General features: G+C 38.6%; 1 protein-coding gene and 1 pseudogene across 2 annotated transcripts; both read left to right on the top strand.

The window, feature by feature from the left end:
• Window positions 1-19470: 19470 nt before the first annotated feature.
• LOC106537906 (protein FAM171A1) lies at window positions 19471-118202 on the top strand. Of its 2 annotated transcripts, XM_087712647.1 has the most exons (8): window positions 19471-19900; window positions 68130-68357; window positions 76086-76178; window positions 89458-89616; window positions 91303-91479; window positions 113388-113504; window positions 114828-114942; window positions 116175-118202. In XM_087712647.1, the coding sequence occupies exons 1-8, from the start codon at window positions 19801-19803 to the stop codon at window positions 117886-117888; spliced, it is 2703 nt and encodes a 900-aa protein (XP_087568773.1). In that variant the 5' UTR covers window positions 19471-19800; the 3' UTR covers window positions 117889-118202. The 2 variants fall into 2 exon arrangements, with proteins under 2 accessions (XP_087568773.1, XP_087568774.1); XM_087712648.1 differs by lacking the exon at window positions 89458-89616.
• A 17316-nt stretch (window positions 118203-135518) lies between these two features.
• LOC148045788 (protein FAM171A1-like) overlaps window positions 135519-140208 on the top strand; it is a 22034-nt pseudogene continuing 17344 nt past the window's right edge.

Raw genomic sequence — 140208 nt, 5'->3', positions numbered from 1 at the left:
AATCCTAAGAAAGGATTTGCGCATTCAGCCCCTTACCCTAGGAGGCAGACCTTTCGCAACCAAGAATATGGGGGAGTCTGGCAGGCAGCAAGAATATTCTCCATCAGAATATTGCCCGCAAGTTTTTTTTTTTCAGAGGTCCAGACAACAACAGTATAGGCAGCAGAGAGGTAACCAGTCCCTTTTGTGGGGGCAGTAACTGATACTACCACAGACCTTGATTCCCCCCAGGGACAGCATCCCATTGGAGGCAAGTTACATTTTTTCTCTGACCAATGGGAAGTCATGACCACTGATGCCTGGGTTAGGGTCACGGTCACGGTCTGGCCTTGGAGTTTGTTTCTACACCAAGTTTTTTATTCATTGTCTAGTTTCTAATAATCCCTAGAGGAGGTCCCTTATGCAGTCTGCCATACAGCCTTTGCTTGATATCAAGGCTATTCAGGAGGTACCTACCACTCAAACCAGCTGGGGTTTCTACTCTGTTCTATTTGTCATACCTAAAGCCTCTGGAAGGTGGAGGGCCATTTTGGATTTGAAACGATTAAACAAGTTTATTAAATACAGGCGTTTCAAGATACATTCCTTGATGACTATCCTGGAAGGTATTCGCGAAGGTGATTTTCTATCCTCCATTGATCTCACAGAGGCTTCCCTGCATGTACCTATTCAGAGGTATTCAGAGGGACCACAGGCCTTTCCTCCGCACCCCGGGTATTCACTAAGGAGCCGAGGTGGCGCAGTGGTTAAATGCAGCACTGCAGGCTACTGCTAGATCAGCAGTTCAGCGGTTCAAATCTCACTGGCTCAGGGTTGACTCAGCCTTCCATCCTTCCGAGGTGGGTAAAATGAGGACCCAGATTGTTGGGGGCAATATGCTGACTCTCTGTAAACCGCTTAGAGAGGGCTGAAAGCCCTATGAAGCGGTATATAAGTCTACTGCTATTGCTATTGTTATTGGCAGTGCTAGCAGCACACCTGTGCTCAGTCCCAGTCAGGGTCCAACTGTACCTGGATGATATATCGATTCAATCTAGTTCCATGGACAGAGCGGTGTCTGATTTACACCTCACTTTGAGAGTCCTGAGAGAACATGGGTTTTCCATCAATGAGGCCAAAAGCCACTTTACCCCCACTACTCGAATCTTACACCTGGGTGCATGGATAGACATGGTGATAGGTCAGATCTTCCTTTCGGAGGAGCACATAAACAGCCTTAGGAAACTGGTGGCAGAGGTGCTATGCAGTCGCAGGACATCCTTGGCCACTCTTTCCAAGCTGTTGGGCAAAATGGTCTCTACCTTCTCCATAGTGCCCTGGGCTAGGTTACACTCGAGGGAGCTGCAATGGTTCCTCCTGCCCTACCAGAAGGCCAACCACAGTGCTTCCTTGGCCAGGGTTCAGTTGCCCAAGGAGATTCATCAGTCGCTCGACTGGTGGAGATCCCCGGCTATGGAGATGGGATGCCATTTTAGGGCAGTTGATAGAGTGACAAGGACTACTGACGCCAGCCTTCATGGTTGGGAGGCCCATATGGGCACCCAATTGGCCCAGGGTCTTTGGTCAAGGGAGAAGGCTGAGAGGAGTATTAACTGGTTGGAGCTGCGGGCCATTAGACTAGCCCTACTATGTTTCTGGGATTCTGTCTCGGACTGTCATGTCCTCATCCTTACGGATAATATGATGGCCAAAGCCCACATCAATAGGCAGGGGGGTACTAGGTCTGGGGACCTAATGGTAGAGATGAACCTCTTATTTTCCTGGGCTGAGGGAAACCTTAGGTTCATCTCCGCTGAACACATATCGGGCGTTGCTAACATCACGGTGGATTGGCTTAGTAGATCTATAGTTGACCAAGCCAAATGGCATCTATACCCTTGTCTTTTCAGGAGGTCACATGGCTGTTCGGGCTCCCCATCATCGACCTGTTTGCCACCGCAGACAACACCCAGCTGCTGAGGTTTTTCTCCCAATTCAACGTACCGGGGGCAGAAGGAGTGGATGCCCTTCATTGCCCCTGGCCCAGGGGATTGCTTTATGCATTTCCCCCAATTCCCTTCTTTCCAGGGTCATCGGCAGAATCATCAATCTGAAAGCGGAGGTCATCCTTCTGGTTCCTCACTGGCCTCGGCGCCCCTGGTTCGCCGACCTGTGGTCGCTCTCAATGAAGAAACCTTGGAGAATCCCACCGGACCAGGTTGTTCTCACCCAGGGGTCACTCCGTCATCCAGAACCCCAGTGGTTCAACTAATTGTCTGGAGGTTGAGCGGCTCGTGCTGAGGGAAGGAAACCTATCTGATAGGGTCATTTCCACCATACAGGCCTCCAGGGCCTGCCCACAGTCCGCATTTATAATGCCACCTGGAGAACATTTTCATGTTGTGGAATGCGTGGGCAGGCAGATCTCACCAGTTCAGTCTACCATCCCCCAGGTTTTTGCAATCCATTAAATTTTCCAAAATTGTGGCATTGGTAATTGATACCACAAATAACAATTTTCTCCCGGGAGGGGATTGAGAAAGGCACCTCCTGTTGATCCCAGGGATACCGCAAAGACAGAAACGCAGCTAATGAAGGTGCTGAAGTTGGGACAGCTCCAGAACGGGAAGAAAGTGGAAAGGGAAAGTGTGTCGAATTGATGAGTAAATTTTATTATTAGAGGAAGAAACTACCCAAGAAAATTTTTTAAAGTTAAGATTGAAGACAAAGACTGTAGGTGGCGAGATTGATCTGCATTGGTGTGTTATCCAGTTTCTAATTTTTTTTCACGGATGGAACTTTTGCAGGGGTCCTCTATTTTTTAAACTGAATGGATTAATTCTTTCTTCTTCTTTTTTCACTTTTGCTTATACCTATGGATTAAAATTCTACTTTTTTTATAATGCTTGATTTGATTGATTGGATTGTTTTTTATTTCCATTTAAGATTTCTTTTTCTTTTTAAGCTTGGAATATAAAGAAGATAAGAAGAAGGATTATAAAGAGGGTTGTAACAACAAGAGGAAAAGCAGTTACACTGCCACTTAGAGGCTGGGGGCTGGATATATTGTTTTTTGTTCTTTCTCTTTGATCACTTGAGATTCAAGGTTCTTTCAGTTTGTTTACTGACAGTGATAGTAAGAGCACAAGTTGTTTATACAGGTGCTTTTTGGAAGTTCTATCACTAGCTATTGGAGGGAAGACAATATTTTGACTTGAAAGATAATAAATGAACCTGTTTGAAGTTATTAAAATAGTCTTGAATCCTATAGTGACAGTGTCTGCAAAATTGAAAGAATGGCTCAGCAGGAAAAAGAAACTGTAACATTGCAAATAATTATGTTTGAAATTCAAAATCTATTAGTTGTGACAGAGAGAATTGAAAAGAGATTGGAGAATATGGAATACAAAACAGAAAAAAATCTGATGGAGAAACTGAGGATGTTTACCAAATGAAGAAAGTGGTGGACAGAGTTCAAAAGATGGAAGAAAAAAATGAGCAAAGAGATATGAAAACTGTGGCCACTGACAACAAAGTGAGCATGATTGGTAATGGCAAGAGCAGAATATGGAAAGGGGAGATAGATGAATTGGAACCCTACCCCAGATTTCAAAGCAAAAAGAAAGAAAGAAGAAAAATTGATGGAGATAAGGAGAGAAATCTTGACAGAAGCACTAACGATAACCAAAGATAAGCTGATGGAAAGAACTGATGTTGAGTTTCAAGCTTTTATGAAATATGAAAGGAATAACATGTTGCCAAGAGAAGTTTATACAAGATTTATTAAGAAAGTAACTAGAACATTAATGCTACAAATGGCAAGAGATATAAGACCATACTATTACTGGAAAGATACAGGTTGATGCAATGAAAATGTATAATAAAAATTAAGCTAAATTTAGTTTACTAGTAGTATATATAAAATGAAGCAACAATAGCTATAGTTAAATAATGATTAATAATGATAACAATACATATATATATATATATATTTGATTATATGAAACTTTATGTAAACAACACATGGAGATTATGAGATAAAGTTTAAAAGTTTTATTTAGAATGTTATAAAGAGGTATTGTGATTGGATGATCTTAGGTTGATTTAATGGAATGTTATCATATAATCCTATTCTAGATTTTGATACTATATATAAAAGGATGTAAAAATAATTATAGTCAAATTAAGGTTGAGATATAATAATTGTGATATACATGAATATAGGTGAATTTAAAATATGTGATTTGAAAAGCAGGTGGTGACTATGGAAGAGATGCATGGAAATACTGTAACCAACTGACACACTTTCTACAATTTGTAATGGAAGATGAGTTTTTTTACGTTTGTTTGTCCCTGTTTAAAAACAAATAAAAATTGTTTTTTTTTTAAAAAAAAACAATTTTCTCCCAAATAAGCAGGATATGTTAAAGGGTATTTTAACGGCACAACTGTTTATTACTTGTGCCATGAAAATGCCATGTTTCTTGTAGGCCTAAATAGTTTAGAAAGTGAAATTCTGCAGCAAAAAGACAGTATCCCCTTTTTCTATCATGCCTATCTTAAATATTAGATGAGAGTTTTATAACTATGTGCTATAGAATATTGTTATTTTTGTTGTAAACTAGAAATAGCAAGACTGGAGCTTCTGAGTTTTCTGGATTCAAAGAACAACAAATCTTCTCTCACTTAATGATATGACTTGCTCTGAGACTTAATACTGATGACATTGGTCATCCTTAAAAAAATAATTTCAGCAATAAAAATGTTGATGCAATTTTTTATATGTGCTAAAGATTCTGCAATCTCTATTCTGTAAACCACCATCAAATTGAAAGTTCTTTAGGTGGATAATGAAGGTCCTATAAAATTTTAAAGAATATCTATACCTGTAGCCGTTCTCCTCCTCCAAATAACATAAATGAAGACCTGACTGCTGGTTGTGTGCAATTAGGCAGTTCGGATCTCACCAGGTTTAAGGTTAACTCAGCCTTCCATCCTTCCGAGGTGGGTAAAATGAGGATACAGATTGTTGGGGGGCAATATGCTGACTCTGTAAACCACTTAGAGCACTGTAAAAGCACTATGAAGCAATATATAAGTCTAAGTGCTATTGCTATTCTGGCTGAAAAGTTACTTGACTTCAGAAAGGGACACTTGACCATGCTTTTCTTTTGTAATATCCAGATGAAAAAGTTAAGTGATGATTTCTGCTACACGTGGGTTTTATTGACTTCAGATTCACTTTTGAATTTAGTTCTAGAAATAAAATAGAATATAAATCTAAGAATTGACCATAGGCAACTGCTTCTCCTTATATAAAAACTTTAGAAGAATTCTAGCTTAAAGGGGCAAGGAAATTATTATTGGCAGAGGAATCTTGGCACAACTAATGATTAATTAGTATATCAATTCTCTGGTACTAATATGAATAAATAAGCTCTTCATCTTCCAAACTTAAATAATAACCATATTCAAATGCTATCACTTGTTAATGATGCCGTAATTCCACCTCAAATACCAGTTGGCTTAAATATATATACAATATACACTGTATATTTCACTGTAGAAGATTTTTTTTACTAAAAGCTAAATTATTCAAGTATTTAAAGGGTTGAGTTTCATGCTACCAATAAATACTGCCTGGATATGGAATATGTTGTTCAAAAACATACAGAAATTAGCAACAGTCCTGCCCTCTTTCTATTGTTCCATAGATGCATTGCTTATACCTACTACACTAAAAATACAACATATATATGTACAACTTGTATTCAGAATAACTTTAATCCTTTTAAGACATGATAAACTGAACATATTTTACAAGTTCCACAGTTTTCCTAACAGTGTGGACAAAATAGAGACTCATATTTGGTCATGTGTCAGATTGGCTAAAATCTCTTCTTTCTCCCATGGGCCTGGCCTCCTGATTTTCATTAATGATTCTGTTTCTTCCTGGAATCAGACATTGCTTGAGAAATTAAAATGCTATGGTTTCTAGCACCTCATGCAATTCTGATGATGACACATGATCCTAAAGCAAGGCCTTAAAAAGCATGCCATTTATCTAGAAAGTCAATTACATTTGGCTATCTTGTCTAAGATGCATTTCTGAATGTTGCTGCTCATTAGTCATTACTAATTACCATTGGTAATTACCATTACTAATTACCATATAAGAAAGTTTCAACCTTAAATGAATAAGGGACTTTCTTACTGACAAAATAGGGGAAATTTTCAGAGTTATGACCAGAGTTATACATTAAGATGCAGATTTTATTGTTGGTTTGTGTCAGAATTGCTTGGATAACATATTCTTCGCAACAAACTTACACAAATTTGAATAATGTATGGAAAAGTAGGTCCAGTGCATACAGTAGTGTTCAAAGCAAGATCAGTTTCCATTGGAAAAAACTATTGAACTAAATCTTAATAATACTGCATCAGCAATGCCAACTTCAGTTTCTACACTTGGCTCAACACTAAGAGAAAGAATCTGTTTAATCAACCTCGAACAACTACACCAATCTTGTCCATATGTATTTCTAGGCATAAAAAAGAATGCAAAATCTTGGGTATTTCAACTATATTTAGGAGATTTTTTTGTGATTCAGACCACACATGATATGATTTGAAGACCTTAATAAGTTGAACATGTAGACAATATGGGCAAGAACACATTTTTACATATGGCTAGCCATAGCTAGGATTTTTCTGCATATGAACTTTATTATTTTTAATTATATTAAATCTCCTTTAAGGACTTAGTTTACTTTTTCCTGATATTCCTCAGAAAATAACAGAAATTTATACTACTACTTTAAGTAACATAGAGACTGAGAGAGTTCTGGAGGTTGCAAAAATGTCTGGGGCGTATACAGTTAACTCTTGCCGAGACAACTGTGATTCAAAAGCAGTTAATAGTATTGGAAAGATGGATCTTAATTTGAACCTTAAGCAGAGAGAGGGGAATAAGCTAAGAGATCTAAGCCTACATTCAGAAAAAACATGCAAAGCAAATTTTACCCTCCCAGAAAGCAATGGATGAAAGGCAAACAAATGTATTGTTTACAATCAAATCAGATTACTTTACAAATCCAAAATCACCTCTAGACAAGATGGGTGGCATACAGATCTAGTAAATAAATAAATAAATAAATAATTATAGAAGAAATAGAAGAAAATTGGAATCCAGAAATGCACCATTTTTCCCTTTGTCAACTCTTACACTGTGAAAGGCAATTGGTTGATTTGCAAAAGGTTAAATACGTCCCATCTAGGACACATTTTAAAAGAATCCTTCATTCCTTCAAAAATCCAATAACATGTTGTTTAAAACAAAGCCTTTATTGAGAAAATTTGAGATGTAATAGAGCTTGTTACCCCACAATGTGTCAAAAATATACTTTAAGATATTTAAAATCTACTGATTTACTCATATTTCAACATGGTATTTGGACATGGGAGAAAACAACAAAGATTCCTTTGGGTCTGGCAGAATTCCTCTCTAATTTTGATTTCACAGAACTCTAAGAGACCTGGTTGAGTAGAGATAAGAAAAAGATATATTTATTAGCCTTCAGGTTCTGGATTATTCCTGCAAAGAAATACAAGACCTAGAGACCAGCATCAGAAGGACTGAGTACAGTTGCCAAAGTAAACCTCCTAGGCTGATTGGGATAGGAATTAATCCTTGGAAATGACTCTCCCATTTAGCTGTAAAATTTGCATATAAATCCTTTGAAATAGTCTACTATCCTACCTACTATCATACATCTTCCTACTTTTCTCCTAATGTTTGAATCTAGAAAAGTCAGTGCTAAAGAGAAATTCAAATCACCCTAAAGCCACTGAAATACTGGAAGGACACTTTAATGCCAGGGTGGGGACCTCCTTAGATGATTTTGTACACCTGGATGTTATCCTTGAACATTATCTTATAAATGATCCACCCTGGCTTCTAGAAACCCTAAAAGAAATACCACAGGCTCACATCTTGTTTCGTTGATTTATCAATGTAACTTCCATATTCTAAGTAGTATAGAATCTGGTTTTATATATCCTTTACATACCATTCAGGAAACTCTAGTGGTATTTTAGATTACATATGTGTTACATGGAACAACACTGAATTGTTTCAGAATCTTACTCTTAAGGTCCTCTACTCAAATACTCATTTCAAAGTCTATATAGCTATAATGGTTCTCTAACAAAAAGTATATCTACCCATAGTGATGTCAGACAGGGCTGTATCATAGCCTAAATATTTTTAATCTCGGTGTCAATGATATAGCAGGGTTCCTGTATACTGCAGACATTCATATGTGAAAGATCCATGACAAATTTATTGTTATCTTTTTTTTATGCTGATGACATAGTTCTGATGGCGCATTCCCAAAGAGGCCCACCAAGAAGACTGTTGCTGAAGCTAAATACATCAACACAGGATCATGGGTAAATCATTTAAAAGAAGTTTGGGAAGGGCCAAGACAAGTACTGAAAGATTACATACATTATTTAATTATAATTACCCTGATAACTTGTCCCCTCTACTGAAAGCATTCAGAGCAAAAAGAGTGTCAGTGCTGACTTATGGTATGAATTGTTGGGCCTTATAAAAACTACGTCACTTGAAAAAGTTCACACACTTTTAAAGAAGCATGCTGGGAATTCATAAGAACACTTCAGTCCCTGCAATTAGAGCCAAAACAGATATCTAGTTGGTACATCGCCAATTAATAATTAAAGTTTTCACATACTGGCAAAAGAACCATTCAATGGACCTTTTAGTCTTCCCAAAATAAATTTAGTAGAAAAGTAAGTATGGGTCAGCCCAATTCCTGAATAAGTTGACTTATTGAAGTTATTTTACAGCATATCACTCTCAATTGCCTCTCAGGCAACGGAAATTTTTAAATAGAGTCATAGACATCAGTGCTCAAACTGATTTTTAAATTGGTTGACTAAGAACAAAACTATTTTTCAATTTGAGAAATATCTATCAAAGATATGGACACAATTATCGAGAAGGGGCTCTTCAAGAGGCACTGACAATGTTAGATTCATGGCCAAATACAGGTATTTCCACCACCTGTCAAATCATGAGAGGATGTCAGAGGTGGGTTCCTACCAGTTTGGACTGGTTCAGCAGGGCCTGGGTCGCAGAACCACTAGTGACCCAGGCTGGACACACCTCCAAACTGGTTCCCCAGTTGCTGCCATCGCTATGTTTTTTATTCAAAGCATGTGCATGTTCAAAGCTGTGCACGAGCAAACTGGCAATAACGCCGGCCAGAACCCATACCTGGAGGATATTATATATGTTGCCCTCACCACTGAAGACATTGTTAATGTTTTTATTGTTAAAGAAAACCTCACTGGGATATGAATTGCTGATTGTTCCATTTTCTCCTGGGTTCTAATCTATACACCATGACCAGAATTGATGTTAGTTAAGGTAGTTGAGCAAAGAACCGATTATATCAAACAGATTGAGGTATCTTGTAATGGTTATCTGAATGTTGATTCCTTGTATTTATCTCATATGTATTTTATTACTGTATTTTATATATTTTTCCCTGAAATTAAATCCTGCATTTTATTTTTGTTTTATATTTTGATAATACAAATCAATTAATATACTACTACTAGTACAGACAGAGGTTGTAAGTTGTCCATCCAGATTTACAGCTTCAGTAATGCTATAAATCAGTTTGCATGTTACTTTTAGATTCTTTCTATCATTGGTTTTCCAGAGGCCTTCACACTGCAATATATCAAGGTAATTTGGATTTTATTTCTTGCTTATTCTTTACTTCATATGTTGCCTAATGGCATAGCCGTAAGTTTTCCTTGTTAATTTATTGGTGGCTTGACTATGCATATTGAGCAATGGTAAATCGGGAAAAAGCAGCAATGTCAATACAAACAAATATAGTAGCAGTTTAATGTTTTAATCATCTTATATAAATGTTTCTTTGAAATTATACAGCTAAATTCTCATACCAAAGAATCTCTTTATTTAAAGAAGTGTTTCATTTTTGAGTCCCATTTGGACTTAGAAGTTTTGATTGCACATACTGGCTAACATCCTTTTGTTAGGCAAGTTGATTTATATTTAACATATGGGAGATACATTGTGAGATTTGTTTTTCCCTTTAAAATGTAGAGAACGGTTTTATAAAACATAAACCGATTTTTAATACTTTAATTTTTTTTGCTTTGAATGTACTTATATGTATTTTTTATAGAAAGCTGACATGAATTTTTGGGGAGAAAATATGCCAGTTTATGTTAAAATATAGTTTACAGGCTTGATTATTCATTTAATAATCGTTTACTTACTTATTTACTCAGTTTCTATAGCCACCCAACTTAACTAAGTGATTCTGGTGGCTTACAATTTTAAAATGATAAAACAATTAAAAAACATTAAAACAATTAAAAACATCCATAAAATAAATAAGTAGAAACAATAGCTGTGATAATTAATTAATTAATTAATAGTGAAATCAAATTACCAGCCTTGTACTAGGCCTCGATACATAGCCAACAGGCTTGGAACCATTCTAATATCTGAAGGAGAATATTCCATAAGGCAGGAATACAAAGGGGAAAAAAACCATCTTCTACTTCTAGACAGTCAACATTCTTTGGCTGGCAAGATCTGCAATATGTCCTATCTGTTGGATCAAACTGGATAGGTAGAAAAGGGAAAAGATGATCCCTCAGGTAAAGGGTCCCAAGTCATATACAGATTTAAAAGTGGCAAATTGAAGTTATGATGGTGCTGAAAAAATTGTCTTATGACCAGTCCTCACACTTATAGCTCTTGTAGCATCTCCACAGTCTTATGATCAAATTTTGGTTACTTGGCATTAGGCATATATATTTACAATGGTTGCAGTGTCTCATGATTACCATTTGTGACCTTCCCAAAAGACTTTTGAAAAGCAAAGTCAATATCAGATTAGGAAAAAACAAAATTCTCGAAACATAACTAAATTGTTCTATAGAGGGAAAGAAGTGTTCCAACAGGGTGAGATTCAAAGGGCCTTCCGGGAATTTTTTACAGAGCTGTATAAGGGTGACAAAATTAACGGCCTCGATATAGAGAGATACCTGGACAAAGAAAAAATACCCATAGTTAAAGAAGAGCAGAGGCAAAAATTGAATCAACCAATAACTTCGGGGGAGATTCTGCAGGTAATTAAGCAGTTAAAGGCAGGGAAGGCACCTGGTACAGATCGCTTGACAGCGGCTTACTATAAAAATCTACAATTAGAAATGGTAGAACCTCTTAAGGAATTATTTAATAAGATTCAAACGGAAGGTAAGGTACCCCCAATGTGGAAGACAGCCTTTATATCCCTGATACCTAAAGAAGAGCAAGATATTACTCAACCAAAAAACTATAGACCTATCTCATTACTTAATGCAGATTATAAAATCTTTACTAAAATACTAGCAAATAGGTTAATGTTGGTTATTCAACAATTGATTCATAGTGATCAAACAGGTTTTATTCAAGGGAGACAAATGAGAAGTAATGTAAGATTAATTATTAATGCACTAGAATACTTGGAAAAGAACAATCAAATTTCTGCCGCATTCATTTTTCTGGATGCTAAGAAAGCCTTTGATCAAGTTAATTGGCAATTCCTGTGGAAAACACTGCAAAAAATGCAAATAGGAGAAAATTTCTTACAATCAATCAAAGCAATATATCAACAGCAAACGGCTCAAATTATAGTCAATGGAAGTTTAACAGATTCTTTTCAAATTGGAAAAGGTGCAAGACAGGGTTGTCCCTTGTTTCCATTACTGTTTATCATAACTTTGGAAATACTGCTGAACAAAATACGGGGCTCGGAGGGTCCCCAAGAATATAGAGTGCGTGCTTTTGCGAATGACTTGGTTATAATATTAGACCAACCGCAGGAATCAAGTATGATCTTAATGAATACGATTAACCAATATGGTCAAGTGTCTGGCTTTAAAATAAATCTAGGAAAAACAAAAATACTAGCTATGAATATGAATACTAAACAAAAGGAAGAACTAGGAGGAATGATAGGATGTGAAACAGTTAAGAAGGTCAAATACTTGGGAGTTAATATCTCAACCTCAAATGGGAAATTATATAAGTATAATTATGAACCACCTTGGCATAGTATACAAACAGAAATGAAAAAATGGGACAAGTTGCAGTTATCTTTGTTGGGAAGAATAGCAGCAGTGAAAATGAACATTTTACCTAAATTTCTATTTCTTTTACAAATGCTACCTATACTTAAAAAGGATGCAAACCTGCTAGAATGGCAGAAGGGTATTAATAAATTTGTATGGGCAGGAAAGAAGCTAAAAATAATGCAAGATGTGCGTGAGAGGGGAGGTCTGAAATTACCCAACTTAAAATTATATTATGATGCAGTAGCATTATCTGTAATTAGTGATTGGATTGACTTAACTAATGATAGGATACTTAATATCGAGGGGTTTGACTTGGTGTATGGCTGGCATGCTTACCTGTTATAGAACAAAAAAGTGGACAAAAACTTTAAAAGTCATATTTTAAGGAATGCCTTACTGCGGGTTTGGAAAAAATATCAATACAAATTAAATGACAAGATAACCATGTGGACAATTCCTAGACACGCAATATAAAATATGAAAGCACAAAAACAGGATATAATCACTTACAGACAGTTTCTTACCCTAGAAAGGGGTGTATTACAACTAAAATCCTTAGATGTATTAAAAGAGGAAAAGGTAATTCAAACATGGTTCCAGTATGGACAGCTTCAGGCCAGGTGGAAAACAGATCAACAAATTGGTTTCATGCAAGTGGAGGATAATTTATTTAAACAAATAAGAGATCAAAGTTTAATGCATATAAAGAGGATATACAATGTATCAGTACAGATGGATTCCAAAACAGAACTAGTTAAAGATTGTATGATAAAGTAGGCTCAAAATATTGAAGAACCAATAATGTTGGATACATGGGAAAGAATCTGGGTAAGAAATGTAAAATTTACACAAGCCCAAAACTTGAGAGAAAATTTTTACAAGATGTTCTGTAGATGGCATTTAGATCCTAAAAAGTTGGCTTCTATGTACCCGAATTTACAAGCCAAATGCTGGAGATGTGGTTCTCTCGATGCTACATATTTCCATATATAGTGGACTTGCCAAAAGGTTAAGGCATTTTGGATAAAAATATGGTGGATTATGCAAAATGTTCTTTAAAAAAGGATAAAGTTTACTCCTCAGTTATTTTTGTTAGGTATAATTACCGACTGTACAGCGGTAGAGATTAACTTGATTTTGCACTTGATAACTGCAGCAAGACTGTTAGTGGTGCAACACTGGAAGAAGGAAGACTTGCCTACAGTTCAAGAATGGACATTGAAAGTCACAAATCTAGCCGAGATGGCTAAAATATCTGCATATCTTAAGGACCACGCAAATGAGAGATATAAACGAGACTGGAAAAAATGGATTGATTATATACAAAATAAATACGGGACTAAGAAATTCCAGTTAGCTTATGCTTAAGATCAGGAATGATTTATATTGTTTAAAGTTAGTTTAGCAGGGAGGAGCTAAGTTCAATGTAAAGATGTTATCAATTTCTTATTCTTTTTTCCAATATATTTTAGACTGTGTTTGTTAAAAATCTATACCGTGTACGGGTTCTGGAAAGTCGGGTGGGGGAAGGTTGGGGGGGGTTGGGGGGAGGGGGGGGGAAGGGATATATATCAGGTTTGAGATTTTAATGTAATTTGACCCCACATGTATACTGTTTTTTCTTATATTTTCATTACTATTATTATTACTATTTTTTCTTTAAATCTAGGATATGTTAAGCATATTGACATGTAGCGGAAATACACCAATGAGAGGAGGAGTGGGAAACAGAAGGGAAAAGAAAGATGGGAAGAGAAGGATAGGAGAGAGAGTAAGGGGGGGAGATGAGAAGGATAAGGAGGAGTGGATTGTAGAGAGAGGAGCAGTAGAAAGGAAGGGGAAATAGAGTAGGAAAGGATGATAGAGGGAAGATAGGAAGTTGGAGGGTACTAGAAGAAAGAGGTGTATGGAGAGCAGAAGAGCTATAATGGGTTTCTATTTTTCAGGGCATTGTTGACAAGAGGTACTGATGTAATTATTATTTAATACTATATGATACGGGCTATGTTTAGTATACATGTGAGTGTGTGTTATGAAAATGAAAATGGAAATAAAAATATTTATACCATGAAAAGCAAAGTCAATAGAGGAACCAAATTCACTTAACAATCCCAATGAATCACTTAACTGTGGCAAATAATATAGTAAAATAGTGTATGACTCACTTAACAACTGCAACATTTAGTGATGGAAGTTCCAATCCCAATTGAGGTTATAAGTCAAGAACTACTGTATCCGAGATTGTTGTAGGTTTTAAGGCTTTATTAGGCTAAAATGAAGCATACTGTATAAAGCAGGTCATTCCATTGTAGCACTCACCTCTGAAGGAGCCATTTATGATTGGGTCTTTCTCTCCCTCTTCTCAGATGATCAGACTACCTGGTTCAAACACAATGACACACCTTGTGCATTTTGTGAAGCTTTAATTAAGGTAATAGTTCTTTCTAGCCAGAGGGGTGAATCCAGAAACTGCAGCTGGATCAAGAACATAGTCGTTTCTGAGCTCTGCCCTCAACTAGGATTGTCACCTCTCTTATAGCAGCAGGAATGCAGACTACGGTCCAGAATCCCAAAGCAGCTCTTCCCCTCAGAACAACTTGCGATTCCCTTCAGTCATTCTTTGTCTATTTCCTGTCCTGTTGCCTCTTTCTTTTTCCCCTCTGTGCTGGTGGAACATATAGTTCTTTCCCTTGTCCTTTCATTTCAATTTCCTCCCTCAAGACTACCTCTCTATCCAGGTCTGCTCAGTCCTGCCCTCACTGGAGTTAGAGACAGGTTCTAGTCATTACCCAAACAGGAAGCTATCAAAGAACAGTTGTTTGCAGTCAATCACAGAAATTCTTATCCAGATGGAAGGGCCTGAGTACCTCAGAGAGAAGAGAAACACCAGCAGTAATTTTAAGTCTTTGCATTATTTGCAAAATGAAAATCTGCTGATAAAGTAGGGCTATACCTACTTTACATATGTATCCCTTGCAGTATCACAAGCTTCTTGCTTAAGTCAATCATTTACCTCTTTTTCTTCATGACACTTTATTCTGTCTGGCAGTTTAACAACATGGCTGCCTGTTGCAGAGTAAAGCCAAACAGAAATTTAGCTGATTATAATACATGTGTGCAGTATAAACTCAGTACTAGACAGAAAGGACTGATGCGGAGAAAAGAGATTGTGGTTGCAACAACCAACAGAACTGATGGGCTTTCAGGGCAGCATGGCACAATCGCTCTTTGCAAAGGCAACAAAAATAGCAGAAATATAAAAAGACAAGGATCACTCATTTTTAGTGATACATTACCTCTGCAAAGGGATTGCAAAATAAGTGGGTTTGAGAGATCTGGAAGCTGGTAGAATATTAATCTTGGCCTAAGCCATTTCTGGTGCCTTTCAAAGACATGCCAAGTTCACCTACTTTTTCTCTTAATTCAAATAAAATTTCATTATTACAGTCCTTGACCAGCCAATGTGATATAAATGAAAGAAAAATAACCTAACACCACAGCTTGTTACTTTGAAAGTGAAAAACATAGGTCAATAAAATAATATATCTACTTTAAAAGTTTTACACAATTATATAACTTTGTGAAAATGACTTAAAAATAATAAAAATATAATTTATCTTGTGCAGCTATCATATTTGGAAAGTCCAGAGCAATTACAGCACATATTTGCACATAATAGAAAGAAAATCATATGAGGACATGAGCAAGAGTTTCTACTTCCCTGGATCCAAAAGGGCAAAGTCTCTGCAAATATGGTGCCCCATGGAGTCTTCCAATCAGCAGAGCTGACGGGAGAGCATCAAAATGCACATCTTTGTTTGCTTAGAATTAGATTGCAGTGATAGCCTGGAGTACAGTACAAGTAGTCCTCAACTTACAATCCTTTGTTTAATGACTGTTCAAAGTTACAATGGCACTACAACAACAAATGTTGCAGCATCCCAATTGTTATGTGATCAAAATTCAGACAATCGGCAACTGACTCATACTTATGATGGGTGCAGTGTCCCAGGGTCATTGGATCAGCTTTTGCAATCTTCTGACAAGCAAAGTCAATGAGGAAAGTCAGGTTCATTTAAAAACCATCTTACTAATTTAGCAACTTAAGTGATTCACTTAACAACTGTGACAAGAATGGTTGTAAAATGGGGCAAAACTCATTGAACAAATGTCTCACTTAGCAACAGAAATTTGGGGCTCAATTGGGTTTTAGGCCATCTGTACAAGCTTGCAAATTTCTAACATTTGGCAATAGAATTCAGGGGCATTGATGGTATCATTTTGATTATCATTGTCCCTGATTTTGATAGAAGAGAATATTTATAACTCTGGGTTGAACTGTGGGATCCTTGATACTGAGTACTATAATAGTATATAAAAATAAGACAAAACCCTATATCTTTTAGCACTGATGATGTTATCTAGTTTAATAATGAAATTCTGCAAGAAAACCACCAGGCTGAGAGAGTACCAAAAACCCCACAGTTCCTGATATTGTGGACTTGAACATAGACCATAAGAATGATATGGAAAATGATGCCAGAATGAATTTACAAATGAAATGAGTTGATGTCTTACTAACCAAACTTATAAATGAACTTATTTTAGGTCACTCTTCTCCAAACCGTATTCTGAAATTTCTGGGGGTTGCAGCTCCAATATCAATTTAAGCAAATCTGCCTGCTTTAGTTGCTAGCATGGTATTGTATGTTCTTGATGCTACCTTTCTAATCAGTGCTGTTCCTACAATTTAATTGCAATTCTAACATTCTTAGGCAGTTCTTCCAGGTACCTACTTTTCTATTAAAGTTTTTAAAAAGAACATGCAGTGAAATATTTTAGTGAAGATTCTTAGTCATCCATGTAGAATTGTCTGAAAGTTGAGGCATGGTAACTGGACATTTTCTTGTTGGTTTGAGACGTTTCACCATTCATCCAAGCAGCTTCTTCTATCTGAGCAAGTTGTTTAGGGGAATCTGAGTAGGTAGTCGTTGGAATGTACCAACTTCTAAAAACTGAAGGGTAGGTGATTCTGTAGTCTACCACTTTTCTTGCTGTTTTCATATTCTCACACCAATTTCAGGGTTTCTTCCACAAAATGCATGACAATGTATCAATAAAAGATTCTGAAGAAGCTGCTTGGATGAGCAGTGAAACATCTCAAACCCAACAGAAAATAAGTCCAGTTGCCATGACTTAGTTTTCAGACAATTCTACCTAGATGAATGAGAATATTCATCGGTATATTGCTATACACTTTAGGGAAGAAACCCTGAGGTTAGGTTGGAATATGAAAAGACAGTAATAAAAATAGCAGATTACAGGAATCACCTAAGCTCCAATTTTTAAAAGTTGGTACATTCTAACGGCTCTCTGCCTACTCAGTTTCCCCTAATCAACTTGCCCAGGCTGAAGAAGCTACTTGAATGAGTGGTGAAACGTCTCAAACCAACAAGAAAATAATTCCAGTTGCCATGACTCAACTTCCAGGCACTGAAATATTATTTATGTGACCATTTCCTAAAGAAATAAATCTGAGGGGGGGGGGCGGTATGGAAACAAAAATAGAACTGTTTAGTAGTAAGTAATTCTATTAGTATGGTTGTTACAGCATAGGAGCAGTTGCAGGATATATATCCATGCAAAGATTGTGAGTTTCTTTCCAAAAATAATCTTAACAATTAAAAAAATGCTAAAGGAGAGATACTTAACAGTAGCTGCAAGAAACTCTTGCCCAAAGAACTGGCTTGTCAAGAATAGGAATTCAGAATGAGATTAGTGCTTGACAGGAACTTGCAATGCCTGCCCTATGGAATGATTTTGTCCCAGAAATCCACGGCGTCCCCACATATTGATACTTATTTCATGGGGACACCGCTCAACTTCCAAACTGATTATAGGCAATTCACAAATTGTAACACATAGTGCTAGCCTGGAAGTCTCTAAAACCTAGGCCTTGTTCTCTCAGATCTTGTTAGGGATAAAGTGCTGATGGGGCCCTTAGTTGATATGCAGCTTGGGAGTCTTTTGTATTTCTATTGTAAACTGTTCTTTGAACAACTGTTCAAAGTGGTTCTGGAGTCAAGTGCAGGGAGGGAGAAAAAGAGAAGGAGAAAAAGAGAAACGGTTAAAATATAATCTATACTGGGAATAGTTTTAGGTAGAACCTAATAATTTTTTCAAGTTATTCTGCCCAGCTTTTCATTTTTTCAAATTTATTTCTTTCCATTTACATGTCAATTTAGAATGTTTACATCCAAATGATTGTGTGAGAAGGGAACTGTTGCTATTGTCGCCAAGAATTTCACACTCACCCAGTACACGTCCTTGTCAGTGGTGGGTTGCCAATATTTTTACTACCAGTTTGGGGATGCTCCCAGGTGCAATCACAACACTTCTGCATATGTGCAGAAGTGTCCAGGCGGTTGAGCAGAGCCTCCTGCCACTGCTACTGCCGGTTCGACCAAACTGGGAGCAATCCATCTCAGTTCCTCGTTTATGTTTAATCATTATTTTTATTCAGGAAAATGTATCACAAAAATAGAGATTTCTAGATTATGTATTTTGGGGCAGGAAATATTGACTTTAATAACTTTATTAAATACGAATCAAATCTCTTATTCTTGGATAATGCAAAAATGCCGTATAATGGCAGAGATTTATGAAATATACATTTATTTTTTCTGAAAATATTTACACTTTGCTTTCTACTCATATTGTAACTTGCTATTTGTGATAATTGATTGAAAGATTGGTGAGATTAACAATAAGTTACAAATAGACACATGTAACATTAAAAAACATTGCTTGCATATCTTCAGAATGTAAATGCTGGCAACTCTCTGAAAAAAAGTTGGCATTTTACATGATAGAAATATAAATGGCGACAAATATACCTATGCCAGGATAATATTGCAACATTGACTGTTGATAAAGACAGACTATCCAATGAATTTTCTCCAGAAATTTGTTTTCTGATAATCTGACACCCTGCCCCCCCCACCTGAAATAGTCCCACTTTCGGCGAAGACATACCAAAATAAAGTGTGCCTGTTTGCATAGTGTTACAGGTAAGTTGTATAGACCAATTCTTAAGCAGACCAGCGTTTTAACTCCTGCAGTACCAACCCAATGTCACTCCAAGCTCTCGGCTTCTGGGAAGCGATAGTGAAAACGACCCCCGAGCTAGTCAGCAGGGGGAGCTCCGAGGTTCTGGCTGCCCTGTCTTCTCTGAGCTGCGGAGAGAGCCGTGGTAGGGAGAGAGAAAGGAAGGGGTTAAGCAAACTGAGGATGGTGGAGGAGCCTCGCTGCCTCTTTAGGGAGAGCCACCCGCTGTTCGTTTCCCCTCGCAGCCCCCTCAGCCGTCGCGCTGCAACCGAGGCCCGCGCAGCGGTGCCGACGCTCAGCGCGAAGGTGACAATGCGGCCTCTCCAGCGGAAGCGGCAGCGGCAGCCTCCGGCGTGGGAAAGGGGCATCACGGTGGGCCACGCGGAGGAAGCCAGCTTCTGATGCGTTCTCTTCACACCTCCTCCTCCTACCTCCTCTTGGGCAGCGGCTCCGACGGTCCCCTCCCTCCTCGCCTCCTCTTCCTTTCCTGGCGGCAGCGGCCGCGGTTGCCACGGCAGGGGAAAAATGAGTAGGGCGGCGGCGGCGGCACTTCTCCTCTGCCTACTGGGCTGCAACGTGTGGAAGGCGGTGACCAAAACCTTGGCGGCGCCCGATGCGGCTCAAGGTCGGTGAGGACGGGAGGCAAGTGGGGCAGGGGCCGCGGACACGCTTTTGTGTGGGGCGGCGGTGAAGCGCAGCCTCCCCCTTTGGGCAGGGTCTCCGAGAATGGAGAGTATTGTGCGGGGATACAGGAGGGGCTGTAGCGGCTGGCTGCAAGGAACAAAACCGATCCGAGCCACCTTCGGTTCTTGCCCGGAAAGGGGGCGGCGCCCGCTATTGCCATCAGCGCCGCCGAGAGAAACTGTCGAAGCGGCGCCGGCGGAGCGCCTGGCTAAGGAGCAGCCTGGGGGCTTTTGTTACCGGAGTTGGGCTTTGTGCTTGCGAAACCTTTTTCCGCTTTGTTGCTCTGGGGCTCTTTCCCCGCCCCCTGCCCGCACAGGGGCTTCATTTTCACCCTTGGTTGGCTTTCTGTGCCAAAGTGTTGGATTCTTTCCCTCTAGCAGCAGACGAGCCGCGATGCTACGGCGATTGGCATTGCCTTCATCCTCCCTCCCTCCTCAATTGTTTCCTCTTGAAAAATTCACCTTTCCCTGATGTGTGCAGTGCGGGAGTGATTTCAGCACGCTAATGCATTACAATTAAGAGAAAGGCAGGCATATTGGTGGTGAGTTCTAGATAGGAAAATAAACTAAGTATTTGTTAGATTTTGTGTTCAGTACTATATTTGGGGTAAGAGGCCATTTCTGGAAAAAATGCTTTTCCATAACCTGGTTGTATCCAGATGTGTTGAACTACAAATCTCGTGAGCCACACATGGAGCCGTGACTGGGTATTGTAGTATAACCCATCATCGGGATACAGATTTAGACAAGGTTGCTCTGTCAAATGTTCTTGTGTCTCAATCTTTATGGATCTGAGTTGGCAATGGGATGTACTAAAATAGCCCCTGGAAAGTTTCTTTGCTTTCTCCGAAATCTGTTGGGAAACAGGGTTTGTAGCTCCTCAACCTGCAATCTTCAATGATGCCTTTTTGTAGGTATACAAAGAAAAATACAAAACCAGTGTGTGACATGCTAAAAATGCCTGCTAAAACTGCTTATTTTTCAAATTGGCAAAGATTACTGTGAGGACTCTCATATCTTTATGTGTTAGTCTAAAACAAAAATCCAGTCCTTGTATAATCTTACGTAATAAAAAAACTTGGTGAACCAAAAGCTACAGAGGATGTGGATTTTGCTACAATAAAATAGGAAATTAGCATTTTGCTTAATTCATTTGATAAAAGTCATTATTTTCTAAATACAAACTGTTCCACTATTAACAATAAAGTGCTCCTAATAATTGTTCTGTAACAATGTTGGAAATGGCCAAGATACTTAAATCACCTGGTTCACTTCAGTCCTTGTATTCAAATCTGAATGAAGGCCCTTCCCATGGTTCTACTTTACATTGTGGTGGCTCTACCAAGGCTTTCTCAATGGCTGGTTCCATCACCTTTCTTTAGAAGATGCATTTTCATCACTCAGTCATCTATAGGATAATAATTACCAGTTATTTTAGATTGCCTTTCAGTTGATTTTTTCCCCCAAATTAACTTTTTAAAACATAGATACAATCTGTAAAGACAGTTGGTTTTATTTATGGTTCTTTATTTACTGAATGCTGCTGTGGATATAATAGGAAGAAGATAAGTGTAGAAATTAAATAATTTTTCTCAATTGCAATTCTTATCTTAAATTTTGAGTAAAGTTAACTGTCCTCTTTGCCTGCCTCCTATTTCTTGCTGTATATTTTAGAAAGAAATATCTCCCAAACTATTTTATCTATTGAGGATTATATTGTTAAAGCAAACATTTTTTTCTCAGTGACAACTTATTATCTGTTAAATGATGAAATATCAACAAATTAATTGAAATCAAATTTTTATTGGTTTTTTTATTTTTGTAGAAAAATGCTTTTACTCTCATGCCCATACCTGTGGCCCATATATGATTATGGGCACCACATTTTCAGAAGATACAGTGGCCCGACAAGCTATTTTGTCAGAATAAAGTGAAGGAGCCTGAATTTTCAGTCTGGAGAAAAGAAAACTAAGGGGAGATACACTATCAGTGTTCAGATACATAAAAAGGTGCTATAGGGAAGGCATTCGGGAGCTAGACTTCATTGCCATGGAAACTAGGACCAGAAATAATGGGTATATATTGCAACTACCAATATTTCCGTTAAATAAAACTAAAAATTTCTTGATGGTTATACCAGTAGAAACGTCTTCCCTACAGGTTATGATATGTCAATTTCCTGAGGGTTTTTATTAGGAAGATGCTTGACAAGCATTGTAACTGTTTTTTCTGCACATTGCAGAGGTTGGAATAGATGCCTTTCATACTTACCTTCTGTGATTCCACCAGTGCAAGATAATAAAGTTCTTCAGATTATATGGATTGACAATGAATCACAGAAGAGTCCTGCCCCTGCTAGGTTTTAGAGAGAAAATATGCAAGCAAAGGTCATTAACCTTTAACTGACCTCATTGTGCCTCAAAAAAAGAAGAATGACAATAGTTGCTATTACCATTTCTAAACCATTGTTCTAAATCTCTTTGGTTATATAATTAGTTTGAGTATCTGAGGGACTATGCTTTTGGGATAGTAGTAGATGTTGTGGGATGTGACTGGAAGATATTATTAGCATAACACTCCCCTATGATTTGTAAGTTTCCTAAAGCATTGGATTAGCCACTGCCGAAAAAGAATATTAGATGAGACCTAACACACTGACCTAGTAACACAATTCTTATTGTTTATAATAAACTACTTTTTTCCCTTGTCATATCTTAAACAATATTTATTCTCTTAGTTTGAACTTTCCAGTTTTCAGTTCTTGAACTTTCAGTTGTCTTTAATGTAGCTATTTCCATACAAAGCAGCAATAAATGTGAAGAGAATTCTTTCTCTATTAGATAAATTCTTCTAGATAAATTCCTAACACATTAGTTAAATCATTTCTATATTTTTCATTGCCTATGTCTTCTTAGGTTTTTATTCTCAATAAAGTTTCTTGGAAAAGGGCAGATTGCAGCTACTATAAAATAGTTTGATTTATAAATCAAGGAGAGTTTTAAAGGAGGATAGAGCTTTGTCCATATACCTGTATTATTCATCTATTGTATTGAGGTCTGTCTCTCTCTCTCTCTTTGAAAAGTTGACCTCTTTTCTGCTTTCAGCTATGTCACTCTTGAATGAGCAGCAGACATTGATTTATGCTAACTAAAGCAGTAAAAATTTTCTCAGTAGTTGAAAATACAGACATACTCCACAAATACCCAATCTAATGGATATTTTTTTGTTTATTTTTCCTCCACATAAGTGAATGGAAACATCAAAATAATTTAATAGCCTTGATGGGTGATTGGGGATGATGGAAACATTGAGGACACTACATTTTAGAAAGGTTATTCTATAGGAAAAATCATTTAAGATGACAAAAGGGTGAGTATTGATCAAAGTCAAGCTTCTGTTAGTTGTTAAAATTCGTTCCTTTGTTAAAAATAAATCGTTCATTTCTTACATTAGTATTATAACTTATTTAAATTTCAGGAGGAGAGACAGCAAACACTGAAATACTAGGAAGATCAGAACTTCTGTCCAAAAAATGCTTTTAGCTACTGATATGCAGAAGTTCCTGCCTTTTTTTGTTTGCCCTTAGAGTTGGGATGTCTAGATTTCTCATAGTGTTGTGGCAGTTTGATTGATTATGTGCCATCAAGTCATTTTCAACTCCTAGCAACCATGTAGATAGACCACATAATGTTTGGGCTGAAACTCCCAAAATTCTCAGCCTTGTCCATGTCTTTGATATAATTGTGTCTATTTTTAATATGTCCTTCCAAAACTATTAAGCATTACCTCCAGCTACCATAATATACCTAATTCTGAAATAGACCAATGGCTTGACAACATGGTAAATTATGTAAGAGATGCAGTAAGGGTCATTTGTAGAGGGAGTAAAAAATAATCCAATATGGGGCCTTCAGTTGTGTGATTGAATGTAAAGGTCCACTTAAAAAAAAGTGTGTGTGTGTGTGTGTGTGTTTCATCTGCATGATATGCCATGCAAATAAAAGAGAGAAAGAGGTTTTGATTGCATGTCTTGAGAAACATCTTGGTTTTTTTAACTTCTCTACTGCAGTAACCCTTGGGAGAGATATTTTTATTCTATTTTATTGATAGCTGATTGGTCCATAATGAGCTTACAAAGAAAATAAAGCAAAATGCATTTCCTCCTGCATTAAGGCAGAGAGAGGGAGCTATTTCAGGATTCAGGTATTATAGAATGAAAAGTGGTGGGAACTATTGAAAGGTTATGTGCCATTTAACTTTGCTTGTTCTAATTCCTGTTCTTTCAAGTATAATAGAGGATGTTTCCTATTATCTGCATGGAAGTATAGTTCAAATGCCAATTTCTGTCCATCATCTCAGTCAGAAGCTTATTCTAGGCTAATATTACAAAGAAATGTTATAGTGCTTTTAAATAAAAAATGAAATTGACTTTATACACACACACACACACACACACACACACACACACACACACACACACACACACACACACACACACACACACACACACACACACACACACACACACACACACACACACATATATATATATATATATATATATATATATATATATATATATATATTTATTTATTTAAAGTCACAACCCCTGGTATGCCCCAATTATGGGAGGAAGCTAACTGCTTCCATTCTCTGTCAATCGGCTCGTCACAAGAGTCCATCACGACAGAAACCCAATATTTTTACTGTTGCCTTTGTTATATTTGTGTTTTTTGTTTTTATTTGTGCTGATAAATAAATAAAGGGAGACTAGTATAGATCTATTTCAAGCTATTTAGCTCTCATCAGCTAGCCATACCCTTTCAGTTCGAATCCCAGTAAGGGTATGGCTAGCTGATGAGAGCTAAATAGCTTGAAATAGATCTATACTAGTCTCCCTTTATTTATTTATCAGCACAAATAAAAACAAAAAACAAACACACACACACACACACACACACACACACACACACACAAACACTTCTTTTGTCTGTGCTTTAGCTATACTAATTTAAACTAAATGGCAAATTGTTCCACATAGAAGAACAGATTACTGGATAAGTAGTCCCAACTGAATGCACTCTCTAGGAGTTAGTTCAATTTCCAGAATTCTCATCAATGACTAGGTGGTTGGAGAACCCTGGAAATTGGTTCGTACATTGGGAGGACATACAGATTGGATGAAGCTATGCAGAACTATGTAAAAAAAATCTGATATAGAGAACAATCATTGAATTTTCAACTGCTGTCTAAAATTCTTTTTCAGACATAAGCATACTATTTTCATGAGAATGACTCCTGGTTTCTTAATGGTGTCAATACTTCTTAAAACAGGATTCTTCTAAATAACTCATCCTGAACAGATCTTGAAATAAAGAATATTTTTCGGATGTTTAAATGATATGGCAAAGAAGTATAACTTGTTAAAAAGGGGGAAAGTGATTGGGTTTTTGTAAGCCCCCAGGTGTAAAACTAAGCAATTTTGGCTTTGTAAATAATAAATACAATATTTTTGTATTTATATGAAAGAATGTGCCTTTTGGAAAATGCCACTTATTATACAGTGTTTGATTTTTTAAAAATAAAATTATTAAAATGTGTGCTTAGATTGTAATACAAGGTCATAAATTAAAAGCAAAGAAAATTATTTTTCAGCTATACCTAGCTAAATATATTTCTGTATATGCACTATTTTAAGACAAAATATGCATTGGCTGGGCAAATGCATAATAGCTGCAAACTAAAAGTATGCATAATTTAAAATTTGGTTTACCGTATCAAGTTTTCCTTTTTTTAATCTAATCCTTAATTCTTAAGTTTCCCGAATCTTTCTGGAGTAATGTTAATTGTTCATTGGAAGGGGGAATATATATGCTACATATCAAATGCAGATAAACTGTTGCTATAAGCATATAGTATAAGGCAGTGATGGTGAACCTTTTTTGGCTCTCATGCCAAAAGGGGAGTGCAGGGGGGATCACACGTGGATGTGCCACACCCATAATGCAATGTGCAACCCCCAGCAAGCATGCGCGCATGACCAGCAACCCCCTCATTTTTTGCATGCTTTTTTCATCCTCCCCTGGCTCCAGAGGCTTTATAGAAGCAAAAACAGCCTCTCCCCCGCCCTACAAGCATACTGGAAGTCACGGGTGGTGATGGTAACCTCAGTAAAATCCTAAAAGAACAAGTCTACAGATCATGCTGGAATTCTTTGAAGTTTTCTGGAAACTATCCACTATAACAGGGGTGTCAAACTCAATTTCATTGAGGGCTGCATCAAGGTTGTATTTGACCATGGGGGGATGGGATGGGCATGGACAACTTGACATCATTCATGTTGGGGGCGCCTATGGAAGCCCGAGCACTCTGCTGGTGAAAACAGGCTCGCTATCTCTGTTTTCAGCTGCAGCCTCCTGCAACTCTCTGCCAGCAAAAAGGGAACTTAGGAGGGCAGTTTTCACTGGCAGAGGCACTGAGGGCTGGTTCTTTGCTGTTTTCAGGGCGGCCCCATGTGCCAGTTCTAAGCAGCTAATGGGCCTTGAGTCTGACACTCCTGCGCTATAACACTACAGAGAAATCTCCAACCACACAAACTAATACACTAGTTCTTTGTAATTCAACATGTCTCTAGTTCATAATTCAACATTGGCAAATAAAGTTTTTTTTAATGAAGAAGTTTAATAATCTTGCTAACTGGATATCACTTAGATTTATTTGATTATTACAATTAGTGTGGATATTGTTTGTTCGGCTACTACTTCGGCTACACACTGGCAATGTCTCCTCGAATGATGATGAAATGTTTGCAACCAAACTGCCAAGCTCAGAGCTCAGATGAACAACCCAACTACCAACCAGAGCTACTTACTATATATTCAAATATATTTCAGATCTCAACACTATTAGTTTTAACTTTGTGAATAGAATGTCACTATAGATATTAAACCAAAGTATGGCCTATATGTCATTTGAGTATATTTCACATCATTTCTAACTATGGTCCATGTTAGATTGGGCTGTTAGAGATCAATATGTAGGACAGGTATTATTCCTTTTCTATGATCTAAGGAAGAAATTAAATCAATAATTATATTTTGAGATGTGTTCACAGATATAATATTTGGGCTAGTTAATTTAATAAGATTTCAAACTGGAAAGATTTAGACTACAAGCCACATTCCAGGTTTGAAACACATAAGAACTTCCATTCAATCATTATTATTACAGTATATTACAGGATGGAATAATAACATTGACAAACAAGTAATAATAGAGAGATGCCTTTTGAAAGGTTTGGCCTATTTAAATTACCTTAAAGAAAAGAAGCTTAAACCACTTAATAAAAATAATACAATGTTCTAATCACAAAGCAAGTTTTTTCCCCCAAAATAGTCATTTCAAATATTACTAAACAAGGCATTTACGACTCTGTACATTTTAGATCCCCAATCTTTCTGACTTGGTGGCCCAGCAGAGGTGAGAAGAGGGAATGACAGGCAGGTATACACAAATTTGTACAGCTCTTTTATGTGAGCACTTTGTGAGCACAAGCAGTCACCGCTTATGCGAGGGAACTTAGTGCGTAATCACAAGTGGATGCCACTCATGCAAGGGGGGCTTCACACATGTGTATGTGCTCACCAGCTCTTGCAAGACCCCGTTCCAAACAGGCCATGGCTCAGTAGTGGACCACAGTCCAGGGATTGGGAACCCATGTTTTAGATTATCTACATTGGAGACTAACACTAGTAGGGATATTATTGGGCTGAATAAAAGCTATTTTATGTAAATGAAAATTGCTTTGATAAATAATGCAAAAGGTGCAGTCTCTAAATAACATTCCTTGCTTTAGTGATATCCAGATGAGGTAACTGAAATCCTTATTGGAAGCTTCTGGCTTCAGTTTATGGAGGTTGTACTCAAGTGCATCTGGAGGGCATCTTGTTGGAGACAACTGTTTTGAAAGGATCATAAAATTGTTTTGATGATCAAATGGTAGATTGAGGATAATGTTTAGGTATGTGTTGCAGTGACCGATGATGACACAAGACTTTACCTATGCATATTAATTGCATCTATCTATCAATCTATCTATCTATCTATCTATCTATCTATCTATCTATCTATCTATCTATCTATCTACACATACACATATACATACAGGGCGGGGCATAACCTTTTCCTAGGGGGTCACAGCAAGATCGACAGCAGTTTACAACTTCCGCGACACCTCATTTTAAAGCCCATAAAAAACTGAATTGAATGAGCTATTAAATGTTAAATTTGCTTTAAGAATGGCTGGAAAATTCGATTCGGAAGAACAAAGGATCATTGACAGAATAAAATGCATTGCCTTTCGAGAGGCTCGCGATGCTGCATTGGGTTTTGAAGGATAAAGGGGAATCCTGGGATGGCAGTTATTTCCGTGAGAAAATTTTATTGGAGAATGTCATTCCATTTCTCAGTGATCCAGACAATGTCTTGGTGGTTGGTGAGGCTGTCTTTCTTCATGACAAAGCTCCTTGCATGCGTGCAAATGCGACTCAGCAATTGTTAAAGGAAAACAATGTCGAATTTTGGGGCAATGACGTCTGGCCGGGAAATTCGCCAGATCTCAATCTGGCAGAGAACATTGGGGCCATAATTAAGGATGAATTGGAAGCTCTGATGATTCAGGAGCAAGGTCAAAATCGATATTCGGTTGAAACTTTGAGAATGAATTTGGAAACTGTGTTGAAAAATCTGGAAAATCGAACGGAACTGTTTGAAGATTTGTTGTGTTCTTATCCACCTCGTTTGAATGCTGTTCGAAGGGCTAATGGTGGTCATACTGACTATTAAATCGTGTCAATAAACTCAGTTTTTGATGGGCTTTCGAATGGTGTATGAATTATTTGTGTTGTTATTACAAGTGTTGCTGTGACCCCCTAGGAAAAGGTTATGCCCCGCCCTGTATACATATACATATATACTTACCATAACCATTCTGAAATAAATCTCTTTTTTTACCATTAATCCTTAAGTAGATAAAATAAAATCTTGAAGCATGGAAATCTTGCAGGTGTGCTTTAATACTTCTGCAGATTCTCTTCTGCCTCTCAAAAACTATTCTTTTTAGGTTTTCTAATAACATAGTATTCTGAAATCTGTTCCAATTAAGGTTTTAAGGAATAGGTTGAATTATAGCAGTAGACTTATATACCGCTTCATAGGCCTTTCAGGTCTCTCTAAGCGGTTTACAGAGAGTCAGCATATTGCCCCCAACAATCTGGGTCCTCATTTTACCCACCTCGGAAGGATGGAAGGCTGAGTCAACCCTGAGCCGGTGAGATTTGAACCGCTGACCTGCTGATCTAGCAGTAGCCTGCAGTGCTGCTCTTAACCACTGCGCCACCTTGGCTCTTTACAGGCAAGCTTGGAGATCTCTCTCACCTTACCAGAAATTCCTTTTTAAAGACACATTCATCCTAATATAGGCTGCATGTATTTTCAAGTTTCTTTTTTATCTTTACCTCTGATAATAGTATTTAAATAGTATTTTAAATAGCATCAATGGAATAGAAACTCCAATATCAGCCATGAGATGGCATCCACTGGTTACGGGGAACAAGTACAGTATTAGGCAGCCACTTTTTAACTTATAGTATTTGCCAGTTTTATAAAAAGACATTTACATTCAGTAAATGCCACAACTACAAAACATCTTGCACTGTCATAACAACCATTTTTCCATTGATTTTAGGATATGAAAGCTAGTTGGGCATCCCTAAATACCACTGCGTAGTAAATTAAAACTGGAGAATATCAGGCATCACAATGATGCCATCAACCTTACCACTAAAGTAAGGTACAAATATTTAAATTACGGTTTTTTTGTCACAGGCACCAAGACACCTGTTCTAGACCTTTGGCAAAAGTAGGAAATAACAGCAGTTTGTGCCTGTTGCCATTTCTCCTGTGCAATACTTGGAAAATCCAAGCATAGGTTCAACTTCTGTGTCTGTCCAGTCACTGAGTTATTTTAGCGTCTTCAGCCACGCCTCTTAAACTTGACTGCCTTCAGTTTCTCAACTCAATCAAGCCCATTAGGTGTGAATTTGACTCTCTCTTCAGTCACTGAGCAGAAAAAGAAATTGACTTTCAACTTGGATTTTTCTAAGCAGCAGCAACTGAGCTGTATTTCCAACACTACTAATAACCTCTCAGATGTCAAATTGCTTCAGGCCAGCAAGGAATAATATCAACTTGCTTCGGAGACCTGCTTCAGCCGCCATGTGGCTGGCAGAGCGCTCCGCATCAGATCCCGACTCCAGAGAGAGTTAAGACAGTGATTCGTCATAGTAAGAGTAATTGTCAGGCGCTGCTGAATGGATCACTGCAGAGAGGGCTTGGCAACGCGGCTGCAGCTTTTCCCCTCATCGGATAGGCTAGAGCCTTCATTTTTTGCGCCCGCTGCCATCTTGCATGGCCTCCATTTTAGCTACTGGCGGGCTGCACACTTCTCCCTCACTCGCAGCTAGCAGCGATGCGGCTTCAAAGGGCCTTTAGAAGGAGGCTTGGTTTTGTGCCTGGAGTCCTCCAGACTGAACTGTAGCCCTCATGTCTTCAATTGCGCCTAGAGCCTCAGTCCTGCCTGTTAGCCCTCACACCTTGCTCCTTCACACCGGTCAGCATGTGGCACAGCCGCCATTTTACTGATCTTGTGCAGCCACCTCAACCCTTTGTCATCAGTGCTTTAGCTTCCAAGCCTCTACCTTGCTACCAATTCCAGATCCGGCTCCAGAGCCATTGAGCGAGGCTGCCTACATACTTGCCTCTATCCAGGGGCCTTCCTATCCGAGTACTCGGTCACACCATATTGAGGCTGCGGCTGACTACCACCTAGGGAGCCTGCTTGTCATTGGTGTTTAAGAGGTGGTGAGTGGGGCGATCCTGGTCAGCAACCTCCTTTTTATTACTATTAATTATGGCTGACTTTCTTTCTATACAAGAGAACCTGTGCATCATTTGTCCAGATAGGATCATACACATACTGGACCCATTGTTCATTCCTAAAGTGAACACTCGCTTTCACAGGTTTCAAGAAGTCATCTTGCCTTGAGTTTTATCCCAACCCCAGCTATCCAACTGAGAACAGTGGCATAAATTGGACATCAGATGGCTGATTCGCCACTACATGAAGAGGACGAACTGAATCATTATTTGTTTCCTTTCATCCCGCCGCTATGGGCAAGAAAGTTTCCCCTTTGATTGCGGGCCTGTATAGCGCTGGCCTATGAACACCAATCCAAACAAGTACCAGACCAGGTTATGGCTCATTCCACTCACAGCGCAGCTACTACAGCCACCTTGGCTACTCAAGCATCAGTGGAGGAGATTTGTAAGACTGTTACTTGTGCCTCTCCATCACCGTTCATCAAGAATTATAAGCTGGACTTTTTTGCCTCGGCTGAGGTGTCGTTTGGGTGGAGGGTCCTACAGACGATTCATGAAGCAGACAGACTATGCAATTTCCCATCTGTAGGACATTAAGCTTGGGATATATCCCATGCTGGGATTCTCCAAGCAGCTCACAGGAGAAAGACTGTTGTCTTACTCTGTGCGCTGCGAGAAAATCAAATCCCACCCAAGTGTCCAGGCCCACATCAGAAAATGCAGCTGGTTGTCATAAGTCGTCTTATGGTCTACATCTTCATTGAAAAACTGAAGGCAGTCAAGCCTAGGAGATGTGGCTAAAGACTCTAAAATAACTCAGTCACCGGGCAGACAAACAGAATCCATGCTTGGATTCTCCCACACTGCACAGAGAACTACCATTCAAGTAAGACAAAGGTCTTTCTGTACACAAACAGTGTGAAAAAATAAAGCTGACTTTTTAAAAATGTTTGATTTCATTTGCTTTTGAGTACTGACTTTAAAGTTTGCACTCCTGCTGTTAAATGACAATTTAAATTAGAGCTGTAAGGCACAGGCAAGCAAGTATTGAATTGTAATGTTTAAAATGAGAGAATGAGGACAGTAAATGAGAAATAATTATATTAATAAAATATATTATATATTTAATTTTAAATAAATAAAATTTCATATTTCTCATGGGCATACCCATTTTTGAAAAATACTGCCAGCTTGCCACTCAGAAGCCAGATATAGGAAGTCATTTTAGGAGTAGATAGCATATATTACATATGTACTTATTGCACTTTGGGGGCAAACCTTAAAATAATCTAATTACAGCTTCACAAATACTTCATAAAAATTAGCCCTAAAAATGTGGTCCATTTTGCAACAGCATTTACTGAGTTCCTGAAATGATAGGTGTAATTGATTTGGTTCAAGTGTACAGACTTACTATTTATTTAGCCTTATTATGAGTATCAGAGAAATGCTGTATTTTTTGGTCTACAAGACACACTTCCCCCCAAAAAAGTGGGTGGAAATGTCTGTGTGTCTTTTAGAGCAAATGTTGCTGAAACCCTCCCCACCCTCCGGCCTCTGCCTCCTTGAAGCAATAGCAATAGCAATAGCAATAGCAATAGCAGTAGACTTATATACCGCTTCATAGGCCTTTCAGCCCTCTCTAAGCGGTTTACAGAGAGTCAGCATATTGCCCCCAACAATCTGGGTCCTCATTTTACCCACCTCGGAAGGATGGAAGGCTGAGTCAACCCTGAGCCGGTGAGATTTGAACCGCTGAACTGCTGATCTAGCAGTAGCCTGCAGTGCTGCATTTAACCACTGCGCCACCTCGGCTCTCAACAGCCTGGTAGGCTTCAGCACAGTTTGATTTAACACAAGCAGGTAATTGACAGTTGGATCGGCCTCCTGGAATACCATTGATCAGCTGTTCCAGTTTGTGGGGATCATCACCACTGCCTCCACGTGCTCCATTTTTGGCCTCTGCGTGTCCTGCTTTCAGCCCATTCCAGGCGGTGGGGATCGCTGCCGCCGTTGACCACCACCACCATTCAGTTATGATCAACGGGCTCTCCCCGCCACCTGGAATGGGCCAAAAACAGGACACACATAGACTGAAAATGGGACACGCAAAGGCCAAAAATGGGGCACACAATGCTGCTGATTGGCAGCGGCAGCAATGGGCCTAGAACAGCTGATTGGCATTATTCCAGGAGGTCAGTCCAACCACCAGTCAGCTGCTCATGCTAAATCATGTTGTGCTGAAGTTGACCAGGCTGTTTGCTATTCATTGCAAGGAGGCAAATTGCTGGGAGGCAGAGGTAGATTTTTTTTCTTATTTTCCTCCCCAAAAACTAGGTGTGTCTATGGTTCAGAGCATCTTATAGTGTGAAAAATATGGTAAATGGTATTTAAAGAACATTCTCTTTCTGTTGTAAATCTGGAGCAACATAATAGTAAATGGGAGAACTGGGTTTTATCTACTTTCTTGTCAAATATACCTTCAATCCATACTGCAAGCAGTAGGCAGAAACATTTGCTTACAGGTATACAAAACATTGTAATTAGCAATGTGCAAAATCCATCATTCCAGGAAAAACTTTTTGGGCAATTCCATAAAACACTCTTTCTGCAGGTCATCTAACTTGGACAGTCTGTGGGTGATGAAGGCTTTCACCAAGAGGTAATCATGCAAAATGATGCAGAATGTTCCATCTCTAGAAGATAACATTTTATATAACCATAATTCTAATGTGCATAATAAATAATTGTAATGGAATATTTTTCATTATCAATATAATAATATAATTGTTAGTGTGTATACTATTATAATATAAACATGTATATATGTTTGTGGGAGTGTGTGCATTTAAGTCTAGCTTATGTAAATATTGAATCTATTCAATTAGGAGGGATTTAAAAAGGTTTTTTTAAAGTATTCTGAATAAATGATACAAACGATGCTTAATAATGTCCCAACTACAGAAATAAGATCAAAAGTACTGTGAGATGCAATTTTGCTTCACTCTATTCAAGGATGGGGTTTTCTTTTTATGCATGGAATGAAATATGCCCCTCTATTTTCTTCTATCAGTCATCTTTTTCTTGGTTTTCTAAGTTTATTATGCATTGCATGCAAAACTATTAATCATTTTCTGTCTAGAATTTGGCTTGTATCTTTAATATAAATGTATTTACAATTGATCCTCGAATTACAGTAGTTCACTTAGTGATGGTTCAAAGTTACAACACTCTCCAAAACTACTTATTACACAATCCCAAAGTTATGAATGTTGCAGCACCACAGCAGTGGTTTACCCTTATGACTGAAGGCATGAAACACTGCAACATTCTCCCTGCCAATTTCACACACACACACAGGACCTAACAGGCATTGGCTCTGCTGTGCTGGCCCACCGGCTCCTTACCACCCCATTACAATAACTCACTTACTTTTTGAAGATCAAGAGTTCCAGAACAAGCTGACTGCTCCTTCTTTCTCCTCCAGAAAGCTATCTCCTCTCTAGCTTCTCTGGTGCACGGTTTGCACAGCAGCACAGTTTCTTTGCCTGCTCCCAGCGCTCCAAAAGCTAAGAGGTGAGAGTCAACACAGAGTGAAACGAGCACACCCTGCTCAGCTTGGCTAACTCACCAAGGTAGTCTGCACAGTACACCTGATCAGTTTTTAAAGCACTGGTTAGCCTCAGTGAGTCTGAAGGAGTGTGAGATCGTACCCCAAAAGCTACTGTCCTTTTTGCAAAAAGCTTTTAGAGGGTGGAGGCCTGAAAGAGTGCAAGATTGCACCCCCAAAGACTTCTCCGCACCAAAAAAATTTGAAAAAAGAGGAAGACTTCAGGGACACGATCTTGTTTTGCTTCAGGCCTCTATCCCTTTGCAAAACTTTTGGCATGGAGGACAGAAGCCTGAAGGAGATAGATCTCAAAGTGTGTTCTGATTCTATAAAAAAATATTTTGTGGAAGAAACTGGCTAATTTAATATGGAACTCAGACTTTTATTCTTGGTCAAGGCCTTTTACTCAAACATTCATGCGAAAGTCCTTGTAAATAATTTTCTTATTAAGAGTATACCTTCCCCAAATGGTGTTAGAGAACTGTGTCCTAGCCCTAATGTTTATAATGTCCATGTCAATGATATTCCAGGATTCCTGTATTCTACCAAATATCCATGGCAAATTTATAATATTATATTCCCTGGAACTCTTTATTGTTTCCTTTCATGTCCAAATTCCATGTTAAAACAGAGGATAAACCAGCATTTTCTTGGCTAGTTGATGTGAACAGCTTTATTTGAGGGTTAGCAGAATCAGAATAGAGCTGGAAGGCACCTCGGAGGTCAATCTTAGTCCTCCTTTTCTATATAATGGCCATACCCAATTCCTGCAACCGTTCCTCATATGTTTTTGTCTCCAGGCCCTTTATCGTTTTAGTTTCTCTTTGCACTTTTCCCAAAATCTCAACATCTTTTTTCCAACCAGCCAAGCTGAGTATTCCGGGTATGGTTTTACTAAGAATTTATAAAACTGTACATAAAACTTCATATGATTTTGATTCTATGCCTCTGTTTATACACCCAAGGATTGTATTAGCTTTTTTGGCTGCTGTCAGAAACTGCTGGCTATATATAAGTTATCATCCACTAAGATTCCAAGGTCCCTTTCACAGTTACTGTTTTTTAGCCAAGTTTCGCCTAATCTATAATTGTACCTTTGGTTTTTCCTGACTAGGTGTAAAACCTTTCTTTTCCTCACATTAAATTTCGTTGTTGGGTAAGGCCCATTGTTCAAATCTGTCAAAACCTTTTTGGATCCTGAGCTTGACTTCTGGGATGTTGGGTATTCCTCCTGCATCACCTGCAAATTTTATTGAATTCCCCTTCTATTCCCTCATCTAAGTCATTTATGAAGATATTGAAGAGTAGTGAGCCTAGGAAACAGCTTTACATGTTATAGCTAATAATCCCCTCAGATCAAGTTTTTTAAAAATAATACCTGCTTGATAGAAGTGTCCTTGGAGTTATATTCTACAACTTTTATATTCTACAATTAAACTTTGAAGTAGAAGCAGTCTGATTTTCAAGATGAGTTCTTAATGAGCTAACTTTTTCTGTGTGAAACACACATACACAAAATGGGAAGATCTCAAACATGCTCAAAAAAACCCCTTAATTTCGAACAGCATTTTGACACTAGTAGGATGTTTGAATGAAGAAAATAATATCTTTAGAGTTTCCCCAAGATAGGAATCATTCAATGTTTTGCAAATCAACCTATTATATTTCACAATATATCTGCCTGAGGGAGAGAGGATAGAACTTGCTTTGCATGCTCTTCTGGATCTCTTAGCTTATTCCTCACTGTCTTTTTAGGTTCCAAATTAGGATCTACATTCCACCACTATTGTTTGTATCACAATTTTCTCTGTATGAGGTTGTTTTAATTGATTCAGCAATGATACTTGGATGACTGTGTTTAAATTTATTATGCCCATTTTGTTGTTAACTGTGGTCAGCAGCACAAAATGTAACAATACTCTTTGTAGGCGATATCTTCATTGGCAATAAGTAAGTAGTCTTCATTCCTTTGTTGCATAAGCCTTGCAGCAGCTCAATACATGACTGTGATCTAAGAAGAAGAAGCTTCTTCACGGCTAGAAACAGAAATATTTAAATGTTGGGAGCTCTTTATCTCAAATTGTAGATCTCATTTTAGAAAGTCATGTTGAGGTTGAGGTTTGTTTTATTTATATGCCGCCCTATTCCCAAAAGGGACTCAGGGCGGCGAACAACTCAAGCGGGAAAGGGAACACACAAATACAAGACAAGCATTTAAGATAGCCAACAACCACACCTGTCAAGAGGGGAAGGGAGCTCATCAACCCCAGGCCTGCTGACACAGCCAGGTTTTAACGGCTTTTTGGAAGGCCAGGAGAGAGGTGAGGGTCCGAATCTCCGCGGGGAGTTCGTTCCAAAGGGCCGGAGCTGCAACAGAGAAGGCCCTCCCCCGGGTCGTAGCCAGATGGCATTGGCTGGTAGACGGAACCTGGAGGAGGCCAACCCTGTGCGATCTAATGGGTCTTTGGGAGGTAATTGGCAGCAGGTGGTCTCTCAAGTACCCAGGTCCAATACCATGAAGGGTTTTATAAGTGATAACTATCACCTTGAAGCGTATCCGGAGACCGATTGGAAGCCAGTGCAGCTCGCGGAGGATAGGTGTAACGTGGGTGTATCGAGGTACATCCACAATCGCTTGCGCGGCTGCATTCTGGACAAGTTGACGTCTCCGAATGCTCTTCAAGGGCTGCCCCATGTAGAGCGCATTGCAGTAGTCCAGTCTTGAGGTCACGAGGGCGTGAGTGACTGTTGCGAGTGCCTCCCGGTTCAGGTAGGGATGCAACTGGTGCACCAGGCGAACCTGGGCAAATGCCCCCCTGGTCACAGCTGACAAGTGATGTTCTAAAGTCAGCTGTGGGTCCAGGAGGACTCCCAAGTTGCGAGCCCTGTCTGAGGGGTGTAAAATTTCACCCCCCAGCCTGAGTGATGGAATACTAACCAAATTTTTGGGAGGGAAACACAACAGCCACTCGGTCTTGTCTGGATTGAGCACAAGCTTGTTAACCCCCATCCAGACTCTGACAGCCTCCAGGCACTGGCACATCACGTCGACCGCTTCACTGAGTTGGCATGGGGCGGACAGATACAACTGAGTATCGTCTGTGTATTGATGGTATTTTATTCCGTGCCGTCGAATGATCTCACCCAGTGGCTTCATGTAGATGTTAAACAGGAGGGGGGACAGGACCGAACCCTGAGGAACCCCATATTTCAGGGGCCTAGGGGTTGACCTCTTCCCCCCGACCAACACCGACTGCGACCTGTCCGAGAGGTAGGAGGAGAACTACCGAAAAACGGTGTCTCCCACCCCCACCTCTCGCAACCGTTGCAGAAGGATACCATGGTCGATGGTATCGAAGGCCGCTGAGAGGTCAAGGAGCATTAGGATGGAGGGATGACCTCCATCCCTGGTTCTCCAGAGATCATCAGTCAGTGCTACCAAAGCGGCTTCTGTGCTGTAGCCAGGCCTGAATCCAGACTGAAAGGAGTCCAGAGACTCATGTTTGAGAGACTTATCAGGTTAGGAAAGGTTTGGTTACCTATGGAAGTGACTGTTTACTTTTTAGGTATTTGTCAACCTTAAGCTGTTTAGTAGGCTTGAGTGAAGTCTAAGAAGCAGAATGTGAGGCTGCCTCTTCTTCCTACTCCCCATGGCAGAGATGATAAATTACTGGTCTCCAATAGAAATTGGAAAAGTACAGATCTCCAGCAAAAGGAGAATGAAATACGTGGAAATAATGATGAAATAAACAGCTAATTAAAAAGAGACTTTAACAGGAGCCCTTAACAGTAGATGCTATCTCAATGTCATTTGGAGGGCATTATTTCAGAATAAATATAAACAGAAATTTGCCCTTATCTTTCAGGATGTTTTTTTTCCCAACTTTCCTATCTTTCCTACAGTTCTAGGATTTTCTGATAAGTCTTCCAATTGAATGTTAGATAGATTTAATCTTAATCATTCTTTAAAGATCAGTCATTGTTACTACGATGATGCCAGCTACATAGGCTGGCAACTTCAGACTAGCCTCTCTGTCTTCGTAGGATTGTTGTGAGGCACAATGGAATTGCTTTAACTACCTGGGCAGCTACAAATTGGAGAAATGTCTAATTTATGACCAGTTTTTTAACTTGCAAAATTATGTAAACACTCAAAAAATGACTTTCAACCAGTCCTCAGACCTGAATCATCTTCACATTGTCCTCACAGTGTTCCCACAGTTACATGATCAAAGTTTGCATGCTTGTCAATCAACATGTATAGTGGTTGCAGCATCCCAGCTGGGTTCACGTGATCGCCATTTGCTATCTTTTCAGGGGGCTTCTGATAAGCAAAGTTACTGCAGACTTAAGTTGGATTTGTTTAATAACTGCAGGATTTGCTTAACAACCAAGGCAAAACTCATTAAGTCAGTTATGATTCACCTAACAACTGCTTTACTTATCGATGGAGGTTCTAGTCCTAATTGGAGTTGTAAGTTGATTAATTACTTACCTATTTTTGATTTATTCAAGTTTATATTCAATAAACTTGGCTAGTTTATTGTTTTCCCTTGGCTAGTTTTCAATTACAACGCTCTCTTCATTTAATTTGCGACCTATGCTCTAGCGCTCACATCAATTTAATACCACTTTCTATGAATTGTAATAATTAGTACTTATTACTAAAGAACTTTTTTTCTTTTTCTCTTGATTCTCTGGTTTGCATATCTGTTTCATTTATGTTCAGGCTTCAGTTCATTTCCTGAAAGTTTTCAGCCGAATTGTACAAATTCTTCACACTGAAGGTTCTCAGTGAGCCACATTTGCCTTTGTCCACGTCAACATTTCTTATTCATTATTAATGCATAAACCTCACTTTTGATTGGTCTATTGTTAAAGGAAATGAGATACATTTTTTACATTCGATTTAGGAACAATATTACTTATTTGTAGTTTCCCTTAATGATTATAATAGAAAAGAAATTAGAGTAGTCCCCAGTTAATGACAAGAATTGGGATCAGGAATTCTTTTGATAAGTGATAGCAATAGCACTTAGACTGATATGTAGGTTGACCGTGCTTTACAGCCCTCTTTAAGGAGTTTACAGAGTCCGCATATTGCCCCCAACAATCTGGGTCTTCATTTTACCAACCTCAGAAGGAGAGAAGACTGAGTCAACCTTGAGCCGGTGAGAATCAAATTGCCGAACTGCAGGCAGCCGGCAATCAATAGAAGTAGCCTGCAGTACTGCATTCTAATGACAGTGCCACCATGTTGATGTTGATGTGACAATATTGACTTACAATTGCTGTTCCAACAGTTCCAGTTGCAACTTTTAAGCAAATCTTGCATGGTTCTTAAATAAGACATCACACAATTATCATTTGTGACCGAACTCTACCTGGCTTCCACATTGATTTTTCTTATTGGAAAGTGAAGATCACAAAATGGGAATCACTATAACTGTAATTTATATGCTAAACAAAGACTTGTATGTTAGATTTATAAATTTCATAGACTGTTGTAATTTAGTTGCCAAAGTAGTTGCCAAGTTTCTTTCTTGTGATCACAAAATGGCAGAGATACTGTGGCAACCACAATTTTGAGAACTGGTTGTAAGTCTTGTTGAATTTCATTGTAACTTCAAACAAAAGTGAATGAATGGTTGTTAACTGAGGACTACCTCATATATCAGATTCTGGACTATGAAATCTGTGGATCTAATAAATAAATGTTTATTTGGTACACAAATTACAAGCATTTTACATATATATATATATATATATATATATATATATATATATATATATATATATATATATATATATATATATATATTCATTCATTCATTCATTCATTCATTCATTCATTCATTCATTCATTCATTCATTCATTCATTCATTTATTTATTTAAAGTCACAACCCCTGGTATGCCCAAATATGGGAGGAAGGTCACACTTCCACTCTCTGTCTTCGGCTCGTCACAAGAGACCATCCAGACAGAAACCCAATATTTTTTTACTGTTGCCTTTTTGTTACATTTGTTATATTTATGCTGATAAATAAATAAAGGGATATATACATATACATACATACATACATACACACACACACACACACACACACACACACACATATATATATACACACACATACATATATACATACATATACATATATGTATAGGTTACACTAGAAGATTTTCCCATTATATTGGAAAATCTGAAATGGTTAAGATCTAGTGTACAAAAAATGGAAAGCTTTCAAGCATTAAAGGTAGTAATTAAGACTTTAAGTTTGTTACAATACTTAGAGATTTCCTTTTTTACAATTGGACCCATTTCTTTTTTTGCTTACAATTAAAATAGTACATTTTACATTGAGAACAAGCATAAAACAAAAACATGAAGTCAATCATGCTAGGAGTGATGAGTGGTAAATGGAGAAAGACCTGTCCTAGTACCTACTGAATGGACACTATAAAGTTGTATAGTCCCCAACCTTTCAGCTCCGTGGACTGGAAGCGGTAGTGAGGGAGAGGGGATAGTTTTGCTTGCCAATCTAATGCGTGCGCATGTGCAGATAGAGTTTGCGCACTCACTTGGCACTTGCATGGCCCAGTTCCCAATGGCCTGGGATCAGTAGCTGGCCTTGAACCAAGGGTTAGGGAGGAAATTCCAAATCTGCTATGTGAGTTCCTCTGAGCCCTTGAACACAGTGGCTCAAAAATCCTGTTTCATCTTCTGTTTGACAGATAGATAAACATAGAGACTAGTTTTACTTCTGTTATCGCTTTAAAGTGAATGCATTGACAAAACACATTCTGATGTTCATGTTTTCCAAGAGGTGATAGAATAGTCACTATTAGTAATTATAGTGACTAAACTTTAAGATTTATAGTTATTTTTCATATTCAGAACTTTGTGTAACTATTGAAACTATTACTGTTGCCATGTTGAATGAAAAAAGAAAAGATATCATTGCAATTTTCTATTAGATACATATTGAAATAAAGAAAATATTAATGGCAAGGTTAAAATGCGATGATAGAAATTGTCATATTCTGGAACCTATTAGTTGGTTTGTTGTACAAATAACTCAAGATGGCAAACATATCCAACACAGCTTCCTCTTTCTATTTTCCCTACACAACAACCTTGTGGGTTGGACTGAGAAAGAATGACTAGCCAATGTCACCCAGCTGGCTTTCATGACTCTAGCGAGACTTGACTCACACTCTCATTTTCTGGCTGGGTGCCTAGCTTATTCTGTTTGTTTCAGAAGTTACAGTGCTCTATATGTTCAGTGTTCTGTTATTAAAAAGACTACAATTAGTATTACAGGCTAGGAAGTCTGACTTTCTTCAATCTGGTTTGTTCAATTGCTATAACTCTCAGACAACTAACAAATGCCACATTGCAAGAGCTCTGAGCCACACTTTTGCCTTTGTGAAAAGGCAAATAAATTAGCATTTCTGTCAAGTGTGTAGTTATATACGGTTTCTTTTTCATCAGTGTGAAGATAATATAAAGATTTTTGCAAGAAATTTTATTGAAAATAATGGTTTTATAATCGTTAGATATGTAGGTGTTGTAAATGTATTACTTTTTTGCCTCCTTCATAACAGAAGGAAATAGGTAGATTTTTTAGATTTCTTTAGTATAGTTTAAAAGTTCTTCCATTATATTTTTCCATTACTATATTCATAAAAGTTTAAATAATATATGGAGACGCCTGGATACAGGAGCAGTTATTATTCTTTAATACCATAACAAATGAAGAGAACAAGCAAATAGGATATAAACAAATTTTGCAATGTAAATATCTATTTACAATGCAGATTTGATGTAAGTATGGATAGTATAAAATAGATACATTACTAAACTTGTATGTTACTTTGTAGCTTTATATTCAAATTTTTGAGATAAAAACTTAAGAACTACAGTAATATAAATGAAAGAACTGAAAAAAGAACACTAAGTAAAGTCAAAAATGCAAAAAGGAAGAATGAAAAGAAATAGAAAGAAGTAGGTTACGATTCTTTTTACAGAATTTTAAGTACAAATACAAAATTACCTCTTATTTTATAGCATGGTGACTGGAGAATTCTGGAACTTGAAATCCACTCTTATTAAAGTTGCTGAGGTTGAGAAACCTACTCTAATGCTTTAAAAAAACTTTTTATATATAATCTGTTTTTTCTCAATAAGGTGGGGATAGCATCCATGCATGTATGGATTAACACTGTCCTTTCTCTGATTGGACTGAGTCTGATTAATAATTAATCAATGCTCCTATATAACTGCCCCCTGGGTAGCCCCATTCAGCTTTCATTTCAGTCCACTCCAGGATGGTCATGTTATCCGGTTAGCTCATAGCTCTTTTCTAAAACTCTTATTTGCATCTACTCTGAATGGATCTAGAACAGGCTGTGAGTAAAAGAGTCAGAATCCCTTAAGACGACTCACCTACATCCAAGGGTCTTTTGGCTGTGTCGGGCTTTTTGAGCCTAGACCTGTCAGCCCATCCCTCACTAAGGGCACTAAGTGAAGCCCTAGACATTGGGGGATCGGGGCTTCGTGGAAGGGGACAATCGTCCCAAAGTCACCCTTGATTGCTGTGTCCGTAGCGTTAGCTGCAAGGCTTTTCTGCGTACAACAGCCCCCCTGGGAGCACAAATTTGTAGCCTCCGTGCCTGTCGCTGGTATCCAAGAGAAAGAGGAACTTAGTGCAGTGTGACACCTCCCAACGACTTGGAACCGCGCGGCGGGTAAGGCGCCCTCTGAATCCAAAAGGAAGCAGCACAAAGAGTGTGCACAAAGCACCACCTTGGACTCCTCCGGACTTGCCTTTGAAGCTGCAGCAGCGGGGAAGGGGAATTGGAGTGCAGCATGGTGATCTACAGGCCATCAAGTGAACCATGCATTTGTCTCCCTCGCAGAGGCAGCCATTAAAAAGGGCACGAAGCACCATTTTGGAAAGGGGGAAAGTTGTGCGGCCACCATTTTGTCTGGTAGTTTCCTTGTGATGGCAGACAGCGTGTCCGGGCTTCTTCTGAATGAAGACAGGGAGAATCAAGGACAGAGGCAAGCCCCCATGAACCCTCTGTGGGCCTCCCTCTCCCCAGCACAGTCATCGGTGGCTCAATCCAGCAGGGAAGCCAGAGACAGGGATCAGGCCTATAAAACCAGCAAGGGCTGTAAGCCCAAGAAGGGCCTGAAGGTTACAGCAAAGGTCAAGCACACAGGCTCCGACCAGCGGCACCAGGGTAAGGCCCAATCATTAGCCACACAGGGGCACAAGTCACCTTCCTGCCCATTCATAGACGAGGGTCCATTCAGCCCTATGTTAACAATTGACACTTCTAGTCTTTGGGCCAACCCTCCACAGGGGGGCAACTCCAACCCCTCCCAGGTTCAGCCTTGAGGCTCTGGGCCTATTTCACCCCACCTACAACAGATCCATGGGCTGGCTGGGGCCTACCCACTATGCCCAGCTTGCCCTCCATGCCTCCAGCAGGAATGAACTTTCAAGACATTATTTTGGAGGCCATTAAGCAGGGCATTGCTGCGGGCCTACAAGAACGTGCCTCGACATTAACTGTTCCCCCACCGGCTCTCTCACAGAACATTCGGGCACCCCCTGAAGGTGTCCCCACCATTGATCCACCCAGCAGCCCCCTCAGGGGTCAGAGGATGGGGAAATCAGAGAGGCCGACCAGTGTGTGAGTCAAAGAGCGCAAGTGGGAGGCCGACACCATTCCAGCCCCACAACTGTTCCTGGATACAGTCCAGAGACAGTGGATTCGCCAACAGAGGGCCCAGCACCCTCAACGACTGACAGGCGATACTATAATGTGGCTGAGGAACTAGATAACTAGACTGTTGTGCTCTCTTTTTAATATGTTGTATTGTCTCCATGTTGGAATATTGTTTGTCTCCCCCCCCCCTTTTTTTTAAACTGTGAGCCGCCCTGAGTCCCCCCAGGGAAAAGGGTGGCATACAAATAAAGGAAAAAAACAAAAAACAAAACAAAAACAAAAACAATAAATTCAATGGCCATTGCTCGATGCCCTAATATCGGCTCTACATTCCAGCACAACATTGCCCGGGTCACAAGAGGAAGTCCTCTGGCCAGAGGACAAGAGAGCAGATCAGACCCTTCAGCGGGAGCACCAGGCAGCAACTTAGGCCATCCAGGCCTCAATGGCAGCCTCATTTTTTTTTCCAGATCAAGCCTGTTCTGGCTACAGCAGCTCCAGGACAGAATCCTGGCTGGAAATTCACAGACACATCGAAACCTCAACAAGATTATTGCGGTGATCCAATTCTCATCAGATGCCACATTGAGCACCACGAGGTTTGTCTCTCAGGCTATGGTTTCAATGGTTGCCTCTCGCATACCTCTTTGGCTGAGACTGGCAGATGGACATGAGGCACAAGTGGAGGCTGACCGCCGAGCTGTACAAAGGGAGAAACTTGTTTGGGGAGGCCTCACGCCCTTGCTGTTGGAAGGGAAAGACAAGCGTAAGATCCTGCCATCAAATGCTAAGAAGGGTTTTTCTCATATAGGGCCCTACTCCAGGAAACAGCAATACAGGCAGCAGGAATATGGGGGTTCATTCAGCCATATGATTATTATCCCGGGGGGGGGGGTGTTTTCAGACCACAGAACAACTATGGCCAGCACCAACGCCAATACCCATTCAGGCAGCAGAGTCAATCAAAATAAATGGCCCTTTTGGGGAGGGGGGAACAAATACAGTCATAAGCCCTGACCAGCTTCAGGATTGGTTCCCTGTTGGCACACGTTTAATCCATTTTGCAGACCAGTGGGACACCACCACTACAGATTTGTGGGTTAGGTCCACGGTTAGAGCCAGTTTGGCCCTGGAGTTCCTTTCCCCCCTCCCAGGTTCTTCATCCATTCTCCCATTTCCTGTAATCCACAAAGAGAGCTCTTGATGTACGAGGCTATCCGACACCTATTGGAGATCGAGGCTATCCAAGAGGTGCCGGAGGACCAATGCCATCAGGAGTTCTACTCTATCCTTTTTGTTATCCCCAAATCTTCGTGGGGGGATGGAGAGCTATATTGGACCTAAAGAGGCTCAATAGGTATTTGAAGTTTAGGTTTGAGGCTGGGGGACTTCTTGACATCAGTCGACTTAACGGAGGCGTACTTGCACATACCTATCCTCCTAGAACACCACCAATACTTATGTTTTTTAATGATAATGTTCATTACCAATACAGGGCATTGCCATTTGGCCTTTCGTCGGTCCTCGTGCATTTACTAAGATTCTGACAGCTCTTGCCACACATCTAAGGACAATACCTGTCAAAGTGCATTGCTACCTGGATGACATCTTGGGTCAGTCAGTCTCACAGGGGAAGGCGGGCATAGATCTGGCAATCACAAGCCAGGCGCTGCAATCACATGGTTTTTCTATTAATGTTCAGAAGAGTCACCTGATCCCCACGCAGAGGATACTTCACCTGGGGGCTTGGATTATCACCTAGATGGAACAGGTATTCCTCTCGGAGGAATGCCGAATGGGCATATGCCACCTGGTGACACATGTGATGAGCAGCAACAGGGTTCCCTTAGCTACCCTTTCTAAACTGCTGGGGAAAATGGTATCCAGCATAGCTATAGTTCCCTGGGCTAGGTTACATTCCAGGAAACACCAATGGTTTCTCATACCCTTTCAGGAGCAGAGGATGAGTGCTTCCTTAACAAAGGTCACTATGACAATGGAGATATGCTCGTTGCTCTACTGGTGGAGGTCCCCAGCTATTGACCAGGGTTGTCAATTCAGGGTGGACCATAAGGTCACCATCACCACGGATGCTAGTCTCAGGGGCTGGGGTGCACACCTCAATCAGCATATGGCTCAAGGACAGTGGACTGCCGATGAGTCAAAACTGAGCATTAACATGTTGGAGCATGGGCCATTCATCTGGCACTCTTGTCCTTCGCCCCATGTGTCGAGGGGCAGCATGTCTTGGTACTGATAGACAATATAAATGGCCAAGGCACATGTGAACAGACAAGCGGGCATGAGATCACAACAGCTCATGTGGGAGGACAGGAAGGAGGCCCATGTCCTATCAATATCGGCTGAACACATCTCAGGAGGATAATGTCAAGGCCGATTGGCTCAGCAGGGCCACGGTTGATCCAGCGGAATGGCACCCTCACCCTTGTCTCTTCCAGGAGGTCACACAGCAGTTTGGGGTCTCAGTTATCAACTTGTTCACCTCCATGACCCAGTTTCATCAGCAGGTTCCGTACTCCGGGGGCAGAGGGAGTGGATGCCCTTCGACATCCCTGGCCCCGTGGACTGCTCTATGCCTTCCCAACAACTCCGTTGCTAGCCAGGGTCGTACGCAAGATCATCTACAGCAGAGCAGAAATAATCTTTATTGCCCCGCACTGGCCATGGGGTCCATGGTTCGTTGAACTCAGTGCACTATCCATGGAGAGACCGTGGAAGATATCACTGGACAGAATTTCCCTCTGCCAGGGGTCACTGAACCACCCAGATCCGTAGTGGCTCCAGCTGACTGCCTGGCAATTGAGCGGGGCGCTCTGACTTGGAAGTCCTTCTCAACCAGAGTAGTGGACACGATTCAGGCATCCAGGCAACCGTCCACAGTCTGTATATGTAACGTGACCTGGAGGATCTTCTGCAAGTAGTGCGATAGCAAGAATGTCACACCAGCTCTAGCCTCTATCCCCCAGGTTCTGGAGTTCCTGCAGGATGGTTTAGATAAAGGGCTATCCCCTAACACTTGTGGGTGTCAGGTAGCCATTCTGACCACAATCTTAACATAGGGACGAGGCCAGACCCTGTCCCAACACCCCACAGTGAAATGATTTTTCAAAGAGGCGTCCACCCTTAGGCCACCCACTGTCCATAAGTACCCAACATGGGACTTCCCAACAGTCCTCTTAGCACTTATCAAGTCTCCCTTTGAACCACTTCGCACTATTTCACTGCAATTCCTTACACCGAAGGTCGTGTTTTTTAGTGGCCATCACCTCTGCTAGGAGGATTTCAGAGTTGCATGCCCTGTCGATAAGGGAGGACCTGTGCACTTTCCACGAAGACAGGGTAATGCGACTTGACCCTTCATTTACACCCAAGGTAGGCTCCTGGTTTCACAGGGCACAGGAAGAAGTCCTACCAAACTTCTGCCCTACACTTGGCTGGCCATTAAAACAGCAATGGTACAAGCTAGATGTGAGGCATGCCCTGGAAGTCTACATACAGAGAACATCCAAGTTTCGGCGTTCTGAGTCACTATTTGTTTCCATTCAAACCACCACCTTGGGACAGAGGGTATCTATTTCCACCACAGGTAGATGGAAGATTAGAAAATGCATAGCTGAAGCATACCAGGTGGGGGGGATGTCTCCTCAAGGGGTCACCGCATACTCCATGAGAAGTACAGCTACAACGGCAGTGTGGGCGACACAAGCATCCTTCGAGGAGATTTGTAGGGCAGCCACATGGGCATCACCTTCGCCCTTCATTCACAACTATAAATTGAATAAATCTGCATGTTCGGATGCAACGTTTGGCTGTCGAGTCTTACAATCCATACACATGGTCAGATGACTTGGACCAGTACCTTTGATCCCTCCCTTTTGGGCAATCCAGCTTGAGTATGTCCCATACATGGATGCTATCCCAACCTTATTGAGAAAGAGCGTTGGTACTTAACCTGATACGCCTCTTCTAATAAGATCGAGATAGCATCTGGCTCAACCTGGTGAGGGACTGGTCCTCATTTGGGTTTTTTCCCTCGACAGATGGAGAAGGATGCCAAGAGTATGCAGTAAGGGAGCATGCATGGTGCTGATTTTGTTCTACTTCTGCATTTGACGTTAATAAAAAAAATTCATAGTTCCGGATAACATGTTGAGTCTGTATGTGTTTATCTTTTCCTTTGCCAAAAGCTGGGTGGGCCTACCCCAGGGGGCGGGTTATATAGGAGCATTAATTAATTATTAATCAGACTCAGTCCAATCGGAGAAAGGACAATTTTAACCCATACATGCATGGATGCTATCCCCTTATTAGAAGAGGCATATCAGGTAAGCACCAACACTCTATCTAATCATCAAAACCATAAATTGTAAATTCATTTTCATGAACTGATGATTTAAATCTATAAAGGATCTAATCAAGGAAGCCATCCTTAAAAGTTCCATCATTTTCATTAATCATTCATCTATTGTGGGTAGTGCCATTTTTTTCTGCCTTTGCTCATTTAGGGACAAAGTTTGTAACTTTCAATTGGTAGATTACACAAAATGTAGTCCTCAACTTAAACCATTAGTGATGGTTTGAAGTTATAATAGCACTGAAAAAGGCGACACATCGCCAATTTTTAAAATTACAACCATTGTAGCATCACCATGGTCACATGATCAAAATTCAAATACTTGACAACTGGCATGTATTTATGACAATTGCATTGCTCTAGGGTCATGTCATCACCATTTGTAACCTTCCCAGCTGGCTTTTGACAAGCAAAGTCTGGGGGAAAGCCAGATTCACTTAACAATTGCATGATTCACTTCACAGCTGTTGCAAAAAGATCATAAAATGGAGTATTACTCACTTGCATTGCTTAGCAGTAGAATTTGGGCCTCCATTGTGGTCCAAAGTTGAGGGCTACCTACCTGTATTTCAATTATTGTTTTCTGGGTAGCAGAGCTAAGATTGACCACAATCCACTGATTGGATCTTACAATATAATATTAAGATAATAGATAGAATAAACATGCAATCTGGAAAACTGTCAAATCAAATTGTCTTGACATTTGATAAGTATCTGCTCACCAAATAAGAATTTGCAGAATTACTCAAAATTCTAAATTGTTTTATTTTGAAAAATATACTTTCATAGGAAAAAATTTTCATTAGAAACCTGAATAATTAAAAAATAGGTTCAAACATAGTGCTGTGAATGTAGTCCACCCACAAGTTCACACATTTCCTGAATCTTTTATTTTATATGTGTGAGTTGCTGTCTTGCCCTATGGTGAAGTCATGAAATATGATTCTTTTCAGAAATAAAAGGAACAACATGAACAAATGAAAAAGGCAGCTCAAAAAACCAGCACGTTGTTCTTTATAGCTTCTGATTAAAATTTAGACTGGGGATGTCCAAGTAGTAGAAACAGAGGGAACATCTGTTTTATTTTATTTTATTTTAAATAGAAAATTTTTTTATTTTACATACAATTATAGGTATACATTCACATATTATTCTTTTTTTACATTCATGGCTCTTATACATTTGTCATTATAGCATTATAATATTCAATTTGGGTTGTTTTGTTTATCAGCCCTCGCCTGTTTTGAAACCACCTCCTTCTCCCTTTTTTTCTCCTCCCTCCCTTCTCTACTTCCTTCCTTCTTCCTTTCCCTTCCCTCTTCCCTTAGCTCTCCCCTCCTCTCTTCCTCTTCCCCTTCCTACTCTCTCTCCTCTCTTTCTCTCCTTCTCCCTTACATCTTCCTTTTCTCTTTATCTTTCTTCGCTCCTCTTCCTCTCCTCCTCTCTTCCTTTCTATCCCTCCCTCCCTTTTCTACTTTCTTCTTTCCTCCTCTCTTTTTCCTTTCTTCTTCCCTTGCCTCTCCCCTACTTTTCTCTACCCCTTCCCCTTCCTACCCTCTCTCCTTCTCCCTTCCATCTTCCTCTCCTTAGCTCTTTCTTCCCTCCTTTTTTTCTCATTTCCTCTCCTCTCTTTCTTTCTTTTTCTATTGTTGCAGGTGTCTCTTCCAGCTTTTAATTTATATTTTCTTTGGGTGGTATTTCTGCAAACCAAAAATCATTGAATTTTTGTCCAGAAGACTCTTTGTCCAGAAGACTCTGTCCGGTAGCCGGCCCATAGAGCGCACTCCTAGAGCAGCCGCTGCTGGAAGACTCAGCAGCAATATTTTGGAGTTTAGAAGCCAGAGAAGAAGTTATGCTCAGAGCACGGTGGCGGCGGTGCCCTGGTGCTGCAGGGAGAGCTGGACCAGGGCATCGTGAGGCTGGGAGGCATGCTTGCTGGGCATGCTTGCCAACCAAGTGTCCACCACATATGGTAATATGAACCTAGTATTTGATGACATTTCCAACATTTTTCTGATTTGTCCTTGAACATTCTTGCTATTCTGGCCGGGGGTAAATGCCACCTGTAAAGCATCTTATACAAGTTTTATTTATATGCTATTGACATTGTCATTTTATAATTTTGTGACCATATTTTTTGCCATTTTTCTAAATCAATTCCATGATCAAAAATTTTCCCCCAAACAATCATAGATTCTTTAACTTCTTGTTCTTCTAGTTTAACCTCTAATAAATATCCATATAATTTTGTAATCATCTTTTCATCAGTACCTGTCAGACTTTTATAAGTCAGTCATTTTATCATAAAAACCTTCTATTGTAAAATCTTCTTCATATCTAGAATGTATTTGCGTGTATGAAAACCAGTTCATTCTTATACCTTGTTCTTCTAATTCTTGCATAGATTTAAGTTCACCCTTAGCATTCAATATTTCACCATATCTAACTGTTTGTTCCTTTTTGTATATTATTGAATATGAAAATGCTTCAATAGTTGATAACCAGACTGGAATTTTTAAACAATGTTGCCTTTTAATCTCCCAGTTTAATAACAAGGCCTCCTGTATGTAATGCCTTCTAAAATACCCCTGCATTTTAGTTCCCTTACACCATAAGAAAGCGTGCCAACCCAACCTTCTAAGGTCAATAATCTAGAGTTTCTTAACATTATCCATTCCTTAACCCACATCAAGCTTGTTGCCTGGTAATATAACTCCCAGTTAGGTAGGCCAAATCCTCCTCTTATTCTAGCATCTTGTAACAGTTTAAGTTTTATTCTCACTTTCTTTCCCTGCCAAATGTACTTCAATACTATTTTATTAAGGTCTTCAATGAAATCTTTCCCTAATCTAATTGGAATTGTCTGGAACAAATATAAAATACTGGGTAGTATATTCATCTTGATTGTTGATATTAGCGATAATTGTAAGTTTTCCCATTTGACCAGGTCTGTCGTAATTTGTTGTTTAAGTTTATAATAATTGTGCTCTTTAAGTGTACTACATTTTGCTGTCAATTATATCCCCAAATATTTAATCTTGTTCATGACCTGAATCTTCAGAGCTTCCGCCAATACTTCCTTTTGTCTTGCTAGCATGTTCTTTGTCAAAATCTTTGTTTTGTCTTTATTTATTTTCAGACCTCCTACTTTTCCATATTCCTCTATTTTTTCTATCAATTTAGGTGCAGTTTCCAATGGATCCTCTAAAATGAAGACTAGGTCATCTGCGAATGCTTGCAATTTATATTCTTATTTTTAATTTCCATTCCTTTTATGTCTTTATCTTCTCTAATGTTTCTATTCAAGACTTCTAATGTTAACACGAACAACAAGGGTGATAGTGGGCAACCTTGTCTTGGCCCTTTCCCAATATCAATGGAATCTGTCAATTCTCCATTTATCATTATCTTTGCTGTTTGTTTGTGATATATGGTTTGAATAAATTTCTTGGCAAATCCCATCTCTTCCAACTGTAGGAACGTAAATCGCCAATTCACATTATCAAAGGCCTTCTGAGCATCTAAGAATATCAACACCATTTGTTTTTCAGGATGTGCCTCATAATATTCCAAAGTGTCCAGGATTATTCTCATATTATCTTTAATTTGTCTCTGGCAGAAATCCATTTTGATTAGGATGAATAAAGTTATTTAAGTATCTTTTGAGTCTTTCTGCCAATACTGAAGCAAATATTATATAATCTGAATTTTGCAGACAAATTGGTCTATAATTCTTAATTTGCTGTGGATCAGTGTTCTCCTTTGGCACCAGTGTTATATAAGCTTCTGACCAAGATTTGGGTATCTTCATCTTTAACATGGCTTCGTACATAACTACTAACAATGGGAGATACAAGGTTTCCTGTAAAGTCTTATAAAATTCCACTGGTAATTCATCAGACCTGGAGCTTTTCCATTGTTTTGTTTTTTAAGGACTTCCACTAATTCCATCATCGTTATATTACTTTCTAGCATAATTTCAGTTTCTTTAGTTATCTGCGGTTAATTTGCTTTTTACACATACTGTTTAACTTTTTCCTCCTCAATCTTTTCTTGTTCATATAATTTCTCATAGTATTCTTGTATAATTTTTCTTCTCTCTGTTTCCATAACAAATTTGCCCTTGGTCATCTATTAGTTGCATTATTTTTCTTGATTCTCTCTCTTTTTTCAATTTATACGCTAGCCATCTCCCTTGTTTTTTTTTTCCTTTTCAAAATAATTCTGTTTAGCACTTCTAATTTTTTGTGCTAATTCCTCCTTTTCCATTATCCCCATTTTATGTTTAGCTGTATCCATTTTTATTTTAATATTTTTTTTTGTGGGGCCTTCTGTAGCTCTTTTTCAAGTCTCTTATAGTCATCATCCAGTATTTTAAAAGCTTGTCTTTTCTTAATATTTCTTTTTCTTGTATAGTCTATTATTAAGCCTCTGGCATAGGTCTTCAGTATGTCCCAGAGATTCTGCATTGATGTGTCCTCTTTTTTATTTTCTTTAAAGAAGAACGCCAATTCTTTCTCCATTTTCTGTACAAAATCCTTTTCTTTTAATATAGTATTATTTAAAGTCCATCTAGATCTTCGCCTTTGTCCTTTCAACTTAATTGTCATTGGATTGTGATCTGCCCAGGTACCTGTTTCTTTGTCAATTTCCTGTATATCACAAATCAATTTCATTGATATCCATATCATATCTAATCTGGACCATAATAAATGTCTATTTGAGTAGAATGTATATTGTCTATTTATGGGATTTCTTTCTCTCCATACATCTTTTAAGTCTATTTCATCAGTCATTTAAAAAAAGGATTTAAAAAGAGTTTTTCTATTTAGTTTTGTTGTTTTTTGTGTTTTATAGTCCATATTCTGATCTACAATTCCATTAAAGTCTTCCATCATACAAATATTAACATAGTATAATTTAATTATTTTCATATGTAATTTTTTATAAAATTTCTCTTGGCTATAGTTAAGAGCATAAATTGTAATCAAAAGTATTTTCTTGTTATTGTCCATGATTTCCACCATTAAGATTCTTCCATCGTCATCTGTGTAGATTTGCTCTGCTAAAATTGTATCCTTAATATACAGAACAACTCCTCTTTTCTTGTATTGTGGCAATGTAGTAAATATTTCCCTAGTTAGGGAAAATCCCTGTTGTTTTTTAATGTGTACTTCTGGAAGGCAGATTATGCCCACTTTTAATTTCTCTAAATGAAATGTTTTATTTCTTTTAATAGCTGAGTTAAGCCCATTTCTATTTATTAAAATTATTTTTTCTCCATGTTTATGCTTTATAGGTAGGGTTTACTACTCTAGTAGATTTCGGTTTTCATTGTTCTTTAGTATCCACAGTGCCACCTGCTGCACCTTCTTTTTTTCCAGTCACAGCCTGGCCATTATCTTGTAGTTCAATTACTGATTCTTCTTTTCCTGTCTCTCTCCCTTTCCCTCTAAAGTATTCTGCATAGAATAGTTTTGCTTTATCAATTGAATCTATTCTATGTCTTTGCCCTTGCCATAGAAACATCAAACCTTCTGGGATCAGCCATCTATAATTAACTCCTTTTTTTCCTATAGAATTTTAGTCAAAAATTGATATTCTCTTCTTATCTCTCTCAGTCTTCTTGGTACCTGTTTCAGGATCACAATCTCTTTGTCTTTGTATTTCAATGTTTTGTCCCTTGCCATCTGTAGTATTAGTGTCCTAATTGTTTTCTTAGTAAATCTTATGTGGACTTCTCTTGGGAGCTTGTTTTTCATTGCATATCTTGTAAAGACTCGATACACCTCATCTATGCCATCCATCATCATCTTTTTGGTTATCTTCAAGGCGCATGCCAGAATTTCTATCATTATCTCTGCCAAGTTCTTTTTCTTCTATGTTTTGGAATCTGAGGTAGAATTCTGATCTGCAAATCTCCCATCCTAATATTCCACTTTTCTCTTTTTCGACCACACTTAATCGATTATCAATATTTCCGATTTTCTTGTTTCTGTTCATCTTTTTCTCCAATTTTCTGGAATCTATCTTCAAATTTTATCATCATTTGGTGGATGTTCTCAACTTTCTCATCTGTTTTTTCTGTTTGTTTTTCAATATTTTTGGTTCTTAATTCTATCTTTTGGATACCTTGCAAAATCATTTGTAGTGTCCCTCCTTTGTCTTTTTCCTGCTCCAACATTGTCTGGATTGATCTTTGCTCTCCGGATGGTGAAGAAGAGGAAGTTGGTATTGAAGAGCCAACGGTCGTTATCTTTTTTACTCATTTCTACCAAGTTAATGAGCTTTATTGGCTGGGAAGTACAAAATATTTGGTTCTTCTATTCCTTAATCCATTTACGTGGAAGGTATCTGTAATCCAAAATGATCCTAAAATAAAAACAAAAGAAAAAAAGGGAAGAAAAACATAAAAGGGAGGAAAAGGGAAAACATTAAAGGACTTCTAGTTCTGAAGAATTATGTATGTAAAAATTCTAGCCAAAAATCTGCACTAAGGTTAATATTTTTGTGGTTTTTAAGTGTTCTGTTTTTTAAAGTTTCTTTATGTAAGCTCAGTAATAATGTGTACTAAAACCTTTTAGACAAGGAAATGACATTTCTTTAGAATCTTTTCTAATCTGTTACAATATCTTCCCATAGATTGTGATAAAATATTCTTCTGTAGTAGACCAACATCATTTTGAGATTTGCAGGGAGCATTTTCTCCTTTCCTATTGAATGTTCGGGGTTTGAATATTTAAACTTAAAAAAAATACTCATGGTGTTTTGTCTTTAAAGTTTGATCTGTTTATCCTCCAGTGAGATTGATTTATCATCCATGTGAGAAAGAAAGGCTGGATCCTTTAGTCAAGATTATTTTAGCTTTAATTGCCATAAAAGCAGCACAAATTGTTTGACTGTACCTTCTCTCATCATATATTTGGGTTAAGAATAAGTTGATGCATCTCCTGGAAGATAGTGCTATCAATGGAAACTGCCAAGCCACTATCCAAAATGGGAAACAGGATCGAGATTTTCAGCTACCCATCCAAAAGGCTCTGCTTATCTACCATGAAAATAAGTCTTTCCCAGTCCTCCAGATATTTTGAAGTATTCTTTTCTCTTATTAATAAATATTCTAAGCATTGTTTTCAGTATTATTGCCATTTCAGAAATAAACTGCAAATTTTGATTTTGGATAAATAAATACTATTTTCAGCTGAAGTATTAAAATGATAATCTACAGAAGTTTTAAATTATTTCTCCTTCTGGTTTGTAACTGTGAATAAGTAACACAGAGAAGCGCAATAAGCTGGTTCACTCATGTTTGATGCTTCCATTGTACAAGCTGATGATCTAAACCAGTGTTCCTCAGTCTTGACAACTATAAGATGTGTGAACGTCTACTCCCAGATTTCCCCAGCTATCATGTTGGCTGGGGAATCCTGGAAGTTGAAATCCATGCATCTTAGAGCTGTCAAGATTGAAGAGTCGCTACTCTAAAATAAGGCAGAATATATTATATTTTTCCATAACTCAAGATAAGCCAGCAATTCTAGTTTATTATTATGTACAGTTATTAATAGTTATTGAGAGAGCTTTCCCTATTAAGAATACAAATTTTATTTAAGCACTGTCTGGTCAGTACTCAAGTTATCCTTTGCAAATTAAAACTGAAAGCTCACTGTGAAAGTATTGACATTTAATTTCATTGACTGACCCAAAGTTCAAGTGCTTTGAGAAAGATTTTTTCTAAACAATTTCTGATTCGTTACATTTGTATTATACCTTTCATTCAGAATTTGCCTAACATTCCAGTACCTTTTCTATTTTCTAATCCATAATTTCAGAACAAAATAAAAATAGCTATATAGCTACCGTATTTTCACCCATATAACCCGCGGGTTATATGCGGTTTTTACATGCACAGCGCCCCCCTGCGGGTTATATGCGTGGGCGGGGTATGCGGAAGATATTTTACACGATCGGAGGCTTACCGGTACACAGGCTTCTTTCTCCGTTTCTTCCCCCACCCCGATCTCAGCTGTTTCCTTCTCCTCCGTCCCTTTCCTCTTCCCCAGCTTGCGCAGGCTTGTTTCTCCGTTTCTTCCCCCACCCCGATCTCAGCTGTTTCCTTCTCCTCCGTTCCTTTCCTCTTCCCCAGCTTGCGCAGGCTTGTTTCTCCGTTTCTTCCCCCCCCATCTCAGCTGTTTCCCTTCTCTCTTACTCGTCGCGGGTTATATGCGTGGGCGGGTTATATGCGTGGGCGGGTTATATGCGTGGGCGGGGTATACGGAAGATATTTTACACGATCCGGATAACCCGCGGGTTATATGCGTGGGCGGGTTATTTGCGTGGGCGGGTTATATGGGTGAAAATACGGTATATATCTATAAAGCTATATAATCTATAAAACTGCATATGCACTCCACTAATAGATTTTTGAATAACTGCTTTCCAATCTGAAGTTTTAAGAATGTCAACATTTATAATCTAATCAATATGCATTAAGGTGTTAATAAAAAGTACCCACTTAATACAAATGAACAAGATGTTTGATAGCAATAGCAATAGCAGTTAGACTTATATATCACTTCATAGGGCTTTCAGCCCTCTCTAAGTGGTTTACAGAGTCAGCATATCGCCCCCACAGTCTGGGTCCTCATTTCACCCACCTAGGAAGGATGGAAAGCTGAGTCAACCTTGAGCCAGTGAGATTAGAACCGCTGAACTGCAGATAACAGTCATCTGAAGTGGCCTGCAGTACTGCACCCTAACCACTGTGCCACCTCGGCTCTTATAATGGCTAATTAATATACAAAATTAGGCATTTCTAAGAATTATCTTCTAATAAACAATTGCTATAAATAAATAAGCTGCCAGCAATCAGACTGAAATCCTGATATCCCCTGGATTGACTTCTTAGCTGCTCTATCAAGGACTTCTCTCTTTAGCTCTAGTATGTTCCCACTTAATGCCCAGAAAAGCAGCCTCGGGCCAATCCTAAAAGATAATTTGTACTGAGGAACCATACAGTTCTTAATATGGAGAAAGTTTCCATGAGAAATGTCTAAAAGAATTTAATGGAAAAGGGGAAATATAGGGGATGTGAAGAAGAAAGCCACAATCTCTGTCACACACATAGATAATCTACAAATCAATAGTTACTTTATCTAGCTAGTTAACTAGTTACAGTATTTTCCTGTTCCTTGAATAAGCTTACATTTATCATATATTCACTGCAGAGAAGATGGTTGGGGGTCAATTAGCTTTGTGTTTATAAACAAGCCTTTTATTTCTTCTTACTTTTTCTTGAGCATTTCTCCCCAAGTTGGTAAAATGTAGGTAGTAAATGAAAGGAGTTTCGGTGGGTAGATGAGTTATTGTGTTGCCCACCAGGGACGTGCAGGCAGGGGAGGCAGAGCCTCACCACTGTCATCATGAAAAGAAAAAAAATGTACAAGGAAAAAGGCTGAGGTAGTTGCTGCCAGAATCACAGTGGATGACTCTGCTTAGTGCTTAACTGTGTAAAAAAGCCTATAAAAAAGTGCCCTCTACAGGAAGCGGCAGGAGAACGAGGTGCCTCATTTAGTCTGACTTTATGATCACTCAAGCAGAGCTAAGCAAGGATTAAAATCCAAAAAATTCCTTATGTAGATGAGGCATGCCGTCCTCCTGCCTCCTGTAGAGGGCGGTTTTTAGAGACTTTTCAGAGACTCTGAGAGCAACTAGCTCAGTCTGACTTCAGAGCTCATGCCTTTTTCCTTCTACATTTTTTTTCTTCTCATGATGGCAGGCAAGAGCAGAGTTGAAATCCTCTCTGAAACAGCGGGAAAAGGTGCGTGTGTGAGGAAGGGGAAGGAATTCAAAAAGTTTGATTGCATGCACGTTGCCTTTTCAACACACACACACACACACACACACACACACACACACACACACACACACACACACAGAGCTGGATAAAAGTATATAAGCCCAGCTTCACTGATTACAAGTTTGAAAAGGCAACGTGGCTCCACCTGCAATCAAAGGCTTGGATCGGAAGGCAGCAGGGGAATGGGGGGAGGGGTATGGCAGCGGAGCTGCTTTCAAGCCATTGGAAAATATATACAATCCAATTTCTGTGTTTGTGTTTGTTTGAGAGTGAGTGAGTGAGAGAGGGATCCAACTTCTCTGTGTGCGTGTGTCTGTTTGAGAGAGGGGAGAGGGAGGAAGGAGGGGGAGGGAGAAGAAAAAGAATGAAGGAAAACTTATTTCGCAAAGGAGAAAAAATGCTGTCGCTTTAAATCGGAACTGAGCATGTCTGGCTGTGGAATTCTGGGAGTTGAAGTTCACAAGTCTAAAAAAATTTGAAACCCCTGTGTCAGTGCCTCACCAGCCATAAACCTCACCGCACGTCACTGTTACCCACTGAAGGGCTATAGTATGTTCCAGCTATATTGTCCTGTGTCTAAGCAATGTATCTCTCTTCCTAATCATTTTGAATGGAATTACAAATGTGCAGTCTAATGATCACCCATTTGCCTTTGTATAAATGGACTACATGGATTAATTATTTGGAGAAACAAACCTGACTTTCATTTATTGAGGTATGCAATCAATTTAGGAAATGTTTAGCAAATATTGTGATGCCGTATCAAAGTCAGGAGTTTGTCACACACAGTAAACAAGAATGACATAGTAATTCTAAATTCTGATGGTATACAGTCAGATACAGTATACAGTTGATGTCCCTGCTTCGAAAGCAGCACTCTTTTAATTTTGGTTGCAGTAATATTTAAAGAAGTTTTCTGTAACTAGTCCTGTAATTTAAGGTCTCTATTACTTATATGACATACATTACTTATGTGTACAGAAGTTTAATTAAAAATGGCACATGAATAAGAAGACATAAAGACTGTAGAATAATGACATCTTTTTATCCCTAGAAATCCTAGGAGACTATAGGAAGGCAAGATGAGATTCAATATACAAAGCAACTAGATAACTTCTGTTACAACTTTTGCATTAATATATCAGAGATCTGTTGATACTTCTTTTAAAAAGGGACTAATTCCTATGCATGTATTTATTGGGAAAAATTCATCTTCAAATATAAAATATTTTTGCTTTATAAAATGTGTGTTTTATATGCAAATAGTGGTACAATAAATACACGATTTATAGACTTTAGGTATTCTAAATACTCTTAATTTGTATTCCATTCTCATCCAAATACATTAATTTCAGGTTTTATCCATTAAATCAATGTTTCTGTTTGGGTGAGATTTTACCCAAAGACTCAATTTGAGTTCAATTAAGTAATTATACCAGTATTGTAACTGCTCTTTAGATAGGTAGGTAGGTAGGTAGGTAGGTAGGTAGGTAGGTAGGTAGGTAGATAGATAGATAGATAGATAGATAGATAGATAGATAGATAGATAGATAGATAGATAGATAGATAGATAGATAGATAGATAGATAGATAGATAGATAGATAGATTTGGACATCCCTTTACCAAAAGATTGATTAATCAAAGATTACCAATATACTTTGAAGAATTTCTATATAAAGGCATTCCAAGTAGATATATCAAAATTTAGAATGCAGTAAATTGCATTTGAATAAATCTTTAGAAGTGAACATTACCAACATTACATTAGCAGATAATATGTTAATATATAGTACTGAATGCATATTTTGCTCAATTATTATACATGAATTTATATTGTTTATATAAAGATATATTAAATTATAAAATTTTCTGTGATTTTAATAAAATAGAAAAATGTTCAGCTGGTTTATTTCTCTACATAGGGTAGTAAAATTGTAGAAGTGTTTCAAAGTTTGCTCAACTCAATAAAAAACTGAAAGAATGTTTAGCAGTTTTCACATTCATATTTTTTCAAAAATTATACACTTGGCTGAACTCTCCATATTCCCTTCTTCCTGTGGTGAAACTAGGAAAAACTATTTTGGCCATTGAACAACCGCTGCTTCTAAATAGCACTGATTCTAAATTTATTTACTGAGAGGTCCTGTGGCTAAAGCGACAGATACTTTTTTTTTAAGTTTTGCTTCCTGAAAAACTTGTGAGTATGATATACTCCTTCAAATTGAACACAAACATAATTTTACAATGGCTGTATCACATAGAAATCTTGACAAAAATGAAATTAATTTTAGATAATTTAGCTGTGCTTCATAAATAACTACATAAATATAACTTTTAACATTTTAATCATTTCATTTCACAGATTCAGCTGTCTTTCTCTTTTTTGTTAAATTTAATTGTACATTAATATTGCTGGCTTTGTTTCCTGTGAATGTAATAACTCATCTTTAATGGTTTTTAAAAATAGAACAAGACTGGGAACATTCATTCATATGAGCAACCTAATTGGGAGTGGCAGAGACTTGTTGCCCTGTTTGAACAGCAAGATATTGTCAGATATGGTCTACTGTTAAGAGAATAAAATAGTGGTGATGCTAGAATCCACTAGTCAATCTTGCAAGAGAAATATAGCCAAATAGGCTTGAAAAGTGGGAAGGAGCAAACAGTTCTTTTGTGACCCCTGTTGTAAATTCAGAAGTGACAACCTTGAATAAGATCCAAGAGAAAACATATCTCTTGGGAGAGGAAAACTAAATGTCAAAGAGACTTTCACTGTGATCCTTTCTGATGTTAGTTTATGACTGGATGGATCATTTTTTACTTAGCTTGATAAGATTCATGCAGAAAAAAACTTTATTTTTTGTAGCACAAGATGTAATTTTGAGAATAAGTTAATAGTATTTGGGTTACAAGACACTTTTGTGGGATATATGATCAGATGTGGATTTACCAAACTAAATGTTGTGTAATTGCAAAAATAACAGCAGATTTGAATTCTTGGTGCAAAAACACATATTTTTAGAACCCCTCACTGGAAAAAAATTGCAAAAATTAATTTTCACCCCTTTAAAAAACATGCCGTATATGTGCATGACACTGATTTTGTTATTTTAAATTTCTATGTATTCTGAATGCAGCTTTCCCCAAATGATAACCTCTGGTAGTTTTTTTCCTTCTTTTTTTCATGTGTGTTAGAATAAATTTAGCAATAGAAAATAGGAGCTATAGTTGTCTGAATACGTTTGACCAAAACGTAGTGATTATGGCTTCCCTTCTAAGTTGTAAAAACAAATGGAATATAATTTGCCAAGATGCTCAAGAAGAAAGAATAAAACTGTTAAGCTCATGTATAGTTTGGGTAACCACTAAATGCAGCAAACCTCAGGGCTAGTTCTTCTTGTCAGAAATCTGCAGTATTGTGTGTTACACACTATTTAAAAAAAGCTCAGTTAATTTGAAAACATTTTGCAGATGCACCATATTTCTCCAAATGCTGGAACAACATTTCACTAGGCAGTCTGCTACTGATGTACCTACGTACATTACATAACATACCAAGGATGTGTGTGGGATGTGTGTGGGTGATAGCAAATGGATGAACTTCCCTGATATAGTTAATCTCTTTACTTTGCATCTCATACTGTATTTCTCCCCTAAATTATTTCAAGACTCTCCACAGGATACACATTTACCACTACTGATGTCCCTCAACTCCTGATATAGATCATACAATTTTAGGAATAGAGTAAGTAGAGGATAGCCTTTTAGCTTTTTATTCAGATACTTTGGGGGGAAGGGGCAATTTGTGCCTACATAGATCTGATTTAAGTTTAGATGAATTGTACCCATAGAACCTGTTTTAGAAATACAGAGAACATAAATGCTCTACAATTCAGTAATTACAATATTATCACTTGGTTTCTATACAACAGGGCTGTATTAGATGTACAGTGTGTATTTCTCTAGAAAAATCTACATCCATCTTTGCAAATACTTACACTTCAATCCTGCAGTTAGAGATTATTGTTTTTTATATAAAAGTATATTATGTTTTTTTTAAAAGCAGGTCTCACTTGCCTTGCCACCATTTTGCCTATCTTAGCAAAAGCAAAGAAAGAATATTAATCAGGTGTAATGCGGGACCACCCAAAAATGGCTGTGGTACGAAGGAATGGAAAAAATAATTATGTGGATGGGTTGTGCAGATTCCATTAAAATATCTTTTACTAGCTGTTTTTGGAACAGTTTGGGAGACTAAGATATTTCAGACTTCTGGAATATCTGATGTCTTCCATATTTCTGAAGGAATTTGATGTTACAATCCCTGTGAATCTGGATGGCATGAAGCTGGGAAGGCTGAACATTGAATTATTAAGTTTCTTCATCAGAAAATAATAACAAGGAATGGATCTATGAATGAATCATTATAATCAAAATGCTTTCTCATCTTTCTCATTTTTTCTTCCTCTTATGTTAAGTTGCATAATTTTCTGCCTTAATACAACCAAAACTGTTGAATTTAGAAGAATTCTTTCCTACATTGGTTCTTTTAAAATGAAAGTTGACTTGAAGAAAATAAATGTGTATGGTGTATAGCCTATCCAGTTTTAGATCTACAGTAAGAGCATAATTTCTTTGCTGTTTTAAACAAAATAATATTCATTCTACTATTTGTAGTGCAGTTTTAGAATGTAGAATGTAAGTAAGACTCTTATGTTTCTTATATACTTATCTAATATTTCTTCTCTCTGAAATTTGGTAGAATTCTTCAGTTTAGGAGAACTGATTTAACATTTTGTACCAAGCTAAAAATTGCATTATCTTACAGTTTATAATCCACCCACCTTCTGTACATGTCATCATTCTGTATGTATGTCAAGAATTTTGGTGCTATAAATTCTGATGATGGGCAGTTTACAAACTCATGGGGGATAAATGTACGAGTGGCTTGGGACAACAGGGAATTTTTAGTTTAGGGCTAATGGCACATTTGGATGACATAATAATTTATTTTTACTACTTCTACCCTTTTTAAATTTATTTTTCCTTCTCCCTGGATATTCAAATTATACAGTGGGAAGATAGTTTCAGTGTTAGGTCAGCTGCTTATCTTTCTGCCTAAACTTTCCACATTTGATCATTATATATCAACGTTTAATCATTGAGTGGATTGGAAAATGCTGATCAGAATTGTTTGGCTTGAATGATATAGTAGAGACTCTAAAAAGAGTGCAGAAAAGAGCAACAAAAATGATTAGGGGACTGGAGACTAAAACATATGAAGAACGGTTGCAGGAACTGGGTATGTCTAGTTTAATGAAAAGGACAGGGGAGACATGATTAGCAGTGTTCCAATATCTCAGGAATTGCCACAAAGAAGAGGGAGTCAAACTATTCTCCAAAGCACCTGAGGGTAGAACAAGAAGCAATGGGTGGAAACTAATCAAGGAGAGAAGCAACTTAGAACTGAGGAAAAATTTCCTGACAGTTAGAACAATTAATCAGTGGAACAACTTGCCTCCAGAAGTTGTGAATGCCCCAACACTGGAAGTCTTTAAGAAGATGTTGGATAGCCATTTGTCTGAAACAGTATAGGGTTTCCTGCCGAGGCAGGGGGGTGGACTAAAAGACTTCCAAGGTCCCTTCCACTCTGCTGTTATATTGTATAGATTGCCCCTACACAAAAACTATTGGATTTTTTTTACCAAGACATAACTGGATGGTTACTATGGTGGCATTATTGGAGAATGAAAATAAAGTATGTGTAGGAGGTTGAAAAATTTGGACAGCACAGACAGTACTTTTTCATAGGGTGAGTTCTAAAATGACTAAGGCTCGCCATAATGTGCTGAAAAATATGAGGTTGGATGAAAGATGTTCTGAAGATATGGGAATTTTAAATAAAACACACATTTAGCACTTTCCATTATCTGTAGTTGGTACTGTTAACCTAATCCCAATCTGAAATGAGCAAGAGAGCCACAAGTGTATACAAGATCAGACAAAGCTCCAAAGGACAGATAGGATGGGATCCAGAGTGAGATAAAATATCTTTGTTCATTAGAATCAGCAAGGGAAATCACTTCTGTAGAAAATTTAAGTGAGCTGAAATCCCTTTGATTTTATTCTGACCTTTTTCTTTTGGTAGTTATGTTCTGTCTCTCTTTTTTGGGTTTTCCCCCCTCCTCCATCCCTTTTATTTGTTCATCTTCACCTTTTATAAAATATTTCAAATACAAATACAGGTAATCCTGGGTTTATGACCAGTCAAAGTTACAAAGAATCCTCTCCCTAGTCACATGATCGCATTTGGGTACTTGGCAACCAATCCCATAGTTATATGACTTCAACTTGCAATGTTTTTGTTTTTTTGCTGGAAGCAGTAATTTACCTTCAGCTTCCAACAAAAAAAGGCCATTAGCTAAAATGGGTTTGCTTAATAACCACACATTTACTTAACACTGCTGTGTTCTCTTAAAGACTACTAGACAAAAGGTTGTAAAATCACACATGATCACGTGGTTAACAACAGGCATGACTTAAAACTGTAATTTCTAGATCAATTACAGTTGTAACAAGGACTAGCTATAGTAAAAATACAAACCCAAAGCATTTTTCTTTAGTCAATGTAAAATTTTACAGCTGCTTTTTTAAAAATTGCTTTCTTCACAAGAAAGAAAGTGATCTTTCCTTTTAAAGACTGGAAGAATTGCTGAAGTATTAATTAAAAAAAAACCACAAGTGCACTTATGGGTCCCTTTGGGTTGTAGTATGTATCTTGCTGCTCTTTTTAGTAGGTGACTTGTAATCCCAAGTCTTGGATTCACACAGGACCTGGAAAGTTGAGAAGGATATTGTTGGTTTGCACTGGAATTTAGTCCTATCCAACACACTTTTCTCTACAACAAAAGTACTATGATGTGATGGGTTGAGAGAGAGAGGTTGGCTTAAGGTCAACCAGCTGGCTTTCATGGCTAAGGCGGAACTTGAAACATGATTTCCTGCTTTCTGGCCTGGTGCATTGACCATTAGCTTAACCTGACTCTCTTAATATCCACTGATCTCCTTCATGACAGATAGATTCTCTCAACTTCTGCTGCTCTCCTTTGTGACAAATGGATGTGGTTCTGAAGCCTTAATATAAGGTGCACAATCCTCACATCTGCCTCAGTGATTTGGAGGCAGAGGACTTTATAAATTCCATAAAAATGATATTTTCCCCACTCGTCTTATAGTATATTCTGGCCTTTGGAACTTTACCTGAGCCTGTATACACTTGTAGCTCTCTTGCTCATGTTTCTTCTTCCTTTCCTCTCTTCAAATCATTTTAGTCTCAATCTTTTCCTAAATTTCCAGTTTCTGAATCACTCTGTTTTGTTACCTTTGCATGGAAAGAGATGGGTGTGATTGAGTTGCAATCATGCAGTTCTTGTTTCTTTCAAACAAGTATATGAAACAGCTTGTCTGGATTTTCTTTGACCATTGCATAATCTTATCACTATTCTACTTACAGAAGCAATAGCCAACTTAGTTAAAGAGCATCCACATGTCAGATCTAGTCATTCTGTCCTGTCCCAAATGTGTGTTTGATATTCTGATTTAAGGATAATAGCCTAGCGTACTCTTTCTGAACTGCTTGGATGCTGTTTTGGTATGGTGGGCTGCAGGGACGGGCAGGCAGGGGAGGCAGAGCCTCACCACTGTCATCATGAAAAGAAATAAAAATGTAAAAGGAAAAAGGCAAGAGCTGAGGTCAGGCTGAGCTAGTTGCTGCCAGAGTCAGCCTCTAAAAAAGCACCCTCTACGGGAGGAGGCAGGAGAACGATGTGCCTCATCTAGCAATAGCAATAGCAGTTAGACTTATATACTGCTTCATAGGGCTTTCAGCCCTCTCTAAGCGGTTTACAGAATCAGCATATTGCCCCCAACAACAATATGGGTCCTCATTTTACCCACCTCAGAAGGATGGAAGGCTGAGTCAACCCTGAGCCGGTGAGATTTGAACAGCCGAACTGCAGAACTGCAGTCAGCTGAAGTAGCTTGCAGTGCTGCATTTAACCACTGCGCCACCTCGGTCATCTAGTCTGACTTTAGGCGTTTTATGATCACTGGAGCAGAGTTAAGCAAGGGTTAAAAGCCTAAAAATTCCTGACGTAGGTGAGGCACGTCGTTCTCATGCCTCCTCCTGTAGCGAGCACTTTTTGGGAGGCTTTTGTAAACAGTCAAGCAGAGTCATCCACGGTGACCCTGGCAGCAACTAGCTCAGCCTGACCTCAGCGCTTGCCTTTTTCCTTTTAAATTTTTTTTCTTTTCATGATGGCAGGCAAGAGCAGAGTTGAAATCCTCTCTGAAACAGCTGAAAAGGTACATGTGGGTCGGAGGGAAGGGGAGGAATTCAAACTTCATCCTCAAGTGTAGATCCCTCCCCAAGTGTAATTTGATTGCAGGCAGAGCCACGTTGCCTTTTCAAACACACACACACACACACACACACACACACAGCTGGATAAAACTATATGAGCCCAGCTTCACTGATTACAAGTTTGAAAAGGCAACGTGGCTCCGCCTGCAATCAAAGGTTCAGATCGGCTCCCCTCCGGCTTCTCTGCCTCTTCTCTCACCCCAGCCTGCAAGCAGGAGGTGAGTGGGTGGATGGGCTTTATTGTGTTTCAGGCATTTCCCACCCAGACAGCAGACTGCACTTGCAATGGTGGAGGTGTTTGGGGAAGGCAGCAGGGGAATTGGGGGGGGGAGGGTATGGCAGAGGAGCTGCTTTCAAGCCATTGGAAAATATATCCAATCCAACTTCTGAGTTTGAGAGAGAGAGAGAGAGTGAGTGAGAGAGGGAAGGGGGTAGGAGAGATAGTCCAATCCAACTTCTCTGTGTGCATGTGTCTGTTTGAGAGAGGGGGGAGGGACGGAGAGAGGGAGGAAGGAGGGAGAGGGAGAAGAAAAAGAATGAAGGAAACTTTTTCGCAAAGGAGAAAAACAAATGCTGTCGCTTTAAATCGGAACTGAGCATGCCTGGCTGTGGAATTCTGGGAGTTGAAGTCTACAAGTCTAAAAAAAATTGAAACCCACCACTGTGTCAGTGCCTCACCATCCATAAACCTCACCGCACATCACTGGTGGGCTGGTAATCTCTGCCAGATGGAAGCAGTAATATAAGGAGAAGGATGCTGTCATGTGGCCTTTCCGCCTCTCAAATATCTCCCAAAAGCCCCTCCTAATCTCTCATTCTCCCCAAAACTGTATTTCTAGACCATCAATAGTTGCTTCCTTCTTACTATTTGATTATACTTGACCATATAATTATAAATTCTTCTTGGGAATCTATTTGTCATGCAGGCATAGGGGTGTCCATAAGAGGGCAAAAAATTCAAGCTGGCAGTCATAGTGGTATGACTGAAGCTCTGTTTATTTTTTAAGATGTGTTGCCCCACTGTGGCCATCAGCATGAATTTTTTGGCCACAACTTTCAGACAACACTAGCTATTGCTCCATCACTGGCAAGGAACACTTCTACATACAGGAACATTTTAAGAGTCAAGATAAAACCTTTGGTCCTCTCCTTTCCACTTCTGCATTGTTTCTATCATGTTACCAAGGTGAAAGGTGCTAATTAACACTCTGTTTTTGTTGCAGAAGTGACTCTGAAGGTTCATGTCAGTGATGCCAGCACACATCAGCCAGTCACAGAAGCCTTTATCGAGATTTTTACCAACCAGGTTCCAATTGCTTCAGGAAACACCAGAGCAGATGGCACTGCCTTCATCAAGTTTCAGTATAAGCTGGACAGTCAGCTAATAGTTACTGCAACTAAACAAGCTTATGTGCCAAACTCTGCGCCATGGAAACCTGTAAGATTGCCGGGTAAGAGATCTTTATTTTTGTTCTGAGGTAAGATTTTACTTTAAAAAAAATGAGGGGAAGAAGCAGAAGGAGGGACAGATATAAAACTTGTTATAATCATGATTTGATGATTTTTATACAATCATGAACAATTTTGCTAATGTGAACATATCAAGGAGTATTTTCAAATATGTAGAGTCCCCTTTTCCGATGAGTCCTGAATAAAGCCATATGTTTTAGAGGATAAAGAATTGAGGAGTAATTTACACAAGGTGGTGCCATTTGACTTCTCAGTGTATCTTTACCCACCCTTTGACTCCAGTCTTATTCCCCCGGGGCATGTTGGGAGTTGAAGTCCAAACATTTTAGGGATGATTGAAAAACATTGGGGTAAACTTTGGATCTACAAGCATGGAACAAAACTTTTGCAGTAATTCTGCCTATTATTGTACTTAAAAATGGTGAATAATTGGATGATGATGTTTCTCAGCTTCTAATTAAAAATTGGCAGAAGAAATCAGTATGAGTCAAGGACACATTAACAGACGAACAGTGGAGAATATTTATTTTTGCAATTAGGTTAATTCCTGTTTAGGACTTTCTTAAGTAAAGGATTTGCTATTAATATTTGGGGGGGGGGGGCAAATTTAACTATCACTGAAATCCACAACTGTACTTTCGGGGAAAATGGCATTTGAAATGAGTTTTATTTTTCAAAGAAACAGTTTCTGAGCATTCTCCATCAAGTTTATTAGGCATGTTGCCAGCACTCTCAATGGAAAGAAACTATTATTTTGTCCCCTCTGTCTCTGTTAAATACCCAAACAAGGGAGTTAAAATAGCAACAAAATGAAAAAAAGAGTATCTATTGTGCATATTTGCCTATTATTCTCAGATCAATAGGGAACAATCCTGCCTATCCTGTTCTTATGATTGTTATTAGGATTGTTGTTTCTATTATTATATTTTATTACATATTTTTGAAAATAAAAATAGAAAATTAAACTAGTCAAAATAAAAAAGGCAAAAGAAAAGAAAAAATAAAGTATAATAGTGCATAGGGATTTTACCAGCATCACAGAATTTAATTGGACTAAATTTGTAAGGTAGATTTTTACCTAAAGTTAGATAAATTACATAGTTATTTACATAATTTCATTTGGTCATTAACCAGTTTTATTTGTTAATTAGCTTTATTAATTAGTTTTATGTAAATGAATATATCGTATATACTATTATTTTAAAAACTGTCAATGTTAAAATATGAGTAATATATAAATATCAATAACAGTAATAAGATTGTATAAATCATAAAATAATAATAATAATAATAATAATAATAATAATAATAATTTCTGTCTAAGTAATGAAAGATCCATCCTTATTTAACAGATTGTTGAAATTTAGAAAGCTAAGACTGTATATTAAGAAAACTCCACATTTGAAACATGATACAAACTGATACAAAGAATTATATGTCAAAAGTGGTTTCTATGTTGAAAGAAATTTTGCGTTGGATTTAATTCTGAAAGGCAAAGCTTATCATGAAGACCCAGATTTTGAGGGGGCAATATGCTCTCTGTAAACTACTTAGAGAGGACTGTAAAGAACTGAGAAGCGGTATATAAGTCTAAGTGCTATTGCTATTTTCTGGATATTGAGCCATATTCCCACAAAATACTTAGGAACTACTTTTTCTACTAGAAAACTACTAGAATTACTAGATTTTAGAAATGGTTTGCCATTCCTTCATTCCTAGGGCTGAGAGTGATTGGCCCAAGAACACCCAACTGGCTTTTTGTCTGAGGGGGACTGGAACTCATGGTCTCCTGGTTTCTAATCTGATGCGCCAAACTGGTTCTCTTTATTAATCTTAAATCATGAGTCCTCAAACTATGGCCCATGGGCCACATGGGTCTGCTGAAGCCATTAATCTAGCCCACGCAAGACCATGAGGCTACCCCACCCACATCACCCCGCCCATCCTTTGGCCGAGCACAGGACTTATCTTCGTGAGTCCCACAGGCTGGAACTGAAAGGTAGGGCCAACAATTTTGGTCTACAGAGATGTTCTGGAGGAGGGGAGGTGAAAAACGGGGTGCACAGAAACCCAAAGAGACAAAAAAAAAAAAAACAGGTGAAAATGGCTTATTTTTGACCAAAAAACATGCCATTTTTGCCTGGAAGGGGGGGAGGTGAAAAACGGGGTGCACAGATGCTCCAGGAGGCCAAAAAATTGGCAAAACAGTCCATTTTTCACCTCCCCCACCTCCAGAAGATAGAAAAAGAGAGAGGGGGAAGAGAGAGAGAGAGAGAAAGAGAGAGAGACACATGACTACCTAGCCATGCACACCCGGCCGGTCCAGCCCTTCAGCAGTCTGAGGTACCGTGAATTGGCCTCCTGCTTAAAAAGTTTGAGGACCCCTGTCTTAAATCCTTAAAATATTTCTGGGAAGTAAATATATGAGAGTGAACAGCAGAATATGTTATATGTTTGAGGGCTGGGAATGAATAGAATAGAATAGATAAGAAAAAGGTAAGAATAAGATAAGAATAAGAACAGAATAGAATAATAGAGTTGGAAGGGACCTTAGACGTCTTCTAGACCAGTGGTCTGTGGAGAAACTGGAGGACCACTGGTGGTCCACAAGAAAATTTGGTGGTCTGCAGAAAAAATATTTGCATTTTTTATATTGCACTACATACTATTTATCTTTTTTAAAAAATCATATTAATGGTCTGTGGTATTTAAAATTATGAATTTAGTGGTCCCTGAGATCCGAAAGGTTGTTGACCCCTGTTCTAGTCCAACCCCCTGCCAGGCAGGAAACTCTACACTACTTCAGACAAATAATTATCCAATCTCTTCTTTAAAACTTCCGTATTGGAGCATTCACAATTTCTGGAGGCAAGTTGTTCTACTTATTAATTGTTCTAGATGTCAGGAAATTTCTTCTTAGTTCTAGGTTGCTTCTCTGCTTAATAAGTTTCTATCCAGTGCTTCTTGTTCTGCTCTCAGGTACTTCGGAGAATAGCTTGATTTCCTCTTCTTTGTGGCAACTCTTGAGATATTTGAACATTGCTATCCTGTCACCCCTACTCCTTCTTTTAATTAAACTAGACATACTCAATTCTAGCAACTGTTCTTTATATGTTTTAGCCTCCAGTCCCTAATCATCTTTGTTGCTCTTCTTGCACTCCTTCTAGACACTCAACTTTGTGGCAACCAAAACTGGATGAAGTATTCCAAGTGTATTCCAGTTTAACATCTGGAGAGCCACATATTGTTGATTCTATTTGGTTCACAATTAGAAATATATATATTCTCCAATTCAAGTTCTTAGCATTGATTTTGCTTGTTTTCTTCATTAAGCCATTTTGTGATTATGTAATGCTTGTTACATAGGTTGTAAGAAAGAAATTTACCATAATAAAACAGCTGAAATTTGAGAAAAATCTGATCTACAGTTAAATTTGTTATTGATTTTTCTCAAAATGTTTATTTTATACAAAAGATTAAAATCCAAAGGAAAAAATTAGCAAAGACAAAACAAAACTAAACAATAACATTAAAAATGTGAATTAAAAGGACAAAAAACAACAAAAAATTTATTTGAACAATGACAAATATATTGCAGCAATAATAGTTTTCCCCCCCCTTGCAAAGCAGGTCCAAAATTTATAAACTTCTATATGTATTTGCAACCCATTTGACCTGTCATATATTGTACAGTCCTTGAGTTCTTTTATGGATCAGAACATAGTAAAAATCATCCGGTCCTTAACAGTTGTTAAAAGTAGATAAATACAACCTCAGATGAACAACACTATGTTATCATTTATTTTAGAAAAATAAAGCCAAAATGGGGAACCCATGTGCAAAAAACTAAGTACATCCTTACTGCTTCTATAGGTTTGAAGAAGCTAATCAAGTATCCTTTATCAATTGATCATCAGCAAGTGTGATTACCTCTATAAAAACAGAAATTTTAGGAGTTTGCTGACCTCCAGCATTGAGTTGGAGGATAAAGACATCAGCAGTGATCTTAGCGAAGCAATTGTTGCTACCCATCAGTCTGGGAAAGGTTATAAGGCCATTTCCAAATAATTTAAAATCAATTATTCTGCACTGAAGATTATTCAGAAATGGAAAACATTCAATAGAATTGTCTTATTCTCAGGAATGGATGTCCCAGAAATTTACTTCAGGGGCTGACCATGCAATGCTTAGAGAAATTGCAAAAAAAATCCAAGAATTGCATCTCAGATTCTTCAGGCCTGAGTTAGAATGCTATATTATAGAATTAGAAAAATATTGAATGAATATGATTTGTTTGGAAAGGTGGCCAGGAGAAACATTTTCTCCAAAAAGAACATGGAAGCAAGGCTTTAAGTTGGCAGAGTTATATCTGATCAAATCACAAGAAATTTTAGGAGTTTGCTGACCTCCAGCATTGAAATACTTCTGAAATACTGTCCTTTAGACAATTGAGATGTTTGGCCATAATGCACAGTGCCGTGTTTGGTGAACCCAAACACAGCATATCAGCACAAACATCTCAGACCATCCATCAAGCCACAATAGTGGAGGGGTGATGATTTGGACTTGTTTTGTAGCCACATGACATGGGCATCTTGCAGTCATTGAGTCAACCAAGAAATCTAGAACATAATAACTGAAAAACAAAAGAATCAAGGTGATGCAATGGCCCAGGCAAAGACCAGACTTCAACCTGATTGAGATACTGTGGCAAGACTCAAGAGAGCTATGCATAGACAAATGCCCATGAAACCTCAAAATTGCTCCACAACAATGTACTTACTTTTTCACACATAGCTTCTCTATTTTGGCCTTTCTTTTGTAAAATGAATATGACATGGTATATAATATGCCACGTGTTATTGTTCATCTGAAGTATTTACCTACCTTTAAGCACTGCTAAGGCCAGATAGTTTTTACTGTATCCTGATACATAAAGCCATAGAATGCAAAGAGGATGAAATTTCTTTTTCACATGACTTATATCTAAAGAAAAAATAGTTAAGAAGTTAACCAACAGTAAAGTTAAAAGTCAAAGCCTTTATTTTTTGTAATTTACTTATAGAAACTCTATAGTGGTTTCTTAATTACTATAATAGTTTCTTAACTACATGGTTTCTTAACTACTATAACTACTTAACTACTTAACTACTATAAATCACCCCAAGCATTATCATCATTTGTTCAGGATCAAATACCTTTGTTTATCTCTTAATAATAAAACCTTTCCTTAGGATTTAATTGGGAACTTTTCCAAAATTGCCTCTTATTTACAAAGTTCATACATCTCTGTTGTAAATAGCTCTGCAGCATCTATTATTGAAAAACACAGTGTTCATCTTGTCAAGGGAGTCCAGTCCATCCTTCATCTATTCCATTATGTCAGAATTTCTTGTATTCATATTCCTTTGTATCTTTTTTGGCAGATCTATAATTTTCAGAGCAATTACTTACTTCTTCACATGTGGCAAAAACAGATAAGATTCCAATTCATCTATTGCAAATCAAATCCAACTGTATTTTCTGTTTTTGGATATCATCATAAGATTGGCTCAAAGTTGTTGTCCCATCAAATTTTTGTTTATATTTTCAAATATAATATGAAATATGTTTATATTTTTCAAATAAAAAAGACCATTCTTTTTTCAAAAGCTTCCCAGAAAATTTTATCTCTTTGGGAATATTTTAAAAAATACATTGTTCTTTCCAAGAACAAGAGAAGAAGATAAATCATAACCCAATGTCCACAAAGTAAGATTGAGATAGAGTTTTTTCCACAATCCAAAATGTTTTTTATAAAGGGAATTTTTCCATCAAAAGTTAAGAAATAAATACCAGAACTTTTTCTTTTTAAGAGAAGAAAGAAAGAAGAAAATTTGTAATCGAATCCTATATGTCCATTTGGATGACTTTCTGTACTAGAATGTACATTTTCATCACGAACTTCCTTACAATGAAAATAAAAGTGGTTTGAAGTTTAATAATAAACAGTAAAAGAAAAAAAGTTGTAAAAGTCTAGCAAGGAGTTATAAAAAATGTCAGCAATTAGCTCGTTGTAAAGCTAAAAATATTAAAGCTTTAAAAAGTACAATTAAAATTCATGCATTCTTAGGAAAAATGAAGGGAAAAGGTGATGAGACTCACCCTTCCAATCGTTCCTTACCAAGAATTGTGGTCTTCAAGATCGTCTCTTCTCCAGGCACATGATCGTCCGAAGGTCATCTTGGATCTTCTTAGTCTCCTCTTCATGAAACATGGAGCAAAGCCTCTACGTTTTGGTGGCATACATTTATTATTGTTTGTTAGCATTTTTGAAAATTAAATTTGTATCTTAGGAGAAAAATCTATTCCTATAAGTTGTTGAAATTAAACATCTTTGCTTGCTATTTAAAATATCACTAAGTTTTCTTCCGACCTTTGCGGAGGTTTGCAAATTTAGAAATATCCTTCCTCTGAAAAAAGCTTGACATTGCAGATTCATTTTAAATAGCATTGATGAGAGCTATACATCGCTGTGGATTAGAAGGCAAAAAAAATGCTTGACAGCATACCTGAATGTCCACACAGACTATCTACAACACCTTAAAGTATTATACTTAGAATAGGTTTTTATTATTCTTATATGGTTTTATATTTTGAAGTTTTGGGGTTTGTGCAATATGGGCTTTGTATTTGGATGATTCCCTGCTTGTGTGAATGGAGCCAAACTTTCTATAAGACTCATTATCTCATTGTCTCTATCTGGCAGGAATGTGGAATAAGTCTCAGGCAGGTTTTGTTAGCAACTTGATTTTTCCTTTCTGGAAGCCTTGTCCCACAGGGGAAAGGGAGGGAAGGAGGGAGGGAGGGAGAGAGAGAGAGAGAGAGAGAGAGAGAGAGAGAGAGAGAGAGAGAGAGAGAGAACAGCAATTAAGGTCTAGAAGGCTACTCGGTCTAGTCCAACCCCCTGCTGCAACAGGAAACCTTACATTGTCTGGATTATTTTGGTGCTACTAAGAGAGGAAAATTGCCAGAAAGGAGAAGGAGTTTACTAGATCAAGGCTGCCATGCAGAGGAAGGCAGAGATAGTCCTTGATTTATGACTACAATGGAGCCCAAAATTTTGATTGCTAAGCGAGAGCATTGTTAAGTGAACTTCACCACATTTTACAAGTTGGACATACCCACCTGGTCACATGACCATCAAGCCACGCCCATAAAATAGGTAGTAAAATTTTTTGAAACTCATTCCTGATCACATCATGCCAGTTCCATCAACAGTTGCAAACAGATGCTGCCCATGTGATTAGAGAAGGATCTTTTTATCTTCAAATATTTCACACAAGGATTTATGTTTGTCACTGAGATTAAAAATTCTACAATGATGATTGAAGAAAAAAAGTTCACATGTGGTATAACTTTTCTGAAATACTCAGTCTCTCCATGAATTTCTCTGCTTTTGCCACTTTAAGTTTAACATTTGCCTCTAAATATCTTTATAACTTGTTTAAACAAAAGTATATATTATTTGGTATATATTATCATCTGATGAATTCATACATACATACATACATACATACATACATATGTATGTGCGTGTGTGTGCATGTGTGTGTGTGTATAGACAGATATTGATATTGTCTAGAAAGGATATTTGTGCTAATATTTAATTAGTTGCTCCCCCATCCCACTGGAATATTGCAATTAACCTTTTTTTTTTTTAAATACAGTGTTTTCTTCCTTGAGCCTTGGCCTTCTTCCTGAGCGGTCAGCTACTCTGATGGTGTATGAAGATGTTGTTCAGATAGTCTCAGGATTTCAAGGTACGGTTGCATGTAGAGATGCTTCATTATATTGTCCAGAAAAGAAGGAAGTATTATTTATGATGCATCTTATAGCTCAATTTGATGACTTTTAATTTCCTTCTATTATATGATGGAGAACCTGAGTATGTTAGCTAATTCACCTTCTATGTGCAGTTCCTGGAGAGTCTTAAAGGGAGAAGATCTGTGGTGGGGATTGGCCCTATTTGATCCTGGTACAATCCAGAACTTTCTAATTACAGGAGTGTTGCAAGTTCCCCAATGTAAAACACCAGCAGAGACAGTGAAGCCAGCTGGTTCTTCTTCTCCCTCTGTGGAGGACCTTTTTATATGTATGTGTTACATTCACACCAGGGACGTGCAGTCACTAGAGGCAAGGGAGGCGGGGCCTCACCAGTCTCCTCAGGAAAAGGAAAGAATTTTTTAAAAATAATTAAAGCCAAGGTAGTTGCTACCAGATTCAAAGTCACAGTGACTTGGAATCTGTGCTTAGTGTTAACTATAGGAGGAGGCGAGAGAACTCGGGGCCTCTTTTGCATAAGGAATTTTTCACCTTTTTAAAGTTAAGAAAGGGTTAAAAAGCAAAAAAATTTGTATGCATAGGAGGCACTGATTCTCCCACCTCCTGATCTGGGAGCAGCGAATCATGCCTTGTTGGCAGTTGAGCACGCTTACGTAGGGCGGGTTATTTCAGAGGGCGTGCTTCAGAGGAGAGAGGAGTGGGGGAGAAGGATGAGGCTCGCTCTTCACTGCAACATGTATGTATTATTTGGTTGGTTCACTAGTTGAAACAGAAATAGTTCCCTGAATCCCTGAAGAATATTTAAAGTGGTAAAAAGAAGCTGACTTCTTCAAATGAGGAGCCCACAGCCCAGACGAGGCTGAAGCGAGAGCCGCAGAGGCGAAAGGCGAAGAGGGTGGGTGGGTGGGTGTTCCAAGAGGCCCCCTCCTCTTTTGGCACTCCGCAAGCTAGGCCCGCAGCGGCAAGAGGCTCAGCTCTGCTTCTATCCCCCCCTCCGTTCCAGAGAAGCCGGCCACGGGCGAGTCTCTGCAGCCCCGGTTCCCTTCCCAAGCAGCCCCAGGAGGAAAGGGGCCAGCCCCGCTTCCCTCCCGAACTTTCCGGCAGTGGAGAACCCGCATTCCGCTCCCCCTTCCAAGCCCCGAGTGGCCAGCCTCGGCTCCCGCCACTTTCTTCCAGAGCTCCGGCAGGCCTGCCGAGGAGGAGCCCGGGCAAGGCTGGAGCGAGAGCCACGGAGGCGAAAGGCTGGCCACTCGGGACTTAGAAGAGGGAGCGGAATGCGGGTCCTCCTGGGGCTGCTTGGAGAGGGAACCAGGGCTGTGGAGACTCGCCCGCGGCCGGCTTCTCTGGAGCGGAGGGGGGGATAGAAGCAGAGCTGAGCCTCTTGCCGCTGCGTGCAAAAAGGGGATTTTGAAATCTATGTCCAAGGAAAATGTATTTTTAATTTATTAATTATTGATAGTTTATTGTTCAGTCATGTGAAGGACCTTATCAAGATTCTGACCAATGCCCTAATAAAAGGAGGCTCACTTGTCTGTTGCATGGTAGGAGATAGAACATCGCACTCAGTTTTGTTGAACACTTCAGCGAGCTCTTGATGTTCTTGATATTCTTGAGGAATCTGCTTAGCCTCTAGAGTTTGTTCAGATGTTGCTGCCAGTTGTTCTGGTGGGGGATTCTTGTGTGGGCGATATCTCTACTTGCAGGTGAGGGGATATTGCTATTCTCAGCCTCCAGTTGCCACCAGATGGTTGGACCCCACTTGTCTAGTCAAGAGCGCCCTAGTATGACCATCTCTGTCATTTTGGGAGCTATTACGAATCGAATTGATTCCCAGTGATCTGTCAACCTGCTTGAACCTAATTGGGTTGGCAACTCTGATCCCAGTTTCAGGACTGTGGGTAAATTAATCAAACATCTAGTGCAGCCTGAGTCTATTAGTGCTTGAAAAGTGCCCTAGGTCCCTGTTTTGGGGGCTGTGGGACATATCAGAAAGACAAAAGGGTGGATGGTTTCACTCACCATTGGGTCATTTCCATCCTTGTCTTCACTGTCATATGGTTCTGGTAATTGGTTGTTGTTATCTGGAATTCCCCCCTCTTCTGCTGGATGAGGGGGGACCACTACAGCCTGGAGGGCTTTTTGGGACTTGTCAGCGGCATGCCTGGGCCTCATTCTGGCCGTGCCCTTGGTGGTGGCTCTGGCTTGGGTTGTGCAGGCTGATGCAAAGTGACCTCTGCTTCTGTAGCATTTCAACTGTCTTTGAGGAGGGTTGGTTTTGGGGCTGTCTTGTGTTGCTGTGCCCTCCCATCGGCAGGGTGGCCTCCAACCTGGTTGCCCTCTCTCTCTGGGGTCCAGTTGCCCCTCCACATGTCATTGGCGTGCAATGCACAGTCCACTCTTATGGAACCATTATGGAACTATTCAGAGAGCTGGTTTGGAATGTCTTGATAAGCAGTTACTTGGCTGATTTGCTTGTCTAGGCTTTCTCTGAAGGAATGGATTAGTAGCTGCTCCGGCCAAAGCAGTAGCTTCCCCATGAGCCTTCTGAAGTCATGGATGTGTTCTTTAATGGGTCACCCTCTCTCATTCCGAAACTCATCCTTCACATCTTTGAATCTGGCCTCTAATTCTTAAAGAAAATCATCGATGTCCTGCAGCTGGGGGCGGGGGTGCTTCTTCTATTAGAGGGCTGCTAGCCCTTTGTTTACTTCCCCTCTAATCTCATGACAATGGCATCCACCATAACTGTGTGTGAGTATAGGTATCCCTCATGGTCTAGGGGGATACTGGCAGAATCAAGGAACAGAGCCAGCTGGTCTGGTCCCCATCAAACTTCCCCCTGAATCAAGGCAGCTCATTCCATGCTGACCCTCCCTCATCTTGTTGGACTCCAGTTGCCTAAGCTTGGCATGCTTGGCAATCTGCATCAATTCTAGCCCATGGAGGGGGGGGGGTCTCCCAGCCTGGGCAGCTTACCATTGGCACACAGGGGATCACTGGGGGCAGCCTAGGCTCAGTTTCTTTTTGGCTGATGGAGAAGGGGGGCTGCCTTCTCGTCTTCCTCTCCATTTTTGGGCAGTTGGGAGTCCATGGGCATCCCGGGGTTGCTTCAAGGTTAGGCTCAATTTAAAAGTAAGGCTGATTAATTGGAGCTTGGCGGGTTGGATCGGGCTTCTCACTTCATGGGGATCAAGTGCACCGCCCATCTCTTTCCCTCTTTTTGGGGGGGGTAGCATGACTGCCCTTCATCACAAAAGGTGGCTCAGACTAATTCCTCCCGCAATTGCTTTAAGGATTCACTTAAGGGAGCCAGTAGAGTTTTTGGGTTTCTGACCTCTTCCCACTCCTTCATCCACTCCAGTCTTTCTAACTTGCTTATGGGTTGCCCCAGGTGATGGGAGCTAGGAGGGGAGATATGACCATGACTGCTTTAGGGATTTTCTTCCACCAATCCTCATCCCTTTCTACTTCGGTTGCTGAGGCAGGCATCTCAGTTGTCTTGGCTTTCATGGTCAGAGACGGTTGCAGTTGAGTTCCATTTGGGCTGCTGGCTCCTGGAGTTTCCTGGTGCAAGGGCAGGTTCTGTCTCCTTCTGGGTTGCCAGGAGCAGGCTTTCTTCGGATATCCTACTCTTTGCCATTGTGGCCTGAGTTTCTCTCCATGCAGCCCAGGTACCAGGGAACAGGTGAAAAGTCTGGGGCTCAGGAATCCCTGTTGTTTGGTTAGTTTTGGCAGAGCTGGCTTGCTGTCAGGGTTCCGACCGAAGCCTTAATAAAAGCAGGAGTCTCAAGCCAGTTTTCAAGAAAAATCCATTGTTTATTAGGAGTGCCATGTCAGCACAGGCTTAGTGAAGCCAGCTATGACCCAGTGGTATTTCCTGTGCCACTCTACAGAAATAAACATTGGACATGGATAGAGAAAACATTGATGTTGGTGTTGGAGAAGACTCTGAAAATATACATAACCAAGGCAACAAACAAAAGAATTAACAAACTAATCAATCTAGAATTCTCATAAGGAATTCTTAAAAAATAATGGTCAGAGTCAAATTATATTTTGGACACATGAGAGGAGGAGCTGACATCACAACAACATGACATGCGATCTTGGAGCTCCAAGATCGCAGTCGATATTTCTGCCATTGGACAGTCCATTTGGACGTAAACCGTCCCACAGAGATGGTAATAGTGAAGAATACGTCCTGCTCTTTTCAAGGACACTGCAAAGTCCCTGATTGATCCAGGAGAAGCTCTTATTTCTGGCAACAGAAACACAGCCTTTGAAGTTGCTGAAGTTGGGACAGCTCCGGAACAGAAAGAAAGCAGAAAGAGAAAGCGTGTCAAATTGGTGAGGAGATTTTATTATTAGAAAAGAGACTACCACCAAAAAATTAAAGTTGAAGACAAAAGAGAGTAAGCAGCTAATTAAACTACATTAAACTTAGTCTGTTATCTTTTATTATTTTTTCTTTTTATGGATGGAATTTTTGCAAATGTTCCCTACTTTTTAAACCGAATGGATTAGTTTTTCTTCTACTACTTTTTATTCTTTCTTATACCTATGGATTAAAAAAAATTCTTTTTTTTATAATGCTTGGATATTTTTTTCTCCATTTAAGAATTGTTTTCTCTTTAAATTTGGAACATAAAGAAGATATGAAAAGGAATATAAAGAGGTTGTAACAACAGAGGGAAAAGAAGTAAAACTGCCACCTAGAGGCTGGAGGCTTGGAAACATTGTTTTTCTTTTTTCTCTTTGATCATTTGATCATTCTCTGATCACACTTCAAGGTTTCTCAGTTAGTTACCGAGAGTGATAGTAGGCACAGATTGTTTATACAGGTATTCTTCAGGACTTCTATCACCAGCTGGATTGGAGGGAAGATAAAACCTTGACTTGACTTCACTTGAAAGATTATAATGAACTTGCTTGAAATTTAATAAAGAACCTTGAATGCTATAGTGGCAGTGTTTACAAATTGGAAGAATGGCACAAGAAAAAGAAACTTTAACATTGCAAATGATCATGTTTGAAATTCAAAAATTATTAGTAGTAACAGAGAAAATTGAGAAGAGATTGGAGAATATAGAACACGAAACATAAAAAATTTATGGGGAAATTGAGGGTGTTTATCAAATGAAGAAAGTGGAGGACAGAGTTCCAAAAAATGAAGAAAAAAACGAGCAAAGAAATAAGAAAATTGTGGATACTGACAACAAATTGAGCGTGGTTGGAAATGGCAAGAGTGGAATAGGGAAAGGGGAGATAAATGGACTGGAACTCTATCCCAGATTTCAAAGCATAGAAGAAGAAAAGAGAGAAAAATTGATGGAGGTAAGGAGAGAAATCTTGACAGAAGCACCAGTGATAACCAAAGACAAGCTGATGGAAGGAGCAGATGGAGGGTTTTGAGTTTTCATGAGATACAAAATGAACAACAACTTGCGAAGAGAAGTCCATACAAGATTTACTAAGAAAATAATAAGAATACTAATGCTACAAATGGCAAAAGCCATAAGACTGCATTATTACTGGAAAGATACAGGTTGATGTAATGAAAGTGTATAATAAAAATTGTTAAATTTGGAGTATTATGTATAAAATGAAGTGAAAATAGTTATAGTCAAATAAATAATTAATAATGATAATAATGCAAATATATATACATATATATTATTATATATATATATACATACATTATCAGCACAAATACAACACACACACACACACACATATATATAAGATAATTACAAATACAAGCACAAATACAACAATATATATATATATACACACACACACACACACACACACATACATATACACACACACACATAGATACATACATACATGCATACATACATACTAGTTTGACAATATGAAATTTTATATAAATTACAAATGGAGACAGAGGAGGTTTAAAAGTGTTGTTATTAAATATAATTATTTTTTTATTTAGAACATGTTATAAAGATGTAATGTTATTGGATGTTTTTAGGAAGATCTAATGGAATGTCATTATATAATTTTATTTTAGATTTAAAATATTTCATATAAAAGGATGTAAAAGCAACTATAGTCAAATGAAGGTTGAAGTACAATAATAGTTATGTGTGTGTGTGAGAGAGAGATTTGATATGTATTGCAAGTGATGACTATGGAAGGGATGCACAGAAATTTTGTAACTAGCTGATGACATACTTTCTATAATTTGTAATGGAAGGTGCTTTTACGTTTTTTGTTTTTTGTTCTGTCCGTTTGTGTTTGTTCAAAAAATAAGAAAAATTGTTTAAAAACATTTCAAACATATTTACAGTAATAGTGATAGTGACAGGCAAATAATTTATTATAAAACCAATGAATTAACATAAACTGATTAAATCATGTAAAATAAAATCAAAGTAAAATAAAAACACCTTCTTTGTGGAGATCTTTTCAACTTTCCAGTGTACCTATAGCTCTGGAATCGTGGTCTCCTGTGAAAATCTTAACTAGGGCTGATTTTGCTTTGAGTATCATTCAAGCTCAGCTAGGTGCTGACACCTTATGTGATTAGAGGGGGAAAATCCTTGCAGCCTTAAAACAGACAACAGTATTCATTGAGTATGAATATTTCTATAAATGATAATTAAATTATATTAAGTTAATTTATTCCATATAGATCCAGCTTTAAATCACTGTCACAGTCATATATTTCTTATCTATAGAGATTATTTTTAAATATCTTATTGTTGATTTCTGAATATATTGTTAATAGAACAAGTGGTCTTCTATTTGTATTGATGGAAGAATAGAATTTGGGTAAAACCTTTGCCCGTGTATAAGAAAGCAAAATTTTAGTTGGATGGTTATCGATGGATGGATGGACGGACATGGACAGACAATTGATCAGTTTTCCAACATATCAAAATATAAACCAAAAATCTAATTTCAGAGTAAAATAGATAAAATAAAATACACTAATACAATACTTTGTGATAAATATATGGGATCAATATTCAGATAAATACATCACCTTTACAGGATGCCCCAATCTGTTTGATGTAATGGGTTCTTAGTTCAGTTTTTTTAACTATAAACTTAGCAGTCTATTCATGATGTATAGATCAGAACCCAGGAGGAAATGGGCGATTCAGATCTCAGTGAAGTTTTCTTTCAAGTAGGTATGTTAATTGTCTAAGCCTAAGAAGGGCACATAGTTAATCAAAGGAAATGTGAACAATGTCTTCAGTGGCTGGGTGATGTATATACATGTCCTCCTGTGATATGGCAGGTTGTGGAAATGCCCATTTTTGGCCATGGAATCCAGCATTTCCAATCTGGTTCTAAAATAGCCCCTTCATGAAAATTGTGTCCATCTCTTTGACAGGAATTTCTCAAACTGAAAAGTACTTTTGTTTTTAGCTAACCAACAAAACTTCTATTAGTTTCCAGTAACTCCATGTCAGTTTCAGTACTGATGTCCATGACTCTCTGTTTGAAATTTTCCTTTCCTAAGAGGAATTGAGAGTAAATACTGTGAGGAAAACCCATGCTGCACAATAACTTTGATAAAGCACCTAATCCAGGAACTGGAGTCAGTCATATTTATCTGTTCTACTAAACATATTTTGAGTAGTCTATCAAGTAAGTAAGATAGCTTTTGTAAGGCCCAACAGTTATGATGCAGATTTCAGAAAACCACCCAGAAGAGTAAGGGGAATTGTTGCTTTTTATTGTTTTTATATTGGGTTTTTATTCTTGTAAAATGCCCAGAGCGAGTTGGGTGGCCATATAAATTTTATTAAATAAATAAATAAATTCCGTACCAAAGGTAGCATTGAGACTACTTTTGACCTAAATACTTTCAGTATAGGGCACAAGATACCTGAGTAATTATAATTAAATACTTTGTATAATCTTTCAGTACTTTCCTCTGTGCCTTGCCAAGCTCTTAAAATGATTTATCCATGATCCTGTGTTGGTAAAAGAAAAAAAACACTCCTAAATAAGTACAATAATTCACTTGTTCAATAGGCATCCCATTTATCTGCCTGTTATATTTCATACTTAGGAAAAGTTTTCCCTTGTCCAGTCATATCTGACAGTAGGGGGCAGTGCTCATCTCTGTTTCTTAGCCAAGGAAGCCAAAGTCATTCCAAGACACATCCATGGTCATGTAGCCAGCATGATTGTATACTGAGGCCTATGGAATCTGGTAACTTCCCATCAAAGTGATATCTATTCATCAATTTGCATTTGCATGTTTTCGAACTGCTAGGTGGGCAAGAACTGCGGCAAATAACAGGAGCTTACCTATTGCACATAAAGTATATTTCATGCTACTTTTACTAATTACTATCATTTTAGATTTGGTTTATTAATGTTTATAAAAATAAGAGCATAGCTTTCACAGTCTGTCAGGTTTAATTGTGAGCATGCCTTTAGAATTGTATTATCAGCATTTGAAAGGATATTATTAAATTTATCATGGATCTTTGGCATATCAGTGTCTGATGGATGTAGGAATCCTGTAATATCAGTGGCATGGAGGTTAAAAAGTTTTAGAATTAGAATATACAGCCCTGTCTGACATAATTATGAGTAGATATACTCTTAGTTACATTACATGTGTATCAGGGGTGGGTTCCTGCCACTTCTAACCTCTTCTATAGAAGAGGTTCCACAAATCTACAATGCCGTTTAGAACCGGTTCCAGGTTCCTCGCCCACCCTTCTGCACATCATCAAGATGAAGAGCGAGAGGAGGAATTCTGGGAGTTGAAGTCCACAAGTCTTAAAGCTGTCAAGTTTGAATGCCCCTGGAGGTTTTTTTCTAAAGGGTATGGGATACAAGGGTCTTGTAACCTGACAACTTTAAGACTTGCACATTTCAGTGCCAGAGTTCCTGAGCCAACATGACTGGAGGAGGAATTCTGGGAGTTGAAGTCCACAAGTCTTAAAGCTGTCAAGTTTGAACACCACTGGGTTTTTTTTTCTAAAGGGTTAGGGGTGCAAGGGTCTTGTAACTTGGCAGCTTTAAGACTTACGTGCTTCAAATGCCAGAGTTTCTGAGCCAACATTTTGGTTACTAAGCAAGAGTGTTGTTAAGTGAGTTTCACCACATTTTAAAGTTGGCCACGCCTACCCAGTCACATGACTTCCAAGCCACTCCTACTCAGTCACATGGCTGGCAAGCCACTCTCACCTGGTCACATGGCTGGCAAGCCATTCCCACAAAGCAGGCCACACCTACAGAAGAGTTTCTTAAAAAAATTGAAACCTACCACTGATGTGCATAGACTTTCAGATGGGCATTTGAGTAAAGTCTGGGTTCCCTATGCAGGTTGGCCAATTTCTTCCATAAAGTGTTTCCCTGAAAATAAGACCTATCCTGAAAATAACCTTAGCTTGATTTTTACGTGCGCGTAATATAAGCCTTACCCCATCTACTCTGTCCCACCATATGGTTGTACTATGTGAAGTGAAGCACATGCATAAAAATCAAGCTAAGGCAGGATGGAGGAGTGGAGCTGCCCCACATGCCCCGTATTCACTTATCTTACAACCGCTGTAGCCAGGCTTCCCAAGCCCCAACACCTGTTGCACTGCTGCTCGACTTCTTCTGTGGCAGCTTGCAGCTTGCGTATTGTGCTGGTGCCGCCGCTTGTGGCTGGACACCACGTGACATGTTGCACCAGTGCCAGCACTCATGTGCGCAGCGACGTAGTGCACCATGCGGCCTGCTGCAAGCGGCACCAGCACGATGAACCCTGGGGCATTCAGCCGCAAGCAGCCACAGAAGTCAGGCTACAGCACAACAATTGTCGGGGAATGGGAGGCTTGGTTGTGGCTGTCCTAAGGTAAACAGGTATGGGGCGTGTAGGGCAGCTCCACCCCCTCCCCTGCCCAAAAGTTGTTATCTGCTATTCCACACTTTATTTACATTAGCGGTCATATAAGTAGCTACTAAAAGAACCCAAGTTTAGAAATACTTTAATGAAAATCTGCTGGAGTTCCTATTGTTACTTTCTGATTACATTAACTCTTTATAAGATTTAAAGAATCTGTTATCACTTAAACATGTTAACTGAATATCTCCATTAAATTTGCTTGGAAATGAAATCTGAAAAATAGGTGTGTGTAGGGGGAAGCATATATTATTCAGAGGCACTTGATATTTCCTCACACCACAGCACTATGCTTCAGATTTACTTTCTATACTTTGCTGGATTATAATTTTCCTTGATTGTATCATGGCCACAGGAACTGGAGTTTTAGTCTAGATATGCTTGGAAGGTCCATGGTAGGGAAGACTGCCATACATTTTATATAATCTACCATCATCTATACACATTTTCTTTTGTGATTGTACAAATTAATCTGTGAATGTGTCTCAATTGCTTGGAAACTTTAAAACAGTGTTTTCAAACTTGGTAACTTTTAAGATATGTAGACATCATCTCCCAGAATTTCTCAATCAGCAAAGCATTGCTTTAAACAATGTGCATTGACCTTTTAAAGTTTGTAATGCAGTCCTAGCTTGACATCATGGCCTGTGCCAATGGGTTCAAAATTATATTTAGGTTTTCCAATACCAAACTAATGGCAGCTGACAATCGTAGTTTTATTTGGAGGTGGCAAGAAATTATCTAAAGTAATTTCATTTTTTGCAATATGCTGCTTTTGTTTTTTATTGTACATATGGAGAAATGTTTAGATATATTCCTGATAGGAGAGAATGGTTTCACAGGTCCAACAGGAATTACAGTATATTATAGAAACTGGGTACATATTCCCGCCAAATCCTGGGTTCCACAAATTAAGAAAACACAGTGATTTGCAAAATTGCTACTTTCCATTTAGGACTGGAAACTGGCTTGAGAGGAATTTCTTCCTATTTGCCAAATGCATTAGTTTTGCTAGTAACTGTTTGTGCTCACATTTTGTTTCACAAGGTTGCTATAATGATTTCAACATGTGTTGATATCACTGTGTTTTAAATTAGCAATTGGTTACTTTTCAAGCTGACATTTTTGCAGGACAGTTTTATGACCTGACTGTATAGAAAACCCATGTATCAAATACTTCATATTTTGAGGTAGGCATTAATGATTGTCAGCATAGCCTCACAAATGGCAAATAGCTTAATGTTGCCAGGAGACAAGTTGCAATATGTAATCCTCTAAATGAGAGGTGAGCAATTAATTTTCCCAAGGGGCTACATGAAAAATGTGGACTGTACTGAAGAGCAAAGTTATGTGGCTGTAAAGATGCATAGGCATGCATGCATGCATGTATATGCAAATTGGAAAAACAAATAGTTGCCTTCAAAATAAAAGGAATGCAGGTGTATTGTGTGTGCATGGTGTATATTTATTTACATTTGATTTCTAATTTCCAATTGACCTCACATGGGCCAGAGTGACAGCCCAAGGGCCATAAAATGCCAAGGTCGCTCTAAATCATCATGAGGTTATTGAAAGATTTTGTATTTTTCTCTTAGCATGAGTTTTGTGTACAAAATTCCACTTGGTGATGAAGATTTTTGTATTCTACCTGTCTTCTTCTCATGTTTTTATTTTCTACTTGATTTTTTATTGCTTATTTTTTGCATTTATATTTTAATTGTTATATCTTGAACACCATTTGATGGAAAAATTGATATAAATCCTAGAGGAATGTAGGGAGCAAAGGTGCATGTGCTCATTTCTGTATAAAATGAAAGAGATATTTGGGCACGTGCTAGCCTCCAGTTTACAATGATATACATTGAAATGTTAATATGGAGTCAAATTGTATTAGAATTCCAGTGCAAACAACCACAAATCTTTAGAACACCATTTCTTATGAGCAAGTATTAAAACCTGGATTTCATACCATATTATTTTAAAATAACCTGGTTCACTTGGTAGTTATGAAGATTTGCCAGTATTTGCTGAATGAAAAATCCTGAGTAGCATCAACTTATTTGCTATAAGGAGTTAAATTCTGATCAGGAAATGTTCTTTTAAAAGTTTGTTCTCTACAATGAACAAGAAGCTCTTGGGAATACAGAAACAGCTGTTCTAAATCTTAATTTGCATGTTATGCAAAAGTTTGCAGATGGGGGTCTTGCTGTGTTTGTAAAGAGTTTTGTTGGTGGTACGAATTTGTGGCTTTGTAAGCAGATGCCTAATGGGATCTAAACTGATAAATACTATATGAGGCTCTCTCTGTCATTTTGCCAAGACTAGAATCCTTCCAAAGTCATATAGTGGTTTTGAACATAGACATGATTGAAAGCTCAGTGAAAAATAATCAGTCTTCCCCATCTTCATGTATTTCCTTTATGTCAGACTATATTGTCCATTATCCCTAACTAGAAGGACACTAGCTGTGAATGATGGAGTTGGAGACTGGCATATCTTTTTTGGAGAAAGCTGATATAAATCATATAAGAAGGATGCTGCTATAAGATAGAAATAGTAATCACTGTTGGACTTACTGTATAAATAAACAACAATATAGACATATATTCCACATTTTTTGGAGTTATGTTCTCGTTGACAGAGGAATGTAGCAGGACTTTAATGCAGGTAAAACCTTTCAGAGACGCTCAAACTTGAGGCTGATCGTATAGTTTTTTTCATATACTGTATGAATTTTACTTAAAAACTCCATCCAGTTTAAGGGATGCTTCAGTTAGCTCTTTGCCCTTATAGCATTCCCCTAAGGACTTGATAAGCCTTCCCCAGTCTGATGTTCTCTAGATAGGTTACGAAGACCAAATTTATAGAGAGCTTCATGTTGGAGAAGTTTGTAAAGGAAGTGGATAAAATATTGAGATCTTGGATAACTATTATTCCCTTTTCATGAGAGGGGAAAGGACAGACAGGAAATTAACAAAGGGCAGGTCAAATTTATTTTTATACTCTGCTTTGCCACTTCCATTTACATTGTCGCTTATCTGAATTCAGGAGTTAATTGTATTGAAACTTATCGTTTAAATAGTATCTAACATCATTTAAACTCTTGGAAGAAAATAAAGTTTTGTCTCTTACATTAAATAAAACAACATGCTTGAAACGTATCCATAATAAGTAGGACGAAGTAATACAAGGTAGAAAGGAAGTCTCAAATAATCTTGATAGAATTATAAGGTATGAAAAAAATCTCAAAGCATTGCTATTGATAGTAAATATATAAAAGTGTCATGGTTTGGTATACGCTAAGTCTACATGAGCAGTACCATTTTTTATGCTTCTATTTTTTATTTTTTATTTTTTTTGCCTGTTGCTAGGTGCACGGATCCAACCCAAAGTCCATTTTCAAAGAAGAGCCCTGAGGCTACCAGAGAATACTAGCTATAGTGACCTCACAGCATTTCTTACTTCAGCTAGTTCACCCTGGGAAGTGGACAGTTTTCCTTATTTGCAAGGCTATGATGGCAATGGAACTGGTAGATGTTTAATCTTTATTCTTGGCATTTGTTTTAATTTATATGAGACAATTTGGCTTAAATATTTTTAGAATTCCATCTTTATATAGTCAAAGACATCTCTTTTTCTCTGTTAGCAAAGGAGAGCATTACCATGATAAAAATCATGGAAAAATAGAATTAAGTGAGTGCCATAAATAAATACTGTGGAAGGAATAGTTTAATATTTTGTATGCTAATGCTTTGAGATCAAGCCTCCTAATTTTTATCAACAAATGTGAATGCCAATCAGCTCTATCTGTGAAGACCAAGGCAGACATAGGACACCAGAAATCAAGAGTTTATTACATTGCATTTCTTGGCAAGTTTGTGCCTATTCCTTACTTCACAGTCTTTATTTTATCTTCAGTTTTCCCTCCAGTCATAACTTGACTTTGAATGCCCTTGGGAATATAGGGCTGCTTTCTGTTAAGCTGGTCACATGGTGAAGCTAGAATCAGATAAATCACAATCTGTGATGGTCAGAAAGTGTTCTCCTCTCCTCCTTTAAAATATCGGTAAGATGATGATTACAATTTAATAATGTAACCTACTTATTCACAACAAGGCTCTGAAGCAGCTTCTCAATGCCATGTGCCTTCCAATCCCTTCTGTAGAAACTCCTCGGGTTATTTGATCTTTCAGTTTTGTTTTGTTTTTAGATCAATCCTTTTAATTAAAAGCAAATACATGGGAAATTAGTATATATAGCAAAGCACCAACCTATAGTATTTTAATTTTTAATATTATTGGAACCTAGAAATGGCATACTGGCAGTCTTGAAAAATAAAATTAGTAAATGCTGCAATGTGGTACTTTTCTTGAAAATAACTTTGCTTCCCATCCTCTCCAAAGGAGAGGGAAAGGTAGAGGGGGGAATAACATGAACATTTCATGACCGATAAAAATGAGAGTGGGAGTTATTTTGTAATGCTTCCCATAATATGTTTTCAATATTACAGATGTGCCCACCGGTCCAAGGTGGTTATATAGTCCTGAACGATGACGCCTAATTTCTAGGGGTTATTTATGTTAAGAATTTTTTTTGGGGGGGATCCTATATTAATATATGCTTTGTAAGTGTATCCTCTTCCTCTTCTCCATTACCTTGGAGTGGTGGGGAATAAGGCAATATTCTTGAGGTAGACATGCCCAATGCTTTGGGTATGAAATGAAAACACTAAACTTTCAGAAGCTTTATGCAGCCTTTTGCTTCTTATTTTATTGAAAACACAGGATAAAGGTTTTTTAAAAATTGGCATTTTTTTCAAATAGTTCTAGCAGAATGATGTGACTTTGTTCTGGAGGCTACAAAATGGGTGCTGTAGAGCCAGACGTGGTTCATCTCTGCCTCACACAATTACATTTTTACATCAACTATGACAAAATTGTGCTTCTGCTTTGTTTTGTGTGTTTTACTTAAATTTTCCATGGCAGTTTTACTGGTCCTTATATCTCTGCTATACAATGAATCAACTATCTGTCTGAATATACATACAGAGATTGGAACTGTATAATACAATTTGAAGTTGCAAAACATGTTCTAGATGTATCATCTTCTGGTAATGGGGAAATAATTATTACAAATATTTAAGTAATGAATATCTGTATTTGATTACTTTAATTTTAGATGTTGTGCATTTTGTAACACTATTCATTTTTTTACAGGAAATAACACTAGGTATGATCTTACTCCTGTCACTGCAGTTAGTGTTCATTTACTCAGAAGTGATGGGACTCCAGTTCCAGTGAATGGGCCCATCTATGTAACAGTGCCTCTACCTGCAACCAACAACTTGAAACATCATACTCACGTGCCAGCTTGGAGGTTTGACCAAAAATTTGGTAAGAAAACTTATTTCTGATTCCCACCATGTAAGCCATTTTATTTATGGGCTCTAGCAGAAATGTATTTTTAGTAGATCAGGCATGAGCTCTTGTATTAGTTCAAGAACAATTTGAGTATGGGAATTTCCCCATCCAATTTTATTCTATTATTTGGTTTAAGTTTTATAAGATTTAGTGGGGTGCCTGGCATGAAGCACAAGTAGATACCAAATTGACATTTTTCTAATATATTTAAATGTCAATATAATTTTTGCTTGCCAAGAGATTTAAGTTACAGGTGTAATTTCAGACCATAGCTTCCATTAATCCAGTATTTATTTATTTTGGTTTTTATTTATGAGTCAAGACTGTTATAGATTTTTACTTCTATGAGAGGAGAGTGAGAAAAAAGAGCTACACATACCATACCTTCCTGCAGGAAGATACTTATTTTTTTACCCTTTCTATGTTGTGTTCCATAACTATACCATGATATATAACATTAGTAAATGTTTCTTTGAATTCCCCCCCCCCACACACACACACAAACACACATATTAGTTAAATATTAAGTCAAAGTAGCCAGGTATAAGTGTATTAATAACAGCTAAGTGCAACTGTAAATGGAATTAATTTGGCAGGCCGAATGAAGAACTTCCTGTATAGTATTTCAACATCTGTTTCCTATGGAATAAACATGTTAAACATTTCATAATAGGTTTATCCTTATTTTCTTTATTTAAAACCATAAATTCAAATGGCATTTGACACATCTTATTTAATCTTTTTTACTATTAGTATTAAGTCATCAAGTAGAAAAAAATCAAAATAGAATAATGATATTATTATTCATTCTTGGCAATTTTATGGGCCAAATCTTTCCATATCTTCCAATGTTGCACTAATCCTTTGAGTTGTTATATACTCTCGCTAATGTCAGTTTTGATGGTGTCCAGGGTCCATTTTCTTTGGCAATCTGATTTCCTTTTTACCATTAACTCTTTCCAACATAATTGCTTTCTCCAGTGAATTTCCCTGCATAACATAACCAAGATAAGTGAGATGTAGTTTTAAGTCTCATTTCTTTTGGTCATGTCATGCAAGGGGATTCACTGGAGAAAGCAATTTTACCTTCCAGTGACATATTTAGTATCATGCATGCACCCCAGAACTTGATTGTTAGTTATCTTTGCTGTCCAAGGAATATACAGAAGCCTTCTCCAGCGCCAAGCAAACTATTTTAAAAAAAATCTCCGTAATCTATGAAATATTCATTTTTATGAAGATGGTAACAACAATAACAACAAAAAGAGCAGCCTTGAATGCAATCTCAAAACAACTAGAGCACCACTTGAACAATTGACAAATTTGCCATTAGTCAATTGCAGAAGACGACTTTACTTGGAACAGCTTCTATCCTGCGAGGATATATGTAACATTGTCAAACATCTAGATCAAGGGTGTCAAACTCAAGGCCCACAAGCCAGATTCAGCCTGCAGGGTACTTAGATCTGGCCCATGGAGCCTCCCTGGAAACAGTGAAATGTCCAGCCCAAGGTGCCTCTGTCAGAGAAATCGGAACTCAGGAGGGCCGCATCTAGTCCCCCAAGCTCTGTTTTCGCTGGCACAGGGCTGCAGAAGGTTGTCGCAGCCTAAAACAGAGCTTATGATCGCCACAGAGCCCAGCCCCCGCTCTGTTTTCATTGGCAGTTGGTTAGAGGAGGCCGTCATGGCCAAAAATGGAGCTTGTGAGGGCTCTGTGCACCACCACTCCTCAAACTCTGTTTTCGCTGGCAGAGTGCTGGCAAAACTACTAGCAAAGGTGGCATTTGATCACAAGGCAAGGAGGCATCAAGAAATTTTCCCCCTTTTGCATTTGAGCATACAAAAAAGGATAGAAAAGGAGAAAGTGAAAGATAAAAGGGAAAGAAAAAGAAGGGAAGAAGAGAAGAGAGCAAGCAAGGAAAAAGAAGGAAAGTGGGAAAGGAAGAAAAAAGGAGAATGAAGGAGAAAGGAAAAAGGAAAAGAAAAGAAGGAAGAAAGGGAGGGAGGGAGGAAGGAAGGAAGGAAGGAAGGAAGGAAGGAAGGAAGGAAGGAAGGAAGGAAGGAAGGAAGGAAGATATATTATAATGAGGGAAGTCCTACTTTAGCACTTGGCCACCAGAAGCCCTGCTGTCCTTTCACCATTCCCTTATCTCTTCCTGGCCTTTCTTGGTGGTCTCCCATCCTATTGCTGAGGATGCTTTGGTTATAAAGACAGTTATCCTTGCATGGAAAGGAAGTGGGCCTCCTTCTGACCCACCCACTTTTCCCTCACACACACCATGAGCGATCTGCCCAAAGAGAGAGAGATCAGCAGCAACACTAAGAGGTAAGTGCAGCTGGGCACACCATTAGAGAGGTGGCACTGTGCTGTGGGGTTGCAGTGCCCTGGGAGCTCGAGGGCTGGGCTGGGTACTTCCTCTTTGCTGCCTAGGGCTCTGGACAGCCTGCACCACCATCTGAGGGTCCTCTACGTGGCCTGAGACAGCAAGGCTCCTCTGGAGGACAAGGGTTTGGCTTCTCCCCGGTCTTGCCTTGGTCCACTGGAGACAGTGGATCCCCCTCAAGCCCACCAGGCCTCCATAGATGCCTCTTACACTGGTCATGCCTACCCCAGCCACGCTTACCCAGCCCCCTGAGGTCAAACACAAGTTTGATGTGGCTCTCAATGAAATTGAGTTTAAGATCCCTGATCTAGATCTGCCTGTCCCAGACCTTGGTAAAGACTTGTGGGACCATAAAATAGAGAAAGTCATAGAAAATAAAGAAGTTAAATTGCTCTGGGACTTTAGAATTCAAACAGACAGGCACCTGCCACATGACACCTTAGGCTTAACAATTGTCAATAAGAAAGACAAAAAAGTCTGGCTAGTGGATGTGGCAATGCCTGAAGACAGCATAACAGAAGAGAAAGAACTGGAGAAGATAACAAAATACAAAGACCTACAAATAGAATGACTGTGGCAAAGGCAAGCAGGGGTAGTATGAATAGTAATAGGTACCTTGGGTGCAATCCCAAAACAATTGGAGCATCATTTGAATACCATTGGCATTGACAAACTTGCCATCTATCAATTGCAGAAGATAGCTTTACTTGGAAATGCTTCCATCCTTCAAACTGTAATATCATCAAACATCCAGATTTGCCTAACCTAGGTCCTTGGTAAGGACTTGTTTGGTAGACAAAAATGCCAAACCCATTCTGAACATTTGGCTGACTGTGATTATTATTATTATACAATTGTATCACAGTGGCCAGTTGTTTTGCCGGATTTGGCATTGGTTACTAGTCGGGCCCCACCCAGGGGCCTAGGACGTCGTAACGTATTTTTGTAATATGCATGCAGATCTAAGCAGTGCGGCTTTTTGCATTTGACTGGTGGTGATTTTGTCAATTTTTAACTGTTTTAAATGTAATTCCAGTGCTTTTGGAATAGCACCCAGTGTGCCAATTACCACTGGAATTACCACTGTTGGTTTGTGCCATAGTCGTTGAATTTCAATTTTTAAGTCCTGGTATTTTGCGATTTTTTCATGTTCCTTCTCAGCAACCCTGCTATCACCTGGTATTGCGATGTCTATGATTGTGACCTTATTTTTCTCAACCAGTGTGATGTCTGGTGTATTATGTGCCAGTATTTTGTCCGTTTGTATACGGAAATCCCACAAGATCTTGACCATCAGTTTTTCGGTGACTTTTTCAGGCTGATGTTCCCACCAGTTTGTTGCTGTTTTAATATTATAATTTTTGCACAAATTCCAATGGATCATTTGTGCTACTGAATTCTGCCGCAATTTATAATCAGTCTGCGCGATTTTTTTACAGCAGCTAAGTATGTGATCAACAGTTTCATCAGTTTCTTTGCAAAGTCTGCATTTGGCATCATCAGAGGATTTTTTGATTTTGGCCTTAATGGTATTTGTGCGAATAGCTTATTCTTGCGCAGCCAGGATTAGTGACTCTGTTTCTTTCTTTAATGTACCTGTTGTTAACCATAACCAAGTTTGTTCACTGTCCACTTTATCTTTTATTTTTTCCAGAAATTGGCCATGCAGTGTTTTTTTCTGCCAACTCTCCATTCCTGATTTTATCACATCTTTTCTGTATTCTTGTTTCGTCTGTTGGGCCTTCAGTAGATTTTTGTTCTTTACTTCGATTAATAGATGTTCTTGACTTTCTTTTAAATAATCAACCAGTGCATGTTTTTATTCTTCAACTGTGAATATGAAAAAAATTGTGAAATACCAGGATTTAAAAATCGAAATTCAACGATTATGGCACAAACCAGCAGTGGTAATTCCAGTGGTAATTGGCACACTGGGTGCTATTCCAAAAGCACTGGAATTATATTAAAACAGTTAAAAATTGACAAAATCATCATCAGTCAAATGCAAAAAGCCGTACTGCTTGGATCTGCACGCATATTACGAAAATACGTTACGACATCGTAGGCCCCTGGGTGGGGCCCGACTAGTAACCAATGCCAAATCCGGTGAAACAACTGGCCGCTGTGATACAATTGTATAATAATAACCATGGCCAGGTTTGTTCACTGTCCACTTTATCTTTGGAAAAAATAAAAGATAAAGTGGACAGTGAACAAACTTGGTTATGGTTAACAACAGGTACATTAAAGAAAGAAACAGAGTCACTAATTCTGGCTGCGCAAGAACAAGCTATCCGCACAAATGCCATTAAGGCCAAAATGGAAAAATCCTCTGATGATGCCAAATGTAGACTTTGCAAAGAAGTTGAAGAAACTGTTGATCACATACTCATGCTTTACATGCTGTAAAAAAAATGTGCAGACTGATTATAAATTGTGGCACAATTAAGTAGCACAAATGATCCATTGGAATTCGTGCAAAAATTATAATATGAAAACAACAACAAATGGTTTTAACATAAGCCTGAAAAAGTCACCGAACATCAGATGGTCAAGATCTTGTGGGAATTTTATATACAAACGGACAAAATACTAGCGCATAATACACCAGATATCACACTGGTTGAGAAAAATAAAGTTACAATCATAGACATCGCAATACCAGGTGATAGCAGGGTTGCTGAGAAGGAACATGAAAAAATAGCAAAATACCAGGACTTAAAAATTGAAATTCCACCATTATGGCACAAACCAGCAGTGGTAATTCCAGTGGTAATTGGCACACTGGGTGCTATTCCAAAAGCACTGGAATCACAGTTAAAACAGTTAAAAATTGATAAAATCACCATCAGTCAAATGCAAAAAGCCGCACAGATCCGCACGAATATTATAAAAATACGTTATGACATCCTAGGCCCCTGGGTGGGGCCCGACTAGTAATCAATGCCAAATCCAGCGAAACAACTGGCCGCTGTGATACAATTCTGTTGTTGCGAATAATAATAATTCAAGAGGAACAAAAGATCAGCTGCTCATAGACAATATGGTACTAAAAAATGCAAAACGAAGAAAAACAAGTTTAAATATGGCGTGGATTGATTACAAGAAGGCATTTGCCTTATCGCTCCACAGCTGGATTAACTGCTGTCTGGAAAACTTTGGAATCAGCAAAATTATCTTTACATTTTTGAAAGCAAATATGCAAAAATGGAAAACAGTTTTAACAGCAAATGGGGAGAACATTGGTGAAGTCAACATCAGACAAGGTATCTTCCAGGGGGCCCACTTTCACCACTACTGTTCGACATCACAGTAATTCCACTGGCAATAATCCTACAAAACACAAAACTGGGATGCCAAATCTCAAGCCAAAATGGCAAGATAAACCATCTACTATACATGGATGATTTAAAAATGTATGCGAGAAGCCCCACTGAACTTAAATCAATACTCAGCACAGTTCAACTGTTCAGCAGTGTTATCAAAATGAACTTTGGACTTGAAAAATGTGCTACATTATCCATGTAGTGAGGAAAAATGGAAAAAATAGAAGGAATAGAACTGAGAAATGGAAGCATAGTGAAAGCATTAGCAAAGGATGTTACAAATACCTAGACATATTGGAAGCAGATAACATATTCAATGGAAAAGTCAAAGAGTCAACGCAAAAAGAATTGATCAGAAGGATCCACAAAATATTAAAATCAAAGCTGATGCGGAAAACATAATTAAAGCCATTAATACATTGGTAGTTCCAGTAATACACTACTCAGCTGGAATCATTGTGGACTTTGGCTGAACTGGAAAACTTTCACCGGAAAACACGCAAACTTTTGAATATGTATATAGCTTAACATCCATGAAGTGACATTGACAGGTTGTACCTGCCATGAAAAATAGGGGCAGGGGGCTACTGCAAATGCATCAAACTGTAGAAGAAGAAAAACGAAGTTTGAATGATTATGTGAACCAAAGCACAGAAAAATTGTTACAGGCTGTGAAAACGGAGAACAGTATAAAAACAATAGAAACAAAGGCAGAACATAAGGAAATACATCTGGATGACAAATTAAATAGATGGAAAACCAAAGCTTTGCTTGGACAGCACTTGAAATACATTGAAGGAAAATATGATGATAACTTGACATGGACATGGCTTAAGATGAGAACCATCAAGAAAGAAACAGAAGGTTTAATACTCACCGCTCAAGAACAAGCACTACAAACTAATGCCATGAAAGTGAAGACACAAAAATCCACTGACAATCCACTGACAATCCACTGACTTTGCAACAACAAAGTTGAAACTGTTTCATATTTAATATGTAAATGCATCAAAATTCTACAAACTGATTACAAAGCTAGACACAACCATGTTGCAAAATTAATCCACTGGTCATTATGTAAAAAATACAACTTACCTATATCCAAAAAGTCATGGGAGCATGAAGTTGAAAAAGTTACCGAACATGAGAAGGAACTTTCTTATGGAACTTTCAAATACAGACAATTCGTCATTTGCAACACAACATGTCAGATATCATGGTTATAAAGGGCTGAAATGTACAATGTATTGACATAGCGGTACCAGGAGATGCCAGTGTCAAATAAAAAGAACTCCAAAAAAATCACAAAATACTACAACCTGGCCATTGAAACTACCCAATTATGGATGAAACATGTAACAGTAACACCCATTGTCATCGGGGCACTTGGTACCATGTCCAAAAATTTTATAAGATACATCAACAAATTGCAGCATCCTGCAATAACACCAGTAGAACTGCAAAAAGCTGCTCTACTCAGAACATCGTATATTTTAGGAAAGTACTTGGTTGACACCTAAGGACACTGGCAGCAACCTATATCAACCAATCAATGGTATTTATGATGCATTTTTGAATGTTCAATTGACTGAGTTTCATGTTTAATGAATAAAATATATAACAACAACAACAACAACAACAACATCATCCCAGGATGTATTATTGAGATCCTAAATAATATAATAGTGTTTCAAAACTAAAAACTAATAGTAGTAATCACTTTCAAATTATGGTGTCTTTAGAAAATACCAATTCTGTTTGCAAATAGAACTTTTCCTTAATCCATTCATACTATATAGAAAAAACCTACTACATCTGATATATCCTTAAATTACTCATTTATTTCATTTCTATTTATGTTGGTGGTCTATATAGTATGTTTTGCTGGGATTCCCTGCTAGGAAGAGACCTGATATCTTTATTACTGAAAGCAATTATTATTTCTTCTATGGCCATAGAGGTGCGGAATTAAATCATAGCCATTGTTTTACTGCATCATTATCAATCTATTTATATGCCATATTGTTTCCAGCAAGCATGATGCGTTACCAACAAACTTAAATGCCTTGAGATGCTATCATAGTAAAATAAAGGAGTAGCACCTTTTACATAATTGATAAAATTAGCAGCCTAATATTTCCCTGGAGACATATTACATTTATTCCTCAGATAATATGCATTCAGCAATAATTGTTTATACTTAGATAATAAATGATAATAAACAAAGAGATGCATTAACAATACAGCGTATACACATATTGAACAAATCCTAATGCAATCATCTATCAATTAGCTGGTGATGTTGATTAGAGAAGGGAAGTAGCTTGAAGGTTTTCCCAAAATTTAGTGGAAGTTCAGAAGCTTAAATAACTTCTTACATGTAACAAATGTTGATTCCACACACACACACCCAACTCTATTTCCTCTTCCTGTTGAAAAAGGTTTTCTCTGTTTATTTTGGACCACATGCAAGCTATTGAAACAATGGATCATTCCAGATTTGCTCTTTGTTTTTCATCCTGAGTAATTTTATGCCAACATAAAATAGAAAAGGGGGTGGTTAAGGTGCTAGATTGACATCAGGACTCAGGTTCTAATCCATCCACAAAAGCTCACTGGGTGACTTTTGGTAGCCATTCTCTCTCAGTCTAACATATCTCACAGATTGTTGCAGTAGGAAGAAAAGCAGAAGGAACACTACCAAAATTGCATGGAGCTCCTAAAGGAAAGGTAGGATTTAAATTGGATGAATGGATGCACAGGTATAGTATCAGTGGTACCTGGATCAATAGTAGTAACTGTGAGAGGAATCTTAGAATCCTAGTGTACAATTACTTAATTATGAGCCACCAGTGTACTACAACTGCCAAAAAAACCAATGCAGTCTTAGGCTGCATTAGCAAAGGGATAGACTCAAGATAGTGTAAATTGTTAATACCTTTTTATAATGCATTGGTAAGACCATCCAGTTTTGGTCTTCATATTATAAAAAGGATGTTGAGACTCTAGAAAGAGTACACAGAATAGCAACAAAGATGATTAGAAGTCTGGAGATTAAAACATATAAAGAACGGTTGTTGGAATTGGCTGTATCTAGTTTAATGAAAAGGAAGATTAGTGGGCACATGATAGCGGTGTTCCAATATCTAAGGGCTGTCACAAAGAAGAGGGGGTGAACCTATTCTCCAAAGTACCTGAAGGCAAAACAAGAAGCAATGGATGAAAATTAATTAAGGAGAGAAGCAATCTAGAACTAAGGAGAAATTTCCTGACAGAACAATTAATCAGTGGAACAATGCTCCAACACTGGAAGTTTTTAAGAAGAGATTGGGTAACCATTTGTCTGAAATGGTATAGGGGTTTCTGCCTGAGCAGGGGTTAGACTAGAAAACCTCCAAGGTCCCTTTCAATTCAGTTACTCCGTAATTTCAGATGAAAAGGTCTCCCAAAACAAGGAAAAGCATTTTGCAATATAATTCCACTATTGCTTTTCCTATTTTTTAATCAAATTTGTATTCATTTTTAACAAAATATAAGATATTAAAGAAAATAAAAAGTAATGGCAAACTAGGGGAAGGAAAAGGGGAAAAAGAAAATGTGGGGTAGGAAAGGAAAAAGGAAAAAAAGGTGTTGACATCCAACTCTTTTTTGCACAGTAGAAGATAATAACATTACAATCTCAACTTTTTACTTTTATACAAAAGTATATATTAGTCATTTCTATAACAACAAAATAATCAAGAAAAACAAAGTCAAAATTTCACTTTTTCCCCCATTACAAGTACACAGTCTGGAAGCAATTTCCAAATAGAAACAAAATTAAATTTATTATCTTCTTTGGGTAAAAGAATTGATTTGACAATCTCTGCTTTTCCTTGCTGTAGAAAATATATATATTTCTGTTTACTCATTTATATTTATAGACTATCATAATTCATATTAGTAAAATTCATTATACTGTTTCACATTTTTAGCCCTAAAGAAAAAAAATACTTTTTCTAAATTTTAAAGTATTAAACTTTTCTTTAAAATATTTCTAAAATCAGTAAATTCTAAGGCATCTTTTTTTTAACTTAACTCTTTTTAAACTTCCTCAATGTACATACATTAAAATTCACTTTCAATAATACTTGACCAACTTTAAAAATTACTCAAGCTTTATATATAAAGGAGAAAGGGGGAAAGTTATTTTAAAATCCACTTCATAAACCCAAAATACAAAACTATATTAAAACTTTCTTCTCAAGTATGTATGATAAACAAAATGGGATATACTGATGTCTTAGGAATGGGAAGAATGGATGTTGAATTTGTTTTTTTATGTTTTGTTTTGTAAAAGGTTTAATAAAAATACTTTAAAAGAGAAATAATAACAAATATTTCTTCTCATCTCCTACTTTAAAAAAAAGATTGAGGTATAGTCTTCCAAATATGCCTACTCTTGGCCTAGTTGAATTTTTGAATCTTAGCCAACTCTGGAACTACAAAGCATTGTTTCCTACTGCCTAGGAGACAGGAGATGACCCCAGATAGTAATAAGTTTCTTGGTGAAGAGATTCTTCCTCTTTTAAAACCTTATTTATGTGCAAAACTGATCCCCTGAGAAAAGAACGACCCACCTCATTTCAGAGTAGAGATCCAAATCAGATATTATTTTTCCCAGTGAGAGATCTTGGCTTTGCATCACAAGGAAATATATTTTCTTAAAAACTGGGCATCAGTTTCAGTTTTCCCAAGGACAGTAGATAGCAAAGTTTGATTTCCTTGTCAACAAGAGAAGGAAATATTTTTATTTTGTTCTCTTGGGTTTTTCTGTTTTCAGTTTAAATGAGAAACAGTTTCTAATGTGCCATACTTAACTTGCTCCAATTTATTATCATGTCTCCTGGATAGACTTTTTGTTGTTATTGCAAGTTGTAATCCATTTGGAGTAGATGTGGGATCACCAATCTTTTGGATCTCAGATGCCACTAAATTCATAATTTTAAATCCCGCAGTCCACTAATATGATCTGCCTAATGACCAGTTGGGTGGGCATGGCAAGGTTACTGGGTGGGCGTGGTCAACTCAATTTTACTCACATTAAGGGGTGCCTTGCCAGCCTCTACTCGCCACTCCTCACCTGCCCATCTAGGCTCCTTAGGGCCCCAACAGGAAGCAGTTGCTAAACTAAGATGTGTGCATATTAGAATAAAATGTATATTGTTTTTTTCCAGGATTCATTTCTCTCCAGATGTCCAGAATAGTTCATTATTCTATCATTTTAATAGAAGTTCCTGGTAGGGTCCTTCTAGTTTTCTTATATATTTTACTACTTTTACAGTCCAACTCAGTATTAACAATTGTATTGAAATCTCCCATATTATTTCATATTTTATTTCTAGAATCTTTTTATGAAGTTTCTTATAAAATTCCTTTTGCCCGGTATTTGGTGCATAAATAACAGTAACAATAAGAACAACAATTTCATGTAGATTTAAATACTAATGTTAAACATCGTTATTTCCTTTTAAGTTTATGAATCTATTACATTTTCCCTTATTTATATATCCATCTATCTATCCATCCATCCATGTATGTGTATCTGTGTGTGTGTGAATCTATGTGTGTATGTGTGTGTGTGTGTATACATACATACATACATACATACATACATACATACATACATACATACATACATACATACATACACACTCTTACTATAGCACCCTGGGAAGTCAGGCAATTTGTTTTTTCAGCACAGGTGATGGTATGTAGCTGTTGCCTTAAAGTTCATAATAACAATTCCTAATGCAAGTTAAAATAAGTCCTAATAAAAAGCATTAAATAAATTACAATACCTTTTAACTTGACATTGTTTCCTTATGTTAAGATGGAGACTTTTGACTGTTTCAGAAATGGATATAGTTTCACAAGCAGATTGCTGCTTGTGAAACTATAGTTATCTGAATTGTGTTTGTAGTTCTTCCAGTTTTTAACTTTCATAACTAGGATTGAATGGGGGGTACTGATTTGAAAACTGGGGAACTTGCTTCTTAAAAGAGTGCAGTAGGGGTACAAAACACATATACACTTGCTGTTTACTATCTTTAGCCTGAAATCTTTATGCATTCCTATATATTACTACATGCAAGCTTATGAGATTAGTGTACTATATCGGGGTATAGATGAATACCAGATAAACAGTAAAAGAAGACAACAAAAATATTCTGGATGCAAAATTCATCAGAATATTGTTTTTCATTGTTTAAAGTTAACTTATTGTTTATATGCAAAACAGCTTGGTTTTATGCCAAGCAAAGTGTTATAGTTAACACAATACCACTAAATTGCTTTTTCACTTCCTCTCATTGTTTTTCAACCTATAGAGAGGAAGTTGATAGTTCAAAGTTCATAGCTTATAATATTGAGACAGGGAGATATGTTTAATTTTAAGATTGTTGATATCTTGTGTTAGACATCCTTTTTTACCATGTTATTGTTAAATATTTTTCTCGGAAAAGAAATATATCCTGTACTCTACAAGAAGCATAAGTCTTAACTACTTCCAAAGAACTTTCTGTTTCCTTGTTGCTACAGAAATAGGAGCCATCAAAAATAATTTTTTTCTAAACTATCAGGATCAGCTACATAGTATATTTAATGCAAATGTAATTGATGACATTGTAGCATAGAGAAGAAAATATCTGTTTTACTATATTATGTTGAAATTCTACTGAAAAAGCAATTAAAAGCAACGTATAGATACATCAGACAGCTTTACTAGAATAAAATATTTACAACTAGTTCTCAAATACTTTCAAACCATAGCGTGCTTGCTAAGTCATACTGAATATGATCCAATCTTGTAATGTGGCAATGTGAAAATTTATATTACGCTCAACATTATTAAGTAAACTTAATAAACCGAGCAGAGAGGGTAGAATACACAAGCATTAAGATTTTTTTTTTCTGCAATATAGATAGATGGCAAATAAATTTAACAAATAAATAAATATATCACAAACCTATAACCCTGGGATGACAACTAAGTTACAGTTAGGAGAAACCATTTTTGACTGGAATCATCCAGAAAGAATTACAGGAGAAAGTAAGCATTTTTTTTTTTTACTGCCTCGACACCAATGGAGTTTAAGAACACAGTTCAGTACTCCCAGGGTTTTTTTATCTGAATATTAGAACAGAATATTATAATAATAGAGTTGTAAGAGACTTTTGGGATATTCTAGTCCAACCCTGTACTCAGACCTATACCATTTCAGACATTTTAAATCTGATTTAATTAGATTTTTTTTAAAAAAAAATATTTTTCTCAGTCTTACTTACATCTATAAATACCTATTGCATCAATTTTGATGTCTTTAATTAAGTAAAGCATATTTTAAAGATAAAAGATTATTTCGTTAACTAAGTGGATGTTTTATACGAGGTCAGTTTAACATGGCACAATAAATGGGTCAGTGTTGTCAACCTGGTTAGCCACAGCCAGACTATCCTCTTTAAAGAAATGATGAAAGTTATACAAGAAGGGCCTTGAGGGCCATAAGTCATCTGCCTTTGATACAACCTAAAAGAAGGTGCCATACCCTTACCAGACTATTTCCCCCAACAGTATTGTCTCCTTTTGACAGTAGCCTTTCTTGGTTTCAAACAAAAAAGCTTTCAGATACTGTTTGCTTCTCGGTCTTTTTGACTGAAATGATTTCAGATGATTTTCAGCCCGGTATGATTTCGTCACAATGTGCTGTAACTCTGGAGCTGGGGCTTCCCATTCCTTGCTTTACATTTTCAGCCATGCTCTTTAGTAGCTGTTTGTATTTTATAAATATATTTATAACATTATGCTTGAATATTATTCATAAAATGGAGCAATTTAAAACACTTGCATAAATGTTTTTTTTTTACTACAGAAGCAACCTGTATGTTTTATGCCAGTCTTGCAGTGTGTATTTTGAATTAAAGTAAAGAAGCTACCTACATGTGTATAATGCGCTCTCTCTCTCTCTCTCTCTACTTCAGATGTAATTAGAATTGCTAAGTGCAGAGACAGACATGTTCTTTTGTTCAGTATTAGACAGGTCATTTGAACCTACAACAGGAAATGACAGCAGAAACAAAAGAGCAAGGTTCAACTTGGATTTTAGTAATAAATCAAAGGATTGTCTTTGGGAACAATTTTTCCTGAGAGCCTGCACACAAATATTCATTCTTTACTTATCAGTGTCCCTGAATATCCAGAATAGCTTATATAAGTTTGCCAAATAATACTCTTCAATAAAACAGTAGTCAGCTGAAGGAAAAACTGCAGCTGGCTGGATGTCCTACAAAAAACCATCCAACAACTGGGGAAATTGAGGAGGATGTGATTCCTGATAAAACTATATTTATTTAAGCTATTGCCTGCTAACTTTAAAATAATGTCCAGAACTCCTGTGTCAGTTCCCAATCTGCTGCCTTTTAGATATGTGTGACTACACTTCCTATCATATTGAGTCAGCACATGACCCGACTAAAGCGCAAACGTCATAAGCGCGCTGACAAAACCGCGGCGCTAAAACCGAGATGTCAAAAGCGCGCCGACAACAGCGCGCCGACAACAGCGCGATTTAAGTTAAGGTTAGGGTTAGGGTTAGGGTTAGGTTACAGCGCGCTTCTGTCGGCGCGCTGTTGTCGGCGCACTTCAGGGCTCATTCTTCGCTCATTCGTTGTGCGGTTTTGTCGGCGTGGTTTTGTCACCACAGTTTAGTCACCACGGTTTAGTCAGGCGCGCTTTTGTTGTTCGCGCATTTGTGGTGGAACCGAGTCAGCAAAGCACACTAGGAAAAATGAGTTTTTGGGTGGTTTCAAATACTTTTGACAGATGGGGCATAAAAACTAAATGTTGAGAACTCAGCAACTATAACAGGTGTCTATGGAAATTCTTAGTCATCTAGATCATAATTGTCCCAAAGGTGCTGTTCAAAAAGCAATTGAACTGTTTTGAGGAAGAAGATGATGACATTTTGCTTCACATCAAGAAGCTTCAGCAGTTGTGACTAAATAGTGGGGGATGGAAGGATAGGTTCTGACAGTTGCAACTGGATGGTGGGGAAAATGGAAGCATTGTATTTCTTTGCAGTCATCTGGTCATTAGCATTATCTCTGAGAGCTGTTGAGGCGACTTGGGAGGTTTTTCTGTGCCCTCAAGGTCACCTGAATCAGAGTGAAATGGTTGTGGAATTGTTTTAGAACTGCTGAGAGGACTGCATTGTAGACAGGAGATATATGGTGTCATATTCTATAACAGGAATAGGCATCTTTTCCAGATGTTGCTGAACTGCAACAATTCCCAGCATTCTTCACCATTGGCCTGGTTAACTAGGACTACTGAGATGTATAGTTCAGGAAACATATGATCAGTTTCAGGGTTGAACAGAGTTCCTTCATGCTAATCCAAAACATTATTTTCTTCCACTAGGTTCACTCTTTCTCTTTGTCTCTCTTCTCTTTCTCCTTTTCCATTCTTCCTTCACTTTCTCTCTCCTTTTCTCTCTCCTCTTTGTCTCTTTCTGTCTCTCTCATCCTCTTTCTCTTTGTCTCTCTTTCTCTCTCCTTCTTTCCCACTCTTCTGTCACTTTCTCTCTCCTTCTCTGTCTCTTTCTGTCTCTCTTCCCTCTTTTTTCTTCCTCTCTTCCTCTTTCCCTCACTTTTATCACTTTCTCTCTACCGCCCAACCTGTCCCCATACTTATATTCGACTGATCATGTTTGCAATAATTTACCTTTTCTAAATAGGTGCAATTCCCTTACCAGATCCCTCGCTCACTCAAACACACACACACTCACGCACAAAACCATTTTTCTCCATTCCAATTCGGATCCTACAAATCAATTGCTCTGTGAAACATCTGTGAAAAAAATTCAGGTGCTCAGGCATGAAAATGTGTCGCTCAAACACTATACTTTTCCGCACACACTGAAAAAAAAATTAGAGGGAACATTGTGGGGCTTTAGTGCGCTTTAAGCTTTTAATGATAGATTGTATCCCCTTTTCCTAGACTGGTGGCCAAGGAGTGGGGAAGTTCTAGGGTTTACTAGATCACTGCTTAAAGACAGTTTCTCTACAGGTTCCATGGAAGCAAACAAACACTGATAATAATTCTCCTAGTCCTTAGCAGAAAGAACTCAAATCTCCGTTCCTTTAATGTTATACTTTTTTTATATTCCCTTCTTGTGTGCAACATCTCAACTTGTATATGAGCAGTAGGATTCCTCTGGGTAAACCACATGGCTGCCTTCAAATTTTTTTTCAGTCGCTGGCATTCAGGATCAAACCAACGGGGTCTACCCACTCGGGGTCTTTTTCTAGCAGGTTTCGTTATTAGGTGTTTCTTCAAAATATTATAGAGATTAGAGAATGCATTGAAGGGTGACAGCCACTCGGTAGTAGATGACTGAATTGTTCTAGCCCTCTAAGTAGCGTTCTCTGTTTTAAGGCAATCTAATATTGCCTTAGTATCAACTTTGGCCCTAATTAACCTTTTATTTTGGGCCACCTCTACCTTTTTGGTGAGCCATCTGTCAGCCATGTTATACAATCTTAAATCTGAGCAGCCTCGATGTTATGCTTACAGGCTGATGATCGCTATTGTCACTAAAGTGTACTGTGACCTCCAAAAAGAGGTCAACTTTATCTCTAGACAAACAAGAGATCCAGTACACTGTTAGATTTGGTCGAGTGGTATGTGTAAGTATATGTGTAATACTTATCTTTACCTCCCAGAATTTGGAGATTACCCTTAAAAATTAAAAAGACTAGGAGCAGGCCATCAGCATCACTTTTGCAGTCTCTCAAGAGCCACTGAGGATGTTATTTAAAAAACACCCCTGGGACGTCCTTCTTCTGGATGAGCTCATACAAAGAGGGACCCAACCTAGCATTCAAATCTCCTAGTAATACCACTATGGATTGTGGGCACAATACAGATATATCATCTAGGATAACTTCCAAGCCCATCCAGTATTCAGAGTTATAATGTCAAGATGTGTTTGGAGGGATATACACATTTACCAGTATTAACTCAAACTTTTCATATCAAATTTGACAGCTAGGAAGTACGAATGTTTATCCAGGTTAGTTTCTCCCCCTGCCATTTACAACTCTTGTTTATAAGAATGAATAGCCCACCAGACGGTCTCCATTTGTTTTTTGGGCTGGTAGGCCCATCCTTGAAAGCCTGGCAGTTGTACTGGTTCGTCCACTTATGTTAACCAGGTTTCTTGTAAGGCTATTACATCATATCTAGGGAGAAAGCTTAATAGTCTATCAATCATCCCTTTCCAGCCCAGCTATGTTCCAGGTCATCATCTGTATGGGGTTCCCAGAGGCAGGGTGGTCTGGCTTGGTTGGTTGGCTATCCAGTAAAAATTATGGATGTCATCTTGATGTTGGAGCCGGGTCGATATCATCTATGCTTCCCATATAAACACAGTTGTTCTGAGGTTCTTTCTCCTCATGGGTTGCAGAACTTGTTGTTGCTCCTCTATATCTTGATTGCCAATGTGCCTCTGCCCTTGCTCCAAGAATGAATTTTTTTCAAATGGGCAGGCTTAGATCTATAAATGTAGACATGTCCATTTTCTGCTGATGAGTTCCAAGGAGGGAAACCATTCTCCAAGAGGGAGGAGGACAGTTCTACATGCTGTTTGCTTTCAAGTTCAGTTTGTAAATCCCATTCCAATGTCACATAAATTAAATTTATTTGCTAAAGCGGCTGCAGATGAGCTACTTACTGGAACAGACTGTCTGCAGTATAATCTTCCATTTTCTGCTGTTTCAATCACTTGGATGAACTCTCTGCTGCAGGGTGCAGTCTCTTTCTCCTTTTCCCCATTCTTAAAAATCCTGGCTGCCTTTTCCAAGAACAGAGCAGTTCTTTGCAAAATGCTTAATTTTAATTTTTCTTAGCTGGCTGGAAGTGGAGTTGATCATTCTGCCGAGGTTTCAGTAATTGCGTCCCCTCCTTTCCCTCCCCTTAAGATAGGAATTACAACCCCTTTCCCCTCCCCTTAAGATAGGAAAGAGGCGAGTTCAAGGTTGTTCAAGGTTGGGATAATTGCAAGCGGAAGCTTTTTGCTCCATCTTCCCAGGCCAAGGCTTTCTTTGCTTTCCCACTTGCTCAGGTTCTCCTGTTCTCCAGCTGTTAACAAGTAAAGCAGTAGCTTTGCATCTTATGTGATCCATGGAAAAGAATGAAAGTTGATTTGTTTCTGCCGCAATGTCCAAGTATAAAAGATTAGTCTCCTTTTTGCCATTCGCTTAAGAATAGATTAAACTTATCATGGATTCTTTCTTTTTTCCCTCCCTTGTTTAATTATTTCTTTTCCTCCTTCCCTGCTTTACATTTAAAATCCTTCCTTCACTCAGAACAGTCAGCTTGTGGGTCCTCAGGGATGCAAGTCTCTTGTGCTTGCCATCTCCTGTGCACACGTCCAGGGTTGCCAGTCTCTCCCCTTCCCTTCATTCCTTCCTGAGCACTGAGAAAGGAAAGAGATGGGAATGAGAATCATGGAAGGAGAAAGGGAAGGAAGGAAGGAGTTTATAATGAAAGGGAGGGAAGAGTGTCTAAGGAAAGTTCTACCTTAACACTTGGCCAACAGCAGCCCTACTGCCCTTTTACCATCCCCTTGTCTCCTCCTCCTGACTCTCCTGGTGGCCTCCCATCTTATCTCTGAAAATGCTTTGGTTACAAAGCTGGGTCTCTTCGCAAGGAGCAGGAGTGGGCCTCCCTCTGACCCACATACTTTATCGTCCCGTACACATCATGAGCAATGTGGCCAAGCAGAGTGAGGACAGCAGCCTTGAGGAGGAGGTAAGCTCACTGGGAGACCCTTTGGGGAAGCAGGGCAAGGCTGGGCTGTGGGATCCCGATGCCCTGGGAACTCGAAGGCCAACTGGGTGCTTACTCTTCACTGCCCAGGGCTCAGAGCATCCCACATTGCTATCCGGAGGTCCTCCACATTACCTGGGAGGGATGGCGAGGCTCCTCTTGTATACAAGGATTTGGTGTTTGATCTGCTCTCAATTTCTCCCACTGGAGACAATGGCCTCACCCAGGCCACCACAGACATTTCCTCGACATGTCAACCTTGCCATGCCCACCCTGGCCACGCCCACAACCACCTCAGGTCAACCACAACCCTGATGCAGCCTTCAATGAATAGAGTTTGACCCCTTCCCTAGGCTGAATAAAAATTTAATTTATTCACTATGTATAAATTAATCAGTTTGGTGTCCCAAAAAAGATGATTGTATTAATTCTCCATAAGACAAAGTGGAAGTTCATATCAAAACATTGGAGCAATTGTATCCTCTGAAAGATTTGGTGTATTTGCTCTAAGGGCCTTTCCAGATCTCCATCTCCAAATGTGTGTATGTGCACAGACCCTTTGCTTTGTTCCAGCAGAAGTGTTGTGTAAACAGTCATGGCTATGCCTAAGTCTGGGAAGACCTCTGAGCAGCAAAATTCAAGTTAATTAGTTAAGTAATTAGCTGTTCATTCAAAGTAGATACAACTTTACTTTCTTATCATTAAAGTGACTAATACCTAGATCATGATGTATCTGAGACCTAACAGTTCGAACAAGTCTACTGTATATATCGAAAGATAGAAATCTATGTTATGCATAACTTTCCCCTTAAATTAAGGCTCCGGGTACAAGCATAGGATATCTTTGGCTAATTAAAGGTATTTCCATTCACCCATTGTGTTTACCCTACAGTTAATCAGAATTATATTCATGGTGCCCTCAGAGTATTCCAGTTGCTGTTCCCAGGGAGTGAAGAACATGTGCCTTTCCTCATCTTCTTTATTTCTTCCCTTTAATTTGCAGGGAAAGAGGGAAATGCAAGTCACCATGTTTTGTCGAGTTACTTCCAAAGATCAGGGGGTTGTGGCAAGGTGCTATACACCCTTGGCTTTGTCCAGGAATAAATCCAAGGGGCAGACCCCCTCTAAGTGGCCCTTCACTTCCAGAGGAGATCCTGCAAAACAATGCGTACTGCATTTTCTTGAAAAAACTTGAGAAAGTTTGTGAAGTCTTCTGGAAGTCCTATAGCATTGTGGAGATAGAGGCTATAGCACTTGTTCCAGATTAACATAGTCTTTGTGTGTGGAAAATGTTAGGTCAGCCCCGCAAAAAGATTTAGAAACTTTCTACACCAGAAACATGCAAGGATATTTGCCTCTTGCACCGAAGGACAAAATGCTTTCCTAATATATCTCTTAATTGTGCATTACATTGACTCATCCTATCTAGTCAGGCAGGGAGGATATTTTACAGATCTCATCCATTAAAAAAGAATTGATGGAATCCAGAAAGAGAACTTTCTCTGTTGTTGTTCTTGAGGTTTAGTATGTCTCACCCCCCAAAGATGAGGCAGCCCTACCTCTCTTATGGCCTTCTGAAATGAATATCTAGGCCCGACTACCAATTCAAGAGGGGAAGGGAGCAAGAATGCTAGCGATTCTGGAGGCAGTTGGTGGTTTCAGGGGAGTCCCTCTATCTCTTTTAACTTTGTAATATATTTATTTTAACTTATTTTTAATTAACCTTTTACCTTTGTTTAACTGCTTTTTTACTACTATATTTTTTAATTGTACACCAGGGGAAATAGGCAGTGAAGAAATTAGTTGATAAACAGACAGACATGCAATATTCTTCTTTCCACCTGATTTATAAAGTGCAGTATAGGTTGTGTTCACAATTTTGTTCTCTCACACTGCTTGCAGTCCTCAGTGTATGCCTCTTCCAGTCAGCCCCTTGCTCTGCTAATAGTGACAAAGCCTCTCCCCTAAATTGCAGGAGCAACTGATGTCCTCCAGATGTGTAGGGGCTGCACTGTCTTCAGGTAGCTGGGAATTATGGGAGGTGCAGATCCAATAATTAGGTTGGGGAAAGATTCAAAATGCAGTGGGATCTGAGCCTGTGAAGCATAAGGGATTTTAGATAAGTTCATGCATCCTCACAGCCTTCACTAGTAAAAGAAAACAGGCATTTAACTTGTAACTAAATGTATCATAACTCACAGTCACTGGAAGAATTTTATTTTATCAAAATAGAGGTGTTGCTAAATTTTGATTAGGTTGTATGCAGTGTGTGTATGTGTTGCTTGTACTACTTGTATATTAAGGCTATTAAGAAAGTCGAAAGCAAGATATATCTTTATAGAAAGGCTTAATCTGCCTCAAGTTAGGAAGAAAAAATGTGTTGAAATACCTACCCACACCCTATCCACAGGTCTCTGCTCCCTCCAAAAATGGGGAGAATGCTTTTAAAGAGGCATAGATATTGTCTATTCTGAAATTTCTACATCATTTAGCTTGGAGAGATGTAGGCTTTGTATTCCCAAATAATACAAATAGTTTTTGATAATGTTAATTTACTAGAAATGCAATTGTAACACCAAGTAAAAAACTATTTAAAATCTGACACTGGACCAGTTTTTGTTCTCAGCATCTATAATATCACACAATCCTTACATGAATACTGGTCCACGGATTGAAAAAAACTTAAATATTAAGGATTTGAAATAATTTTTTCTGCCCCCCCTTTCAAGCAGTCCACTGAGACACCCAATGGTGGTCAGTAAAGAAAACTACTAGCATTTAATTTATAGATGATATTATTACAGGTAGTCCTTGACTTACAACCACAATTGAGCACAAAATTTGTGTTGTTAAGTGAGACATTTGTTAAGTGAGTTTTGCCCTATTCTACAATCTTTCTTCCCACAGTTGTTAAATGAATCACTGCAGTTATTAAGAACAACCCAGTTGTTAAGTGAATGGCTTCCCCACTGACTTTGCTTGTCAGAATGTCACAAAAGATGATCACATGATCCTGAGATACTGCAACCGTCATAAATATGAATCAATTGCCTAGCATATGAATTTTGATCATGTGACCATGTGGATTCAACAGTTGTAAGTGTGAAAACTGATCATAAGTCAGTGCCATGTAATTTTGAATAGTGACCAAATGAACCATTTTAAGTTGGGGATTTCTTGTACTTTTACTCAGTTTCTGCATCTGAAAATCACAATGCATTTATACTATAATAGTCATATAGCTTTGTTTCTGTCTCTTCTATTTTTTATCCCATTTTACAAATTTCTTTAAATGTTTTACAGGGACGTGGTTAAAAAGCAATTTAGGCACTATTGAACAAGAAGGAAATGGATTGACGTGGACCTATATTGCCTCCCAGCTGGGATATTGGGTTGCAGCCATGTCACCCACAAATCCAGGTAAGACTGATTTTTTTTTAATTTGCAGTATAGAGGTGTGTGTGTGTGTGTGTGTCCTTTAGATTATTGGTCTCATGCTAAATATAAGAGAATTATTTAAATTGGAAAAAAGGAATCCTACACCACATTTTTAGGCGCTCTATTATTGGCAGTTTCTTTCTCCTTTTGCAACCTGGCAAAACGTAACCAGAAAATACTTCTTGCTAGAGCTTTTCAGGACACTGAAGGGTCTTTGAAGGTGACTTTAAAGTTTGTTAAGGTTTTCCAAATATTTCAGTAGATATTTTTTTTACAAAAAAGAGTTTTAGCCTTAAAGAGGCTAAATATGCTGCAGCTATTTAGGTCACCAATGGTTGCATTTTGGAGGTCTGTAAAGCTACCGGGACAACTTCCAAACAGTTGTAGAATAATCCCCAAATTAAATCATTGTTATAATATGTAGAATGTGGTGGTTTCAGAAAATCATAGTACGTGCAGGATTTATACCTTTCCTGCTATAAATAAACTTAGTTCCTCCTTAACTGCAAGAATTGCCACATAAGTACAACACAAAATGGTTATCAGCTCTGATATATGATAGTGCAGTCTTGATTTACACATAGACCGAATGAGCTAGGAATAGAGTAAAATTTGTAAAGTGAGAAATGGATCATATCCCAGTTCAGACCTCCAATGATGGACACAGATTACAGTTTTAATGACTCTACTCAAGTTAATAATAATTAAATGCTAGTTAGAACATGACTTAAATGAAGGAACCTATCATTTCCTTAATGCACTAATTAGTGCATCAAGGAATAGTGCAACTTGGTGCAGTTTCTGACAATTGGAGCCTGAGGGAATTCACCAGCCTTGTTTAGTGACATTCTAGATAAACAGTCCACACAGAAGGGTTAGGAAGCCCATTGGCTGACTGTTGCCCCATTGCATCATTCATTTTGTAGGCATGTCATCTCCAAATAGATGCTGCTGCTCCAGCTTACAATCCAGATAATAACACAGGCCCATTGTTTTGGTTGGTTCCACTAACCAAAGAACATGTATCACTGCACTTTATTTATTCACAGTGTCCTTAGCATAGGCCTGTTCTGGGATATTCTGAGTAATTCAAATCAGTGGCATCCCTCAGCTCTGGAAACCTGTCTAATCAGGGCTGCTACCTGATCCCATCAGAGAATACTGCTAGAAGTGGATCAGGGCACATCAGATGATACAAGGAGTTGTCAAAGTGAGAACTAGCCTACCTCTAAATATACACTAAAATGGGTTAGAAAGCTTTGACTTGCCTGTCCTCAGAATTTTATTTTTTTCCCCATCTTGTAGGTCTCATTGTAGCGAAGGACTTCACTACTTACCACACAGTGTTCCTTTTGGCAATTCTTGGAGGAATAGCTCTTATACTACTTGTCCTCCTGTGCCTCCTTTTATACTATTGCAGGTAAAATGTGTCATTTTTATATTTAATTTATTTGTAGAGTGGGCCAGTGAGGAACACTTTCATTTTTATGTAAGTACAACATTTTAGCAAGCCTCCCATGAATTCATAATTTCCATAATAGAAGCAGTATCTTTGGATCGACCTACTAGTGTAAATAGGCTACTTGGGAGATTGTATATTAGCTGCCCACAAGCTATGTTGGATTACTGGTCTAAGACATCGCCATGGCACCAGATTGAGGAAAATTCTTTACAAAGGTCTAAGTTTCTCTTACCATATTCATTACTTTCAGAATTAATGGTCTTATACTAAGTATTCTTTGAGAAATGGAATAATATTATAAATGTTGGCATTTGAGCTAAGATAGATTTTTACATTGATTCCTCTGAAAACAGAAAACAACAAATATAGGATGGGGGATGCAGATCGTGTCAATTTTTCTATTTGCTTATGGAACAAGCCGCATTATAGAGTAACTTGGAGCTACCAATAATAGTTTATAAAACTGGCATTTTTAAAACTGAGAAAAAGAATATTTCTCTCATTCCAATATGTAATTTATAATGTGTTTGCTGAAACAGAAAAATTAAACCAAGAATAATAACATTATTTCTTTCTTTCATAAATATTTCTTTGAGTAAAACTATCTTGGTCTTGAAGAAGCTCTATTAAATATATTACTTGCTAAACATAATTTTAAGAGAAAAAAGTTATAAAGTTATCTTTCTTCTATTATATCTGCTTCTAATGTATTGTTTTTATTATAGTATTTATTTTTTCTTTTCATAATAAGTTTCATAATAAGATTTATCTCTGCAATTGAAATATCTAATGTAATACACCAAGGTTTTAAAAGGTAAATAGCCCCCAAAAATAAGAAGGAGATGTTGGTATGCTTGAAAAACAGTATTGAAAAAGCAAATAAACAGAAAAGGTATAACAAAAATGAATTTCCATTGAGGATTGAGTTGCAGAACATTTCGTTTGGATTGCAAAATAAAATCAGGAAGTGTTAATTTGCTTGAGCCTCTTGCAATAGCTTTCTTTACCTCAGCATTCTCCATTTATAGTGGACCACAATTCCCATAACTTCTGCCAACCCATCTTGGTCAGCCAGGTTTATGATAATTGGAAGAGAGAATAGGTGTGTGAATACCTATTCACTAGACCATTCTTTTGCTGCAAGTCCCTTTAAAATGAATTTTTTTTTCTATTCCTTTTTTTAACATTAGGAGAAAGTGTTTGAAGCCCCGTCAACATCGTAAGAAACTACAGTTATCCTCAACACTCAGTGGTGCTAAGAAGGATCAATCAACTTCCATGTCCCATCTCAATTTAGTATTTTCCCGACGTGAATCAGAATTTCCTGGTGGGCTCTCCATTACTGGCAACAGGCATCCAGAATCCTCTGGCCACAAGGAACTGATAGTGGCTGTTCACTTGGACAAAGGATGTTCTGGAGAAGTAGATATGCATACCCCTATGCTGCAACATACTTACAGCACTTCACAGGAATTTAGCTCCAGGGAAGAATCACTTTCCCATAAGGAAAATGACCGTAGCCGCATGTCTCTAGAAAATATGGCTTCTAATGACAGTTTGAAAAAAGACTATCTTCAATCATTGGATTCTTTTTCTATAAATCCAAGAAAGTCTTTGGAAATGACAGAAGGGTATGGTTCTCCTGATCAGGGGGACCATAGACACAGTTACAATGCAATGTTGTTAAGCCGGCCTTTATTTGAGAAGCAAGAGCAAACATCCATGAATCATATTTCTACAGGGAGTAAATATAATCTTCAGGAACAAGTATACCCTATCCCTTCAACCCCTGAAACGGAGCTTCTAGATTGCAGGTCCTCTGAATGTATGATGTCTCGCTCCGTTGACCATCTTGAAAGACCCACTTCTTTTCCTCGACCAGGTCATCTGGTCTGTTGTAATTCTCTTGATCAGGTTAATGATAGTGTTTACAGAAAAGTGTTGCCCACATTAGTCATTCCTGGTCATTATATGAAACTTCCAGGAGAACATCCTTATATTAGCCAGCCTCTCTCTACTGATCAACCAGTAGATATAGAAAGGCTCCAGGTTGAATTATCCAGCCCTCATTCACAGCTTTATCCACATTCTCAGCAACAGATGCAGCCACAACAGCTAACTGCTCAAGCAGTATCCCAGCAACATTTGCAAGACGTTGGTGCAGGTGACTGGAAACCACAGAATGTTGCAATGTCTGAATCTGTATCCATTCCAGCATCCCTCAATGATGCCTCCCTGGCACAAATGAATAGTGAAGTTCAGCTTCTTACTGAGAAAGCTCTATTGGAGCTTGGTGGAGGAAAGCCTTTACCTCATCCCCGGGCATGGTTTGTTTCTTTGGATGGGCGTTCCAATGCTCATGTTAGACATTCCTACATTGATCTTCAAAGAGCTGGAAGGAATGGGAGCAATGATGTCAGCCTGGATTCTGGGGTTGACATGAATGAGCCAAAATCTGCCCGAAAGGGAAGGGCAGATCACTTACAACAAACCCACCAGCAAGTGCAGATACATCCACAGAAAGAGCAGAAAATTCCAGAGAGTAGCACTTATACCCAGCTTGTTTATTTGGATGAAGTAGACCAAAGTGGCAGTGAATGTGGAACTGCAGTTTGTAGTCCTGAAGATAATACTCCAAGATGTGTGTTGGAGGGAGGCAGCAGAAGAACAGGTGGCCAATTGCCCAGCCTGCAGGAAGAAACAATAAAAAGAACAGTAGAAAGTTCACCAGAGCCTTTAATAAGTCCAGAACATAAAATAACCGAACACAGTGAAGCTGATGATAATGATGATGACGATGATGATGATGATGACGATGATGACGATGATGATCAAGGGGAAGACAAAAAGAGTCCCTGGCAAAAGCGAGAGGAAAGACCACTCATGACATTCAACTTGAAGTAACCTCTGTTAGATTTTATCTTTTCCCCCAAGAGAATATATAATTGCCAAATATTTTTGTTTGTTTATACTTACAGAAGAAAAAAGATGATGAAGTAATCTTTGTGGTGGGTTACAACTGAGAAGGTTCACTCAAGATAATTTTTGTGAAAACTCACCTAATTATTTTGCAAAGTCTGTATGAAACTGTGACTTTGAATTCCATTTACTTGATACTGGCCATCAAGGACATTTGGATATTTTGACATGTGGTATGGCAGATTATAACCTCAAATTTTCCTGAAAATGGATCTATGTAAAACTTTATTATTATTATTATTATTATTATTATTATTATTATTATTATTTCTTAATTCAAATGTATCATAATGATGCTACTGAAAGGGTATCTTTAAGTAGAGTTCAACACTTGACATCTACAGATATGCATTATTTCAAAGGAAGGCTATGCACTGCTGCTTTTTAATAATCTTGTTTTTGCTTTAACATACTTATTTACAAGGTAGTTCCAAAATATTGTCTATCTTTAGTCTGCCTAGCCACTGAGTTTTTGACATGAAACTTGACAAGCTTTTCTTGGTATCTGAAGAGCCTTTTTGTGAAACCAAACTGATTTTTGAAAGTCAGCTTTGATTCCTCCAGTCCCCATTCTAAGTGCCTTTTTTACAGGAACAATGAACATTCTCTTCTTTTGCTAGCGACTTGAATAATCAGATTTTTTAACAGAAAAAAATTCTGAAACTGTATCTGTTCTTTAATTTGCATGCTATCAAATGTCTCTGCTGAATGACTTTATTTCAAAACAGTGTATTCGCTAGTTTTGGTGTGTACTGTGGATTCTGTTTAGCAAGGGTAGACTATAGGACATTTTTGAAAACCCCCAAAGTAGCCAAAATAGTTTCACCGATTGTATATATGATGTATATAGTTTCAAGTAACATGGATTTTGGACCAAGCAAGTGGACTGAATGTGTTCTAAAAATGTCAAGCAGAGTTGTTATAAACTATCCAAAAGTGCCAGATCGATTTCTGTGCTTTCTCTTTATAAAACTGCTTGGTTATCCAAAAATTATAATTCAAAAATAAAGTTTTTGAAAACTCAGGACTCTTTAAAATTCCTCTTTGAAGTCACAGCATATTATTTGAGAGATAACATAGTAAGTATGCAGTAAGTTCTGTTTAATTTGCTGATGTCCTATGAATATTATGAATTATTAGATAAATTTATAGAATTAATTAATATTCAAACAAGGCAAGGCAGGATACGTGCTTATCCCTACCTTTACCTACAATTTTCCACAGAATTAACATTTTCAACTTCAAAGTTCCAATTATCACCACAGGTAATCTTCGAGGTATGACTTGGTCATTTAACGGGCAGTTCAAAATTATGACAGACTACTCCAAAAACTACAAATGACCCTGTTTCAAAGTTATAGCAACTGCAGTGCTTTCTGCAGTCATTTGCCCTTTTGACTAACTGTGGGGATGCTACAGCCCTCCCCATCCTCCCAGGCATGGGTTTTTACCGGCGTTGGCGCCGGTTCACTTTGCACAGATTTTTTTTTGGGGGGGGGTTAAATTTACTTACAACCAGTCCTAACAAGCATTTCCACTGTCATGTGATCAAACTTTGGGCACTTGGATACCAGCATCTATTTCTGACTTTTGCAGCATTTCAAGTTTATTGTGATTATTATTTGCAACCTTTCCAGTTGACTTCTAAAGCAAAATTAATTGGGGAAACTGAATTTGCTTAATAATCACGTTTCACTTAACCACCACAATGATTCACTTAGCAACCATGACAAAAGGATTATAATATTGGGTGCAACTCAACAACCTTGCCTGGCAACATAAATTCTAGTACAAATTATGGTTATAAGTCCAGGACTATCTATATGCCAAAAAAAAAAAAAAAAAACCTACCCAAGGGGAAGGTTGGCAATCATGTCAAATCTAAATATGAGAGTACAACATGATGTAGCATCCACATCTCTCTGGTCTGAAAACTTAAGGAAACTGGCTTGTATATACTATTCTAGTCATAATAATGTATATTATGATTGTAGTAAGTCATAATCACAGTGTATTATACTAAGCTGTTTGTGACTTTGCAATGAATATGCTGTGCAAGGAAGATTAGTGAAGAAAGGTTTGCTTTTGCACCACTGGACAAAATTGCACATTACTTAGGCAAATGTGTATCTCAACATAATGTATTATAGTAAAGCAAATGTAAGAAAGTATTTATTACATAAATAAATAGGGACATTAAAAAAAAAGAATAACCAGATTTAGGAAAAAAGATAACCACCATGTCCTCCCGCATTTATCTTCCCCCCGTGACACTTTTACAAGGCCCTGAAAACCTGGTTTTGCCAATGGGCTTGGGGTTATTATTTTTACTCTTTGTATAAAAAGTAGATGAAGAAGTCTCTGTGGGTTTTACTCCACTAGTCATAGCCAACTTTAGGGATAATGCTGATCTCCATTTCTTTAAGCCAGTGCTGTTCAAAGATATTTCCATAGTCATATGGCCAGCATTAAATCCTTCTGCAGCATAAAGCATAACACAGAAAACTTGCTACATTAACATCACAGTGGTTCCTATCTATTTGCATTTACATGCTTTCAAACTGCTAGAATCGGCAGGAGGCAAGTGACAGGAGCTCACTGCATCACATAGTGATAGAGCTCAAACTGCTGAAGCATAGACCTATAGCACTTTTTAAAGCCAACAAATCACTGTGCCTCTTTTTATATATTGAGTTTATATTTTTGTAAACCACCTAGAGTCACTGAAAGTGAGCAGGCAGCCATATAAATTCTATAAATAAATACATTCTCAGAGACTGCCTGGAGAAGTCCCTGCAGATTTCTTAGAAAGCATTTTCATTTGTGGTTTGCCATTACTTCCTTCTTAGGGCTGAGGAAAAAAGAATGGCCCAAGATTGACAAGTTGTTTTCTTCCAAAGGCAGGAATCGAATTCCAATCTCCTGGTTTCTACCCTGCATCTTTAACCACTACACCAAACTTGTTCTATTGTTAGTGTTATGTTAATGTTGATAATAATGTTAATAATAAGCAAAACGTTTCAAGATTTAACACATCCTTACCACTCACAGTGGAGATTAACCTATAGCAATTAATGAAAATCTTACAGTAAATAATGTCAGGTCAGCTGCTTCAAGATAATAGGAGGACCTCTACAAATGTCCATTTTTATTATTTAATAGCACTTTACCTTTCTATATTTAGTAGGAAACTAGTACAGATAGACTTTGACTTGTGACTACAATTGAGCTCAAAATTTCTGTTGCCAAGTGAGACATTTGTTAAGTGAGTTTTGCCCCATTTTACAATCTTTCTTGCCACAGTTTTTAAATAAATCAGTTAAATTGTTAAATTATTAATTATCTGACTTTTCTATTGACTTTCCTTGTCAGGTTGCAAAATGTGATCATATGACTCCAGGACACTGCAATCTTCATAAATAGGTGCCAAGTGTCTGAATTTTGATTACATGATCATGGGAATGCCGAAATGGCTATAAGTATGAAAAATGATCATAAGGTGGGGTTTTCTTTTAGTGATGTTGTAATTTTGAACAGTGACTTAAATGAAATTAAGAACTACCTGTAAAGTTTTTCTCAATGCCTTGAACTGGTTCAGACAGAACATATGGCAGATTGAACTTCCGGGAACTCCTTATGCAAAACAGAACCTTATCTGCTTTCCTGCATTTGTAGCCCAGGCTTCCTTTAGTTGCTGCCTGTGATGTTGCACTCTTGTCAAGTGGACTTATGTTGTCCCATCCCTGCCCCAAATTACTTAGGAATTGACATAAAGACAGTGTTTTTTCTGGCCAGAGAGATCACATTGTTTGAACCTTCTCTCAAGGTAGGTGGATATTTAGAGCACCAAAAGATGAAACTTTTGGAGACTGTCCTTGAGAAAGGAGTATCCTCCTTGGATTTTTCTCCTACAATCACTTTCCTGAATGCTGTCCACACAACATAACTCATTCTTTGCCTTGCAAAGGAAGGACTTGTTTCTGCCACTAGTGGTTCATTTAGGCAGCAAGATCTTCTTTGGATGCTCCACTCTGGAAGTCCTTGAGGAAGTTTTACACTAAGCAGCAGCTTTCACATAACGATTCATCCAAGATTAAATTATGGTTCATTCTGGACAGTATTCACACCAACAACCAGCTAGATGGCCTGAATTGCTCAAAGTGGTATACACAGCACACACACACACCCAATTTTCCTCTTTTCCACCATCCTGTGAAGCACATGGGACAAGTGAGAGTGACCAGCCCAAAAGTCATCCAGGGAGCTCATGGCTAAGAGTGGACCAGAAGCCAAATCACCCTTGTGCCAATCCAAATCATTAGCCACACTGCACCACACTGCCTTTACTAGTTCTTGGCTGACTGTCATTACTTTTTAGGCCCACCTACCTCCCAGATGGTGATGAGGATATGACATAAATCACATCACAAGGAACAGTACTGAGGAAAGGCAGCATAAATAGTAGTTGATAAATAAATAGGAGCCATCATCCAAGCATAAAGGTGTGCTCATCAAAGAAGGGAAAAATATGATAGTATCTTTTCAAATTAATAAATTTTAAACGAGTTTGATACAAACTTTTATTACCCATATTTGTTGGAAATGAGATCAATTTTACTAGGCTGACAATTGTCCTTTAAAACACATTTGATCAAGATCTCATTTATTCCTTTGCCCATTAATTTGAATAACTTAGATGCTGGACAACATTTCAGAACAAAACGACTCCCACGCCCCCTTGATAAGAGCCATCCCCTCATCTCTCTTCGAAGAGTTGCTTCTGTGGGTTGCCATCTGTTTTTTTTGGGGGGGGGGTTACTCCCGGACTTGGGCTAGAGGGAATGGGCCCAGCCCAGGGCGCTTCATTGGGCATCCCGGCTTCGTGCGAGGCTGCTTTTGCGGGGCGAGGCATCGCCGCCTCCTTCACTCTAACCTATCTCATTGGGCGGGTGTAATTGCAGGACTGGAGAAGCGCCCACGGGGAGCCTGTCGGAAGAGCGATGGCATTCATTGAAGAGCCGCCCTCCAAGATCCAGCTCCTCGGACGAGCAGGAGGGCATCGGGGGAATCTCTATTTGTGGGGAGATGACTCCAGAGAAAGCGGTCGTTAAGGGGCGCCTGCCTGCGCCCGACTAACTGCCTTTCACAGGAGTCTGTAGAGATTCTCAGCCATCCAGAGTTGTCCCACAGGTGCTTTTTTTTTTGGAACGCAACTGTATTTTCTTTTGAAAACGTTTCGCTTCTCACTCAAAAACCTTCTCTCTGCCCTCACTGTGAGGATACAGATAGACCTCCAAGTGCTGCAATGGACCTCTTAAAAGGATGTAAATGACCAGCTGTCTGCAAGGAATATAAATCCTTCCATTTTCCATTATCCTGAAGAAGCTTTTTGGATGAGAAGCGAAACGTCTTCAAAAGAAAGAAAGAAAAGTCCAGTTGCCTTCTGAAAAAGCATCTGTGGAACTGCCTTTCATAAGCTTCTTGCGGGGAATCCTTCCTCCCTTCCCACCCATCTTTACTCTGTGATGCGAGCCACCGCTGGCCTTCCGTTCTGCCAGCCAGCCAGCCTGGCAGAACACTTGCCGAAGCTTGCCCAAAGGCTTCACCGCGTTGTAGGAACGCGCAGTCTGCCCGGCCGGGGAACGAGCGAGCTTGGGGCAACCAACCCCCTCCCCTGAGCCAGAAACAAATACAGCACGGAGTCAGGGCCTGACCGTTCGCTCGCCTTTTTCCTACCCTCCCCACCGACGGCTGCCTGCTACGGTTTCCGTACTGAGCCAGGATTCCCCTCTTTCCTCTTTGCCGTTCTCCCCTTTCCCTTTGTGCCCACCTCCCACCCTTCGCAGCCTCCCGCAAAGCGGGCAAGGAGAGCCCGCCTGGTTTTCCTTTCGGGGAGGGTGGTGGTGATGGAAGAAGCCAGGTTGGAACGGCGGCGAGCCTTCCAGCATTGGGAGGCGGCTGGCTGACTCTGGGGATCCCGGGGTGAGCGGGATCAGCTCCTTAGATCGGCCGGTGCGCACGAGAGGTGCGCCTTCTGCACATGAATCTGGTCCGGGGTTTTGGACTCGCAGGTGTCTTCCGGGTGCCCCGCTCTTCGTGACATCCGCTCCGATGAAGCCTCCGACCGTTCTTCTTCGTCTGACGTGTAATGGATATTTTCCTTTCTGACGGCCGTCATTTTTATGCCTTTCTTTTATGCCTGCCATCTCACACTCTGTACCTTTTAGCACCCCCCTTCCCCGACAAAACAGAGAGCAGAATAAAAGCCTAAATAAACAATAACATCTTTGGAAATGGGTGTTATGCGCATGATTTCACTGTGGGATCCAAGTTTCAACTTTAAACCCAGTGAGGGTCAAGCGGATAGGATTAGTTCACTGTCCACAGCCAGCCATACTACAGTGGGAAAGTTCAGAGTACAAAATTCAGAAAATGGAAATACTTGAGTAAATAGTCATTAATACAACCATGTACAAACGTATCATTGAAACATTGCCACTCATTTAGAATAGGTTACTATCAAAAATGGCTACAATTCTTCAGAATGTCTTCTAGCTCTAACTCTCAGACATCCTGGAGTAGAGAAATTTTCTATGTGAAGCAGATGACCTATCATTGAACCAATTTGCCCCAATCTTGTATATTCCAGGTGTGTTAATAAGACTTAAGACTAAGAAGACTAAGAATTGTAGAATGGCACATCTGTTAGCTGTTAGTGCCTCAATAAGAAGAAAATAAGTTTGACTTGATGTTTAACCATGATATATAAAACAAATTTGGAGAAGTTACACTTTTGCTTTGCTTTTGAAATAAGATTTGATATGGTTATATTGCTTTGAAATGCATTAAATATAATGAGGGTGCTCTTTGGATTCTTGTAGCCAATTCCTTTACAAATTATATGTAAAATAGAAAAATGGACATACTACTGGTAAAAATTAAAGTTGACGTTATTACATTAATATACATATCTAGTTAAATGTACTTATATACCATAGTTAATAATTTTCCCTTCTGGCATATGTACAACTTTTGGAAGTCTCACGGAGCTGCTGTCTTACAAGGTGCATCCCTGGTCCAAACTGATTGGAAACAGTATTATGAAGCACTCACTGCAAGAAGCAGAAAAGACATCAATGCCATAATACAGCATAACTCTGATCTGCAATTGGAGTCTGACTTAGATCTTTGCAACATTTTAAGCTGAGGGAGAATTGTTCATGTTGTATTTTCCACAGATATATTCATATTCCAAGCTGTTTTTCTCAGTGAACACAAAATTCATCCTAAACTCTTTTGCTCCACTATATGGTATTTAGGGAGTATCATTCTGTATCACCCCTCACTTGTACATATCCTCTTAAATCTTGGGGGAAGAATATTATGTGCTAGTCATCTCTGGTTACATCACTAGCATCTCCAGGCAGGTCAGTTTGAAAACGGCAGCCAAGCATTCTAAAAGTATTGAACTGTATGGACCTATGATGTCCTATGTTCTCATTAGAAATGGAACAACAGGCAGCCATTTAATAGCTAGTTAACACTTTGGGGAGGGCTGCAAAGAAGGAGATGAAAAATCAAAAGCCAGCATACTAGTAACTTGAATCAGGATTGTCTGGTTTCTCATGGGAGTCAGAAAGAGTTCGGAGTTCCTTTTTAATTGTGTTATGCTTAGTTTTAGGGCCTATGCTGCTATTTTTGTGCATTTCCTGCCTTAGAAGTGTACCACATGGCTGGGGCTGGAAGAGATTCAAAAATAATAGTTTGAGAAATACATACTCTTCATGAGTTTTAGCGCCTTTTTCATTCAGAAGAGATAAAGATGGCAATGTGGGCTGTCATTTTTGGAATTCCTTTCTATATATTTAAATCTCATTAACTTAAAAAATGCTCCCTAAATTTCCTGCCTTCTCTGAAGCCATGCTCATTGATAGTTATTGAATTCTTGTCCAAAACATTTGGATGACATGGGCAGAGTCTGATAGGCACAAAAATTCAAGTTTTTTTCTGAAATGATTTGCAAAATTCAAGTACAAAAACTGAACTGAATGACCGGAATTATATCTTCTTTTGATATTGTGTGCAAAAAGTGATATTGTTCTTATAACCTAAATATATTGCATATCATTTCCTTTAGGTCAATTCTTTTTGTGTGAGAAATAGACAACTGTGGAATTTCTCCTATCCTTCAAAGAAAAAAATCATGTTCAGAACTGAGACAGATTATAACATCTAGCGTTTTTGTTGTTAGTTGTGAAGTCGTGTCCAACCCATCATGACCCCATGAACAACGTTCCTCCAAGTCTTTCTGTCCTCTATCACCATCTGGAGTCCATTTAAGCTCATGCCTATTACTTCAGTGACTCCATCCAGCCACCTCATTCTCTGTCATCCCTTCTTCTTTTGCCCTCAATCATTCCCTGCATTAGGCTCTTTTCCAATGAGTCCTTCCTTCTCATTAGGTGGCCAAAGTATTTGAGTTTCATCTTCAGGATCTGGCCTTCTAAAGAGTAGATAGGGTTGATCTCCTCTAGGATTGACTGCTTTGATCACCTTGCAGTCCAAGTGTCTCGCGGGAGTCTTCTCCAGCACCATAGTTGAAAGGCCTCAATTTTTTGCACTCAGCCTTTCTTATGGTCCAATCTTCATAGCTATACATTGCAACTGGAAAAACCATAACCTTGACTGTTGTGGCCCAGCAGGAGCCGTTGGAGCTGCAAACAGACTCCAATAACGAGGGACTCTATGAGTCGGCTTTGGAAGATGTGGAGTACCCTGGACAGGGTTCAGACTCTGAGCAGGGACCAGAGAGGCTGGTTGGCCACCAGGAGGCGCCTGAGGCATAGAGCAGCGGTGAAAGCCAAAGGGAGTGTGTCCATGACATCAGGCCCTGGAGTAGTGGTGAAGACGTCAGGCCTTTGAGCAGTGATGAGGTTCAGAGGAATTGGTCTCGGATGCCTGGCAGAGGCGGGTGGATAAACGCCGGCAGCAGTTAAGGAGACAGAGGAGATAATTGGACCCAGGTGGTTGTGATTAGACCCCTCCCAAGAGAGTACATAAGAAGAGACTTTGGGAGGAGGCTGTTTGCAGGATTCAACTAATATACTAACACTGGAGAAGCTCTTGTGTGTATTTCTTATCTTAGAAGTCTGGGTTGCTGCCAAAGTCTTGTTGGTGCGTTAATTTACTGTGAATAAATTGTCTAGCAGTAATCTTGTGTCGGCATGCCTCACCATAGTGACGGGGGGTCAGAACACTTGACTATACACACTTTTATTGGCACGGCTTACATCTATCCTTAAGTAGTATATAATTATTGACTTGGTCACCAAGATAGTCAGAAAATTGTAAAAATCATAAAACATACTTGCACATTTTTTTCTAGGAGAATGTTAATGTAACATAGACATTTGGTAGAAAATCTTCTGTGTAAAAATCTGTTTAGTTATTCTTATAGCTAATATAGAAAGGCTGATTTTATGATGAAGTTGATTCCTGACATTACTTCTAGCCATTCCTTCAACTTCCCTCTTCATCTGCTTTATGGTCAATGTTAGTTTGGAATTTAATTGTAAATTATTTAAATTAATCATCTCAACAGGCCATAAAAATGAAAAATAAAAAATAAAAAAATGCAGAAAGGATAAACAAATGAATGTAAAAAGTTCAATATTAAAATAAATATTAAATTGGTTTCTTTTCTTTTTTTCTTTTCAAATTTGGGTGAAAAGCCACAGTGCCCAAGATGGACTGGATGACTAAGTGGGGTTCTTGTATGTGAACCCACAGGATTTGTTAAGGTATTTGTTCACATTTCTTAAGCAACATGAATATATGGAGGAGACCCAACTAAGGAAATAGATCACCATAGTGATAAACTGTCAAAATAACAAATTAACCATTAGCTTGCTGAAAGTTTAACAATAGTGAGATGGCCACATGGTTGATTAATCTTTTCATTTTACTGATAGTAAATAGCTTGGCAGGAATGACTTGAAAGGTCAGCAGTCATAAAAATAAAGAAATGCATAAGAAAAATAATAGCAACAAGGAAGAGGAGGACAGAACATCCTTAAACTTTTCCATTTCTTTTCAGTGCTTTTAATCACTTGAATTGCACTTCTATATAGCCTACAGCAATATCAACATGTCACTTGAACTAAAACTATAAAACCACAACATAAATAACATAACATATTTAAAACAAAATGGATAAAATATTATCCAATGTCTTACTCTCTATCAAATTCCATCTTCTTATCAATAATATAAAATATCAGTGTTGTGATTCCTCACTATACTATTTCATGACTAGAAAGTACATTTTCAACAATGTCTGGAGTAGTTGTTTTGGTGTCTGTTGCATGTCAACTGAAGAAAAGTTGTGGATGTATGGCTCCATGTGGGCAGGGACTGATTATAACATTCCTAACAAGAAATCTGAAAGAGATTGGAGGGGTTTGGTTGAGACCTTCAGGTAGAGGCACGCAAAAGGGTTCAGTATAAAACATTTATTTAGCAAGATGAACCATTCTGTCTGCTTTCGGAATCAGAATGGTCTGCTTCAAGGTCAGAACAAGTCAAAACAACCCCCCTTTTCTGGAGAAAAAGAATATCACTTTCAGAAAAGGGATATACAATTAGAAAGGAACCATTCATTCACATACTGCTTTTCTCTAGCAACTACCCTAAGAAAATGCTTCTGTTTATTTGAAGATTTGCATATAAGTGGCAGACAGATTTGATAAGAATGTAAATTAAATTATGATTTGCCTGGTATTAAAACAGATTAAAAATAATCTAGATATCTTGCTCAATGGAGTTGGAGAGGACTGGGAAATTTAAGTGAATGTTGCTATCAGCAGAGTTCTGGAATATAGGTGCACAACTGGAGGGGAAATAGAAGTAAAATACAATGGAAGTACAACACTACAAAGAGTTAGATATTATTAAGTATCAGAAAATATTTGGGCACAAACTCCCAGATGTGCTTTTCCTAAGGGGGGGATGGGTTGCACTCCATATGCCTGAAAGTTAAGATAACAGAACATAATCAATAACAGAATTGGAAGGGGTCTTGGAGGTCTTCTAGTCCAATCTCCTAATCAAACAAGAAATTCTATACCATTTCAGACAGTCTTTTCTTTAAAACTTCCAGTTTTAAGCACCCACAACTTCTGGAGGCAAGTCATTCCACTAATTCAGTGTTTCTCAACCTTGGCAACTTGAAGATGTCTGGACGTCAACTCCCAGAATTCCCCAGGCTGGCTGGGGAATTCTGGGAGTTGAAGTCCGGACATCTTCAAGTTGCCAAGGTTGAGAAACACTGCACTAATTAATTGTTCAAACTGTCAGGAAATTTCTCCTTAAAAATGTAGCAGAGCTACATTTAAAGTAAAGTTACTTTTAAAGTAACCCCTGGGGAGAAGACAAGATTAGCTAGGAACAATCTAGTTTCAGTTGCCAGTGGGCCAAAAGGATGAGAGGGAAAATGTTTTTGATATCCAAGTGGGATAAAAACAGAAAGAGATTATAACAGGAAGGGAAGGAGGGAGGGAGGATCCATTAGCCACCTTTTAGAAAATTTAAGTTTGTGTATTTGTTTTTATCTTATTTAAATGTATATAGCCACCCATCTTATGTGTATGACTATGGGTGAATTATAAATGATGAAGGCGAATATTAAAACAACAAAAAGAACAATACAATGTTTTCAAAAGGAAGAAAAAAACACAGTAAGAAAACTATTATAAATATTGAATGCTGGAAGCCTAAATAGTAAAATTGAAGAACTCAATTTTAAAAGAGGTGATACTAAGGAACATGGCTATTTGGGCACTGAGTATAGAATGGTTTCATTAAAACAAGGATCACAGATATAAGCAGGAAAAAAATGAATCAACAAGTTCTTTTTCAAAGAGTAGACTGATTAAAGAAGGTACAGATAGTCCTCAATTTATAGTCATTCATTCAGTGACCGTTCAAATATAAAAATGGCACTGAAAAAAATGACTTATGACCATTTTTCACAAATTGCAGGATCCCCATGTCAAGTGATCAAAGTTTTGATGCTTGGCAACTGACAGACATTTTAATGGTTGCAGTGTCCTAGGATATTTGATTTTGTGACTTTCTGATAAGCAAAGTCAATGGGGAAGTCAGATTCACTTAACAATTGTATTACTAACTTAACAAGTGATTCACTTAACTGTGGCAAGAAAGATTGTAAAACGGGCCAAAACTCATTTAACATCTGGTTTGCTTAGCTACAGAAAGTTTGGGCTAAATTGTAGTAATATGTCAAAGATTACCAGTACCAGATTTTTCTTTGCGTGCATAAATGAGGATTGTCTGGATCCAAAAGTGGTTTGTTAAGTTCTAGATTGAGTTGTCTGAGAAAATGCACTGTAAAATTGACTAGACATTGAAGATTCTCAAATGAAATTAATAGAAACCAAAGCTCAATTTGTAACATTTATTTGTAAATATGTTTAACACATAGGGACATTGAAATTAACATTAGTGTAAATATATATCTGGAATAATAGGATTTTTCTATATTTGAATATTGAAGTTATTCAGTTAAACAAAAGTAGGTGGGTTTTTAATTGTTTTTATATTTACTTTAATTGTTTCTAAATCACCCAATAATAAATTATTTGTTTGATATTTTTGTTAACTCCTAATGGACTTTTTGTTGAAAAGATTATAATTTTTGGATTGTGTATAGATAAAAGTTAAACTATGGGAGGAAGATATTTTATTGGGAATTTTCAAAAAGAGCAAAAAAGTCATTATATTATCTTATACTAATAGTTTGGAAACTATTTCTTTATTATTGTTTTTATCTCCCTTTTCCCTTCTTCTATTTTATTCCTTTTCATTTAGGTTTTTTCCCCTGCATGTTCTTTTCTTTTTCCTTATAGTTTAGTATGTATTCATTCTTATTATTTTTATTGTTATTAAAAGCTTCATTTGAAATCATAACCTCAGTATAAAATAAGGAAGCAAAGCCTAGCTTGTACTGTTTGATGAGTTTGAGCTTATTAGTCCTGGGAAAGGGGATAAGGCCCTCGTGTTGTCATTGCAGTCACCTAAGTTTTAGAGCCATGTCTTGCCACATTGTTGGATATTATTTAACTCTGAATGAAGCCCAGGAAGCTATCACTGGATCTATATTGCTGGACAATTTCCACCCAGTCTCAAAGCTTTCCTTTCTAGGAAAGGTTATTGATAAGGTTTGCAGTTTGCAAGAAATGGATTATCTGGATACTTTTCAGACCCTAAATATATCCAGAATAATTGGACCCTCCATTTTTTTTCTCCTATTTTTATGCCAGGCAGGATACTTTAATCAAATTTAAGGTGAAGGTGCATAATAGACAGCGCAAGATTTCTTACTTGTGTGCTCCTTTTAATGTTTGCAAAGGAATAGAGTCCAATAGAACAGAATGAATTAGAAGAGGGTACTATTCATCTCCTACCTATGTTCCTTTTTAAAATGGGATCCTGTAAATTTTTTATTCACATAACATCTTCCAGTCAAATCTCCATGTCAAAATGTAATTCCAAATAAGTGATATTTAGGGATATTTCTGGGAAAATAATGCCAGAACGAATGGAACAGAAATAGAAATAAAATCAAATCCTTATTTCTAGCTTGGATCTCTCAATTAGTTTCCATTCATTGCTTCTTATCCTGCTTTCGGTGTTTGGAGAATTGGTTGACCCCATCTTTGTGGCAGCCCTTCTGATATTGGAAGACTGCTATGTCACCCTAATCTTTGTCAATACACTAGACCCAATCCCTGCAATCTAGTGATGGGTTTCAAAAACTTTTAGAACCTATTCTGTAGATATGGCTTGTTTTGTGGGAGTGGCTTGGTGGTCATGTGACCGGGTGGAAGTGGCTTGGCAGTCGTGTGACTGGGTGAGCATGGCCACCTTGGAAAATGTGGTGAAACTCATTTAAAAACACTCTTGCTTAGCAACCAACATTTTGGGCTCAATTGTGATCATAAGTTCTCTTTCTTCCTTCCTTCCTTCTTTCTTGTCTCTATCTCCCTCTTTCTTTTTTCCTTTCTTTTTTCCTTTTCTTCCTTCCTTTTATTTGTGTCTCTCTTCCCCTTTCTTTCTTACCTTCCTTTCTCTTCCCCTTCCTTCCTTTCCTCTTTCTTGTCTCTCTCTCCCCCATTTTCTTTCTTTCCCTTCCTTCCTTCCTTCCTTCCTTCCTTCCTTCCTTCCTTCCTTCCTTCCTTCCTGTGTCTCTCTCTCCAACTTTATTTCTTTCCTTTTCTTTTTCTTTCTTACATGTATCTCTTACATGTCTCTCTCCCTCTTTCTTTCTTTCCTTTCCCTTCCTTCCTTCCTTCCTTCCTTCCTTCCTTCTTTCTTGTGTCTCTCTCCCCCACTTTCTTTCTCTTTCCCTTCCTTCCTTCCTTCCTTCTTTCTTTCTTATGTCTCTTTCTCCAATTTTCTTTCTTTTTCTTTCTTTCTTTCTTTCTTTCTTTCTATTTCTTTCTTTCTCTCTCTCACTCCCTCCCTCCCCCCCCTCTCTCACACACACACCATTTCCCTCATGTCTGCCACTGACAGGTCTCAAAGAGAAGGAAGTGTAAGAACTCCTGTCTTGGGACGGGGTTGGACTAGATTACCTCCACATTCCCTTCAGGGGTGGGTTTCTCGCCCCGTTCCAACCGGCGCACGCATGCGTACTAGCGTCTGCACGATGCTCCAGCTGCTCCTGGAGGATCGCGCAGGCGTTCTGCGCATGCGTGGAAAGTGCAAAATTTAAAAAAAATGGGTAAGGAGCGGGCGCGGGTGTGCGGGCGGCGCGGGCGCGGGGGGGGGCTTCGCCGTTCCCGGAAGTTACTTACTTCCGGGTTCGGCGACCAACCGGATCGCAGGGACCGGTGCGAACCGGTCAAAACCCAGCCTTGATTCCCTTGCACCCCTCTATGTCTCATTTAGTCACAAAAAGGCCCATTCACTTGGAAGTTGGTTGCAAACTCCATTCATCCTGCATGCGCCCTGGTCCCACCCAAGGAGGTGCACTGTGGGATGGGAGGAAAGTGGGGGAGTCTGTGGCTACACATCTCTTGAACTAAGTATCTGGCACAACTGACCGCTCTGCCTCTCCTGGGGCTTTGTCTTTCCCTAGCGAGCAGGCAGGGGTTGCACTGAGGAGGCGGCCATCGTCTGCCCTGGAGCTGCAGATGAAAGAGCGGCTGGTGTTCAGGCCAGCCAAGATTGGCAGGACTTGGCTTCCTGCATGCCCTGACTCTGGGTGCTGACCCTTCGGTCCTGCCCCTGTGGGCTTCAGGCACCAAAGGTGCAGGCGAGATTGTGCAGGCTCCTGCGATGGAGGGCGAAAGAGAAGTGGCGATCGGAACAAGGTCCAGTGTGGTCCCTGACCCTTCCCCAGAGGATCACGGGACAGGATGCTTCAACCCTGCTGTTTCTGGGGGGGGGGGTGGAGAGCCCTGGGGGAGCCTGGCAGGGTGGGCGAGGCCTCCGCTCCTGTTTCTTCCTCAGCTGTGGAAGAAGCATGCTCTTCCTTCTTTTTGACAGCCATCTTGTTTCCAATGGAGGGGGAGGGAATCCATGTAAAGGGAGGAAAAGCATGGATTACCCCTCCATTGGAAATGAGGCAGCTGTCAAAGAGAAGGGAGCAATGTGCGCCACGTGGGTTTGTCCAACAGCCGAATCCTCATATCCTGTTCCTTTTTCGGCTGTTGGACAAGCCCACGTGGCGTATGTTGCTCCCTTCTCTTTGACAGCTGCCTCATTTCTAATGGAGGGGGAGCAAATCCATGCAGAGGGAGAAAAAGCATGGATTCCCCCCGTCCATTGAAAACCAGGTGGCTGTCAAAGAGAAGGGAATGCACACCACATGTGCTTCTCCCAATCCTCCGGTCTGGCAAAGGAAGTGGGTGGGTGGAGCAAGCCTGGTGCAGACAGGCAGGGCAAGCCTGGTCCGGACAGGCAGGGCAAGTGAACGAATGGCGACTAGGCAAGCAGGCTGGGGGAGCGAGAGGTCAGGACGGCAGGCCAGAGGAGGGAGTATTCTGGTACAGGTGTCCAGAAGATCAGGTACCGAAAGACATGCTAAATTTCACCATCTGGTACACCAATACCGGTGCATACCGTACCCTGCTGCAACCAAAAATGAAAAAAAGCAGGAAATGAAGAAGAGTTCAACACCATACATCTTTTGCCTTTGAAAGTTTCTGTACATTTGTGCATGTATATATTGATCTCAACTGATTAATTAATCAATCTCTTTCTTTGTTTTCTTTAATTTCTTTTATTTCTAAGCCACTCACTTGCCAAACTATTTTGGGCAACTTACAGCATTTAAAACTATAAAAAAAAACATTACATGAAAATGTGTTGCACAATTGTATACAGGTAGTCCTTTGTTTACAACTGATCAGTTAGTGACTGTTCAAAATTACAATAGATTCCCCCCAAATTATAGGCCACCTCATCCTCACATTCATACAACCTGGTTTCAAAGTTATGGCCACTGCAGTGCCGCTGCCATTGTTCACTCTGACAACTGACTGCAGCAATGCTGCAGCACCTCCATTTTCCTGCCCTCCCCTTTCTCATGCACCATCCCATTGGACATGAATGTGAAGCTCTATGGACCTCATGTTGGGGAACAAGGGCAGGCCACACATCCTTCGCCATATAGTGATCACCCAGAAATGGCTACCATTTTGTTCTGCCCACTTGGGGTGACCTGTCAAAATCATGGCCTTGGGACAAACTGTTTTGTTTTTCTGCCTTACCAAAAGGCATAGAAAGCTACTGCAGCAATGTGTAGATCTGGTTAAGGCAGTATGATGGACTGGTTTGACTCTCATCTATCTCCCTCCTCTCCCCCCATATCCCCCAGGCTTCTCCCATTCAGCCCAAGTAAATAAACCTAGAAACCAGTCAGCAAAAGTTACTGGGCATGGAGGGCATGTGCAGTAGCTTCTCCTCACAGCAGGAGTGGGTTTCAACCGGTTCACGGCGGTCCCTGCGAACCGGTTGGTCGCCGAACCCGGAAGTAAGTAACTTCCGGGAACGGCGAAGGGCGCGCCCGCCTGCCCGCGGTCCTTACCCGGTTTTGATGAGTTCTGCACTTCCACGCATGCGCAGGACGCATACAGCGCCTGTGCGATCGTCCAGGAGCAGCTGGAGCGTCGCGCAGGTGCTAGTATACATGCGTGTACCGCGCGTGTGCACGAGGACGACGCCGGCCCCGTTCCAACCGAACCGGTTGGAACGGGGCGAGAAACCCACCCCTGCCTCACAGTCACCTGGCCCAGCAAAAGTCAACTTACCATTTTGTTTCTTGCAGAAGAACCTGACCAAGGCAAGGCAAGGCAAGACTGGGCTTTGTTGCAGAAGTTTCTGGCTTCATAGCAACCTCAGGCCATTGTTGCCAAGCAAGTAGTACTTCTCGCAAAACTGTAGGGGATTCTATTTTTTAAAAGAAGCCTCCACAGGGTCTTCTATTGTCTCACAAGTACTACTTGCTAGGAAAATAGCACAAAGTTACCATGAGGCCAGCAGCCTCTAAGAAAACTGAACCTCACAACGCATCAGCCAGGCACCTCTCTGCAAAAACCAAACGGGTAAGTTGGGTGCTGATGGGTCCTGGGGCTGGGGAGGAGCAGCTGAATCCTGCAAGTCCCTTTGGTGGCTGGGTGGGAAAGTAAGTCTCAGCACTGATGGTCTAATTACTATCTGTGTGGCAGTTGCTTCTGCTGATCAGCTTTAGGTTCCCTTGCCTGGCTGAATGGCCAATTTGGGAGGTAGCTGGAGGCCTGGCAAATCCTGAAAGGCAGGGGAGGTCTTTGTAAGCCCTTGGGTATCCTGATGGGAAGTGGGACTCAGCCTATAAACTGTAACTCCCCTTCATGTGGAATCCCTTTTGCTGACTGGCTTCAGCAGTGGTGGGATTCAGCCAGTTTGCACCTATTCGGGAAACCGGTTGTCGGAAGAAATCTCCTTTTGTTTTTTCCCCACTTTATAGGGCTAACCCTGTAAGGAAGGCAGGAAAAAACATTCTGGTGTTGTTTCTAGCCTAATCTTTATTTCCCTGCTTATAGAAACTGCCTCTCCAGTTAACCCTTATTACGGCTAAGGCAAAGCGCCCATTGATGTGAGTGATGTTGAGTTGGCCACACCTACCCAATCACATGACGACCAAGTCATGCCTACCCAGCTGGTCATTAGGGCAGAGAGCCGGTTATTAAATTATTTGAATCCCACCACTGGCAGGTTCCCTTGCCTTGTTGAATAGCTGACTTGACAGCAGGCTGAGGCCTGGGGAATCCTGAGGGAAAGGGACCAGAAGACCGGGTGCTTTGGGGTTGGGGGAGGACTGGAGAAGGCAGACCTGGACCTATTCTAGGCCTCCAAGGGACTCCCCTATCTCTGAGACACAACATTCATTTAATGATTGCACTGGAAGAGCAGGGATGGGGACCATTAAGTGAGGCACTTCACTTAACGGCCATTATGACATGCAGGTACCATTATGGTTGTAACTTGGGAATTATCTATACTTCTGCCTTTAGTTTCATTCCTAAATGGACACTGTCCTCAAGTTTGCTCTATATTTTTACTTTTTTAAGCTTCCTTGCTGCAAAGGCGACATGATGATATTGGGTGCATGGGGAGGAGAAAGTTGAAAAGTTTGACCTTTTCCGTTTTTTAATTGAATGTATAGTTTAAGGAAACATAGATGTAATTGACTTAGCAGAGACTCAATGCACATTTTTTATCCCTTTCTTTAAATATACACAAGGGTTTATCTATGCTCATGGGTTACTTCTTCTTTTCTAGGCTTGCAGAAAATTGTTGTCTTTTTTCTTTGCAGAAGTTCAGGAGGAGAATTGGGAGCTAAAAAGAAGCAGAAACAACAGAAGGAGAAAGCAAATTCCAGAGATATCAAATCAGACTCTGCTGCTGACTCCCAGAAGATTAAACTTCAACAACCTTCAAAAGTCAGAGATTGGTCTTTGTTTTCCTATTCCTATTTTACTCTGGGTATTAATGACCACAGAATGAACTGATCCACTTCATGCATTCAAATAAATGATTGAATCAAACTACCTTGGAAATTCAAATTTAATTGTTTGCATATCAAATATTTTTAACAAAACAGATCAGACTCAGACTATAAATGTTGCAATTTTGTAATTTTTCCCCTTAAAGATTCTCATTAAATTTGATTTAAAAAGTAGTACTTCTTCCCTGACTTCCTGCTCAGGTCTCAGGTAGAATGTTTTCCCAAATTTTATACACAGCATTGATACTAAGAGTTGCATACAAATTTGATTAGATTCAGATATGTCAACATTTGTGTCTTGGATATTCTGTATTTTATTTTGAAAACTTTGGCTAGAAATTTGTGATGCTGTGTCCATCACAGTATTTCTAGATTGGTATATTTTACAATATTATTAGTATGCATGATGTAGAGAAATTATCAAATGTTGGCCATTACTGTTATGGTAGCAGAACATAACTGATCTTCTTCAGACTTAGCAATTAAGTAAGGTTAAGCTTACTTAATGCTTGAATGAAAATTACGACGGAATATTGGGCCTATAAATAGGCTGGGAAATTTAAAAGTATACTGTATTTTGGAAACAGGTAATAACAAATCACGGTCCTGTAGTAAAAAAAAAACAATAGTTCTTATTTATTCCTTCCATTAAATCATATTTGATTCTCAGGAGACTGTCTGAACAAGTCCCTGCAGTTTTTCATGGCAAAGTTTTTTGGACATAGGTTGCCATTTCATCCTGCCTAAGGCTGAGACAATGATTGGCCCAAATTTATCTAGCAGATTTTATTTGTAAAGCCAAACTAGAATTTACAGTCCTCTGCTTTCCAGCCTGAGCAAAAACTGGTTCTGGTCTCATTATCACCATCTTGCAAAGATAGGAGGAAGATTAACATGTTTCTCTCTAACTTAGAAAACAACTTTTAAATTCCTCAGTTACATATTTCTCTTCTTTTTTCCAATTTGACACAATAATTTGCTTGCACACTTTAGTCTAAGTATTTTAATAGCAACAATGCTGAACCAACTACTAATTTGAAACATGGCCTTCTCTTTTAGCCCTCTGCCCATTAGTTTTCATGTGTGGTGGGAAAGGTCAGTATCTTTCTGCTGTGGGTTTTGCTTTGCATTGATAACAAAGCAGAGGTAGTTGCAACTTATATAAAAATGGGCAAGAAATGAGAGTGCCTTTTTCTAATTTTAAGTATATTTATTTTGTTTTAAAGATAAAATAAAAAAACAAAAAAGCAAACCAAACAAAACCAACAAAAAATATACATCCAGTATAGAGGTGGGTTGCTAATTTTTTTACTACCATTTTGGGCAGGCTCCCGCGCTAGCATGAGAGCGCGATGCTTTTGCACAGAAGTGTCTGGGCGGGTGGGTGGGGCCTCCCGCCGCTGCTACTACCAGTTCAGCCAATCCGGGCGCAACCAGCAGCAACCTACCTCTGATCCAACACTAACAAAATGTTACTGTCCAACAACAAAGCAAAAAGATTGTACACAAAAAGAAAAAAGGTGCCCCAAATATTATTATTATGTGATTGCCTTTGATGCTTCTCCAGGTCTTTGACTGAAAAACACTTGTGCCTTAGTACTTCCTTTTCCGATTAAAATTATCTGGAAAGATAAGAACCAGTGGTGGGTTTCAAAAATTGTTCGAACCTACTCTGTGGGTGTGGCCTCCTTTGTGGGAGTGGCTTGCCATCCATGTGTCCGGATGGGAGTGGCTTGCCGCCCATGTGACGGATATGAAGATGCTGACAACACTTGTCAGAACCACCTTAAATTACCTCACACACAGCACTGGCACGCATAAGAATATAATGTAAACTTGTTTTTTAAAGGGCATCTTTGGTTTGCGTTAAAACAACTTCAACACACGCAATGTTCTGATTGCACCACAAATGCAGTAGTCATCCTTACCTTTCACAGAGGCACTGGGTTTTATAAATATGAGCATGATAGTGTAGAATAATCATATCCAAGGACCAGTGGTGGGTTTCAAAAAAATTTGGAATCTCTTCTGTAAGTGTGGCCTGCTTTCCGGGTCCACTGGTGGAACCTCTTCTAACCGGTTCGGTAGATTTGATGAACCGGTTCTACCGAATAGGTGCGAACTGGTAGGAACCCACCTCTGATAAGAACATAGGTTGTGCCCTGCTGGATTAGATCCCAAGCACACCTAGTCCAGCAAGGTGTTCAACCCACTCCACCCGGAAGCACGCTAACCTTCCAGATGATGTTCCTCATAGGCAACCAAGCTGGTAGCCAGCACTACATCTCACAGTAATGACTTTTAAAGTTTATTTGGACGAGGGAGTAAAAAATAACCTTTTTATACGCCCTGATTTTGCCAGGATTCAATTTCGTTGGGTGAAATATCTCAGATTTTTCTCTGATTAGAGCATCAAAGAGAAAAAAGTGGAACAATCAAAATGCTGAAGAGATATAAGTAAGAACTCCTCATCTTCTTTTTGGCAGCACCAAGCATAAGCCATATGCTTACTCTGCATACTCTATACAAAAGTTATTGATGTATCTTGGAATTAATATTTGTTTGCTTTAAATATAGCTCTATTTTTCATTCAGAGATTATTTTATGTGAGATTTTTTTAAGGATAGCTTTGATGACAAGGTGTAATATATCAAAAATGCACAACAGCAGGGTGTGAGAGAATTAAAGGAAGTTGCATTCTCCTTTTACCTGTGATTGTATACCTGCAGAATCCAGCCATTCCAATGCAGAAACTACAAGATATTCAAAGAGCTATGAAGTTGCTCTCCATCTGCCAGGGGCCAGCCAAGAATATCGATGAAGCAACAAAACGCAAATACCAGTTTGGGGGCACACAGCCTGTTCATAAGCTTAGTAAGTTTATTGCTGGTGATCAGATTTAAACATCATTGGTTCTTTCTTTTATTGGGGGATGCTTGTATTTTAACAATGTATACTTTACAGCTCACAAAAACTCACAAAAAGTCACCTCAAATGCACAGATGCTGAACTGAAAGCAGCTTGGAAAGAAAGTTGAAAACAAGCTTTATCACCAAACAATTAAGTGGAGGACTGGCATTTCGCAGAAGATGAATTTGGCCATGGACTGTGAACAGCTTGAGTTAATTTTTGTTTAGTAAACCTTCCATCAGCTTCCCCGAAAGCAGAAGAAA

This window comes from Thamnophis sirtalis, unplaced genomic scaffold, assembly GCF_051295495.1.
Source record: "Thamnophis sirtalis isolate CommonGarterSnake01/CBP01778 unplaced genomic scaffold, rThaSir2_p1.2 scaffold_4, whole genome shotgun sequence".
NCBI classification, from domain to species: Eukaryota; Metazoa; Chordata; class Lepidosauria; order Squamata; family Natricidae; genus Thamnophis; species Thamnophis sirtalis.
The sequence above is the reverse complement of the archived record's forward strand: the minus strand, read 5'-3'. Positions and strand labels throughout refer to the sequence as shown.

Excerpts from the sequence above, each read along its gene's own strand:
- LOC106537906 (XM_087712647.1), top strand. The coding sequence starts at position 19,801 with ATGAGTAGGGCGGCGGCGGCGGCACTTCTCCTCTGCCTACTGGGCTGC. Across the intron at positions 68,358-76,085 it reads GAAACCTGTAAGATTGCCGG|TGTTTTCTTCCTTGAGCCTT; the intron begins GTAAGAGATCTT and ends TTTTAAATACAG. Across the intron at positions 113,505-114,827 it reads CATGTCACCCACAAATCCAG|GTCTCATTGTAGCGAAGGAC; the intron begins GTAAGACTGATT and ends CCCATCTTGTAG.